We start from the raw sequence: 140,822 nt of genomic DNA on the forward strand, positions 1-140,822 counted from the left end.
ACTAAGGTATTTTGGATCTCAAGTTTGAACAGAAGTGAATTAATATTAGACAAGGGGAAAGTCTGGGGGTTCCGACATGGATGACATTAAATATTTATTTAGCAGCTCCCCACACTGTACAGTACGCTACTAGTGTAAATACAGTCAAACACAAGCCTGCCTGAAGAGTCCACGCTATCCTCAGAGCAGGGAATGAATGAGCTCAGTGTGTGTGTGCTGAGGTACAGTGTATTGGTGTAGTACATACTGTAGTAGAAACTTACAGACAGCATAAAGACTGCATTATTTGAATGTGTATAATGTTGTTTTCAGTTTATAACCATGCCACATGTGAAACTGAAAAAGGTCAGGAAACTGTTGAAAACCTACCCAGTATAATGGAAACATTTTCTCAATGTCGTTCACTCACTTAATATTCAGTTTACATGCCTTCACATAAAGGAACTGTTTTCAAAAGAATCCATCATTCCATCACAACTAAAGCCTGTGTTTACAATCACTGTTAACCTTTAACTCCCGTCCAAAACACATCCATGTCTTTCTTATTATGAGAGCAGACCAGACTGGATTACTTTTAGACTCTGGTTAACTCAAAGGCTCACATTGAGGCAGTTCTGTTTTTGTCTCTTCAAAATACAACACCACTATCACTCAGTTTTTATAGCATATACTGTAACATTCCAACTCTGAAAAACGGCTGCTTCTCTAGTTAGAGGTAGAAGAGCCGGTTCATGAAACTATCCCTTGATGTAGTCCTGCTGCACCATTCCTCTGTTGTGTAGAGGACACCTATTCTAGACAGGACCCTTCCTGGTGCACCCTTCTGGTGCACCAGCTCTTTGTGATGCACCAGACTTCAGTCTGGAGCTGGTGAGTGTCCCTGATAGATGTTCTGCCCTCCAGCAGTCCTTGACACTACCTGGTCCTCCTGACCAACTGGCTAAGCCTTCTTATACTGCCAGGGGAGCCTGCGTGTTCTGTCAGAGGAGATACCCTTCATCCTCCTGTCAGGGGTAATTACAGCTCTACTACCCCCCCACCCCTGCCTTGCCCTACCACACCCTCACAAACCTCAGGGTACTTACACCTTTAATATCCCACGCAACCCACCTTCTAACCATAGCTCTCAACAGCCCTCCTCCACCCTCCCTAATCTGCCTCCTGTATTTTACCTGTCTTACTTTCTGTCGTCCTTTTATGTGATTTCTCTGTTTCATCGTCATCACTTCAATGACCACAAAGGCGGGAAGCTGACCTTGCTGGGACTTTTGCAAGATAAACTCAAATCTACTATCTCTTATGATTTACATTTAGTCATTTAGCAGACACTCTTATCAAGAGCGACTTACAGTAAGTACAGGGACATTCCCCCGAGGCAAGTAGGGTGAAGTGCCTTGCGCAGGGACACAAGGTCATTTTGGCACGGCCGGGAATCGACCAGCGAACTTCTGATTACTAGCCCGATTCTCTAACCGCTCAGCCACCTGACTCCCTATGATGACTATAGTCATGAACTGTGGTCAAAGGTAGAAGGCAAATAAGGAGCATTTCCTAGCACAAGTGTTGATATTAATTAAATCTGTTTTGATGTGGGCTTAGCTGCACAAGGTTTGGTGCTCTGACTCTGTTGCTGTGTTTGAGGACTGTGGCTAATAGATTCATTAAAGCTGTTTGGAGGCTAAGCTAAATAGTGTGAGATCAATCAGAGACCACACTAAACCTCCCATTATTCTTATCAACAATAGGACACAGGAAATGGAGCTTGATCCTCATGACTGTGCTGAGTCTCCACAGAACATACAGAGGTTATTAAAGATCTTCTGATGTTGTCAAAATAGGAGACAGAAAAAGATTTTCCTTGGGACTGCATTAATGTGTTTCTCACATTGGAGGGGAATAACTGTTAAAGGACAGTATTTTTTATGTAGTGTAGTTGTGCACGTCGTGATGGGTATTTAATTTAATTTTAAACTATAAAATTGGGTATGGATAAAGGTTTGACCACAGATTGACAATTATTTGTGATAATTTTAATTATATTGTCCTTGGGATGAGAGGGACATATCATAGTCATTAATCACATGTGATTCACGACTTCCTCAGAAACACAATGTTAAGAGTATGTCCATATGTGAGTCATTCCCCTTGCATACTGATCAAGTATGAACATACACTTGGACATTGCTGTGTGTCAGGAGTCAGGTCACTTAGCTTAGAGAGATACTACCTTTATTATGCTCTAATTACATCATATAGGTTTTGCAATATTTTACAGTACAGCCCGCTAGTTCCACAGTGTGTTCTGGTAGGTTACATTGTCCTATCAAAATTCTGTCACATCCCAGGGTATAAACTTAAATTGTTGGCAGAGCTCAGTCTTGGAGGGAACGTGGATTTACCTACAGCTTAGATCTATCCAGTCATGTCATGTCAGATCACAGATTAAAGACACCATACAGGAAAGGATATATAGGCTAGGCTATAAATAGGCTATACAATGTATTGCTTTCATTTATCAGACTACATTTGCATTTATTCTTAACAGTCCAATGTTTTCCAGACCTAATCTATATGAGACTGAAAAATAATATTTACTTTGTTCTGGGCTAGCATTTAGTTAAACTGTAGTCACTTTGCCCCCTACCGTCGACACATTTAACAATAAAGTATTTTACTTTAATTGCAAAAATGTAGCACGAGCTCCAAATAACTACATCAACAATAAATCGCTTCAAAATCGCAACAATGTTTCTTCTGTCAGCGGTGGGCAGGAGCGGGAGTCCTCAGTCCCAACCCCCACCACACTACCCTCCTTCGTCGGTGCCTCTGCGGAGTGTGATTGGATTACAGACGGCTACCCTTTCCCCTCTAACCCGGTGATGTTGGCTGTTTCCTGCTCTTTCTGCCCGACTGCCGAAGCCTCTGTTTGCAGCTCGGCAAGACTCTCAACTTGGATCTAGTACGCTTTAATCAAAGCTATAGCAATCAGTTGATAAATCCACAACCAACAGACAGCAATGCGAAGGAAATCAAGGATATTACTGTGCTTTGCGGTCCTCTGGGTGCTTGGCATAGCGTATTATTTCTATTCGGGAACAACATTAAATCGAAAGGTAAGGCTCTCCTCGACTGTTTGCTGTAACAGAGAATTTATTGAGGCTGGTGAACGAGAATACTGTGGAATGTCCAAGACAAAGCGAGCCATTGGCGTAGAAATTCCCTTTCAACAAGGGAGCAGATGGAAAAATAATGATGGTTGCTTGACAACATTTTGATGTATAGCTAAATGATGATTTAGTAGAAATTTGATTTGAAATGCAACCAATCCATTCGGAGGGAAGCGCGACTGCCTGTGCTGAGCTGGTATAGCGGTACCCGGTTCGGTACAGTTCAACCTCATTGTAGTGCCAACATGAAGGCAAATCTCTTTTATCATGCGAAGCACACAAAGGTTTATTTTTTAATCACATCATGGGTATTGGTCTTGGCATATATCTTGACGTTAGTTCAACGTGTGTATGAAGACAGTGACTGCATGCTGTCTGCTCTCGACGTCTTCATTTTTACAAGCCGTTTAGAATAGGAAGGAAGTAGTCTGAACCCCATATACTGTGAGTGGCGTTTATATTCCCACCTCTGTGGCCAGATGTATCGTTTCTGATTTGACAATGGCCAATGCATCGTTCATTCAACTATATGGGCGCATATGACAGAGGAGGGCTTGAATTCATAACAGGACATTCATCTGTGCTCCTTAAAAAACGAGTATCAAGGTCAAATACACATGTTGTTGGAAACCTCCAAGCCTATAGTGTAGTTCTGTCCAGGTTTTTTGTCTGTCTTTGTTTGCGTTCCTCTTGACAGCATGTGGCCCTTGCCTGTCATTCGGCTGATAGGTGATGTTGGAGCAAAGAGATAAGGACCTGGGGAGACACCGATTTGATTAGGCTATAATCTGTATTAAAGACAGTTATCAAAGGCTGGTTGGTTATCCATTCTCCTGTTGTGGGCAGACCTGGAAGAGGCACAAGGCTAAATCTCTGCCTTCACACACCCCCTGTAGGTGTGTGTGTGTGTGTGTGTGTGTGTGTGTGGGTATCTGTCTCCCCTTCTCTCTCTGAGCCCACACAGCTGATACCGCTGCAGAGATTTCACACCAAGCTGACATGATAGTTTACCTCTGGAGGACTGAGAACTGTGCCGCTCATGTTCCCTCTGGGGGAAGACCAAGGTAATGCGAGGCAGGGACATGGGTTTAGCCACACAACACCGTGACAGGCAGGTTGTGATATCAACTTTATGACAAGGTTAGACATTTTATTACATGATGTAGAGGCAATATTCCTTAGTTATCGTCATTGGGCTGCAATATACAACTGACTTAAGATTTGGGTTGGATAGTCTGTCTGTTTTAGTCACCTTGGTGGTAACCTAAAAATGGGTAGCGACATGACAAAAGAGTGCCGTCCAGTTCCCTTTTGGTTTGTCTCTGTTTCTCTTGCTGCCTCCACAGTCACAACCATGACTTCCTGTAGTTGTGTTAACACCAGGGATTGACTACTGGTGACCCTCATCCAAGGGCCAGGCAGTAGCTTCGACCCCTGAGTCCTAGATAAACAATAGTAATCTATGGTTCCAGCCCACCCCCGATGTCACATCACCATCACATGTCCTGCTGAGTGAAACAGTCCAACGACATGCTGGGCTCTGTCTGCCAGATTCTTACATTTTGGCCGGCCTTGGTTGGCTGTTACGTAATGTGGACCAGGCAGATGTTATGGCTTCTGTCTCTGTGAGAACCAGAGAGAGGAGTGTGTGTGTGTGTGTGTATCAGAGAGAAGAGAAGAAGAAAGTGTGGGTCAGAGATATGCAAACTCGGGTGGTAAAACAGAAAAGTGGAAAGGCAGAGACTGTGACTGAGGGAAGAACAGGACAGACAGTACAGTACTGAGAGTAGTACCTCCACAGTAGCACCACTTTTCAATCTTATCACATCGATGTGCAATATTCACCTCATCCCTCATCCCTGTACTTTTCAGGTTGTGTCCACAGTATGTCAAATTACAGGAAGTGACTCTCTAAATCATCGGGTTGTACAGTTGTCCATTAGTTGGAGTGTAAATAAAAGGTTGTCTTTAAATTCTTTGGGATAAATCCAGATCCATAAAATAGTATGGGTTGTGCACTTTCATAAGTTTGTGGACAGTGGGAGTATGTCTCTGTGTTAATATTGCCACGAGTTTGCGAGAACTTGCACATTTGCCTTCACCTCTAGCCGTCTCTATGATGTGTGTACGTCTGTCTGTCTGTCTGTCTGTGTGATGTGTGTGTATAAGTGCTACTCTGAGAGAACTGACCAGGAAGGTGGCCAGAGTGTCAGCTTTTCTCTCTGGCCATAACAAGCCTGATGTGATCGCTCTGCAACACAATTATTGGCAGGCAGATTGCTGTGCTTGGGCGGGGTGGTCAGCTACGCTGTTGGCTGTAATGGGGTCCTGCTGCGCTCGCCTCCTTTTCTAAATCCAACCTCATTTGAGTCCAAACAAACTCATCCTTTTTCGAGTGCGAATTCGTTATTGAGGTAATAAAATGTTTTCAGGTGAGAGAGAGACGAGAGAGAGACGAGAGAGAGACGAGAGAGAGACGAGAGAGAGACGAGAGAGAGACGAGAGAGAGACGAGAGAGAGACGAGAGATCTACCTCTCGTAAGCAGAAGTCAGAGGAAAGCATACCGTCTTGTCTGAGCTCTTTAGTCTCCTGCCTGCACTTAGCTGTGGCTTCCATCAACAGAGAGCGAACACTACCAGGTGACACTCAGATGCTGCTCAGCAGGCCTGAACACAAATTCAGTCTTACCTCAGTAATGGCCGTTAAAGGCCAGAGGATGGATCTGTGTGGAATGTGCCTGGACATGTGGGGCACCGAGAGAGGGATTGAGCCCTCAGGACTGATTAACTCTAAAAGTAGCAGCCTTGTTCTGGTTTTTTGAGTGTCCCAGCAGTGTTGCATCCCTCAGGCTGGTGAGCATGTGGTTGGGATTCTAGAGCTGTTAGGTGACGTTACTATCTATCTGTTTCTTCCTTCTCTCACCGTCACTATCTTCGAACACCCTCTCCTCTCTTCTCATCTCTTCTCCCCTCTCCTCCTCTCCTCTGGCATATTCCTTTGATGTGGCACAATTCCATTCTTGCTTATTTGTTCATTTGAGCAGAACAAGAAACAGTGTTTTGGGATATGGGCCCCATGTGGAATTCCACAACCTAGATTATAACTTTCTTTGTTGTGTTTGTTGCTGTGAAAGCGTGAGTAGGTTAGATTGTTCGTACCTGAGTATAGAGTTTACAAGCGGAACATGGTAGTTGATGACAGTTGTGATGACACTATTGTCCACTGACCTTTGCATCCTATGAGATTTACATGGGTTTTTATTGAGTTCCCATAAACAAGCTCTAAACAGGCTGAGAGTCAAAGGAGATGGAAACGAGAGTTGCTTAGAATAGCTTCTCTCTCTGCTTCACTCTTTTCTTTATTCTTTGTTTCTCTCTCTCTCTCTCTCTCTCTCTCTCTCTCTCTCTCTCTCTCTCTCTCTCTCTCTCTCTCTCTCTCTCTCTCTCTCTCTCTCTCTCTCTCTCTCTCTCTCTCTCTCTCTCTCTCTCTCTCTCTCTCTCTCTCTCTCTCTCTCTCTCTCTCTCTCTCTCTCTCTCTCTCTCTCTCTCTCTCTCTCTCTCTCTCCCTCTCTCTAACACACACACACACACACACACAGTTTGGTAACTGACTGTAGGAAGTATGTGGCCAACTGTGATTGGTCCAACCTTGTAGTACTGCCATAAAGTAAACACCCTCCTCTCTTTAGGATGATGCTGGTTAAGCACATAGTACTACATATAAGAAGACAAATGTTCTCTCTCAGCAAATAGACTGTCAGTGACACCTGGTGTGTGCGGTGTGTTTGAAGTGTATCTGGAGACTGAAAGGGAGGCTGTTGGGCTGGGGTTTGGGGACTGAGGGCCTGAGACCGTGGCTTGGGCTGGAGCTTGGTGTGTATGGAGCTGTCTGGGGACAAAGAGGCTGGAAGGCAAGGATCAGCCGCTTCTTGTTTCATACATATGCATGACTAGCTCCCGGCTAGGGTAGAGGGAGAATTGGAGACAGCAGCTCTGTCGTTAGACACAAAGACACTCCATTGTGTAATATTCTATTGGAAATCAACACTATTACTCCTCGCCACACTAGCACAGGGACATTTTCACTGTCACAGGCCCTATGTTCCCTCTCAGCCAGGCACTTGGTTAGCCAAGCCACTGGTAGAATGGACTAGCATGCCACGTACAACACTTACCGTATCACTCCTACTATATCCAACTGTGGAATGTTGTTTATCCAACACACCTTAGATGGCGACTCCAACCAACCTGTTCCTCATTAAGACCAGGGGAAAGTGGAAAGATTGTTAAAAAACTGGCTATACTCACATGATATTAAACACCAGGCTCTGATGGATGCACCACTACAAGGGGGACAGGAAGACTCAGAAAGAGCAATAGTGTGTGTGTGTCTCAGAGTGGGTGGTGTCTGTCTCATTCCAGCCCCCCCCCCACCACCACCACCACCACACACACAGTCAAACAGGACAATAAACATGTTCCGTCAGAGGCCTGGAGGCTCATGCCTATTACATACATGTTTTCCTGGTGCCAAAGAATACAACGCTAGTCCGAAGCATAGAGAAGCCCTTTAAGGAGCTGTTACGAATCCTGTTGTCAGCATGAGTGACCAAGCCAGGGAGGGGAGAGGAGCAGGGCTGAATAAAAACAGATAAAGGTGGTGTACCACACCACACAATTTGCAAATGGCAGATAAGAACCACATAAAGGGCTGTTACTAAAACAAATATACCAGGGTACCACAGTTGCCTTTTGTGATTGCGAGTGTGCCTGTGTGAGAGAATGTGGACAGTGTCAATACGCATATCAGCCATGTCATGTCAATCTGCCTTTAGACAGGCTGACATGACAAGCCAGCAAGTGGCAAAGTTAGTTAGCTGATAACAGAGATCTGATGACACCACATTCAAACAGTCCAAAGACTGAGGATCTTAGGCAAACTTCTTTAAAACTCCTATGAAATTTTGCAATAACAAACCCTCTGTTCCGATCATATTGTTTTTCTAGGAAGTGAAGTAGCTGACAGTGCAGTTTTCTGTGACTCACTTGATTCTTTGATTGATGATGGAAAGGATCAAAACGAGGAATGAATTTACAACTGGCTGGTGGCTTTACAGCCCTTTCACTATCTGTGATGCTATAATCCCTTCTTCAGAGTACTGGAGGATCTCTGTGTGTGTGTGTGTGTGTGTGTGTTGTGGCCATCTTTATATCCAGTTCTAGGACACAGAGAGCAGCCCACCTGCAGCTTTAAATCGAATACATCAAAGCTGCCTGACAAGCACAACACAAGATTCAATATTTCATTATCAGACATTCTGACCCTCTTCTTGTTCCTCCTCCTGACGCCAATAGGTATCGGCCAGCCTAACTGTGACATTTAGAGTTCCATTGTACCAGTCCTCTTAGATCCATCACCTCAGGATAGATGCTTTAGACACACTCTTTCTCTCTATCGTCTCTTTCTCTCCCCTCTGTCTCTCTCTCACAGACACCCGCCATGACAGCCCTTTGAGGTGTGTTGTGGTTCCACATACTTGAGGTAAGAATGTTTCTTTCCCCCCAGGGATACTCTGTTAGGGACACGTCACCAAGTCTTGCAAGGGTTGACGTTGCTTTGGTGAGTGCGATTGTTTGTGTGAGATGACCGTAAACGGCTCTGAACCAGACAAGGAAGGCCTTTTTCCCCAGCAACATAGTTCCTCGTTCCCAGGATCTAGTGGGGAAACATGAGACAGGGGCTAGAAGTAGTTAAGCTTCTTTGTAAGATTATTGCATTGTGCAATAGTGTACCACAGGACAGTCAAAAGCTGATTGGAAGAGTTTTGATAGTGTTTTTTTTTTAAGTTGTTGGGTGGATCTTCTTTCTCTCTGAAATGAAACAGACAGGATTTGTTGGTCCCAATCTCAGCCTGGTCTCTCGTCGAGTTCCCTGAGGTCTCTTTCTCCCGACCCAAGTCTCTCTTTTTCTTTCCCTTTCTCTCACTCCCCTTTTCCGTGCTCATTCTCAGTCTGATTGAGACAAGGGAATCTCCGACACGACTCTGAGATGCAGCGTATATATCTGCTCCTGCTCTGCCTGGCTCTTTCAGAATAAGCATTAGCATAACGGCTCTGATCTGCATCTGATGTCATCGATCAGCTTCTGGATTACTGAGCACCAGCCACGTGGGGAACTTCTCTCTGGCCCTCCTGATGTGAAAGCCTGTGATTGGCTGGTATAGGCCCCCCTTCCGTTCCTCCTACCAACGGTTTCCAAGGGATAGGAGGGTAAAAACAGACTCGAGCATTTACCAATTTTTGTTAATGCTTGTTTTTTCTCTCATCGTCGCCTCCCATAATCAATCGTGGATTTGTGTGTTATGGATGAAAAGCTTTCTCCACTGGTAAAGTCTGTTCTCGTTTTGAGAAAACTTTTTGTAGATTGTGCTTGTCGTTCCACAACAACAGAACTTAATGACCGTTGCTTCTATTTTCTGCAGTGAGACAGCCATTATGGTGGAAAACAGTTTTAAATGCAAAGGTTGTCCAGCAGAGCAAGAGTATTACCGTGCTCCATAATGGATTGATAGGTGAGGCCAGACAACCGACCGTCAGTGATGGCCGCCATCAAAGGAAAAATTATTTGGTGTCACCTCTCCTCCCCCCCTCCCAAGTTCTGTTTCCCTCTATCCAAGATGGCTTCTTCCTCCGCTATGAATAGGGAGTGTGAGGATGCCAATGTAATCATGGCTGCTGCAGGCAGACAGAATGGTAAACTCATTACACTCAGCAGGGTCTGTTGACATGGAGGTCAAACCAACCTCAAACCTGTCCATTATAACACACACACACACACACACAGTCACCCACACTCACACATAAGCCCACGCACACGGCACACACACGCACATATTTACTTGTGAAACGTAATACTGACTTTGTCTCTTTTCCACTGTGTCAGCCGTATTTTGAGCTCCAAATGAGATGAGGGAAAATTTCATGACAATTCCTTCTTTTTTTCTGAGCTGTGGTAGAATATACCAGTAGAAAACACAGAACTTGTCATGTGACTTCAGAATTGCTTACTTACTAATAACTGACTAGCTTCTTTTGTTAACTTAGTTCTATACTGAGCTGTCAACCTTCACACCCCCACCTCAACAATGACCCCTGACCCCACCTCAACAATGACCCCTGACCCCTGGTCATGTGACTGTTTCCTCCTCCCCCTCTCTCCTTGACCTTAGCATATTTCCTGTGTGGATGTGGGGTCTGTGTGCTGCATGATCAGTCAGCTGTTGGTTCGTTCTGGTCTGGCCCAGGGACCTAGGATCTTGTACTGGGTAACCTGATCAGTTAAGAGAGAAGCTGGAGACTTGGATCCTGGAGACGCTCCCCCCCCCCCGTCCCCCAACCACCATGTGTCTTCATCACCTTTTTTGAAACCAGTTTTTCAACCTTAAGAAACTTTTTTTGAAACCCGTTTTTCAACCTTAAGAAACTTTTTTCCCCAAAACCTTTTTGCAAATGCAAAAACACAAGAATGTACATTTTGGGGACAGGACTAGTTCAGTTTGGGACGGTTAATTTTGCACTTTGGGACAGAGAGAAAAAAAGTTAGTTGCGAGCCTTACTCCCCCCCCCCCCCCCCCCATTGCGCTGCAGCCTTAACACTTTCTCAACCGCTCTCCGGACCCCCCTCTCCCTCCCCAAGGTGGCTGCAGTTACCTTTACACAACAACACAAGGCTTTCTTCTGTGTGACATTGATAATGATGCCTTAATTAGGATGTCAGCCTGATGATGCATGCTTATATTCCCAATGGTTTTCCACTTTACACACACACACACACACACACACACACACACACACACACACACACACACACACACACACACACACACACACACACACACACACACACACACACACAGTCATACTGAATTTATGACTCTTGCTAAAATGTCTGGCCCAATTTGATGTTAACTCGTGTGCTCTGGCTCCTGACTCATCGGGTGCTGGAGGCTGGGTGAACTGAGTGGCCGTCAGGGTTGGTGGAATTTCTGGTGGGCCTGGAAGAGTGCACTCCAGCCCTTGTTTAAATGAGCATGATATACGAGACCAGTGGCAAAGAGGCTGAGACGTTAATACTGTGTGTGTGTGTGTGTGTGAGAAAGAAAGAAGGAGAGAGATGCAGAATGCAAGCAAATGAAAGACTGTGAGTATTTGTGTATGTTTGGGAAGTGTGTGTATTAAGTTTGTGTGTGTGTGTGGCTTCCTTTGGCTCTGACTGTGCAGTTATCTGCAGCAGAATTAAAATGGCTTCATCAGCATTTAACCCTGCTCCTTTCTCTGCCAACCTTCACTGAAGACCCACTTTATAATGATATCTATCATTTTAATACCGCTGGGCAGAGCTCAACCACTGATGGATGCTACCTCAAATTACAACTGCTGTCATTGAAGCAGCGGGTTAAGTGTGTGTATGAAAGTGTTTGTGTGTTTGTTTCTGTGAGCTTGTGGTCCTAGTTTTGGAATTAAATCAAAGTGCCTGTTAGGTGTCAAGAAGCCCATTTGTTGAAATATGATGTGTAGTGCAGAGTGGTGCCTAGATGAGTATCTATTATGCACCTGGCCCCATTGAGATGGTCCTGTCTATCAGGCTAAATGTCGCTCGAGGATTTCCTCTTGGTCTAATGATTGGTGGTCATGCCTGGAGGAGTAGGAGACCTGGGCTTGTGCGTCTGAGTTCCATCAGCATGTAGACAGTCCCAGACTTGGGTTGTCCTGCATTGTGACGTGTGTGCTTGTGGGTTCAGCAGTCCTAACCCTAACCCTACTGCAGTGTAAGCACGCAATGCTCACAAGTGACCCAGGGTGGGATTCTTTGTGAACAGCTTTGGCTCCGAGATATAGATATCAGAGATATACTGAGCCTTAACTGCGAACCCTGCCGTGCCAAGCCTCCCTGTTCTGGCTTTTGACTAGAGCCAGGAGGGCCAGGAGAGGAGGAGGAGAGAGAGAAAGAGAGAGGAGGGATGGAGGAGGATGAATAAAGAGTTCAGTTCTCCTGCAAGGTCCTTTGGGCCTTCTACCTTTAAAATGTTTTTTTTTTTATATCATGCGTTGCTGAATAATTGGCACAGTTTCAAATGTATTTCTGAACACATCTGTGGGTGTTTTGTTGTTGCCACAATTTTGAGAGCCCACATTGTTGGCACAAGAGAAGTTTTGGCCTAAAACTCTGTATGAGATACCTATTGATAAATATAAAAATAATTTATCCAACAATTTGAACACATCTGTCATTCCAGACTGCCTATTTCAACTATGTGTGTATGTGTGTAAGTTAAAATAAATTCAAACAGTATGATTTATGGATTACATCAAAGTGCTGGTTGACTGTAATTTGTTATAACATTGTTTCTTGTAGTAGGTGGCATCGAGAGAGTCATCACAGTGTAAGCCTCCTAACTTAGCTCCATTATCTGATGGTTCCATGGACGAAATTGGTTCTGGTCTATGCTGTGTTCATGTTCTATGCTGGTTCTATGTTGTACGGTTTCATGGTCTATGTTGGTTCAATGGTCCATGTGGAGTCCTCAGCAGTTCCTGGTAATCAGTCAATCATGCCAAGCTGGACATCATGAAAGCCCCTACAAGGTCACCACGGCAACATGGAAAGCGGCCCCACAGGAAGTGCTCCTCAGCTGACGGAATGTTGGCTCATGCCAGCAAACCCCAGAAACTCACAGACTGTTACTGTACTGTACCCCTCCAATTCCTTGTATGGGAAAACAACATATTCTCAGTTCTCTAATCATTTCCATAGCGAGTGGTCAGAGTGGCTCTGCCTCTCTCCCAGGATGTGATCAACAGCTCTGAGCTTCCCAGACAGGCTGTGTTCCCTTGATGGGTGACCAGAGGCACTTGTGTTACCATAACAAGATCAAGAAAACACCCACCCCTAGAAAGACTTCCCTATGTGTTTCATTGTGTAATCATAACTTCACCTACAGTATAATGAAGTGTAACTAGAGAGCAGTTTGTGTGCAACTACAGCTATTGCTATAAGAACACATGGTATAAAAACTAACCTTGAGAGAGCCTTACCGAATGTGTCATTTGAACACCATCTTCCCTAAGCTAGTGAAAGGCAGACCTCTGCACCCACCTCCATGGTCATCCCCTTCTCTCCTCTCTACCTCTTCACCCCCTCTTCCCTCTCTACTCCTGTGACCTACTTTTCCTTGTGATGACATGTGAATGATTCAGCTTCTCTCTCATTTGCACTCTCCATCTCTCTCCCTGTCACAGGCAGCAGAGCGAGTGGACCCAAATGCAGAACGCAGGCATACAGGATCAAACTGAATCCAATTTATTATTTACTTCCTTAAAAAATACAAAAACTAAGGTGCCTGGTTACAAAAACCGGCACGAACAAGCAGGGAACACATCGGAGGATGAAACACGTGGGAACAGACGGTTCTCACACAGTCCACGACCAGAAAGACTTAACAATCAGACAAAGACTGACAAGGTGAACAAATATCCATACACAGGAAGGGTGAGGACCGTGGACTACAGCGTGGTGACTACTGACAAGAAACTGGTGTGTGAGGAGCTAGGAACCAGGGGGGAGAGGGACCAGACAAGCCCACACCACAGACCCACCCAGAGAATGACAAGGAAACACCAGGCAGGCTGGGAACACGACGGGGTAGCCTTTCTCACCCCTGGCCCTGAGGGACCCACTGCCCTGCATGTTGGAGATATTTCCCTCTGCCCACAGAGGGATTCAAATGAACGGGTCGTTATCTGGCCTCTGCACAGCTTGATGACAGCCCATCGTTGTCAAGCGCTGTGTGTACAGACTGTACCGGCATGCATGCATGCTCTTATATGTTAGATTGTGTGTGTCTGTCCCGTCTGTCTTGCGTTAGCGAGCGTCTAACTCCCTTCAGACCAACCGTCATTAGTGCTGCTAGGGTTTCCTCTGTGGAGCGGTAATTTTCAGATGGCCTGATTGTCTCAGAGAGATGGACATAAACGCAGAGAGAAAGAGGGTTGGGAGGGGGAGGGAGAGAACATCCTCACGATTCTCCTGTTTCTGTCCACATCCCACTGGTGGCTTGTTACCTCTTCTTCCACACCTCTACCTCTCCCTCTTTACCTCGTCCCCTCCACCCTAGCCACCCTTCTTCCCCTCAGACCGACAGAAAGACAGGCAGGTTGCCTGGTCACTGATCAGCCCTTTTAACTGGAGCTCTCACCTGTCTGGTGTTCAGAGCCCAGAAACCTGGAGAGATGCGACAATAGCGGTAACACAAGCCCCAAACTCCAGCTTCTTGTAAACAGCTATGCCTTTCTCCTCACTCTTTGTGTGGTGAAGGATTCATGAAAGATGGGTGGTAATTCAGGACGCTCGTGTTCTGAGTTGCCCTTTCTTCATATCGGTGGCCTGTCAGCCAGGACTCTCTTTATCTACTGTTCCTTCAAGTCTAACTGAGTGCAAGAGGCTTCGAAGGAAAAGGACTGTCTTTTTGGTGATGCCCAGCGGGTGAGATGCCCCCACTTCAAATCCCTATTATATTTCTACGACCACAAGTGTAAAAAGCGCGTGTGACCTTTTTTAGCCAGTGCTGAGGCTGTGGCTGCCGTATGTCCTGCCTCGTTAGCGCTGCTCCTCTCCTCTCTCCCCGGGCCGTACGCTCTGCCAGGCCGCAGATGGGGGTCCGGGCCAGGGGCCAGCGCTCACAATTGCTCCATTGAGCTTCCTCCTCCTCCGCCCTCCGCCCTCCTCTCCTCCCGCCTCGAGGCTCTCACTCCGTTGTGACTTCTGACACTTTTCTGTGCTGGGTCTTGAGTTTCAGCTGAGTGCTCCCCCCCCCCTCCCCCCCCCCTCCCCCCAGAGGGCTTCTTGTAATGTCTCCACGAGTCTCTGTTGGCGTCTACTGGTTTCTACTGTCCTAGGATGAAGTGTAGAAGCAAACAGGCATGACAAACTGATGGACACTGGTGAGCTGGAGATGGCCGGCTGGGTCTGGATATGGCCAATGTGTCTCCTGTGTGTGTGTTGGTGCAGATCTGTCAGTCCTTTCACCAGGGAGTGTGTGCCAGTGGACTTGAACAGCATGTTGTCGTGTGCTTTTATAGATGACAGTGAGAGCCAGATGCCTTGAAGGGAGCATTGTGACCATTGTTGGAGCTGCTCGTTCAGCTTCCAGTCCTGCTGGGACCAGTGCCCGCTGCTCGGCCCGCTGCCTGGCTGGCATCTCACTGAGTGACTTGTAGGTTTGTGTTTTCAGGTGCAGGTGTCTGAGTAACTGTCTCCTGTCTGTTACGGCGACATGCCTGACAATGTGATTAGTATCTGACTCTCTAGATACACATCCACACACGCACTGTAAAGCATCCTGCACAACCTACCCATCCCTTCCTCTGCTCTCTATGAAGCTGTCAAGTTTTCTGTCTTCGATTATAGTGGGAGTCAGGTGGCTGAGCGGTTAGGGAATCGGGCTCGAAATCAGAAGGTTGCTGGTTCGATTCCCCGGCAGTGCGAAATGATGTTGTGTCCTTGGGCAAGGCACTTCACCCTACTTGCCTCGGGGGAATGTCCCTGTACTTACTGTAAGTCGCTCTGGATAAGAGCATCTGCTAAATGACTAAATGTAAAAGTATAGTGTTTGTGTTCCCAGAAAGTGGTTGAGCCTGACTGAAAACATGGTTAACAGTGCCTGTAGGTAAACACAGCCCAGTCAGAGCTGGATAAATAGTCCAGAGACAAAAAACATTCTCTGACCTCCCGCTGTAAGTCGCTGTAAGTCCTGCTGTAAGTCCCATTTATTCTATGTTTTCCCTGCCTCTTCCCTTGTAAAGCAGAGAGAGATAATGCTGTAAGTTCCCTTCTCAGTTCCATAGAAGCCGACCCAGTTACAGGGCCCTATGGAGCTGTTAACAAGGGAAATGACCTTGTCCGGCCAGAGTCTGCCTCTGCGGAGAGTGGGTTTGGGTGTGGAGGAAAAGGAAATCATGTTGTTCCTTTTAAGCTGTTGTCATCAAACAGTAAACAAATCTCTGAGGGGTAGGGCACATGGACACACACAAACACTAACAGTTTCTCTGGTGTGAAGTGCGTGGTGTTTCCGCGTTGAGAATGCCAGGCTTTATCGAGTCTTTTTTCTCGCGAGGGAACCGCAGCCACCGTGTGGTACCGCAGGCACAGCGGGGGAACCTGGCGAAACCTCCACCGCTAGCCAGGGTCTCGCTCGTCGACGCTCCACGCATGTCTGAGCAGCCGCAGCCGGTTGCCATGGGGACGGGGCTGCTCAGCGGGTCTGTGTGAGTGCTCATGCATGGGTGCCTCATGGAGACCCGAGGTAGACTCTCACCACCGGCTGCTGTGTCGTTTCACTCGCTCGTTCGATCATTCACGCGCTCACTCAAGTCAGTTCAGCCAGATCACGATCAGTGAAGCACATGACAGCAGTGCTCATTCGACCTCAGTATCAACAGCGATAACCGGATTCTGCAGTGTTATCAAGCAGCTCAGTATGAATGTCCCTCCTGACACCATTTTGCCGGTGTTATTGGAGCCGGCTGACAGGTCATTTTGCGCTGCGGTTTCTGACAAGGCTTCACGCTCCATCGAACTCACTGACTGGCAAACCCCGACACTGGGAGGTGGAGCGCAAAATAGGAACTGATCGTCTCCATTACTGCTTTAATGAGTGTTTTGTTGTTAGATTGTACAGCGGGGTTATTCATGTTTTTCATGATGGAAGGCTTTGCTTTATAATTAGCGTGTTGTTATTATAACTCTCTTCTTGTGCTTGAAGGCAAGACACACACCCAACCTAATGAGCTCTGTGTCCCTCATACTGTTGTCTCTAGTGTGTGCTAATAAGTCACAATTGTAACTATGTTTAGACTTCATTTCTTGGATGTCTCTTTGAAGTGGATTCATCGCCTGGGGATCCTCTCTCTGAGGAAGACATGGGCTCAGAGAAGAAGGACCTGATTATCCCGGGGAAACGGAAACACATCACTGATGCTACATTCATAACAAACCCAACAAACACCCCTTTTAAAATGAATCTTTCATCTACTCTCTGCCCTGGGTGGGGCTTTAGGCTCAGAGAAAAGAATGATGACCATTCTGTGTGGCCCTGTGATTAAAAACAGGCTTACCCCTTGAACTCTCACTGTAGTCAGGATGCTTGACTGCTGTTCGGTGGGCAGCAGGTGATGTCATAAACAAGGTACCTGGTTGCACGTCCTTTATGACTAAATAGCAGTCTCCAGAGTGTCAGCTGTCATGCTGTGTTGACTGTACACTAATACTCTAATACTAATACTCTAATACTCCAACCTTTACCACTGTATCCCACTGATGTAATTTCACTTTTTCGATTCAATATTTTGGTCATAAAGTTCAATCAGTGTAATATACTTTCTTTCCTTGCGATATGGGGGGAGGCGGGGGGGGGGGGCGGGGTCGGGGTCATCACGTCAAGTCCTGGACTGTTAATGACGATGTCGCAGCAGAGTCTCAATGATTGGACCGAGCGGGGTGAAGCCACTTAGTAACAGGCGGTTAAGAGTGGGTGTCAGACACAAGTGTTGTGGACACTCCAAAAAATACTCGCCCAAAACGCACATTAAGCGCCACTTCACACAAGAATGTCATGATTAGTCATGACATCGTTCTGTATTTATGTCTGTCATGGCATGTCTGTTCCAGGCAGTGCATGCATTACCTTCTGGTTCTTAGCCTTTGGTAACCTCAGCTCTCGCGTGAAGTTTGCCCACAAGGGCAGAAGGCTGTCATCCTCACCAGATGTCTGTACAAGATTGTGTGTGAGACGTATGCTGTGTGTGTGTGTGTCTGTGTGAGGACTGTGCATGCCTGCTCATGCCTGCTCAGCTGTAAGCCGTAAGTAAATGCTCAACTGTAAGTAAGATGTAAATGTGTATGTGAAGGCGGACTGTAAGCCTGGTGTTAATCTCTAAGCAAGATTGACGCCAAGCAGATAACCCTGGCTTTTTCATTTAGCCTGGGTTTGGCCTGTGCCAGTACAACTTAATTGACAAAATTATCTTTAAGAATCCTCTCCACTCTGACTGACCCAGATGTTTGGATCTTTCCTGAGACGAAGGACATTGCGCACACACAGACACACACCGACTCGCCAAAAATCCAGAAAGTACTGTGTGTACGTGTTGCCACACATTTAAAAACACTTCTTACACCAACATGACAACAACCGATGATGAACTGCAGTATTTTCGTTTCATGACGTCTATTGGACGGTGTGTTTCTTTGGAGCTACAGGCATGGTACACATACAGAGTGTGGACCAGGTGTTGTTAATTAGAGTTTCTCTCCATCTCCAACTGCCTCACACAGAGGCAGCAGGCCTACAGGACCCCCCCTCCACCTCCCTTTCCCCTCTCTCCCTACTACCACAGGAACTTTCAACAACAGGATGAGTGCATTTGCAAGCAGGCAGTCTGTGTGTGTTGTAGCAAGAAACATTGGCCATGCTTGGCTGGATATGCCATGCCTACTAGTCAGATAACCTGATGAGGCCACAAGTCAGTGTTTCAGACGTTGTGTCTTCTAGAGTTAAATCAACTGTTAGCAGAGTTGCTGTCATTCACAGTCTAAGGACTGAGATGAAAACAGCACTCACATCCTCTGCTTATCTGGCAGTAGCCAGCCAATCAGCTGTCCCTCCGGACACCCCTGGCTGTAATTGGCTAAGAACTGAAGCAGTTGGGATGAATCCATCAATGGGGTAACCTATTGTGTTGCCTTAATAGTGTCAGACACTGACAGTTGAATGAATCACTGATTGTTTATAATGCTTAAGATAGGGAGTCATTTAGTTAATCACACAGAGAAGGCAGGGGCAGAGTGTTCTGCTGGCCAACAGTGCACGGAATGACCCTGTTTTACCCTAGGTGTCTGTGAGGGGTGAGTCAGGAGGGTTTGAATCATGCTCCTGAGGGAGAGGGAGTGAGACAGAGGTGTGTGTGTACTCAGCTATCTGTCATGCAGCTTGGCAGGCCCAGAAATGAGGGGCAACAAGACTGACACAGCAGAAATAGACAAGAGACAAGGGAAGTCAAATACAGGGAAGGCCTAACATTTGTTAAATCTTTCATGAACCTAACCACATTTTTAGTTTGCATCTTCTCTCCCATGTGTCTCTTATGTGTAAAACTGAAATATTTTGTGGTATTTGGTTTAATCTATGATCTGTTAATACCTGGTTTCATTTCAGCTTTTGGAGATAACCTTTATTATATCCTGTTGGCTAGGAGATTTAAGATTATTAAGTGAGAGGGATGCCTGTCTGGGATAAGTTGAGCAGAGGTAGTTTGGAACCAATTCTAAGATATTGTTCAGATGCTTGCCTCTCCATGTTGAACATTTTAGAGGAGTTTACCATTTACTTTATTTATATTCACCGTGTTGTATAGTCCATAATTATTAACAGGGTTTTCAACGCACCACTGTTTCAGTTTAAATAAACGTTTTGTCTGGGCTGAACGCGCCCCCCTGCTCTTCCCTGATTCTAGCCGCTGTATAATCACCGTGAGCTCCACACAGGATGTGACACGGAGGTGGGAGACCAAAGAGCTGGTCCTTTCTGAGGCTGTGAGGGCTGCTCCAGCTTGGCGGAGACAGATGCTGTGTGTGGAAGGTGGCTGGCAGAGGGTTAGTTAGAGTGGGCCTCTGTGGTTGCTGTGTCTCCAGTCTGTCTGTCTGTCTGTCTGTCTGTCTGTCTGTGTTTCCAGTCTGTCTGTCTGTCTGTCTGCATGCCATTTGTCTCTCTGCCTTTTAGTCCTTCTCAATTTATTAGCCCTTCTGTCTCTGCTGTCTGTCTGCCTGCCTGCTAGTCCATCTGTCTGTCCATCTGCAGTACCACCCAAGTGTGGTTTCTTCTTCTTCCATTTCCGGCTTACCTTGGCTGGAAGCCCCCACTGTGAGTTGCTACCATGCTGTATGGCGTTGCATGCTTCCAGCAGCATAGTTCCGTTTGGCTCCCCCCCCCCCATCACCTGCCTCTGTCACCACAGCAATTTCCCAGGATGCCAACTGATGGTAGGCAGGCCAGTGGAGAACACATTGGTGCGATGCCGACGCAGGGAAAGCCTGGTGCAGTGTGGCTAATTTGTGCTGGCTTATTTCTTGATGATGTTCTGCCCTAGAGTTAGCCTCTGTCCCTCTGGCAGGGAAGGCTCACGGACAGTTGAATCACTTTTTTCTGAATAGGGACTGATGGGGTACCACAGGATTATTCTCTCTAATCGGCGTCTGTGAACTTGTGATCCAGCTAGCACCAGGCTTTTCTGAAAACTCTGTCAGGAAAGCTGCCTTTTACCTTGTCAACTTGATCCGTATGTATTTTTTTGTGTTTTGCAAGATTTACAGAGCGTTACAACATAAAACACGCGTACACCCACACACTCGGTCACACATTCAAGCACTCACACACCAACACACACACACACACACATACTGAAGTTATTAGAGTGTGGCAGAGAGTGTGCAGTTGAATAAAACATGCTGGTCGCTCCATCCTTCAGATGTGGTTTTGATCAGGAACAGAGGGAGCAGAGGAAAGGAGGCTGGGAGGATTGGCATCGTCAAACATTCTACAATATCAGTGGAAGAGCTCTGTGCTGTCCTGGTGTCTTGGCCTTTGTTTCCTCTGGGGTTAACATTGGGAGTTCGGACATGCAGACATGTTTCCAAGCATTCACAATGGCGGGGTCAACCTTGACCAAACAAAGTGATAGCAGCAACCTAAGAAGAAAACTGACTGTGGAGTAAAAGACGACATCAATAAGAGCAGAGAGTTACATTGTGCGTGTGCATATTTTCGAAGGGCAGTGATTCGCAGGTGCGACATGTCACTCAACGTGTGTGTGTGTTTAGACGTGTGTCTAGACGTGTCTCTTTGTGTTTCAGGATGACTGGAGTGTGTGTTACAGTAGACGTGTCTCTTTGTGTTTCAGGATGACTGGAGTGTGTGTTACAGTAGACGTGTCTCTTTGTGTTTCAGGATGATTGGAGTGTGTGTTACAGTAGACGTGTCTCTTTGTGTTTCAGGATGACTGGAGTGCAGGTGACTCGTCGAGTAGACACCAAGCCCTCAGCAACGCAGACGACAAAACACACAGTCTGGAGACGCTGGCACCAGGTGAGTCTGCACTAGATCAACTCCCTCCGTACCATACATCCTATTGAAGAGAAGTTGTTGAATGGATACATTACATTACACTCTACTAACCTGGTTTCGGACGTGATTGATGGTAATTTGTACATGCAAATGTGTTGAAAATCTACATGAATCGATTCACCGTTTCACTAGATATGCATGAAATGAGCCCACAAGGGCAGATACAATAAAAAAAACAACATAGTTATAGAACGAGATTCTATGAGAAGCTGGAGAATGCATCAGGGTGTTGAGAGTGTTGGATTGTCGCTCTCGCGGGGATCAATCACTGGAACAAAACCCCTCTGATGCCTTCGAACCAATCAGAGAGCTCCTGGAATTAAGTAGAGTGCAAACTGAATTCTACGGCTGCTTCAAATATGCCTCAGATAGAAGAGTACGCCAGCTCCTCCAAAGTTCCTCTCCTGCATCTACAAGAGGTGGGGTGTGCGTATAAATCTGTGTGTGTGTGATTGTGTGTGTGTGTGTATTTGAGTCCACTTGTAAAAATGTATGCGTGCACATACGTTTGCACTTGTTCGGAGGGATGGAACTTGCCGTATTTTTATCGTCATTACCGTAAGTGTGACACATTCTCTCCTTGTTGAGGTGGTCCTGAGGGAGCTGTTCCAGTTAGGCGTAGATGGTAAACATGATGGAATTCTGTCAAGGTGCGACCGGGAAAAAGAACCCCGTCTGGCCTCTCTGTGTCCTAGCAAAAAGATTAACCGTAGGAAGTAGAATAGAGATAGATTAGAATGCCCCTGGAGAGCCTCAGTCTCAGGCAATTATCAACATTCAATTGTGTCCGTTTCTACAGCCCGTTTGATGTTTGCAGTATTTAGGTCGATCGGCGGAACCATCAAGTTTGAGCAAAACAAAGGAATTGATGCGGGGCCACCACTGTAATTAGCCCTTCCCCTCACAGACGGCTGCATGCACAGTGACTGGAGGAGAGGAGAGAGAGGGAGTGTGATTGGAGCATGATAGATGTGGTTTTTAAATGTGCTTTGTACTAACACATCTCACCATCACTAACTACACTCCCAAGTCACAGAGTTCAGAGTCAGTTAGTGCTGTAATAAGCAAACAATTAGCCCTTTTGTTAGGAGACAATAGCCTGGAACAGGTTCTCTCGAATTCAGCAGTTGCGTTTTTAAGTGGACTGGAGAGGAATTGCTGTTTCTGAGAGGAATTGTTGCAGTGCTGGTGAAGAATATAGCTGCACACAGCAGCCTGCTGAGAGACGTGCTGCTGCCTCTCCTTGCCTCCTCTGGGGGAGGGGGGGCGGGGGGGGCAGGGGGGGGGGCAAGGGCAGGGGGGGAAAGGGGCCCACCCACTTATGGTCATGCTGATAAGCTCACCTGGGGCCTTATTATGTCCATGTTCTCACCTGTCTCTGCCTGCAAGTACCGGAGCCTACATGTCATACACACACATGCAGTCACTCACATACGCATGCATACTCATACATCCACATAAACATTGTACACACACACATACACTCACACATGTGTAGAAGTGTGAGTGTGCTATTAGGATTCCAGAGACAGTGACACAGCTCCAGTAGATTAACAGCCTATAGCAGATCTCCCCCTGTGCCCTCTCCTTCACTGACAGATAATGCAATCGAACACTGCCATATGTTTAACAGAGCTCATTAGCATAGCAGCACATAATTAAGCCGGGACGTTATCTTTCTGTGTCTGTGTCTGTGTCTGTGTCTGTGTGTGCATGTGTCTAAACGAGAGACACAGTGAAGGCCACAGGCATGGTTTTATTGCCTGTTGCAATGTTGAAATTAGACATGACAGTGTTGTTGTGTTTAGTGCGCCTTAATCTAACTATACAGACGTGTGTAAATGTGTGTAATTGGCATAATGTAGCAGACTGGGGGCTTGCATTACAGTTTGCTCAAAGTCTCCATTCATCTCTGTGGAATTTGGAAATGAGACACTATGAGCATAAGAACACAACCAGCTGTTCTCAAGAGTGAATTAGAGGGAGTGAAGTGATAGGGACATGGAGAGATTTTTTTCTCTCTCTATTTCTTTCTTTTCCTGGTACATAAAGCTCTTTCTCATCTGCATGTGTGTTTGCACAGGAAAGGTGCGGTGGCAGGACTTTGACCAGGACCTGTACGTGGGGGCGACGGTGGTACGGCCAGGTCAGGACCCCTACGCCCGGAACAAGTTCAACCAGGTGGAGAGCGACAAGCTCCACATGGACCGCGGCGTGCCCGACACGCGACACGACCAGTACGTTGACCTCACGTCCTGTTCCGCCTCAGAGCTGTTACTTCACAAAGGGAAAGGAACTGAAACTGCAGTCCCTGGACATGTACTGTGCTCAAACTAATCACTTTGTTTTGTTTGTGATTGGCCCAGTCAGCATAACGCCATAAAGCCAGGGTACCCACTCTTGATTTAGTACTCTTATTCCTTTGTTCACTGCTGCCTCTTTTCTTCTCTCTGCTTTTGTCGTCGAGGAAAATCCTATTTTTCACTAGGTTGTGTGATTTGTACACACAACCTGAATACCGTATATGGGAAAAAAACATGGTGCTGATTGTAGAGTCCTCCTATAGATTGACATTGGTTATTTTTATGGCCTGTTGTAACTGAAGGCCCCCTGTGTAGGAGGTGTACTAGATCTTCTCTGTCACCTTAACATGTCTATCACTCTCCGGTTAGAGAACAGCTAAGTAGGAGATTTGCCAGGCTTCTCCCACCCAACTTTGTAATTTCCCTCAGGTGTAGATATCATCAAATGCACAAGCAGCCAGCCTGCCACAGTGCTTTAACTGGCTGGGTGTCAGTATCCCCCCTCTGTTTGTGCATACGTGAGCGGAGTGTTTCAGGTGTAGGGGACGTCAGGAGCTCTCCAGGCCCACTGGGGGGCTTCCTGTATCCTGTCATCTCACACCACAACAAGCCGGGACACGCCTTATCTCAGCAGCTTGTTCAGTCACCACAGCTGAGACTGTGGGCTCTCTGAGGTCATAGACCCGTCGGTGCTAGACTGCTGCTGCACTCAGATACACCGTCTGAGCAGGGGGCGGGGGGGGCATGGTGATGTATGAGAAGTACGCTATCGATAAGGAGGGCAGTGTGGGGGGAGGGGGGGGGGCACATGGGATTTACTGGAATAGTTAGTGGGAATGATAATGAGAGAAGGGGAGTGGGGGGGCTGGATCGACTTTTTCTTTTCCTCTTTCTTCCTCTCTTTCTGCCTCAGGGATGGATGATAATGAGGAGGGTGGAAGTAGGAGAACGGACTATCTGCTCTCTCGACATCCTGATCAATACTCGCTGTCCTCACCTCTTCTTTCCTCACCTCTCCTCTGTTGACTGAACGCTCTGCCTATATGCTCTCTTGGTCTTGGTCCTGGTCTAATGTGTGAACATACTGTGGTGTGGACCAGCAGACTTGACTGCAGTATAGAACTGTGTGACTAGTGTACTGTACCATGACTCATAGATCACAGCCGCCTGCTGTCAGAGTCTTCCTGAGCTGAGCACAGCTATTTTAGGGTCCTCTAGAACATGAAAGGTATTACATTAAGCTGTGTGGACTTTAATGGTACAGTTCAGATTTTTTGAAAAGATTGTGTTTTCAAAGGTGAACGGAAAAAGTGTGCTCTCTCGAGTGAGTAGAATGGAATGTTTTTTCATTGGGAGCAGAATGTTTGTTACAATAGAATGTTTTACTTTCTTCCTGGCTGTAGTTGGAAGAACAGTCTATATATGTGGGAGTCAGGTGGCTGAGCGGTGAGGGAATCGGGCTAGTAATCCGAAGGTTGCCAGTTCGATTACCGGTCATGCCAACTGACGTTGTGTCCTTGGGCAAGGCACTTCACCCTACTTGCCTCGGGGGAATGTCCCTGTACTTACTGTAAGTCGCTCTGGATAAGAGCGTCTGCTAAATGACTAAATGTAAATGTAAATGTAAATATGTCATTCCTGAGGTATCGTGGTGATGGAAAGCTGGAGGGGGTCTCAACAAACACAGCAGTTTCTCTCTCTTTCTCTTTCTCTCTCTCTGTCTGTCTCTCAGTATCCCACCCCTCTCTCGGTCTCCCCTCTCAAACTGTCAGAGTTCCCATGATTAGGAGTTCCAGTGGTGTGTGACCTCACTCCTTCTCCACAGAGAGCCTCTATGGAGCAGCCTTCTCTAAACACACTCTCTCTAAGATGATTATAGTTGGCTCTTCAACTGCGGGGTCTTGTTAACATGTGCTAGTACTTCACACTGTTAACAATGTGTCATGAAGTAGGTATGTTCACCCTGGCAAGAACACAGACCATGGGACCGAACAGGTCTCCACTGTCCCTCAAATGTACTATTGCACACACACACAGACACACACACACACACACAGACACACACACACACACACACAATCTCAGCAGGTTAAACTGGTCTCTCTCTGGAGACGAGAAGAACCCGCTCTGATAAATCGCCGCCTTGGTGACGTGATGATGAACATGTTCACAGTGAATGTTTGTTCCCGTGACACTGTGTGAGTACAGTGTATAATGGCACGCTCATACCCAAAACCCCTCCAAACTACCCCCACCTCCATCCCTGGGCATCCAGTCATGCTGGCTCTCTCTGTCTCAGCCTTACGGTGTTAGTGCCACATGAGAGAGAGGGGGGGGAGTGCACAGCCCAAATAATTTGCATGCATAACATGACTTTAGAATACATTTGCAGGTCTTTATTCCTAGGCCAGCGTGAGATGTCTGCAGAGAGACACAGGAGGTCATTGACATTCACAGATTTACTCTTTAACCATCAGTCACCCTGCAGCAGCCAGGCTGGATTAAAGCCCCGCTGACTGCTGTTCCTGACCCTGTCACGGCTACATGGGAAGCTGGGCGGCCATGACGGCTCTGCCAGGAAGTGTCTCTGTGTACTGGCTATGGGGTTGTTGACCCGGGAGGGCCTCAGTTGCTGCTGCTTTTCTGGAGCAACCTCAGACGCATATTTGATGAGGCGGGGTCGAGCAGGTCACATTTTCAAGCTCAGGACGTTAGACAGTTAGAGGCCAAAAAGTGGGCTATATCCAGCTCCTGTTCTCTAATGCTGCTATTATAGATACACCCTGTCTGTTCTGTGCGATCTCTACCTGTCCTGCAGACCTCCTTGTTCCAACACTTCCTCCTCCTCTCCTCTCCAGTGCTCTGGGACTGCTTGGTGTTCTATAGAGGATAAGGCCATATCTGTCTCACACACACACACACGCACAAGTCAATCTCTGTCATGTATTCAAACCTTAGGGAGGAATGTGGAGTCAGGGAATGGGGTCTGTCAATCTCAGCTGCTCTAGGGCGTTTCAAGGCTATATGGGAACGTGCTCGTGCACGTCCGCACTTTCTTTGTCATCCCTCTCGCGAGATCCCCACCTCAAGGAGCAAAGGACACTGAGCGTTCCCTACTCTGTCATCGACACTGTGTGTGTTCATGCGCCTTCGGACGTTCTCTTGGTATGTTGGCCGGGCTGCATGTTTCCGTGTATTGACGTGCCTGTGTCTGCCTGTGTCTGCCTGTGCAGCTGCAAACATAAACAGTGGAAGACGGAGCTGCCGTCGTCTAGTGTCGTCATAACCTTCCACAACGAGGCGCGCTCCGCCCTGCTGCGCACGGTGGTCAGGTGAGACCACGCCCCGCCCTCGCACCCTGCCACAGCACCACACACACAGCACGACACGCACACAGCACGACACACGCACACAGCACGACACACACACACACAGCATGATACACACACACAGCATGACGCACACACACACACAGCACGACACACACACACACACACATTCACAGGTGGTCTCACCCCACCCGTCTGCCTTTCTTTCCCTCCTCCCCCAGCGTCTTGAAGAAGAGCCCCGCCCACCTGGTGAAGGAGATCATCCTGGTGGACGACTATAGTGACAACGGTGAGTGGAGGGAGGGGGAGGGGGAAGGAGCTGGAAGGCTCACAGGTGGGGGGGGGATGATGGATAGGAGAGCGGTGGAGAGAGGAGGAGGACGGTTGGGATGACGATGCTGCTGCTTGGTTTTGTGTGGCAGCTGAGGACGGGGCCTTGCTGGGGAAGATCGAGAAGATCCGGGTCCTCCGCAACGACCGGCGGGAAGGTGAGTGGAGGAGGAGGCAGGCGGGATGACCCTGTCACAGGTCACGCCTAGCCCTCTGCACGGTCAGCAAGGCACTCGCATCTCTTCACTCTGACTGGCTAAACTAGAAAAGAGTTTGGAGCCGGTTCATAGTGAGTCACATACACACACACACAACTGGTTTTATAGAACAGGAGAAATGTAAATTGGAACCCAGGAAGGGAGTTTGTAAGCAGACAAATAACGAGCTGTGCTATTTCGGGAAGGTTGTCTGCACAACAGGGAGGTAGCTGGCTATAGGAGTGCGTTTCTTAGGTCCATATCTGTGGGTGCTGATGTCATTTACAGCTACCGACAAGCAATCCACTGCTCCTGTTAATCATCCTGGTGCTCATTAAACACTACAACACCAAAACCCACCTTGACGCAGTCAGCTGGCGTTCTCATTAAACTCTAACACAGCAGGACAGGTTCAAATAGACAAGCCAATTACTTTTATTTTAACCCTAAATGTCTAGAGTATACACTGTGTGTACATTAGAAATGGTGGCACAGGTATACGTCCTAAACGTGTGTGTTCATATGTGTAATTAGATGCTATCTGTTACTTCCGTTTAGAACTTGTACAGTAATGCCTGACAGTGGCTGCTTTTCCAGCCTGGTGTTCCTGGTACCTTACTGAGACACTACTGATGGGGACCAGACTAGTGTGGACCAGACTAGAACCACACTAGAACGTCTCTTACAGCTCCTGTTCTATTCCTGGTCTTCCTACAGTAGCTGTTGTGTTCCTCACAAGCTCCATGTGTGCTGTTCCCAGGTCTGATGAGGTCCAGGGTCCGAGGGGCCGATGCTGCTACTGCCTCTGTCCTCACCTTCCTGGACAGCCACTGCGAGTGTAACGAACACTGGCTGGAGCCCCTGCTGGAGAGGGTGGCTGAGGTACACACACATACACACACACACACACACACACACACACACACACAGAGGCAGGGAAAGATGATGTGGCATACAGAGGACTAGGCACAGGTTGGGCAGCGTGACACCAGGACACACATCCTGCTTGGCCCCTCGCCAACCCACCCACACACATACACACACACAACAATGTAACCTACTCGAACACTCCCACACTGACGAGCACAAACGCACACATCAGCGCACAAACACAGAGACACGCACACACACGCCCTTTGCAACAAACAAACCCTGTCCTTCTGAGCTTTCCTTTTTGTGTCCGGAGAGAGGCCTCCGTCCTCCTGTTTACTGCTGCCTTTCTGCACCGTGTTTAGGAAACACAAACACACATTAGTCGAAGTGCCTCTTCCAACCCCCCCACCACCCCCCACCCCCTCCCCTACTCTGGTACCCCTGACCCACCCAGCAACACCTCATCAGAACACCCAGTCTCTGTTCAGCACCACCAGTGGGCCAATCAGAACCCTGGGAAATAATCCCGACATGATGTCATCCGTCTGTTTCTGTCACTTCCTCTCCAGTTCGCCCACTTCCCTTTCCCTAAATTCTATTCCTGTCCTGTCCTGGCTGGCTGGCTAGCAGCGCTAGAGACATAAGCTTGTGTATTAAGGAGCATACTTGGACAAACTTTGTTTTTCTCCCCCTAATCTGTCTGAGGCTGCCTGTAACCCTCTGTAACCCTCTAACTGTCCCAAAGAAGCAGCTGCTCAACCGTGATGAGTTGGGCTAGAGGCTCGGGAACGTTTCACCAATACTGGGAAAGATTGAATAAAGTCTTTTGATAATCCTTATAAATCCCGGGCACACGCACAAGCGGAAATGCGCTCATACCTCTGATGCTCGCCCCTCATCCACCCCCCCACCCCCCCCAGGACAAGACGCGGGTGGTGTCCCCCATCATCGACGTCATCAACATGGACAACTTCCAGTACGTGGGCGCCTCTGCAGACCTCAAAGGAGGTAGGTCCTGCTTGTCCGCGCCAGCCTCTTTCCTCTCTACCCTCACCAGGTTGGGGGCACAGTCTGCCTGGCTCTGGAAAACCAGGCTACTGCATTTTTACACTCCTCATCCAGATTCATTCCACTCTTTAACTCAGCCAAGGACTGTGTGTGTTTACCTGTGTGTGTGTGTGTGTGTGTGTGTACTTCTGAATGTCTGACTGTGCTAAAGAGAGAAAAGGTCTAGTTGAGTTATGGACTGTCTGCTACTGTGGCGTACGTGGTTCAGTAGATTGAACCCTTACAGTTGTGATGCCAACAGTCAACCTTGTTTCCCCCCTCGTCCACATGCACTCTTTCCTCTTTTCTTCCTCCTCTTCTCCCTCTCTAGGGTTTGACTGGAACCTGGTATTCAAATGGGACTACATGACTCTGGAGCAGAGGAGAGCTCGCCAGGGGAACCCCATAGCTCCCATCAAGTAAGATTCCACACACGCGTGCAAACGCACACATGCACACACACCTGGCCTAGCAATGATGTAGCAGACATCTTGATATTGCGGCAGACAAGAATGACAAGTAGGAATTTCAGCAAAGATACTGACCTCGTTTGACAACAGAGGGCACTCATTATCTCTGGAATACGTTCTAATGTACTGCTTCACTAACCACACTTTAGGCACATTTTAGTAATTTAAATCAGCTCAGTTGATAATTAGCTTATTTGTATTCATTTACATGCAGCAAAGTAATTGCTATATGTAATTTAATGCTTGTTCTTGTGGTAAATTTATAATAGGAATAATACGTTGTGAAGTGATTACAAGCTGTATAAGACTATATATTTCCAAAGGTTATCTGCAAATGGAGGAGACATTAAGTATTCACAAGCAGAAACATTGTTCTCCCAGAGTTTATAAAAAGCAGGCAATTGTTTCTGTCTCATGCCTACACAGTTGTTGTTGATGTTCCAACTAAATACAAGATGGCAAGCAGGCCTGTCTTCTACTAGCTATATTTTATTTTTCTTATCTTATTTGTACTGCTCCAACCCCACCCTCCCTCCCCTCTCGCTCTCTCTCTCTCTCTCTCTCTCTCTCTCTCTCTCTCTCTCTCTCTCTCTCTCTCTCTCTCTCTCTCTCTCTGTCTCTCTCTCTCTCAGGACTCCTATGATAGCTGGGGGACTCTTTGTGATGGACAAGGACTACTTTGAGGAGCTGGGGAAGTACGACATGATGATGGACGTGTGGGGAGGAGAGAACCTCGGTGAGCGAGAACACTAGAAACAGACTAGAAGAACATAGTAGCTGTGTCTCATGTATGCATGTGTGATTTGTCTTGCTCATGGTGTATATGTTGTTATGGTGGTGGTGTGTGTGTGTGTGTGTGCAGAGATCTCGTTCCGTGTGTGGCAGTGTGCAGGCAGCCTGGAGATCATCCCTTGCAGCAGAGTGGGTCACGTCTTCAGGAAGCAGCATCCCTACACCTTCCCAGGAGGCAGCGGGACTGTGTTTGCCCGGTAACACACACTCGCTCTCTTGCTCTCTCGCTCTCTCTCTCCCGCTCTCTCTCCCGCTCTCTCTCCCGCTCTCTCTCTGACCCTCTCTCTCTGACCCTCTCTCTCTGACCCTCTCTCTGTCTCTCTGACCCTCTCTCTTCATCCTCAGGAACACGCGGAGAGCTGCGGAGGTGTGGATGGACGAGTTTAAGAACTTCTACTACGCTGCCGTGCCCTCGGCCAGAAACGTGCCCTACGGCAAGTAAGTACCTCAGCAGCAGCCCTGGACACTGCCTCCGCCTCAGACCAACACACAGCTCTGCTCTAATACAGAGGCAGGCCTCTGCATGCACATCTTCTTCTGTGATTGTGTCAGTGACCATGTCTGTGTTTGTGTTGTGTGTCAGCATCCAGAGCAGGCTGGAGATGAAGAAGAGACTGGGCTGTAAGCCGTTCAAGTGGTACCTGGAGAACGTCTACCCTGAGCTCAGGTATGAACACACACACACACACACTAGCTATGATCTAGAACGACCTGACCGTAACCTTATCTGAACTATCGAACCGTGGGTGCACCTGACGTCTGTGATTCTGCAGAGTTCCAGATCACCAGGACATAGCCTTTGGAGCACTGCAACAGGGGGGAAACTGCCTGGACACCCTGGGTCACTTTGCTGATGGCGTAGTGGGCATGTACGAGTGTCACAATGCCGGTGGCAATCAGGTACCGATCGGGGCTCAGGTACTGGTCAGATCCATGTTCCTCACTAGGGTGGCACTAGGGTGGTATGCCTAGGGAAGTGTGGGCACACACCTCTGGTCTGAGGTCACACACACACCTGCTTTGAGACTCCCAACTTTCAATGAAATGGAGTGGAAACTTGAGAGTATGTGTGAGAGTATGCAAGAGTGTGAGTGTGTGTGACAGTGTCTATGTGCTTGTCCTACTGTTTCTGTGTGTGTGTGTGTGTGTGTGTGGTGCAACTCTATATTGATTTGTTTACTAAGCATGTGTGTGTTATCCAACAGGAGTGGGCCCTGACTAAAGACAAGTCTGTGAAGCACATGGACCTGTGTTTGACAGTGGTGGAGCGCACGGCAGGGTCGCTAATCAAACTGCAGGGCTGCCGGGAGAACGACAGCAGACAGGTCAGACAAACGATCCCAGAGACACTCAGACCCACCGCCACACCCAACACCTGCTGTTCCACCACCCCCAACATGAACCATGACACCCAACTTTCACCATCACGTCCAACCGTTTCCTCACATCAACACAGGTTCCATTTGTGGGTTGTGAATCAATCGCACAGTAGTGGCTGTGAGTAATCTCTGGTGTACTTTTGTCCCCCCCCTCCTCCCTGTCAACCCTCCGTGGTTCTGTTGGAACCTTCTAGAAATGGGAGCAGATCGAGAGCAACTCCAAGCTGCGTCACGTGGGCAGCAACCTGTGTCTGGACAGCAGGAGCGCGCGGGTCGGAGGCCTCACCGTGGAGGTCTGCAGCTCCAACCTCAACCAGCAATGGAAGTTCACTCTCAATCTCCAGCCCTAGAGACTCCACACACACACACCGACAACATCCGCAACACACCTCCTCCTCCTGCAATTCCTCCGCCCTCGAACCTCTTCTCCATTCCAGCCGTTGGGGGGGAGGGAGGGGGATGCAGCCAACCAATTGCACCACCTGGTACCACCTCATACACGCCTTCTGGGGTGGGTCTTGTCCATTTATGGAGAGAGGTAGGATGGGAAGTAAACTAAGGTGGGGTGGTGGCAGTAGTGGTGTTGATAATGATGAAAGTGAAGATGATGTTTTCCATCCAACTACATACCTCAGTGTTTCATCTTTGGTCCTGCTCTTGGAGAGAGAAAATACCTTTTATTTCCTTCAATCCAGGTGAAATGGAATGACTCGGTGACTTAGTTTCTTTGAATTTGATGAACTTTTTTTTTAATTTTTTTTATTTTTTTTTTATTTCCACCGAATATCACAGATTATTTCCTGAAATGGAAGTGACTATTTCTTTGTTAGTTTTTCTCAAGTAATCTATTGTTGTGGAATGTAAAGACGTATTCTACAGAAGTTTCCTAGAGATGCAGACCTGAGCGCAGGTGGAAGGTTGGAGTTTGAGTTTGGGCTTGATCCTGCTCTCTGAAGGGAACGGAAAGCTATGCGCTGAGCACACCTATGTTCACTTACGCTGAGCCCTGATTGGCCACTTGGATGGCATGAACAAATAAATGAAAAAAATATATAATTTCTACGGAGTGTGATTGTACTCCTGTCCCATGTGATGTGAGACCGAGTCAGAATATTTTGGGGTCAAAGAGTTGACCAGAACATAGAAATTCAACCAGGACATGGACCCGAGTCTGCTGGAAGGTCCTTATGCAGTAGCACCGGTTGCTATGCTCTTCCACCCTCCATCACAACCTGTCAGAAAGTACATACAGTATATTTTCTTTCTTGTTTTTCTTTCTTTCTTTCTTTGGCAAAGCAGTACTCTGTCCAAATTGTTTTAATGTTTCAGTTGTTGTGCTCTCAAGCAAACAGTAAAACAATGTTTTGTGTATTGTAGAATAATCAAATGAGTAAGATGGTTATTGAATGGATATTTCTGTTTGTAATCTCTCTGGTTCCTCTAGGACTGTTCCCTTGTGAGAAACACTTGTCTACTTCCTTGGTCAAAGATTGTTTCCTTTTTTTCCTGTGTCAGTGTTGCCATGGTACTTCTATGTATTCTTGATTACCGTACATCAAATTATATTGCTTACAGAGTAAAGTGGGAACCATACTATCTGTGCTATAAGTGTTCTTGAGATGTTGTCTGACAGCATTCTCATAATGTACTTTGGGAGTCCTTAAGAGTCCTTATTATGGTCTGTGACGGATGATCTGCCATTTCTAGAAAAAATCAGTGTCCGTTTGAGGTTACTGACAAGAAAGAACAGCATGTGTTTCATCAATCTTGAATTTTCTGTAATTTCTGTCATTATTTCGTGTGCGCCTGTCAGTGTATTTTTACCTACTTTGTGACTGATGCCTTGCCTTTTCTAATATCTACCATACTGTAAGGAAGAGTGTCTTTGTGTTGTTGGGCCACACTGCCCCCTGCTGGACTCACAAGGGAGAAAAGCAATAAGATTACCTGTTTCCTGTAACATCAGTCATTGCTGTGAATTTGGCTTTCATTATCCTCCTCTTGTTCTGTAACAAGACATCTGTAGTACTGATGAGGCCCAGCAAACAGAGGCCACCTATACTGAGAAGGCTGATGTGACCAAATTGGATTGGCTCATTTTTGTTGTGTCCAGGATCAAGCCACCATGTTATAAAGATTAACCTACTCAGTAACCAACTACTCATTCAGTACTACTTGGCTAACAGTGTTTTCCTTTGCCGTTTTTGTGTAGAAACTCATCTCCAGTCAGCCCAGAGCCCAATATACAGGCATCTATACCTTCACACTCCTTGTGAGAGAACTGACTGATCCAACTTGACTGGACAGGTGAAATGTGGTGCACTACTCCACCTTTATTCTATAAGTCTGGTCAGGTCAGTGATTTATCCCAAGGGAGGATAAAGGTAAAGGAGAATAAGTATTTGTATAGGGCCCTAAAACTGCTTTAGCGGAAAGGATAAAGCCCTTTTACACAGGTAACTTTAACTGAACAGCCAAACTGACCTTGGGGCTGTAGTTTTGGGGCAGGAGATGGGGGGGGGCTGGTCCATAGCTGCCTGATCCAACTTCTCCAGTATGAAAGATAGTAGCTAATCGGTGAGGTGGCGTGATCCAATCAGAAAGTTGGAGGACAGCTGGGCTGAAAAGGCAGGGCTAATGGGGAAGTCTGATTTGATGACAAAAAGGTCACATGGTGGGAAGTCTGTCCAAATGTTCTGATTGAATGTTTGACATCTTATTGGACGTCCCAGTTTCCTGTCAGATCTCCTCCTTCTGTGCTTGTGAGGAGAGGAAGAACTGAGTAAAAGCTTAAGAGATTCATGCTTTGGGTTCTTTTCAACACCAACCAGTTTTAAACAAAGACAGGCAAATCAGTCAGCAAGCCTTTAGGTGAAAGTTTGCCATTTATTTTCCTTAATTCTGGTGATGCGGGAGAGGAGAAATCATCCTAGAAATACAGACACATTTTAATTGGATGAAATGTTTACATAGCACAATGTGCCAAGTTATTTACTATTTGATTTGCATTGTGAATATATTTGTACTCAAGATTGGGACTTGGAGAAGCATAATGCCCATTGACATAATTACAGATAATAAACCAAATTCAGAATCGTGAAAATAGTAATTTGAGATATTATCTAGTATGGTGTGGTCCTCTTTAAAAAATAACTATTGTTTGCTGTAGGACAATTGGATACATTGGAATTTAAAATCATGTGAAGTGGCCTGGAGTTAGCATTGGGTAACAATGTAAAAGTGTATATGTTTGTATATACAGTACGATTGTGTCTGTACAGTATGTACATATATACACACAAGCAACAGCGGTTACTAGTTAGTTGGTCTACTGTACAGCGCTTCTAATTGTTCATTGTTTTATAGATATGGCAGGAATTCAACTTTGAATGAGAAAAAATGATTAACTTAAATAAATGCATTTATATACAAACAAGTCCAAGAGTTTTATCTAGACCTTGTGTTGTCCAACGTTTTCATTTGTATTCCGCTTTACTGTGAACCCCAGATTTCCCACTCCTTTCAAGAAGTGTGACACACAGTACAAACAAAAGAACACTGTTGGTGCATATAAAATTATGAACATTTATTATGTGTGCAAAATGGTGTAAACTCTCTTAAGTGGTGGGGTTACACAGGATTTACAACCCCAGACCCAGGGGGGGAGGGGTTAACGTGGGAGGATACATACACATACAGCGGAGACAACGCGTAACAACACTCCTTCAGAGAGGACAAAACACACGATACAGCAATCACTGTCCTGAACCAGCCACAGACCAATAAACAGGAAGCATAGTCCATATTCCACAACACAACATACTCAGGGCATTCATAGAGTGGCATGGTGAGGCTGACCCCAGACACTGGTCAAAGCCTAGCCGGGGGAATCAACCTCTCCTTATCAACAGCATCAGTACACTGCAGTTAGTTTTCTGACTCTACATACAGTAACATCTGAACTGATCACTAGATTAGGTCGGTTAGGAATTTTGGTCCAACGTACATGAGATATTTTACACACAACACACAACAATTAAATACACCATCCTAGCAACCGCCCATTTCCATTCACAGAACCATTTCCACCCCTAAACGTATAACTGAGAAGTTATTGAGCTTGTAATGATGAAACACATTAAAATTCCAACTTTCTATTTTTCGTAACAGTGTTTTGAAAGCACCTTTTAAGGTTATCGTAGTTTATACATATTCTTAATAAACCTTAGAATGTCTAATTCTATGAAGCCCTGAGGTCACCTAAGGTCCTATATTCTCAATGACATCAGAAGCTATCCAGCTCCCATCCAGAATGAGTCAGTGTTTAGGCCCAAAGCACCCTCTGAAACAACGGACACCTCTGTTAAACAGGCAGCGGAACACAGTGGCACACAAGCAGGCATTTCCAACATCCTGTGACCTCCCATTGCATTTGAGTACGACAATCATCAATAGGTCCAGTGTTAATGTACTGAACAGCTGAGTTGAATCTGGAAGGCTGTAAGCTGCGTTACAACATGGTGTGACAGGCATTGTTTACTTGTACCATACGACCACCTGACCAAGTACTTAAAGGTGCTTCCCTTTCCTTGTCTCCCCTCACTGTCACTGATCTGGAAACCCCAGGTAGGTTAAGGCCGTAAGAAGGTTCCACCTGTCTAGTTAAACTGAAAGGAAAAATAGACAAGGAGAGAAAGTCGATTCAGTCTATTGAGACACACCCACAGGAAAGGAGCACTAATTGGCATGCAGGTCTAGATTCTCCAACAGGAGCGCTAATTGGGTAGTGGGGGCAGGAGCATTGGTGCGGTATGAGTGACGGACTGAATAGTGTTATTGATGGGTCTAAGCCCAGGAGTAAATCCAGTGGAGAGACAGAATGATGACGTATGCTAATAGATTGAAAGGCTAGCCATGAACATAACTCATTAATCTAACAATCTTTTTTTCACTGTCAGCCAATAAAACAGCAGTACAGAGGTACTAAGATAGATACAGAGAGGAGACCTCAGGCAAGAGAGAGTGCTGGGATTGCATATGGAAACAATATATCAATCATCTGATTGATAACATTGAATCTGACTGCAGAATAGTCATATGATCATTAACATTGCATGACGTTTTGACAGTAAGCTTCTGTCGTCTTGTCCATGATTAATAGTTTTTTCTCCTTTCTCTACTCTCTTCTCTCTCACACACATACTCCTTTTTGCTCGTCTTTTTTTTCCAATTTACTTATTGTCCTTCAACCCCCCCGCCACCATCCACCCACTGGATTTAAAAGCCATAGAGTGACATAAAATATCATAACCTTAAGAGCAGACTTCTTGAAAAGGCACTGAGAACATATTTGATATGGCTGATCTGTGAAATTATAAACTAAATCCTTGTCATTTCAGCCTCAAATGAAATTTGTATATTGAGCCATTGGATTTCAACCTGAGAATAAACCTTAAAATTTGATCAATTATAACTGATTAGGAGAGCAATAATTCCCTATGGAAATCAAAAGACATCAAATAATTTTAACTGTAACTGGTACATTAGGTCTGGGATGCCAAACTAGAAATTACACTTTTACATAAAGCTGAACCTACCAAACACAGCTGCTTTAAATACATGTGTGTGAGTGTGTGTGTTTGTGTGTGTGTGTGTGTGTGAGAGATACAGAAATAGAGGGAGTGAATGTGTGTGTGTCAGTGAGTGTCTGTGTGTGTTCCTGTGTGTGTATGAGTGTGTGTGTGGGATCAGAGAGAGCAGTAGTATATGTGTGATTGGGCAGACCTCCCCTGGTCTACTGCAGCTCCTTCCTGACGACCAGCGTGGCCTCCACACTTCCTTAAACACATTGCCTAGTAACAGCAGCTGTGCAGAAGCAATCCCAGACTTGAGATATACACAGTAACCGCAACATTAATTCATATGATATTCATACTCATTTAGGGTCCCTCTCAAAGTCATTATTATCTATAATCCATATGGAATCTGCTGTCTTTAATAATAGTTGGATGTATAAGTTGTGAGTGTGGTACGATGGTGAAGCTTTTAAACAGTGTTACTGAGAACAGAATAACAGTGCACAGACAGTGGGTCACAGAAACACACAGTAACACTACGACAACAACGACAATGGGGCATTAGAAAAAGAAGAGGTGAAAGATCACAATCTTGTCTTTTTCTAAGTGATATCGGATCGAATCATCGATATGAGCTCGATCCATCTATCTTTGAAATGTTTTAGCTATTATATTTCATAATATAAATATTTGTCATATTATTAATTCATTTGGTTTTCTACATTGGTTATTCTAAAGTGTATTCTACTTGTTCATCTCTGTTTGGTGCTGCTCAGAGTCAGAGGATGCATATTTATACTAATTATGTTTTCTGATTGATCTATCATATTTGATCATATTTAGGGGGGGGGGGGAGCGTAATGTTACCGTTAATAGGACTTCCCACCAAAGCTAAAGACGATATCTAGTAAACATGTCAAGGAACTATTGTTAAATCTCTTACGTGCAAGACCATGGAGATGGAAAGTGCATGAGAGCCTGATAGACTCTAGTCCATTCCAGTGTATGGACAGATTCTATCTTAGTTGCCCTATAGGACTTATCATATGTCTCACATGTCATATAGTATTGACTCTTTAGGACGCATAGCTGTGACACCAGATGTAGCTCCCTGGATGACTGGCTAATAGTCATGGATTATATACATCACCATCATCACTCCACCCAGCCATCTCACCATCTTAACAAGACGGACAAAAGATTATAAAATGCAATGTTTTTCCTCAGCACACTGAACGAGAGTACATTATTATGCTTGTAGTCATGCAGCCTGTCACACTAATGGTACTGAGGCATGTTATCTGTACAATGGCTCTGGTCTATGAAGAGAGACACGTGTCGGGTGGTATCTCCCTGGGAGCAGAGCAGATACAGGTCAGACGGGAGAGAGAGGGCCGGCTCTCCCAGTCTCTGTGGGGGGGGGGGCTGTGTCCGACTTGGCACAGCTTCAGAGAGAGGGGTTTTAGTTTCTACAGCACGAGAGGAGTGTGTGTGTGTGTGTTTGTGTGTGTGTGTGTGTGTGTGTGTGTATGAAAGTGCCTGCGTGTCAGTGTTTGTTGGCGTGTTTGCACGGGGCAACAGTGTGTGCCAACGTGTGTTAGTGTGAAACACCTAAGACTACGAGAGGGAAAACACTTCATATTTACAATGTATGTGTGTATCTGTGTATGTGTGTTTGCGTGATATAGAGAGAGAACGAAAGATAGTACAGTAGAGTGCGAATATGCTCTGTGCGTGTGAGTTTACACGTGTTATGTTTAGTATATACAGAACACTAAAAGTGTGTGTCTTTTACAGTGGGTCTTAGCCTGCTGCTTCACTGTGTGGGGGAACATTCGTCCAAGTCCAGTAGCTCCCTGACCAGTCTCTCTCCGAACTGGGCGCGGCTGTAACGCTTGACTTGGTAGGCATCGGACAGCTTGTACAGGATGTAGGCGTTGTTGATGGCGATGCTGATGGTCAGCCAGAACACCTGCTGCCACGTCTTGTTAGGCTTGTGGAAGATGAAGTACCTTGAGGGGAGTAACCAAACACACTGATTGGTTCGTCAGAAGTGAAGAGATCAGATTGTCTAGACAGAGTTGGAGTGGCACATCTAATTGGCTCCACTCAAGTGGGTGAGATGTTTTCCATTGGCTAAATAAGAGTTGGGGAGCAGCTTGTTCAGGAGCATTCCAGCAAGTTGAGATATAAAAGAGATCCTACGTGTTTTCTGACATGACCGCACTGTTACTAGGCAACAAGCATCTGAATCGACTGAAGGCTGTCGACCATAGAAGGAAACCGATAACACAAGATAAAAAAATAAAAAAAATGCATTTGCAGACAAGAATTCTGTTTGGACCATGTCGTGATCACGGGGCGGGGCTCTGGTACTCACTTGCTGTACTTGTCGTCGTACTTGCAGATGTAACTAAGGTGAGCAGCGAACGCCTCCACCGCCAGTGGACACTGGATCTCTCCGCTCTTCCTCTTGATGATCACCCCTGAAACACACACACACACACACACAGATACAGACACACACAGACACACACACAGACACACAGACACGGAGACACTCAGCAGAGCTCTGGGCAGCAGAGCACACTAAGGGTGGGTGTGTGCTGTACTGTTTCCCAGTCCCGCCCCCCAGACCTGGCTACCTTGCTTGGTGGGAGAGTAAGCGTTGGTGAGGAAGCGGAAGTGGCCCTTGTTGTACCAGCTGATCAGGGACATGTTGCCTCTCATCATGGTGCAGGATTGGCCACGCTGCTGGGGAGTGGAGGTGCCGACCAGCATGCACTGGGGCAGGCCCGTGCAGTCACTCTTCCTGGTGCTCAGCAGGCCGCAGCAGTAGATCTCTGGTGGACAGACAGACAGACGGAGAGACAGATGGAGAGACAGACAGACCAACAGTTAGACAGACAGATAGACGGAGAGACAGATGGAGAGACAGACAGACCAACAGTTAGACAGACAGATGGACAGACAGACAGGAAGATGGACAGACAGACAGGAAGAAAAGCTAAAGGTTAAGTGAATATGCCACACCTGTTTCACTTTAGAATGAAACTTTAGAATTTCATTCTGTGGTCTAATTATAATTTGATGATGTAAGGGGAAAGAGGAGGAGGGAGGGGAGGGGGAGACAAAGAGGACTCACAAAGGACAAATCTCTTTTCCTCCCTCTCTTGTCTTTATCTTCTGATTATCAGACTAAAGACAACCGTGGTGCTGATATTTGAGGGTGGAAAGTGATTCATATCTGTGCTGTGTGTGTTAGCATGTGCATGTGTCTGTGTGTTTGTGCGTCAGTTCCAAGGCTACAGGAAGCTTTATATTAGAACCTCTATGTTTGTCTCTCTGTCTCGGTGTGTATATGTGTGTTCTGTGTGTGTGTCTGTGTGTGTGGGTGTGTGTGTGTGTGTGTACTAAGAGGTACACTCTTGTGTACCTCTTAGTTTCCTTCACTCACCAAACTATAATCTGTTTATGACAACACTGGGATCAGAGAGAGAGGTCCACTCCTAAAGATCCTCAGAAAAGGACTAGTCCAGTCACTGGTTCTGGAATCAGTGTGTCGGCATGCAGTCAGGGTTGTCTCAAGGTCGAGGGCCTAGTGCCTGCTCTGTTCTCCCTCCTGTATGCTAGCCGGAGTTGTTTACACACGGTAATTAAAACTGCAGGGGTTTTAGGAGGCAGTGGAGATGAGGAATGAGATATCTTGCACAGAGATGAAAGGGGTGTGTGACAGGACAGAGAGGGAGGGAAGGAGGGATGGAGGGAGGCCGAGGGAGAAAAAAAAAGGAATTCTTGCTAAGAACCAAAGTGAGTGTGATTGAAGGGCCACAAAGACACCTAGGGACAGTCAGTCACCTTGAATGAAAAGTCACAGAGTGAGGGAGAGAATGAGAGAGAGGGAGGGGGGGGTGAATCGCGACCTTGTTTCTGGAACTCCTGGAAGAGGTTGAGGCTGGTGATGCTGGGCCCTGTGAACACGATAGCATTGCGCCCGGACAGGTTATGACACAGCTGCTTGGCCACCATGCTGTGGAGCTGTGGCTTGTTCTTCAGCGTGGCCAGACCGTCCACCCCCTGACCCTCCTTCAGGTGGACATAGATCTGGACCAGGAGGACAGAACAGGACACCACATAAAAGATAATTTCAAGTCAATTAATCTCTTATGAAAGACATGGTTTTGGCAAAATTATGTTTGTGGTTATTGATTGTTAGCGGGCATAATATCCAAAAGCTCTACATTATTCAATTGTTGAATGAAAAATGACACCTGACTGAATGCCTCTGAAGTGATAGACCAGCAGTCTTATTTGGCTGCACAAGACAGAGTGGAAGTGGGTCCTATGGAACCTGAGGCTGTGTTGCTACCAGTCTCGCTCCACTGAACCACAAAGGAGTGACAGGGTGAAAGAATTCCAGCCGTCCACTGGATGCCTGGCTATGCTCACCCCCCTCCCCCTCACGTCACTCTTGTCCTTCCCTATTTCAGTCCCCCAGTTTCAGCCTGGGCAACAAGCCTTCATCTCCCACCCTCAGCCTGGTCCCCCAGCCCCAATTACCCCAAACTCACGCCAAACCCGGCCCCACGCCAAGCTCCCAGTGCCTCATGCACAGCCCCCAGCCCTGTTCCCTGGCCTCCATTCCCCCAGCCCTGATCCCTGGCCTCCATTCACCCAGCCCTGTCCAGAATTTATCTGGCGTATTAAACCCCCACTCTGGCGGAGCAATCCTGTTAAGTGGTGTGTTTGCCCTTCTCTGTCTGCTTCAGCTCCTGACCCCTGCTCTACTAATGCCATCCCCATTACCCTCATTTTCCTTTATTTATTTCTTAATTTGTTCCCAGTGGAACATTTCACTAAGTGAAAGCAATGTAGCAGCAAAGGAAGACAGTTGAACTGACTGGAAACACCAGACAGTGTGTGTGTGGGTGTGTGTGTGAGTGGGTATGTGTGTGTGTGTGTGTGGGGGGGGGGGATGTAGGTGTGTGGCTGTGTGCACATATGTCAGTTAGATGTCTCGTTCCCTGCCATGGTGCAATGCCGTGCCCCAGATGAACAGCTGTCTTATGTAAGCCTGAGAGAAAACAGAGGGTACTTGAAGGTGGCTGCACTGTGTTGGCAAGGTACAGCAAGGGCACTGCATAAGAATCATCTTTTCACTCTTTCTCTCTCTCTCTTTCTCTCACACACACTCACATACACACACAGGAGATGCCTGCAGGGGACACGGGACCCCCCCCCCCCCACACACACACACACACACACCCCCACACACCCCCACACACCCCCCTACACGCACACACACAGCATGATGTACCTGGCAGATGAAGCCGGTGGAGGTGCACTGCCTGACCCAGAGACTGAACTTCCTCTTCTTCCTCTTCCTCAGTTCCCTCTCTGTACAGGTGGTGATGAAGACAGGGTCTTCATCGATCAGAGGCTCATGGAGAACCTGTAGGACCAATAGCACACACAGCACGGGGCTTACCTTAATGTGCGGATGTGTGTGTGTGTGTGTGCTCTCACCATTTAGTCCCCTCAGGTCTGTATCTGACACACCCTAAATCATATTATATTGAGTTCAGCTGTGTTACCTGTGGAACTACATTCACACTGGAAGATGGTGAGGTCGACAGGATATCTTTCTCTGGTCTTGAGAGGCCTTATACCGCATGCTACTGTATGTCTCCACAGAAACCTGTGAATGTGTGGTGTGTGGGTGTGTTTGTGTGGGTGTATGTGTGTGTGAAACAACATGTTTTGTCAACAAAAGTGGGTCAAAAACGTAAAGCTAAGCAGAATTGTTTCTGGCTGGCGTAAGGTTCAGCATTTTGATTCACTTTTTCAAATGCTTATATCATCAGTGTGGTTTGATTTCCACACCATCTCTCTCTCTCTCTCTCTTTCTCTCTCTCTCTCTCTCTCTCTCCCCCTCTCTCTCTCTCTCTCTCTCTCTCTCTCTCTCTCTCTCTCTCTCTCTCTCTCTGTCTTTCTTCCTCCCTCGCTGTCTTCATTCCTAAATAGTAAAAGTAGAAACTCCAGATAATGAGCTCTCTCAGTGAACTACCTTGTCTGAGGCCTTGATATTTGAGGTATTCATTGGACCACAGAACAGGACGTTGACAGTCTGTCAGAGAAAGCTGAACATTTACATTGGTGATGGGGGAGATTACAGAGACATACAGACAGAGAAGTGAGCGAGGACGTTCATTATCCCTTTCCCTCACCCCAAGCCCCCAGCTCCTCTCCACTCTCTGACAGACTCAGGTGTCTTGACAATTTGGATTATTTAAATAAAAGTTTGCATTTACAAATGCTACCAACCCAGCTGAGTGAGACAGGAGTGAGCTGGTTTAGGGGGTAAGGGAACTCTGAGGTGAGCCTCAAACCACAGCATGCGTTGCTAAAAGGAAGGAAGGGAAGAATGGTAGGATAGATACAGTCCAGTTTCAAAATGTAAAAACACTTGTATTGTCAACTTGAAATATGTAATGGCTGAATAATCTGAAGCGTAAATCCTGGTGAAGTCTCTGAATATTTATTTTAGTGTAGCCCATTTCCTTGCTGGAACAGAAATCGGACAAACAAGATGGTCTGTCCTACTTCCAAAGAAGAGAACCTTGCCAGGAGTCCGTCTGTGTGAGAATCCTCCTGGAACGCAAGGATCTGGCTCACGTCACTCAGCCAAAGCAGGTTTAGTGACGGCTTCACTCACTGTGCTTTGGCATCTTTCTGAACATAATCTGGGTCCCTGTGTTTAACAACCCAGTTACTAAACACATCTCACTGCTGCCTAATGGAAAACCAGTTCCATTAGGCAGCAGGACTCACATTGGATCATGTTCAGACAGATAATGATTTATGTGTGTGTGTGTATCCCACCTGTGTCTGTGAGGGTCTGAAGGAGCAGCTGAAGGACTGCTGCAGGGAGTCCAGGAAGGGCTGGATCTTGTACAGGCCCTGGCTGCCTTGGCCCTGGCTGGAGCGGAAGGCCACGATGTGGAAGTACTTGAGGATCTTCTCGAAGCGGGCCTGGCTCATCTTCAGAGCGATGCTGCGGTTGCTGAAGAAGCCACTGCTCCAGATGCTGAGCACCGACTCACAGCGCTGCACGCTGGTGGACGTCATGAACCCTGCGGGCCCAGTTAGGACCAGGTTTCGTTCATCACATTTATCATAGTAAATACGTCATATGTAGTGTGAAGTGGGTAAATGTCTGAATGAAGAAGAAAATGTGAGTCGAGTTTTTTTATTTTAGCTGTAGTTATGTAATAGTTTACTCTAGATTGTATGCAAGATGTTTGATGCAATATGACGATATGTTCTTACCAAGGAAGGACTTCATCTCTGCAACAGTGACAGAACGCCACCCCTCATCGATGCCAAAGCGTTCCTGGTACTTTTTGGCGTACATGTTGGTCTGAGTCACCATGTTCTGGATGGCATTGTCAGGAACAAAGAGCTGGAAAAAATCCAGTGCAGAGGAGGAGGCGGCCATTTTCTGGGCGGGGCCTGAAGAGCGATGAGAGAGTAGGGAGATTCAAACCTTATTGATTCAGTTAGCGTGAGTGGCTGTGGGCAGTAGAATAGAAATACTCAATTGAAATCCACTGCCAGTCGGCCAGAAATGTATCCGCATGCCATGCATTTTATTAAAGAGTGTGTTCCCCATTCTGTCTTGCATTTTGTATGTTGTATACCCAAGGACAAGAGAAAACATTCAAAGCATCATAAAGGAGAGTGAATTAGTCATTTCAATTCAGTCTTGACTACAATAAGACTACATCCCTAAGAAAATGCTTAGCCCAAGCAAACATACCATGTCCAACCTGCTACCTAACAGCTTCATTCACATCTTAACTCAGAGTTACTGTATACTAGCACAGCTGAGCTTAGGCTGCTTCTTAAAGAACAGTTCAGAAAATAACATCCTCATTTCTGTTTCTTGGATGGTTGTAGGTCATTGATGAGCCGTAGGCTGTGGTTCACATTGACTCAATGTGACAGCAACCATACTGCCTTCATCACTAGATCTGTCTAGCTGTCGGAGAAATTTAGAATGTAAGGTTATATTCTGAAAATACTGTTGCTAGCATTCCTTTGTCAGTAGAGACAAGTCTCCCCACATGACCTATAGATGACACTAGGCTTACGTAAACAAACTGACCTAGGTTGACCATTATCATACTAGAGGTGCAATAAACCTTATCTGTGTTGAGTGAATCATATGGTCAAGCCTAGGGTCGGAGAACTCTGTAAGTTTCCACGTGCACGCGCACTCTGTCTCTGGGATCGATCATATTGACAGCTGATATGCAGGGGAGGAGACTTCTCACCAATAAATGGTCTTACCTGAAGACTTGTGAACCAGACAAACTTTGTAGCACAATGGCGTGTGATGTTTTTGTCTCCTTGTGGGCCGGCCGCAAGCAATAAAGCTTTCTTAAACTTGTTCACCGACTGACTGTGCAATGCTTGATAGATTAATATTCCTGACACTGCCTGAAGCAAAACAGGGATGCTTGGGGATTCAACGGTTAGCCTGGTAACTCTCATTGGTCCAATCAAAGAAGCCTTCCTGCTTTCACTAGTGGTGTATTGTGTCTCATACAGTCTAAGCTCCTCAACCCAAGGCTGTGCTTATGAGTGTGAACATGATTCTCTTATTGACTGGTGTAAAGGGTACATGTTTGAACACACTTGAGGCAACAGAAAGGTCCTCTGGACGCAAACCTTTGTATTCCAAGTTTCTTCTTGTTGTCAGATACTGTTAGCAGAGAGAAAAGGGACTACAGATCAATTCCTGACTTAATGAGTTACTTCCAGTATTATTGTTTTCAAGAACTTGCGAAAATGTCCTTCTCAAGCTCAGTATGCCTGGAAGACTATCTTGGCTGCTTGACCAGACGGTGATAATAATTAGCGAGGCGGACTACTGCCAGGTCCTCTTCAACTTTGTGCCAACTAGATTAGGTACCCGGCGGAAAAAAGGATTTCACAACGGACCACAACTACAATAACTAGACAGTTCCAAAGAGGATTCTGCTTCCTCTACTAAGTACACATGATACATCCCAGGTTAAATGACAGCTCCAGCAGCAGTTAGACACAGTATCCCATAACCTTCCTAACCTCAGCTCTCCAACCCATTACAGGTTTACAACATGAAAGCAACAAATGAAACACAGTGTGACTGCAGTAAGTTTCAGTAAACATAATTGGGGATGTGACCTAAATATAACTGCAAAATGAGCAGCACTTCTGGTGAAATTAAGTTGTTTCATGCCCTTCGGAAAGGTTCCTCATAAAAAGGATTTCATTTTTCATGTTTTTTTCTCTCTATCCGTCCCCTGAGCTGCACTCATCCATATCTTCCCTCTCAGAGAATTAAGAATTTCATGAGATAATTCTTTTTAAGATATTGTGAGGAAAAAAAAGGATTCACGAAGCACTCACTGCAAGCACTGCAGATCCAGTAGACTTAAACCCACAGTAGTACTCATGTTCAGTATTTATACTGTGCGGTTTATATCCAGATGATAAATGTAGAATAGTGTTATTCCACAAATGTGGAATGACAATACTACTCTTATAAGAGGATATAAAAATACATTGGGTTACATAGACCTTTTCTAAAAGGCATCTAATATGAAATAGTCACATAAAAACATCTTTCAAACTGTGGAACCATCTAAAAAACAGAATGTGATGTGGTGAGTGTATGACTGGTGAATGTGTGACTGGTGAGTGGTGAGTGTGTGGATCATGGCTTGAGGAGATATGCAACGCCAGTCTCGGTGAAGAGATAGAGACTAATCTGAAAGCTTCATCACCATACAAATGTTACATAACCCACTAGGATGCATCTGTAATCCACATCATGGTCCTATTGCACTTTACTCTGCAGGGATTTCCGACAGATAATATCCATGATCGTGTCTGAAAAGAAGAGGGTGGCGCCCCTGGCTGACCCATCCTGCCTGAAGAACTCAGAAACACGGCAACTACCAAACAACACGTCCTTAGCTTCAATCCGCCTGCACTGTCCCACAGCACGACACTGTGGCCTCCTCTATAGGCCTTCTCCACAGGTTATGATTTATGTATGTCAGCACAGCAGCTGTCCCCAAGGAAACCTTCTGCCACACACTGTAGAGGCAGTCAGCAGTTCTGGATACACAACTCAAACCCAGATTTCAATCTGTCAAGCCGAACTCGCAACTCGGAGGTGTCCGTCCTGTTTTTTGTTCAACACCCTCCCTGCCCATCTCTCCATCTATTTACATCTCTCCATCTGTCCACTGCCCTGCTGTACGTGTGTTGTCCGATCTGGTGCATGATGGCTGGAACATGGAGCAGACACTGAAGCTCAACCTGAACAAGTCCTGTTCCAGACACTCATTCAGCCACACCACAAACTAACACACACCTGCTGACAGCACCCAGTGTGTCAACAGAGGCTTGCATTGCTGCTAGCATGGATGACTGACAGGATCTGGGAACATGATTTGAAGCAGGCACACACACACACACACCTGTACAGTACTGTACAAATGAAGCCACCCGAGAGTTATATTGACCATGTTTAGATTCAGTGTGCATGTGCTGTCAGCTAGAACACCACCTGTCACCTCCTGTGTTACTGCCTCATGGGTGAGCCAGGGCCTTGGTCCAGACACAACCCCCTAACACCCAGCAGGACTGAGGTATGAATGGTTAGGGTTCAACAAGATGGTTGCTAGATAACTTCACCTAAATGGTCATGAGGCCAGGCTTAGCTACTGTTATCTATTATCTTACACCTCACATCCTTTCGGGGCCCATTGGTCTTTAAAGAGCCCAGCCCCAGTCCTAAAACATATCCCTGATCCCTGAACATACCCGCACCAGGTGTACCTTGTCTCTTCTGTGGACAGAACAAAGTGCCCCCCTGTCTTTGGTTCCCATCTATACCAAACCCTCCCAAGGCTGCTCTACCCAGGCTAAAGCAGGCTACCAGATGGCCTGCCTGCCACGCAGTGCCATGGGGCACCAGATCTCATTATCACCAATCACGTCTGTTCCTCAATCCAATACCAACCCCTGTCAACCATTCACTGTAGCCTTTCAACACTTCCCCCAAACGTCTCATTTCCCCACACCTCGGTTCCCACAACTTACAATTTTGTATTTACATACTCTACATTTTTGAATCCTAATGAATCAAACGATTACAACTGCAATCCATTTCCAGATAGATGCTTGTTTTTAAGGCTACCATGTTGCAATTTACAGTCTGGTTAGTTTGGTGTGAGGAGAGATTGTCAGGGTTGTTTCATGGCAGCACTGCAGAAGCAAGGTGAGTTATTCCCTCAGTAAAGCTGCCCTGGGCATGTGAAGCAGGAGGCAGCGATGATGAGAAACACACTGACATTACATCTCCGGCCTGTACTCACTGATTGGACGCTACGCCCTAAATGTAGATGAATGAGGGGAGAAAGAAAGATAAAGAGAGGGGGAGAGTGAAACGTACATCTCTGGGTGAAAGAGTGAGTGTGTGGGCGTTATAGTTTGTCTGTCACAACTCTGTCTCACAGGAAGGAGCTCTGGCAAATATGCATGCATGCATGCATATTGACTGAACACATGAACACAAGTACATGCACATGCACATGAAATGTTACAGACATTGTGAAAACATTTCTAATAATAGCTATTACACTATTTTAGTGTAATAATAAAAGACTGTGAGGTAGATGTTGTATGTTTGCACTTATTCAAAACAGTATATTTTCTTTTCCCACCCCCTCACAAACACACACACATGCTCCAACTCAAATACCACAAAAAGATATTCCACAATACTTATCTGTTGCCTCAGAACAACAAATGTGCCCAAATTAAGCAGTTACAAGTGTAAGCCACAACAAAGACCTATGATACGAAGACTCTATCATATGAGTGTAACAGTGGAATAGAATAGACTAAACAACTGAATAAACAGCAGACCAAGGCTGTGTAGACTACTACATTAAAGGAAAGATGACCAACACAGAAAGGGTTTCCACACCTTGTGACCCATCGATTTCCATAACTTGTCCATATTGTAGTTTATTTTCTTAACCAAATATCAGTGTAAAAGACTTGCCTAATTTTCTATCTTGCTCTTTTTGAAAAACACAAACACACACCATTAGACAATGGTTCAGTGTGTGTGTGTGTGTGTGTGTGTGCGTGTGTATGTGTGTGTGTATCAGACCAATAGCCTATTGCACAGTGATTTGGCAAATAATTCATAAGTATGTTTCGGAATTCAAGGCATCCTAATGGGTGGGAGATATCAAAGTACGAAAATATCAAACTGCAAGTCGCGTTTTCATTCCTTTGTAATAAAACGTACCATATGTGTCTGTGTAGGGGGGCACCGTGATGTCCTGCAACGTGTCGCTCCATCCGTCCTCCTCTGCCTGGCTCTTTGACACTGAGCCGGGGGGACCTCCACCGCTCAGACTGCTCCCACTGTCACCTGCCCTCTGCTCATCGGCCTCCCCGGTGTAGTTATCGGAATTAGAGTCGCCTGAGGTGCTGTAGAAGGGGTTTTCGCTACTGTCATCTCCCGATTCCCCAAAAACGTCATCAGAGATCTGCAGACTCTCGTAGCGGCATCGGGCCGCCTCAAGCAGCGACAGCGCCTTCCTCCCACACTCCGCCATCGCTCGTTGATGCTCTCGGTGGTACAAGGCACGGTATTCTGCATGCAACTATTCACGACTGTGAAAGAACCCGTGCAACACACACCCTCCTTAGTCTGCCCCACTGTCTGTTATCAAAAATGATGCCGTTTCCTGCTGCAGGCGCTTTGATGTGACTTCAAATGATCCCCCTTCAAAGCGCGTGGACCCGAGGGGAGCTCTCCTCACCTTGGGTACTGGAATTGCAGCCTGCGAGCTTCACACTGAAGACGATTTTCAATATTTATTACCCCTCTGCGTATCCGGGTTGGGAGGGACCGACTTATTCTCAGGCCGTGTGAGGAGAAGATCTCATTGAACAGTGGTCTTCTCCATCACCTGACCCAGTCTCTCCCCTTCTCTAACCAATAGCGATGACTTCTCACAAAACGTCGAATTACACGGAATTATGACTCGGTTGATAAATTGCAAATAGATTAACGAATCTCTTGGAATTCCTGCGTATAGAAGACTGTAGGATATATTAGGCTACATTTAGATTATGTTGGCACATAGATAGGCATTTGATGCTAAAACATATTATTGTAAAATATCCACACAAAAACAACATATCTCAGTATCTAAGAAATCAGTGTGTCTGTTTCTAGCTCAAATCCTCAAACCCTGTTATCGTTTCAGCGCATTCCCCTTGGCGCCCTCTAGGTGGTGCTCTCTCTTCTCTCGACGTTTACGTCTTCTTTTTTGTTGTTGACGCTAGCCTGCCATGTTTGCGGAAGTATTTTATTCTTTCACAAAATCCAAAAACTCTGCATCAGCATCACTTGCTCTCTGGCATTCATGTTTATTGCTCCTCTGAAAACAATATGAATCTGCCAAAGGGGCCGGATTCTTTGTGTTTTGATAAGGACGTGTTTATGAAGGTAGGACGTTTTCTTATGTCATTGCCACTCATCGTTGTTGTAGTAGCTAGTAGTAGGAAGGAAAGTCACAAGATAGATTATCTGTAAGTAGATATATTTCCATTTCCATTAGAGACAGCTTTTATCACAGACTTAACGTTATAACTCTTCAATTAGTCAGTATTATATAGCAAACATTATTTTAGCTTGCTAGTCAACACGGTGTCATAGCACGTAGACATGTAGCTGGGCGACAGAATGACTCAGATCTTTCTGGGTCCCAGGATGACTTCGACGTGGACCAGTTCGTGGCTGACTGCAGGAAGCATGTCCAGCTTGAAGAGATGCGCGAGGACCTTGAGCTCTATTACAAACTGCTCAAAACGGCCATGGTTGAGCTAATCAATAAAGACTATGCAGACTTCGTCAACCTGTCCACCAACCTGGTGAGTTTATCCCTGGCATTGAGGCGGTTAATGACGGTGCAATAACGATGTATTTAATGATATTGATTGGAGTCAGTGCATTTCATCATCATATATTCCTTTTGTGAGTTACTATGTTTTTTCTGCAGGTTGGAATGGACAAAGCCCTGAACCAGCTGTCTGTACCCTTGGGACAGCTGAGAGAAGAAGTTCTGGTATGTGCTCACCTTTATTCTTTTCCCAACCTTCTCTGGATATCTGCTTTGTCTTTCCTAATACTGTCCATCTCCTTGTGCAGAGTTTAAGGTCGTCTGTCAATGAGGTGATCCAGGCCATAGACAACAAACTGTCTAAACAGAACGACCTGCAGAACAAGAAGGTTAGTGAGACTGCATGGTGATATAGTACAGGGATCTATAAAAACGAGGAAGAAACTGCCGCATGATACTGGATCACCACTCAGTTTTCTCCCTTAAAATCTGGATTGTATTTGAGGGACAAGATTGTCTACTTCATTGGTCCTCTCTTTTCTAACCCAGATATGTGTTCTGAGACTCATTCAAGTGGTTCGGTCCGTGGAGAAGATTGAGAAAATCCTTCACTCCCAGAACTCCAAAGACTCCACATCCTTGGAGATCAGCAGGTAACGGACTGCCTGTATGTGTCACTAAACACCAGGGGGTGCTAATGATCTCAGCTCGGATTGCCGCTATGTGGTCAATGGGTTTGTGTTTGTAGTCCTTTGTTGGCAGGTCAAATCTTGGAGAGGATCGCCACAGAGTTCAACCAGCTGCAGTTCCATGCAGTTCAGAGTAAGGGCATGCCTCTGCTGGACAAAGTCAGACCTGTAAGTCTACTGCCAGGCTGATGCACCGACACAAATCCATGTTTTACAATAGCTGTGTCTGTCAGAGTCAGCCCATTGACCCTCGTGTGTGTTTGTGTCGTCGCAGCGTATAGCAGGCATCACATCCATGCTGCAGCAGTCTCTGGAAGGACTGTTGATACAGGGCCTCCAGACAGCTAACATGGACATCGTCCGCCACTGTCTCAGGACGTACGCCACCATAGACAAGACCCGCGACGCAGAGGCCTTGGTGGGACAGGTCCTAGTCAAGCCCTACATGGACGAGGTAGTCAAGCCACCATCACATGCACACGACTTGCAATTTTATCATTCTAGTTTTGGTCATCCTTCTCAACTTGGTTCGAGACTCGAAAGTCTTTGCTTCGGTGTGGGCATCCTCGCACACCCTCTGTAAAACGCATTGAGTGTGTCCTGCTCGTTGGATATGTCAATCTCTTGTGTGGTTGTGTTTGCATTCTTAATTTGGTAACAGACAAAAAAAAAGCATTGAGGCAACTAAAAGTGGTCGCGTGAGGAGTTCAACCTGGGACTTTTCTATACATTTCAAAGAGTGTTCAACGTGCCTCCCCTCTCCTCTGATGTCCTCCAGGTGATTGTGGAGCAGCTAGTGAAGTCCGGCCCCAGCGGGCTGCAGCAGATGTTGTCCAAGCTGCTGGAGTTTGTCCCCCACCACTGCAGGCTGCTCCGGGAGGTGACGGGAGGAGCCATCTCCAGGTAGCCTTCCACACACGCCACCCCGCAGGATGCAGGAGTAAGGCCAGACATGGGCACTAACACAGGATGCTATGTGCATTAGTATGATAATGATGGTTGTGACGTTAGTGACATAGTAGGTGGTAGCAAGGGTTGTGCAGTCTTCGCTCTGTAGTCAGATATACATGTTTGAATATGTTTTAATTCAGGTAAGTCCTCCTGAGTTTTGCCTGTTGGTGAAATCTTGTTTTCTTCCTCCAGTGACAAAGCAGACATTGTGCCTGGCTATGACTTCCTGGTTAACTCTGTTTGGCCAGAGATCATCAGAGCAATAGAGGAGAGGATATCCTTCCTGTTCAATCCCGGAAACCCTGACACCTTCTACGAGGTACACAAAGTACTCTCACCAGTACATTTCTTCTGCCCCTATCATATCAAAGGATCTCTAAAACTGTTGTCTAACCTCTGGGCGTGTTTGTCCACAGCGGTACTCTGTCACTATGGAGTTTGTGCGGCGTTTTGAGCGTCAGTGCGGCTCCCAGGCCAGTGTGAGGAGACTGAGAGCCCACCCCTCCTACATTAGCTTCCACAACAAGTGGAACCTTCCGGTCTACTTTCAGCTGCGGTGAGGGCCACTGTTTCACCTTACTCTCCATGCCACACATCCCTACATCAGCCCCTGTTGAACCCCCTACTGCCTCCTAGCCCCTATTGAAGGCCTTAGGGGTGAGCATGTATGGATGTCACAAATAAATGCTGTCATATCCAAAAGGAACATAAATGGCTTGGATGTAACAGATTATATTATTTGTGTTCCTGCATGGAGTTTGGAGGTACTGGTAACTTAAAAATGTCTGCAAAAAGGTCTGCAGTTGGGGCTTTTTCAAAACAATCTTGGGGAGATCAACTCTTCACAGTGATGCAATGATGAGAGCAGGATGCGAGTCATAATGTGCCAGAGGTTGTTGATATAGGTTGATTTACGTACAGTCTAAATGAGTCAGTCTACATGAGTCAGGCTATGTTGTTCTGTGGTCAAGGACCCCGGGCCATTTCGTTACCCTTCCCATGCATCTCTCCTTCCTCCCTTTTGGAGGAATGACTGATGTCACATGACTGGGTTTATACCAGCGCTAAAGAGGAAGACCTGTTTGTGCCTTTGCACCCAATTAAAGATCTGAGAGGGATTCATCTATGGTAGTTATTCCAGCAGGTCTACAGAGTTTCCACTCCACAGAAACCATTCTGTCCTGATCAGGAATGATTGATCTCTGTGGAGTCAACATGAAGGCTGAACACGCTGTTCCCTGCTTTGTTTGTCAGCACCCACACACACACTCTCACAAACACGCACGCATACACACATGTGCATACCACACATTTTGCAATAAGTTTACATCAGATACAGGAAACCTTTTGTGTGCTGTTCTTTCCAGTATGGCTGAATGTTGAACAACTTGTTGTGCCCGTTGTTTTTGATAAAAAAATACACCTGTGTGTCTCAGGTACAAGGAGATAGCCGGGAGTCTGGAGAATGCTATATCCGATGGGCTAGAAGCAGCACCAGGTAGACCTTGGGATTTCTTTTCAGTGTGACTGATTATATAATATGTGTCACTGATTCTCTCTCTCTCTCTCTCTCTCTCTCTCTCTCTCTCTCTCTCTCTCTCTCTCTCTCTCTCTCTCTCTCTCTCTCTCTCTCTCTCTCTCTCTCTCTCTCTCTCTCTCTCTCTCTCTCTCTCTCTCTCTCTCTCTCTCTCTCTCTCTCTCTCTCTCTCTCTCTCTCTCTCTCTCTCTCTCTCTCTCTCTCTCTCTCTCTCTCTCACTAACTCTCACCTCACTCACTATGTCCTTCACTCACGGTGTTTCTCTCTCTCTCTCTCACACACACACACACAGTGGGTAGCTCCTATCACCTGCAGGTGTCCCAGGTGCTGTGGTCCAGCTTGGTCAGGTGCTGGGCTGACCGGGTCTACCTTTCCCCTCTGACACACCGCTTCTGGAAGCTCACCCTGCAGCTCTACTCACGCTATGCCAGGTTCCTCACAGAGGTAAACACCACCAACCTGGCAACTCACAATCCCACATGGCAACCAACCCTTTACTGTAGTATTGCTCAATAGGGCTTTTGTTCAAGCTGAAGTTGATGATGAACTGAATGATCCTGCTGAATCCTGATAGGTGCTGACTAAAACCACGCCCCCTGAAGTAAATAAAGACCCGGTGAGGCCCCTCCCTAGCTCCGCCTCCTCCACGTCCAGTCGCACATCTCAGGATGACGGAGGCAGCGAGAGTGGTAGCCCCGCCTCCCTCTCTACCAAACAGCTGGTCTACATTGCCTCTGATGTGGAGAAGCTACAGGAACAGGTAAGCTCAGAACTGCAATATGCATGGCCTACAACAGTCCACACACGACCAGTAATTACATATAATATATATATATATATATAAACTACCGTTCAAAAGTTTGGGGTCACTTAAAAATGTCGTTATTTTTCAAAGAAAAGCACTGTTTTTTTCAATGAAGATAACGTTAAATTAATCAGAAATACACTATACATTGTTAATGTGGTAAATGACTATTCTATTACTGTATGTGTTCGAATGGTACATTGTGTTTGCTAATTGCCTTAGAAGACTAATGGATGATTAGAAGGATTAGAATTAAAATGCCAAAGGTCTGCAATGTTGTAATTGCTGCAAATGGAGCATTATTTGACGAAAGCAAAGTTTGAAGAACAAAATTTATATTTCAAATAAAAATAATTATTTCTAATTATAATAATTAACCTTGTAAATGTCTTGACTATATTTTCTATTCATTTTGAAAGTTATTTGATAAATAAAAGTGTGAGTTTTCATGGAAAACACGAAATTGTCTGGGTGACCCCAAACCTTTGAATGGTAGTGTATATATACACAAACATATATAATGTTTTGCGTCTCAATGAATATGTTGTCTGTCTGTCAGATCCCAGTTGTTTCAGAGATGATCAGGCAGAGAATGGAAGCCATCGGCTTCAAGAACTTCATCATCATTGAAGGTACCGAGCCAAAACATCTGAACACGTGTGCACCTGTCTGCTCTCCACACTTCCACACCTGAGCAGCATGGTGACCAGTGTTCCTGCTTCCCGTTCCCCAGAGGCGCTGCGAGACTCCCAGGACAGCCTGTCGGGCTGCCTCCCCAGTCTGGACGCCAGGATGACCCAGCACCTGACCGACCGCAGCTGCCGCTTCCTCAAGAGCGCCTCCGAGGTGCCCCGCCTGTACCGCAGGACCAACAAGGTGAGCAGGTCACACAAACATGGGCAGTCACCGTCACGTGCATACAGGCACACCTACTCTGTGCTCACACTGGTCCTAACTTTGTCACCGAGTACACAGCGCTTGTGTCTCGTCTCAAACCTACACAAACAGCTCGCTGAGAACCACACACATCCCTGAGACACACACACACGTGCCAGAAACGGTGTCCTTCTTCCTCTCTGGACAGGAAGTGCCCAGCCGAGCATCAGCTTATATGGACAATGCACTACGTCCGCTGCACCAGCTGCTGTGTGATTCCAAAGACCTGGTCAAGCCCTCTGTGGCCCAGGGCTGGCTACGGGTCACCCTGTGTGACTGCACTCACAGGTAGGAGGATCACACACACATACACACACTTACACACACAAACACACACAACAGTGGACTCACGCATGTGCTTGTGTGTGTGTGTGCGGAGGTACTTTGAGACCATCTCGGACGTGCTGAGCTCTGTGAAAAAGATGGAGGAGAGTCTGAAGCGTCTGAAGCAGGCCAGGAAGATGGCCCCCAGCAGCACCATGCCTGCCAACGGGGGACCCACCGACGACAGCAAGATTCGCCTGCAGCTGGCGCTGGACGTGGAGTACTTGGGGGAGCAGGTACACACACACACACCCCCACACACACACACCCTCACACACACACCTCCACAAACACACCCCTCTGAGGTGAGGTGAGGCTAGGCAGCCTGTTATCTGATATTGTTGTCTCTGTGTCTCAGATCCATAAGATGGGTCTCCAGCCTGATGACATCACCATGTTCTCCACTCTGCTGGAGCTGGTCCAGGGCGCCCGGGAACTGGCCTCCACTGAGCCGCCTGGACCGTAACCATAGCGAGCGTGCTGCTGTGCATTTCAACAATATCAAAGTGCCTTCCTCTCCTCGTCTCCTGTAGAGTTCAGCTGTAGCGCTTCGAGACCTCAGCCCAGGAGATGATCACATCAGTGTTGGCAAAGGAAGCAAGAAGGACAATGGCACGAGAAGAAGAGATGCAGTGTTTTTGTCTTCTGTTTATGTTTAGAGATGGGCCAGTGTGTAGAAGGGGCACGGTAGAAATGGAAGCCCCTGGGAAGGAGGCGTCTTTCACAACATCAAGATGTCTCCCTCCTATCTGTTCCAAGCTATGGAATGTGGTTGTGGGATATCTGTATGTATGTATGTATGTTTGTCTGTCTGTAAAGGAGTTTACTGTATGGTCAGGGAAGCTAGTTATTTCATCGCACTAAACGGACTGTTCACAATGCACATCAAGACCCCGTTATTGCTCTGTACTTCTCAGATAAAGGGTGAAAGTATATGTGTATATATAGACATATGTAGAAATGAGGAAGGTATTGTACATTTTAATTGATTAAAGCGATCGTTTTAATAACCTTTGGTAGTAAAATCTTTGGATACGGGCTCAATAATGTGAGTCGATGTTGATGAAAGCAAATTAAATGTTCAGTTAGGAAACATTAGCATAGAGCTGGGGTTTTCCCCTAGAATTCATTGACCTCGCATAGACATGAAGGGACAGAAGTCCACCTTGTTTCTGTACATGTAGTGGAGGTGGTTTGGAGACTCGTCTGACCAGAGGAGCTGTGCTATTGATTTTGGTGTTGGGGTAATGTGAAGCAGAGTTTGAGTTATATCCGTGGTCAACAGAAACACCATTGCAAGAATCTTAAACTTCTTACTTTGGTGTTGGAAATCAAGAAATGAAAGTCTCACATTGTGGCTCTTACACTTCTTAAGTCAATAGGATGCAAAAATCATAATTTCGACACAAATGTACAAAACAAGTGCATGTACATTGAGTGTTGATTATTGAGGCTCCCTTTCAGACAGAGTGACATCATGGAGTTGTTTCGAGAGCTTCATTAGCATGGGAGAACACTTTCTACCATGTGACAAAATGTAATTTAATCCCTTTTTTTGTCAGTAAACATTCTCAAACTGGATTATACCTCTGGTCATTCGCATTAGACTTAAATGAATGTGCCTACAGCTCGTTTGTGTCTTGACATTCTGAATTGAGAAACAAGTTGGTTTATTTGAGTAATAACAAACCACAAGACAAAAATAAACTCTCAACATGATAGAAATCTACTCATTTAGACTATTAAGTAACACATCTCAAAGAACCACAACTTTCAGTACAGCATACAGTACACAATTGTATGACTACAAACCACAGAAACAAAATATGGCGTTTCGTGAGAATTTAAAGAAAACAAATCTATAATGATTTGGCAGCACATGACTTCCCACTGTGCTCAGGGAATATGTTTGGATGCATCATGTCTGTCTCTACACTCAAACCTGTTTTCTGGTCCTCCGTGTCTTTCAACATCTTGGTGATAATACTTCCCCCATCAATCTTCTAGTCTTGAATACTTACTAGATTTAACAACACCTAATCTGAACTCTGGATCATTCTACATGATCTTTAATGCTGCAGCAAACTATCATAACGTTTTATGTATAAACTATTATTATATCTCAGAGCAGTTGTTGAGAGTTAACACTGACAGTCTTTTAATAGTTTGGGCATTTTTAGATAATCTAGGAGTTTTTCCAGGCTGGTTGTCATGATGATGTTGCTAAGTTGTTCTAGAGTGTTGGGTTGGTGACCTTGCCAAGCATAAGTATGGCGTTGGAGTTGCCCTCAACAATGGAGAAGAAGAACGGCCTGTTGACGGTCAGGGGCTGGGGAACTCCTCCTTCCTGGTTCCTGTCCTGAGACTCTGCACCCTCCTCTGACATCTCAAACACTACCTTGTTGTACACCTGGAGATGGCAACAAGAACCGTTACTGTATGCTACACAGGGCATGTATTTCTCCCTAGAGTACAAATATGTATGATGCATTTATGTATGTAAAGTATATCTATCCTTGCCACTGTACTGTCAATGTGTAATTACAGTGTTTTTCAGTTTTTCCCCTGTAAGCTCTTGTTTTCACACAGCATATTGTGTGTGTGTGTAATATCCTAAATTCCAAATTTGACCACTGTAACATTATCTGACTTATGTTTTCTAGAAGGATCTCATCTCACCTTATCTATGCTGAAGGGCTTCTTATCGCTGAGTCGCTCGAACTCAGCCTCGGAGCCCAGCAGGCGTTTCTCAATCTCCACCGCCATATCAGTCAGCAGGACGCGCAGGTCAGTCAAGGCCGCCATGGAGAACTTGGGCAGAGACAGTTCCAGGAGTCTGGATGAGGGAACACACACACACAGTTGTCTGAGCTGTTAAACCTCCAATCTTACAGTACTACAGTCCTGGCTATCAGCTCCAGATAGCTCTGTTGACCCACTGTGTCTCAAATCTTAGTGGAGCAAAGTGTGATGTGGATGACAGTAGCTGTACTCACTCATATTGAGATGCTTATAATTGGGTCCAGTACAGTACTAATACAGTATATGTGTACTTAGTTGTTTGTTATACAGCCTGGTTTATATAGATGTGGACCATAAGGACTCACCCTTCTTTGAGATGCTGGTACCAGCCTGAGATGACATCTGAGCGTAGCTGGGCCTCGATGTCACTGAGGCTGGCCCCCTCGTGGGGCAGAACCAGCAGCATGTAGGCCCGCTTACTCAGCGCCAGCTTCACAACAGTACAGCGCCGCCCCTTGTCGTTCAGGTACCGGTAGTGGCCGGTGTGGGTCATCAGGGGCACTGAGACAGTTGTCTTCTCGTCCACCTTGAACTCCTGCATGGAGGTCTTTTCTGGCTGGAAGGCTGTCTTCCAGTTCCCTGATGTAACAAGAAAACAAGTTAAATTGATGTTGGTCCAGGTGGTCTGGTGAATCCCACGTGTGCCTACCATAAAAAAACGTTTCAATAGGTTAAAAAAATATTTATGGAAAAAAAAAGTTTTAACAAAATTGAAATTGTGTTGTGCTGTGTGTGACAAAAAGGTTTGAAAGGTTGAAAAAAAAAAAAAAGGTTTAAACAAAAACAAAATTAGACTACTATATTCTACTGTACTCTAGCCTAGAGCATGTACTCTGCTCTATGCTTCTCTGTTCTCCTCTCCCCTAGCTGCCTACCCAAATCAATAGGCTTATCTCAGTGGGCTAAACAGTAAGGCTTCAAACAAAAATTCTAACCAAAAAATATCCCTGTTTAAAAACGTATTTGTAAGGAAGCTTCTCACCTTTGAACTGTACAGAGCTGATGAACAGCAGGTTGGTATCTGGACTCAGGTCCTTGAACAGATCCTTCACTTTACCCCCTGATGTCTTCTCCACAAAGCTGTTCACCTGCACTTCTGCCTCTTGTGCGTTAGAGAAGTCCACTGCTCTGATAAATGACACGTCAGAGAAGTCCTGAGTGCCTCGAACAAAGTCCTCTGCCAAACGGACGTCTTGGCGGGCAAAGGACCAGACCCTGGTGTCGATCTCGTCCTTGGGCCCGTCCACCAGGGAGTTGATGCGCTGCAGTGTCTTCAGGACCTTGTGTCCATCCACCAGGGAGACGCAGTCCTCCTTGTCCGTGTCCTTGTTGAGCCCCAGCAGCTGCTGATAGGGGATGGCAGTCCTCTTCGAAGCTCCTAGGTAGAAAGTCACCAGGGAGCCAAAGGAATTGATGGGAGAGATGAGGGTGTTGGAGTCCTTCTGCTTGGAGCTCAAGGCCTGGTACATCCTCAGACCCAGCGAGTTGAGGAGCTCGGCCAGGACGGCGGTCCGCTGGGTGATGTTGTGCTCCTGGTTGTCAGAGCAGGAGCAGTTCCTGCTGTCCGGTTCCAGGTTGTCGATGTTTAGCGGAGCGACGCTGACCGTTTCCAAGGGCTTGGTCTCCTGAGTCTGGATGGTCTCACAGCTGACATTGTCCGAGGCGAACAGGTTAAAGGGATGGACGTACACGCGGTTGGCAAGGCTTAACCCGGAGCAGGACAGCATTAGGAGGAGGACAAGAGGGGAGAGGGTTCTATCCATTTTGACCTTCCTCAAGTCTGGAGTCAAAGAGTTTCTATAGAGAGAAGAAAGTGTTTGTAAAGTCAATGTCGGTTACTCTGTTCAGCTGACTTGTCTATGTTATGGAGGTTTTCTTCATAACAAAGACACTCACGATTGGCTGTGTGGAACTCTGAGCAGAGGCATGGCAAGCAGTAATTGATTCAGTGTGTGCCAGAGAGGAAACATCCACAGAAGGCAAACTGACTGCATGGCAACAGAACACCACGTTTGGCAACCCACTGAGCTAAGAACCAAACACCCACCATGAATATTTGTTACCAAAAGCAAAAAATTCACTAATCTTATACAAACATCTGCATACTTTGAGCTCCTCCATTTCTGAGAAGGTTTCCTGTCCAGTCTATTGGTGAACATCCAGCACAAAGAATAAAGTACAGGGTCACACTAATGCCCGCATGCAACCTTAGACCCACAGGTCAAGCTAACACATCTCAGCTCAAATCTATATTTTTCATTGATTTATTAATGATTATTTTGTATATATTTGTTTAATGGTACTTTATTACTGTGTCTGTCCACGCTGTTCCATTCTCTCAGTCTCACTCTAAATTATTTTTTTTAAATTGTGACTGAGTTCAGCCAGAGGAATGGTTAGTTCCAACTAAAATCAAAAATATTATTTGACGTGAGGTTTATGCATGTTTTAAAGACAACTCTCAGTTCTCTGGTCCAAAATGTAACCTATCATTAAATTCAGACATCTTTAGTTTTGTTTGTATTGTTGTCTAATGGAAAGTCAAAGTAAAACATTTAGTCTTACCGTTGTGTCTGCTGTGCTGTCCACTGATGCTGTGGGGTTTCTGAGGTCCACAATGGTTGGCTGTGCGCTTTAACAAAATCTTCCACTGGTGAGCAGCATTGCTTTGGTTAATCATTAACCAGAGCACTGAGTCAGGGGGTCCTCGTGGATGATTTGTTCTGCAAGGGCTTTCACTGTGTGTGTCTGTGTGAGTGAGTGTGTACATGTGCACTGATAGACAAATAAATAGTTCCGGAGAGAAGCCCACCCACCCTGTGTCCTTGTGTCCAGCATGTGTTTACTCAAACCATGATGCAAGCATACTGGGCCAGGGGTGAGAAGGGAGTTGTGGATGAATTTGGAAGTCAGGGTGGAGGAATAGGGATAAGGGATAAAGATAATTTCATGCTCTGTTTGCTGCCTTTTTTGTTCCCTTAAACTGACGATGTCAGAATCTTGATGTGCATTGGTTAAAACAATGCTGAATAAATAAAAAACAAACACGTCATAAATGAGGAATGTTTATTTACATTTACATTTTTTGGATCCTCTGAGTAAGCTACTGAAAAAAATAGTAGGCCTACTGTAAGTTATGTAGGCTTCATCAAACTTCTTTATCCTTGGAAGTTTCCGTTCTCTCAGAATATGAAGCTGAACTCCAGTTTTCTAAAATATCCGAGGCTGCCTAAGTTAATTTGTACTCGGTGTATGAATAGTATTTTTTCCCCGAAACCATAACTTAACTTCCTACAACAGAAGTAGCATTGCTTGATGGGAGGGGTTGAGAAAAAATTGTTCACCTTCGGATATAGAAGCCGGATAGAAGCAGAACACGAAGTTGAGTTGCCGCTTTTCCCTGTCACCCGTACTCATTTCAGCCTTTATAAAAATACGTTATAGATTTATCTACCTCTACAGATGTTTTTCGGATGAAATGGCTGATGAAGACAGTTACAACGAGTTGATCAGATTCTCTTCGATAAGCCCCCAGCCAAGAGTTCGTTCGCAGAGTGACGTCACTTCAGGTTTCAGGTCAAGACTATTGTACAGACTGCGAGGAGCATGTTCAGGTAAAATATTTCTAAGTAGTACTACGCCCCAATATATTGTCCGGCTAAGGGATCAAAGTGTTAGGATTGTCCTCAGTATTTATCATGGTGTTCTATAATATATTGAACTAAATGCTATGATGCTGCTGATCTGATTGATGCTGCTCACCTAAGATGCAACTTCAGCCAGGCCTGCGATATGGTCATAGGCACAAGTATTTGTCTCTATAATGGTAATGGTGGGGAGAGTTATGTATTTCTGGATTCCCTATTGTCTTGTCTACACAGTTGATGAGACAATTCACGTTTCACCTCACGTTTACCTCTGTCCTTCTGTCCTCTCACCTCAAGTATTTTCTATAGAGATCATAACATGAATCTAAAGAATAATGTTCTACCCCATATTATAATCGTGAACAGAATGGCATTTTTACATCAACACATCATCATGTCTTGTAATAACATAGAGTTTAGAAGGGTATCAGGCTGTGAGTAGCTATAGAAGCAGAGAACTACTATATCAGTACAAGCCAAGGAAACATTTACATACAAAACACACAATAGTTGAACCATAGTTGAACTAAATTGCTTTAGGACTATTTATTTGTACCACAATATCCACAAAACACACTGTTCACTCTTTTTGACCCAGTTCTTCATGCTACTTTAACACCCACTGCATCTTTTCTCACAGTTAAACCACTTCCTGGTGTAACCAGTCTCTATCCTCTGGCCAGGTGTTGGGTGGGTTAGCTATGTGACGTTCATTCCATCATCTTTCATTTTCTACTCAGGCTGTGGTGGTGAGCGAAAACCACAGATGCACACAACAGTGGTCAGAGCAGAAACGTCTAGATCTTACTCTGGATACATGTGCACAGCAGTAGTGAAATATTTAGAAATAGTCATTATATTACATTTTGTACATTCTTGTTTCTCTCTTTTCGTGGGAGTACACTCATTAATATATCTTCTTGTCCATCTCCTAGGTTTTGACCTCAGTGCAACAGGAAATGTTTTGCGATGTTGGGTTTTAATGACAGGAAATGAGGCCTGTAGACATACTGTAGAAATCTGCCGGAGAAATTGTCAGGGTGAGGTTGAACCTACTTTCAGATAGACAGAGGATCAGCTGCCATGGTCCAAACACTGGACAAAACTTCAGGGCTTCATCTTGCAAGAAACCAGTTGTGAGGCCAGTTGTCACTTGAACTCTGCTGTTTCTAAAACCGCCACTAGAGGGAGATAAAGCTCCTTTTGTTGTAACTTTCTTGACCCTATTCTGGTGTTTCTCAAATACAATGAATAACAGAACATATTTAACCTAGACTTTGTATGAATTTATTTGACATTTTAATTCTCATGTATTATTGTATCTCTGATCTGTCCAATTACTGTTCTGGTCTCCTAATTTATAAGAGTGAATTTCCATTTTTTCTTAAAGGTTTGCAGTGAAGTCCCAGGGTCTCCAGGCAGAAAGAGAGGGAGCAAGATTTGTTATGGATAATATGCAGGTTGGAGGGTCCTCAGTGTCATCACAGAGGCCCTCCTCTCCCCCTACAGCCTGAGTCATGTAATTACACAGCGCAGATAGGCAGCCCCAGTTTTCTCTCTTCTTCTGGAAATAGCTTGACATTGATTCCTTAACTACTTATTACATCTTTTGGTGCTCTCATCTCTTGTACAAGGGCAACACATTTACAGCAGGTTCAGGCCTGGCCTGGTAATCTGGCATACCGGGCGGGTCGACGCACTTGGGGCCCATATGATAATTTTTATATATATATATATTTAATTTTATAGTTTATTTTATAATAAACTTAAAATTGGCCAACGACCGGGCCATAAAGCAGGGACAGCGGCCTATTAGTTCATTTTCCATACTGACACTGGGCTGGCCCTATCACATCTCTTAGGCTCCACCCCTCCCCCTCTGTTTCTTGAGTCAGACGCAGTGGCTCAGAGTCCGACCGATTGTGGTGGGCCGGTCTGAGCCTTTTTTTTTGTCCCATTCCAGCCCTGGCAGGGTAACAACTTCTCTGCTTCAAATCCACTTACTTCCACAAAGTCCTCACATAGGAATAACATCAGAACTCAGTTTTAAGACTATCATTTTTCTAAGTAGAACAGTAAGGAAGAAAGGTGGTGGTGGCCTCGCTCCAGGACGAGTGTTTGGACTTGAATCATCTCCTGTTGACAGTCGGATTATGTCCGTCATGACATAACAGTGCTACCAGCCTGAGTGCCCTGCTATGCATCAGACTGTGTTTATGTGTGTATCGTTCCTAAAGACCCAGAAGTTTCCCATAAGATTTCAAACGACGTCTTCTGCTGCATCTTCCTCCTGGATGAATTTACAGTCTCAAGTACAGAACAAAGTGGTGTAAAAATAGCTTTGTTCCAGCAGCCATAACTCAGATGAACAAGTCAAAACAACTTTGCACAGATGTTATAGTTTTTTCTTTAACTTTTAGTGGTTTTAGTAATGATTGGAACCTTGACTATGTTTATCGATGGTCTGGGTTGTTTCTAAAATGTGTGTCAAGATGGATGACTACTACTGCAAACAAATTCTTACACTAGTACAAATGAACTAACCTAAACCTTAACCTGAAGCAGAGCTGATATTCTGCTTGCTCAGTCTAAACCATGTCCAAATTGCACCTTGCTGCATAGTCCTGTCCTATACAGACCCGGACCAGATATTAAACAGTAACCCCGACTGGTTAACCTGTCACATGTGACAGGGACATTAATACTCTCTGCCACGGCAACAGGATGTGGATGCTGGTTGTCACCTTGTTTTAATGGCGAAAGACTGCTCATACTGCTGTTCAAACAGGAAGGATTACACAAGAGTGATTATGTTAGGCTAACCTGAGTTTTCCACCTCCGGATATTTCACCTGGACTCTGATCCACAGGGAGAGAGGGTGAGAGTGAATCTGTTCAGACGCTCCTGTTGAGATTTTACTCTATAATAAGTTAACCAGAGTACAGGTGCAGGACACAGAATATGAGGTGCACACATTTACACAGTCATTTAGCAGACACTCTTATCCAGAGCGACTTACAGTAAGTACAGGGACATTCTCCCCGAGGCAAGTAGGGTGAAGTGCCTTGCCCAAGCACACAACGTCATTTGACACGCCCGGGAATCGAACCAACAACCTTCTGATTAATAGCCAGACTCTCTCACCGCTCAGCCATCTGACCACCCACACATACCTTCTAGTCTACACCTACCACTAGGAATTCCTCTTAACACAGAATCTGAATGTTTTCATGGGCTTTAAACCTAGTGTATGATGTGACTATGTTATTTGTCTGTGTCAGGATTTCTGGCACCACAAGAGACAAGGGAGGTTTGAGGGGGGGTTAGGACTGCAGACATACTGACTGTCGCTCTAGACCAAAGCATTTCCTAGTCAATAGCATAATGATCTTTTGGACCCTTCTCTTTTGTCTATAGTGCAGAGCAATTACCTTCCGTCTAATTGACGAGGCTGTCTCAATCGAAATTCTTTGAGCATCTTGCTTGTGCTCCTTGGTTCCTGGGCTAAGATAGAACAGTGATTGACATGTAGACATGTAATTTTAACTACGTCAATTTTCAGGTGGGGCATATATGAATGACATTTATCCAGAAATGTTCGATAGCCTCTTGTCGATGCTTTAAGCCCACTTTGAGGGATGTGTGTGCTGGAAGGTTACAGGGCTTTCTGTCTACAGACAGTAGCACAGACTGTCTCTGTTTTGCTTCACCTTTGCTTAAAACCCTGATCCATCTCCTTTACTTTCTCTCCCTCCCTCTCTCCCTCCCTCTTCTCCTCTCTCTCTCTCTCTCTCTCTCTCTCTCTCTCTCTCTCTCTCTCTATCCTCAGGCGGTTGTCTGTAGAGAGTTAAAAGCCCCAATGGACAAGGAGTTTCCAGCTAATGCTCTGGCTCAATCAGACCTGCTAATGTGGATAATGGTTGTTTGTCATCCATCCTTTTTTCTCTTTTCTCTCTCCCCTGCTTCCTGCACCATGTCTGCTGTCGTCTCAAACTGACTTCACATCCCTTCCTACCCAGACTCCTCTGCTCCTCTCAACTCACCCTTGTGTCCTCTTCGGTCACATTCTCTACTCACTTCCCATACCCCCTTTCCTCTACCACCCCCCCCCCCCCTCACCTCTTTTCCCCTACTACCAGCCTGACCTACTGGGAAGGAGGCACAGGCAGTCAGGCAGCCAGGAGGGACCGCTGATGATCGTCAGACTGAGCCTCTCTGCACATGAGGAGGTCGAGGAATGGATGGAAGGAGGAGGAAGGGAGAGGGAGGAGGTGCCAGGGAGTAGTGAAGGGTTAGAGAAATACAGTAGAGAGGTAATGAGTAAAAAAAGAGGGAGGTTGGGAGGGAGGGAGTCAGTGAGTGAGTGAGTGAGAGAGAGAGAGAGAGAGAGAGAGAGAGAGAGAGAGAGAGAGAGAGAGAGAGAGAGAGAGTAAAGGACGGAGGAAGGGAGAGCAAGAGGGAGAGAGAGAGAGAGAGACAGAGAGAGTGAGTGTAAAGCAGAAAGATAGAGTGCAAGGGAAAGGGAAGGATCAGCTCACAAGGGTGATCCATATCTCCTGGGCCAGTCATGGAACATGCTCGTGAGTGCCATTTACTATCTCTGTCGTTTGTGTGTATGTTTCTGTGTGTGTGTCCTTGTGTGCCAGAGGGAGATGCTCTTTGAGCTGGTTGTCCAAGTTCCAGCAGCCTACTTGTTGAGTTGTGCGAAGTATTTAGTAGAGTATAACCCTGTGTTGCCTGGAGCAGACTGGGTGTATGGAGCCTTGGAACTTACTAAGAATTCTAAAACTAAGAATTTATAAGGCTTTTTTGTTTTTGTGTTGACAGAACAAGGAACCTCAGGCAGTATATCAATGTATTTAAACTGTGATCTTGCTGGATAAGTAGTTCTTTCAGTTACTTAAAAGGCTGTGTTGTTTAGGTTGTGAGATTATTTTATGCTTATTTGATTATGTTTACAATACACAAGTAGCGTCATGTGAATACAACCCACATGTATGACAAAAACAGCGAAGCCTGTAATACATGTTCTATGCATACCTGTGATGCCCATAGCGTTGCAGACGGAGAGCATGACTAAGCCACTAGAGCTAAAGAAGCAGGCTATATTTGGTCCATGCATGTCATCTGATCAGGTTAATTTACCACTGCCAAGATGTCCCAACATTTCACTGTGTAACAACTCCTATTCTAATCTAGTAATGGACACAAGGCTGGCAGGGAGAAGCAAGGACCTGGTTAGAACACACAAAGACAGACCCCAAGGAGACTTCATGAGCCATGTTATACATCACATCCTGAAAGGCTGCCAGCCAGAGGTGGTGATGTCATATTGAAAACAGGATTGTCTTTTTTCACAGCCCTGAATAAGGTATAGCCAGGGTTCATATATATTTCAAGACGGCTGTTGAAAGATGAATGTTTTGCCTTTCCCAGGACCTGTGTTTGTGTGTGCGTCTTATGGTAGTTATGTTTTACAAGGCAAAGCAGTGTGTGCGTGTGTGTGTGTGTGTGTGTGTGTGTGTGTGTGTGTAAATGTGTGTGTATGTGTTTGTTTGTGCACCATCCACTAAGGACAGGATCTCTACATTTGCATGGTCATTCCATGAGTCAGCTTTCAGGCAGACCCACAGAGTCTACCCCCAAACATTGCTAACCTTAAGTCACTATAAATATCATTTTTTCAGAATTGCTTTGACTGGGGCTGTTCAATGTTTGTTGTTTTTGCGATTGAATTCTCAAGAAGCCTAGAACCAGAGAACTACAGGAGCATTTTCTACATTTGGCCGATACGAGAAATAATCAGACTTATCAGGTTACAAAAAGCAGTGCCATTGTGTCCATCAGAATGCTGCATAGGGCCTGGAGCCACTCATAAAGGAACTGTGATAATAAAAACCATGGTTCGTGTAGTCCCTCCATTTATAACCAGGACAGTGACCTCAACCTTTCGTATAATCCAGACACATGGCAGTTCTGAACAAGCAATTGGATTTCAATTTAGGGGGGGGATCAGATAATGCATGGTCACAAAGAGAGGCACTGGTTATTTGGCTTCCCAGTATTTGTGTGTCATTGTCAAGTGGATAGTGCTCAAGTTACAGTAGTTTTTCAGAGAAAGAAGTGAAAACTTATTTCTACCATGACTGCTGCTACCATGACAAGCAATTGGTTTCATGATGACTCTGTGCTAAAATGCACAGATAAAATACAGTCTTCATCATACAGCTCCTTGCTACTGTAGTCTTGCAGTTAGGTATTCAGAGAAAGAAGTAAAAACTTATTTCTAGTTTGTCTCACCAGTTTGTTTCATCCCCTGTTAGCTGCTAGTCTCTCCTATTTTCTCTCGCCCAGATAGTCTCTCCAGCTCTTCTCTTTAGTTTTCTCTGCTGTATAGTAATCAACATCTACATGGCCATTAGCTTGTATCTGTGTGCTGGGTGAAACATAATGCTCTGTGTTTTCCCTGCTGCAGCATGCTGCTATAATTAACCGTCCTACATTACAGAGAGCCCAGCTAGCTCTCTGCTCCCAGCCTCGCTAGATTCAACCTCTTACTGATAGGATGCCACATATTGATTTCACTACCTACAACACTTTAGTGGAGCGCAGGAAGGATGCTGCCGTAATGGCCGTAGGATACAAACAAAACAAACATGCTATCGGGTTTCACTTGGAGGACTGCTTTTAAATGCAAAGGGTGAATTCACTTCAAATGAATGTACAGTATATGGCTATTGAACTGTGTGAGTAGACAGTCCAGTATGCATGCAACTGCTGCCTGACCTTTTATTTCATAGTGAACTGAAGGTCAACAATACCGTTGTACTGCAGCACACTTCACTGAGTTCTAACATTGTGTGAAGCATGGAAAAACGTTCATATACATTATGCTATTGGTTAGGATTGTGTCTTAGTCATGTTTCTAAACAAATGTCCTCAACCTCCCACAATATTCATAATAAAGTTGCTCCATGACTGGTTTCATGATGACTCTGTGCTAAAATGCACAGATAAAATACAGTCAACTTCATCATACAGCTCCTTGCTACTGTAGTCTTGCAGTTAGGTATTCAGACACATAACTCCAGTATTCTGACTCAGACCTTCATAATTAAACAAGGACCTGTAGTGGTAGAACCTCTCACATGGCAGCTCTGTGGTCACTGTGCAGTGCTTGTTGAGGCCTCTCTGCCCAAGCTCTCCAGTCTCCACGGCTCTCTGTCTGAGTGGAGAGGTAGTCCAGTCGCACCCACACAGTCTAAATACAAACCAGAGTCAGTTATTATTGTCTCTCTTAAGGGAGTTGAATGAGTCAGAATACTTTCACATTGTTATAACACAGCTGAAGATGTTCTCGGCATGGTTAGACAGCAGAGTAAACACATAAGCCTAGACTGAGTCTAGACTAAACCACATGGTTTGAGGGCATGACTTTTTTTAATGTAAATTAATCTTTTGTGTTGTTAAGGTTTTAAACAAGTATGAGCAGCACTAAGTATTGTAACTGCGGTTATATTTACATGATGTGTGGTAAAAGAAAAAACTAATTCCCTTTACTAGGCATTGGAACTTACCCAGATATTTAAAGTTAATAAATAAATCATCTGAGGAGAGCAAGAGCTAGAAAGAAGCACTTAAACAATAACTACTTGCTTGTTCTGCTGAGCAGTAAGGTAAATAATTCACGATTCTTTCCTTTCCTGTATTCCTTCGCTAGCTGATGAGCTGGCTGTATTCCCTTCTTTCTATATCATCCTTTCATCTCTTTCATCTCTCTTTAACTCATCTCTCCATCATTCAGACTCTCTCATCCTTGACTGCGTCAGAATGACAAATACAGCGATGAAAAGGCACATTTTCATGCATAGCATTATATTTCAAAATCTACATTTATTTATCCATTGCATGAATCCACTGTATATGCTTCCAGTGGGACCTGAATGTCTTTTAATGTCATAATATATAATGGCAAATGATGTCTTTCTTAAATCACTTATGTTGCTGTATAGTACTAATAGTTACTTATGATTTGCTTAACACATGTGTTTGCACAAATTTATGTTGTGGAGGTAACAATTTGTAGAGGACTCCCTAATATTTCTGTAGTGGTTGGAGAACAAGGACTGCTTAGAATCAAGTGAACTGAGCCAAAAGACATGTCATGAACTGACACTTGAAATTCCCTGCAACCAGAAGCACTTGACAGACAGGAGATTGGCAGAATAAGAGGGAAACAATGTTATTGTGCAATGATAGTGTCTGTCTGACTGGTTTTGCATAATTTATTAGTATTGATTATGTCTTTTTATTGAGTGAGAGGTTGACAACTGGTTGGGGATGTTTTTAACAGGTAGATATTTTATTCAACAGCAGAGGGCAGTCTTGCTCTGAATCTAAACACAAGAGGTTCTTGTAAATCCAGAAGATACATAGGCCCACCCCTTCCTCTTCCTCCTCCTGCTCAGAACCAATCTGTGACTTTCAGGGTTCATCACTTACATTTACATTTACATTTATTCATTTAGCAGACGCTTTTATCCAAAGCGACTTCCAAGAGAGAGCTTTACAAAGTGCATAGGTCACTGATCATAACAACAAGATAGCCACAAAAACATTGCGAGTAGCCAAAACATGAAGCACACATTGTGAACAACCAAAGTAAGTGCCAAAGGGAAGAACCATAAGAGCATGTAGTTAAACAAGTTACAATTAAACAACATGAACCGCTATAAGTGCAAGTGTACCTGTGGAAAAAGCAAGCAACAATAATAAAAAACAATATATCACAGCGAGTACAACAATTTTAATCAGTTATTAGTTAAAATAAATAGTTATCAGTAGTCACTTATTCAACAAATGGCTGAGCTGTGACATGAAATGGCCTTATCATCGTATACTACTGTCATCTGTGCATAATCAGAGGCCGCTGACTATGAGTCATCTGTATTGAGCATTATGTCCACTGTCATGCTACTACTGTACTGTGTGTGCTTGTTTGTTTGCGGGAGTGCGTCAAGGTTGGGGTTTTGTATGTACTGTATGTAGGTATAGTTATTTAGAGTTCTTTTATCTCATACAGACTCACAGCAGACAGGGTGTGAGATGAGATCCTGCAGAACTGACAAACACACACACACACACAGACACACGGAGAGGCTAACACTGTCGAAACCCTGGAGCAGGCGTATGGACAGATACGTCATAGTGACCGAGCCCTTTACCCCAGCCTGCCATCTCTGGTTGGTATGGTTACGTGGTGTGATCTGAAGGTGGATCTCAGTCTTGTATGAGCATTAAGTCCCAGTAACAGCAGGTTCTAATTGCTAACCGCCCGCTTATCCAAATCAGTTCACATAACACTGTAATCACAAAGTCAGTGGGAGGGGAATTAGATGAGAGCAGAAAGTGGTAAGATGTTCTAAACACACAACTTTAGTATTTTACCAAATAGTGTATAAGTGCCTTTATCAGGTTGACAGTCAGGATGAAGATGATCTTTTCTTATGAGGATATTGTGGTTATGGCTGTGAGGCAATAAGGGGCATGTTGAGAATGAAACAAAGTATCTACACAATGCAATTCTTTGTTCAGAGTCTCAGGAGCCAAGCTGAGTCCCAGTAAATCAGACCAGGGGAGAAACAGCTCGGAAGGTTTTTCTGACTGGACCCCACCCTCTGGCCTTCCAACGGCCAACCCGCTCAAGAAACAGTTACTGCCCTCTGAAATTTGGAGAGGTACACTTAGACTGGGTTCACATCATAGGCAATATTGAGTTCACAATTGCATCTGACCAGATGTGTTGCCTTCTCTCAAAATATGATCTGCATTTAGCGTTAATGTGTGGATGGCGGTATATTATTTGTTATTGTATAGACGTAACCGCTATGTCGTAGCCTACTGTAGAATGATTATCCCGTGACGGGTCCTTACACAGTCTAATCTGAATAAAGAATGACAAGCATTCTTGCGTTGAGGCAAGGGGAGGTTACGAACTGCCCTGGAGACTCAACGAAGTTTTGAACTACTGTTCAACAACGGAACACGGCCTCAAGTAGGCTACCAGTAGATGAAATGAACGTTAAACGAAACGAAGCGCGAGGATTTCGCCAAGAAAGTACGTCGGAGAAGGCGTGATTATCGTTGGGCACCGGAGACAGTAGCGACACAATGGGACAGGCGGCTGTCTCCACCTTGTCTCACAACACGAGCGGTGAGTGTGCTGCTCACTCGTCGCAACACATTCCGCTATTTCATTGTTCAGGAAGTCGGTATGTTATTTAATTCGTCTCAACGACTATTTGGCTAACTTTAGCCCATCATACTACGCGTAATTTTTTATTAAGTATGCACAAAGTAGACGATTTTAATATGCGTCTGCCCTAAAGTTAAATTAATGTCACTTTGTTGTTGTGATGTTTCCGTAAGTGTGAAGTTTCTGTGGTCATGATTCTGTATTGATCACTCACACGCAGTAGACCTACACTGCTTTAAATCATGAATTCACCAAGTAAGCCTAAATAAACTGCTAAATAAAAGACAAGAAAGGAAGAAAGAAAATGAAAAGAATGGGATCAAGGTGTTTCCCCACATTGTTAATTTCTGAACAAACTGCTTAAGGCAGTGCAATTTTTTTCAGATTGAAGTTTCCGTTAAGGAAAGAGCCTATAGGCCTTGGTATTTCTACGGTTCCTAGTAGAGAGGTATGAGTAGGCCTACTGAAGTTTTATTGAACTCCTCAAGTCTCCTCAAGGTGCTCTCATCGATGGGACTGTAACGGCTTGGTTGTAATGGGTCATAATGGTTAAGTTGTGTCTTTTAAGTTGTAAATAGGATGATTCATTCTAGATGCTTTAATTTAGACGATATTTATACATCTGATCAATTTTTAAAGATTTTTTTAGGCATTTCTACCTTTAATGTTTTTAGAGTGAGTAGTGGAGAGAGAGGATGACATTCTGAAAGGACCCAGGCTGGATTTGAACCCCAGCCCACATCCGATGCATTTAATCAATTAATAAGATGTTATCACAAGAGTTAAACACATTTTGATTAATTGGGCTTCCATTAGATTTATGAGATGGCTTCAATGAATCACAACAGCAATCAGTTTATCAATTAACTCGACTATAAGCCCATTCTAAAGGGTCATTGGATTTCCAGTAGTCTTTTTCCAATAGAAGCCTAAGTTTAGCACCTGTAAGAGCAGCATGGGTGGATGGACCGAGTGGGGGTGTGACTGGTAGGACTTCAAGCTGTCATTGCTATCCGGAGGTTATCTAGACAAACAGACAGAGAGCCAGACACTATCATTGTTCTGTAACATGGTTTTCCGTTTACTGTGTCCAGAGTGTTTCTGCAGGCAGATAATTTGCGGCGTCAAATTTGGCAAACATTGGCAAATGTTTGGAAACTTTTAAGACTTGAAAATACCCCAAAAATAACCTTAAAGTTCCCTTGTAAAAGTTAAGCAGCCTTCCCCAGTGAGTGAGGAAGCCTCTCCCTTTCTCTCTCTCTCTCTCTCTCTCTCTCTCTCTCTCTCTCTTCTCTCTCTCTCTCTCTCTCTCTCTCTCTCTCTCTCTCTCTCTCTCTCTCTCTCTCTCTCTCTCTCTCTCTCTCTCTCTCTCTCTCTCTCTCTCCAAGTGTTGCTGTTATAGCCTCTGGCATGTGCAGGAAGACAATGGAGAAAACATGTGGTGAAACGTGTAGAGAGGAAAACGGTACCAACACAAGCAGGGATGGGGACGTCCTGTCATGGACGGTTGTCTAGTGTAATAGGATGTTCTTTTGGCTTTGTCAGGGCACAGGACCCATGAGTGGCATTGGATGTCTTTTTAAAAGACACTTCGTTTCACTGACGTCATCTTCTGCACGAGTCATCGTTTTATAAATAAAGTGTGTTGCATTTTGTTGAAAATAAGTACATTTCGTTCTTATTTCATATTCACAACATCGCTATGGGTTTCAGTTTCAGTTAGCTCCAGCTTACGTATGCCTATGATTTACTATGCATATTCACCTCGTAATTTTCTTTATCTTGCTCATTGTCTGTGTCTATTTGTTTTTCTCTCTTTCTTTCTCCTTTCCATTTCTCTTCCTGTTCTGCTGAGACATCCATGTTTGTGTTGGTCAACCTGAGGTGATCTGTGATGTGGTGTGTTCTCAGGACCTGCGTCAGAATTCCAACCAAACTCCTACCTCTCTCGCCTCCAAGTAGCTCCGATTAAGTCCTGATCTGTCTCGTTTCCACTCTTCTGAGAGACTGTGGGTGATGATTGTGAACATGAGTGTTTTTCCTGTCATTAGCCACACAAAGAAGGTGCTGAAGCAAAACCATTGTTCTGCTCTGATATCAATCTGGAGCCAAGACCCTGGGAGAGAAGGCCAGAGGCTGAGGGGCTAGAGGCTGGGGCAGAGCTAGAAGCTAGAGGCTGGGGCCTGGAAACTGGGGCAAAATTGGGGTTTGGAGCTGAGGCACTATCTTAGCATCACTTAGCTTCACTTCCAGGATATAGCTTGTAGTCTTGTGTGTGTTTCTCAGCATCAATACTACCCAGCTGTGCCTTCATATTGCCAGCTTGTTAACTGGTTAATGCAATGTTTATGGTAGGTGGTCACGTGTAGGTGAGTCAGCGTAATTGAAACTGGGAAAGGACAAGATGAGGATAGAAGCAATACTGACGAGTCTAGTATTGAAGCAGCACCCATGATGTGTACGTGTACTGTATATGTGTGTCCCTCTCAGTCTAGTGTTGATTGGTTGGGGCTGCCCAGACAGAGCAGCCCCTAGCTCCGACACACTATCACACACAGCCACTAATGAAATCCATCATATGACCGTGAGCCCGGGGTGACAGTCATACTCCTGACTCAACGTCAACAGCAAACACTGAGTAAAACACTGAGCCAGTCATGGTGGAAGCCTTCCCCTGTAAGAACGTCCATGTGTATGTTTCTGAAGGACTTTCCCCAGTTTAACTGTCTGAGTGATGTTGGTGTTTGTCAGAGGGAAAGTCCTGTGTTGGTCTGGGGAGATGTCACTTCCCCACATTGCTGTGTTTGGACAGACCTCTCTTCACTTCCCCTTCCCATGACCCTCCACACACATACACTACTGATGTGCAACGGGCCTAATGGAAACTGACATAAACACGCCCACACATTCACACTGACATATTCACACACACATACAGTATACTCACAGCAAATGAAAGGACAGAGGACAGGTCTTTTGTGTACAGTAGAGTACAGTGGCTTATTGATAGGTTATTGTTGCGCTGAGCCACAGGCCGCCCCGGTCCCCCCTCCTTCTCCTGAGCCCTGAGGAAACGCCACACCTCCCTTCTTCCTCCACACAAGCTGTGTGTGTGTGTGTATTATATGTGTGCGTATGTGTGTTCACTTACCATGTAGCTACTCTCAGGAGTGTTCCAGAGGCTTCCGTTCCCTCTGCTCCTGCTTGTCAAACAGGAAGGGGAGTGCCTTGGGAGGGACGGGCATCTGGTCCTTTTGGCCAAGAAAAGGAACTCGCAAATCTCTGAACATTCACATGGAGATATTAAACTGACAAATGACAGGGCTGTACCATGCCCTAGGCTAGCGCAGTGTGTAGGGAACTGATTTTTCTCTCTGGCGGTACCCAGGGGAAAGGAGAGAAGTGTTTAGCTGCATACTGAATGACCAAATGCACTGGAGGGCATAAAGACATGTTATGATATATGAGCCTCAATAAAGGTGAAGCTGATTTCATTGTGTATATGTATGTATGTATGTATGTATGTATGTATGTATGTATGTATGTATGGATGGATGTGTATGGATGTGTGTGTGTGTGTATGTATGTATGTAACTGGGGTCTGACCAGTGTGTGTGTGACCTTTCCCACAGTTGACGGACTGGAGAAAGCGTCCTTGGCCAACTGTGATGTGGTGGTGGGCGGCCCTGCTACCCAGAATGCTCCTCTGAAGCAGCGGGGGAAGCTGTCCACGTTGGGGAAGCTGTTCAGACCCTGGAAATGGAGGAAGAAGAAGACCAGCGACAAGTTCCAGGACCTGTCCAAAGGTGTGTATCTGTGTGCATGTCTGTTGGGTGCTTGTTTGAAAGATCAGTGTGCACATTGGTTCAGTTGGAATATCAGTTCAGGCCATAAATCAAAGTATAAATCAAACATCTACATTCTGTAATCTCATTCTAACACCACAGTAAGTAAATGCCATGTGTGCGATGCATCTGAGTAGGATGCTGGTACAATTGACATAATGATGTCTAATCAATTCGCCACTCTGTGTAGAGTAGGTCTCGTCACCCCAGCTTGATTTACCCAGCTCATCTGGGGGGGCCGTGCTCTTCCTGAACACATCCCCAAACACAGCGTGACAGTGGAACATGAGAATATGGCCGGGGGAGGGGGGAGGGGGGAGGGGGGGGGCTGCTCTGTGTAGCTGTGAATTCAAGCCGTGTTCCGCTTCAGAAAAGATGGTTGTCAGGCAGGGTCTCTCTGGAATAGCATTGGGCCACTATATCACAGCTGTTTAATGACTCTGCCTGACAACTGTTGGTGTGTTTGGCTGTGTGTGTGTGTGTGTGTGTGTGAGAGAGAGAGAGAGAGAGAGAGAGAGAGAGACTGCTATATTGTGACAAAGGCCAGGGCTTTAATGACTGTAATATCTTGACATCGATTAAACGCTGCTGAGCTCCACTACCTTCCCCATCACATTTGCAGCCTGATGCAATTCTGCTTCCTCATCCCTAAATTCTAGAATGCATTCAACTGTGTATTTAATTACTTGCTTTAATATCTGGAAAGTGGGGTTTGACAGACACTGATAAGTGTAATGAGTGTGACTCTCTCTTGTCTGCTGCCCCTGACAGTGCTGGAGAGGAAGATCTCCACACGGCAGAGCAGAGAGGAGCTGATCCGGCGAGGAGTCCTCATCCCTGACCAAGGTCTGGCTCATCCCTGACCAAGGTCTGGCTCATCCCTGAGCAAGGACCAGCAGGAGAGCATCAGAGGGCTATAGTAGGGTCCTACTGGGGTCATGCTAGGCGTCTGCGCTTCTGCATCACCACATACAAAATCAGATCAGTCAGGCAGGAGTTGTTTCTAGACATGGTGTTTTCTAGATCGCTGGGGGATCTCTGTTTTAGTCCGTGTGTGGATTTAGTCAGAGTGCAGTTTTAGTCACAAGTGTGGTTCAGTCAGTTAAGTGACCCATGCTAATCCCATAACTCCTGCTAACTGCTGACCTGCTTCCCTCCTCCCAGACGAACCAATCAACACAGAGACGCTGAACGGCCATGCAACACCCAGTGGGACCTCAGAGGAAGTTAAAGTCAACATTGAGTCATCGGAAACAACATCCTCCGACGAGCAGGCTGTGCCGTCAGAGGAGATGGAGGATGGGATGGCAACAGGTAAATAAGCTGCTGGATGTTCTGGTTGAAGAATACCCAGGTCCTGGAGAGTCTAGGGCTGATTCTGGTACCGTTACTCTGGATCCTAGTTCTGGAATTCTCGTATGCTCACAAGTCAGAGGCTAATGAATCGACCTGAAGCCATTTAGAGAGCTGAGAGTGTACCTAATTTTGCAGCGACTATCCACCAGTGAAGTAAACCCTTTCCTAATGTCAGCCATTATCTAGCAGGACCTGCCACAGGATGGCCAGTGGATGCTTTTTAAAGTGTTGTGGGGGCTTTTCTCAATTCAATTTCTATCGACTTTCCCATTTCGTACCCATTAAGAAGTCTCCATTTTCAGTTTTCCAGTTCATTAGGATCATTATCCATGGTACACTGCCACGGTGCATAGTGCTTGCATGTACACACACACACACACACACACTCCTAACACACCCCTGTTTTTAAGCCCTCCTGCAAGGCTACAAATCCCTTCATGTTAATCTCCAGAGATCAAAGTCTCCTGTCAGTCTAGATCAAAAGGTAGATCAGAGGGGGCTGAGCGTGTACTTGTTCCTCTTGGGCCTCCTAAACCACCCTGAACTGCTCTGCTCTCCAGCCTGGTAATCCTCTCCACTGCTGCCACCCTAAAGCCTCAAGACCAATGCTGGTCTCTCCCAGGGCTCCCTTAAGTCTGAAGACTGAGACCTAAGATCACTGAATGTCTCATGTTCTCCTGACACTAAAATGCAGACTCTTTCTCAGGTCTACCAACGCTCCACAACCACACATACACTGCCTGATCTCTCTCATGTTCTCTTAATGACCAGCCCTTGTCTGTTTGGGGCTATCCACTAAGGTTACTCAGAACCAAGAGGATGGAAGGTTTATCGTAGGTTTCGGAAAGCCGTGATATGAAACCTGACTATGGTAGATTCACTTAGAGAGAAAAACTCTCGCCGTGGTATTCTATTGTGCTGTCTGGCTTTCTTTTGAACCCTCCTCTCGCCTGTCTGTTTTGTTACTATCAGAGGAGTATATCTTCCCCCTCCTCTACCCCCCTCAGAGAGGCGTAACACCAAACCCCCTCCCCAGGGAAAGCAGCCCAGAACACGGGAGGTCCCTACTAAAAAACAGCCTGTAGGCAAAGCTTCTGCTCCTGCCAGACCTGCAGGGGGTGCTACAGGCTCAGCAGGGCACAAGGAGGCCTCAACAGGGACCAAAAAGCCTCCCAAAAGCACAGGCAGCAAGGCTGGCCCTGCGTCTGGCCCTACATCCACCCCTGCATCTGCCCCATCAGCCAAAGCTAACCCCAGGAGCACTAATCGTGGGGCTGGTGAGTATTAGTGAGGTAGGCAGGCAGAGCAGCCTGGCCTGTCTGCATGGAGATTACCCAGTGACTGTGTTGGCATGAGGAAGACCCCAGACACCTTGCCATCCCTCTGATTGCCCCCTCCTTGCCCTCCGACCCCTCGCCCAGCCACTCCTGTGATGTGGCAGTTTCCTTGTGACCCCTGCAACATGGTGCTGGTCCTGCCCATACCAGGATGAGATTCTGAGATCCTGTAAATATGTCTCTCTCTTTCTCCTTGTCCAGAATCAGGGAAGTGAAATGACTTATGATCAGTGGACTTCTCTATTTTAAGATGCCCACTACAATGTTCCCGTTTTGGATTACTGCATGGATGTGATTTTGTCTGTGTATGTGTGTTCCTGTTTGGCCCTGAGATACCAATGCATGTGATGAGCATGTAGGTCACAGTGTTGAATTTACCGGAGAATAAATCAGATTTGTGTACCCCTATATTTGTCTATTTCCATCTTATCCTCCTCCTGTCATCGCTCTCTTCTCTCCTCTGGCTGTCAATGTGAATGTCCTCTGTGTTCCCGCTCTGAATCTCCTATTGATCTGCTGTTGCCTGGTCCTCTTTGAGCAAGAGTGCTGCCCAGAATGGAGCTGTTAAATTTAGTCCAGAAGGGTTTGACAAATGTGTTTTGTATTGCTTTAAGTGAATGACTACTGCAAAACATAAGCCATAAGTAAATCTAGTATTTTAAAGCAGCATTGGAACCTGTTAGCGGCTGTAATTCTGTTAGCTGCTGTAATTCCACCAGCATCAGTATGACCTACCTTCCTCTCCTCACAGTCAAATCCTCCCATCCTAAGAAGACAGGAGCCCCATCAAAGCCTGCAGCACAGACCTCCAAGACCACAGGCCAATCATCAAAGACTGTTTCCCATCCCTCCAAGACCTCAACCCTGCCCCACTCCTCCGCACCACGATCCAAGACCTTGGATGTCACAGGGACAGACAGGAAGACCAACAGGAGGCCTGAACCCTCCAAATCATCCTCCGGCCCCCCCAAGGCCTCCCCTGAGACTGACAGTCTACCTGGGGAGTCTCACAAACTCCTGAACCACCAGACCACCCATCCTCCAGAGACAGATAATCAGGATCCCCTCTTCAGCCCAGAGACTAAGCTCACTCCTGATGGCCGTAAGACAGGGGTGGAGGTTGAGGTGGGGGTTGGGTCTGACCCGGAGTCTGGAGCCAAAGCCCCTCATATTAACGTTGCTACTGAGGAGACCTCCTTTACAGAGGGGGAGAGCCACAGCTCCTCACAGGGAAGTCAAGAGGCTGGGAGAGAGGGAGAGGGAGGAGCAGAAGGCCCCCAATCAGGTGATGGGGAGGGGTGCACCGAAAATCACCAGAGGTGAGTACTAGCACTCTGGCATACCACTTCATTATAAGGGATTGAGTGTCTGTCAGGATTGAGGTGTGTGTGTGTGTATAGTTGACTGTTGTTCTCCGTCATGCTACCAGACCAGCAGGCGGTGATGGTGAGCGACAGGGCCTGAGTGTGAACGTGCAGGAGCCTGAGGTGACTGTAATCCCTGACCGGCCCAGAGACAGCCAGGCCAGCGACTCCGACTCAGACGGACCAATCTTGTACCGCGATGAAGAGGAGGAGGAAGAGGACGATGAATACACAACCAGTATGGGATAGATTTTCAGATGTTCATAGCCAGTATATATTACATTTTTACCCTCTACTTCTGCATAAAATATTCAGTTGCCATGTCTAAGCCAGACATGCCTTGCATGTAGTTCAACCTGTACATTTCCAAGGATGTATGTACATACATCCGAGCATATTTTAGTGCGTTTTAACATCTAATTTACCCATAATCACAGCCTTCCCTTGTTGTACCAACCTTCCTTCACAATTGTTCTTCACTTCTCTCTACATGGCATTTTATAGCGTGATTTTCTCTAAAGCACGTTTTGCATAGAATCTCAATTTGACTAACTGTGACTCAGTGAGAGTCTTCAGTCCCAGGGCCTACACTTCCTAGGGCTTAATTTCTGTGTGTCTGTTTTCCAGGCTCCCTGGCCAGTAAGATCCGCCGCCGGGACACGCTGGCCATCAAACTGGGCAACCGGCCAAGCAAGAGAGAGCTGGAGGAGAAAAACATCCTGCCTCGCGCCTCCGAGACAGAACGACATGAGATACGACAGCAGATTGGCTCCAAGCTTGTCAGGTACACACACACAAAACACACACAAACACCTCTTGCCCCAAGTGTGTGTTGACACCGCAGGCTTCATCTAAGATTGAGCTCATCAGTGGGGGGGTGAATCACAGAAATATCCTGACCTTTACAAAGGGGCTGATGAGGTAATTGACTGATACTTTATTATCAGGATTAGTCATAACAATTGGATGTTACACAGTTCTATATTAGTTTATGGTTAATGTTTTAAACATAGGGTTTCATTAAGTTACAATTGTATGTATTGTATGTTTATGTTGCATATATTTATGGCTTTAATACTTATGTTTATGTAGACATTTGATTTTGTTATGGTATTTGTATTTCTTTGGGTAGTTTAGTTGAATCCTCCATGTTTTGCCTCTCTCAGGAGACTGAGTCAGAGACCCAGCACAGAAGAACTGGAGCAGAGGAACATCCTGAAACGTAAGAGGATGTCACAGAACAGAATCAAATAGCTCAAACTACAGCATTATAGCCTAGGTTAAAAAGGAGTTGAATTTGTTCTGGCCTTATACAGCAGCATGATCTCATGTCTATGAGGCAGAAGGCCAATGTTCGACCCATAGTCAGACTGTCTGGGACGTTTAGTGGCCAGTCAATCAATGTGGGGAAACATTTAGCTCGGACTGAGCCCCAAGAAAAGTCCAAATATTAACCAGAGAGTTCTGCTGCCAGAAAGAGGTCTGTCTGGTAAAGCCAAATACTTTGTGGACTAATAAGTGCTAGCCTTTTCTTTTTGGAGCATACTGTATATGTTTAATTTGGCCTCTTGTTGCTCTGGAATCTGGAAGAAATTGTTGTTTGTCTCCACTAGAACAGTGTGACTGTTAGTTTAGGTTCTGGGTTTGAAAGTATTAAGACAGCAATACCCATAAGGCAATACCTGATCGACTGATTGGGATCCATAATGATAATAATAATAATGTGATAATTAAATACAGAGAAAAATCTTCGATTTCTCCCACAAACCCAGAAGTAACTTGCAAAGAAGAGGTTGCTAAGTAGATGATCATGTTGTTTTGTTTTGCTTAGTAGGTTGAGATCTATTTATACTGTGTGTGTGTGTGTATGTGCACTATTAAAACCAGATGGGTAGCCCTCTGAAGGGACTACAAGGGTCAAAGTTCACCTAGTCTCCCAGCCACATTTGTCCTGTAACACACACACACATTCTTACCCACACATTCACATGCACCCACCATGTGTAGAAGACATTTTTAGCACCATTTTAGTCTGGAAGATGGTGGAAGGAAGGAATAATTCTGTGTCCTCCATCTTTTTACCATTCTCTTCCTGTCTGTCTTTCCATCTGCAGAGAAGAACAAGGTTGAGGAACATGAGGCCATTCAGGAGATTAAAAGGAGGCTCTCTAGAAAGGTACAGTATCCTGCTTTGCTATATTTAGATACCATGTAGCTTGCCAAAAGTCTGTCAATCCATCTCATCACAGCTAGAAAAACTGACTGACGACTCACTATGGGGAGATGAATGATTGGGAAACAACTCCATCTGGAGGGCATGTCTGGAAATGATGTACCATACAATACTTACACCATTAGTTATGTTGATGATCTCTTTGTTCAAGAGTCCACCACTACCCTGGATGAGCTGTCTGATAGGTCTACTATGAAATCCAACACTCATTTATGATTCACATATATATTGTGTGTGTGTGTGTGTGCATTTGTATGCATGCCTGTATGCGTGTGTAGTTAAGTGTGAGGCCCACAGTAGCAGAACTGGTGGCTCGTAGGATTCTGTGCTTTAACGAGTATGTGGAGGTGACGGATGCTAAGGACTACGACAGGAGGGCAGACAAGCCCTGGACCAGGCTCACCCCTGCAGATAAAGTAAGACCAGGGGTTCTTCTGGACTTGAAGCATCTAATTTGGACTGGGTTTCTATATCACTCAGCTCCCTCTACACTGAATTGCAAACATACCACAAAGAGTAATTTACTTAATAATTGATCGTCATCTACTATTCATGGTCCCTCAGTGCACATTAATGAGAGGTTAGTGTGATTTTGACCTTGAGTTAACCATGTTTTTCTTCTTCTCCAGGCTGCTATCCGTAAAGAATTGAATGAGTTTAAAAGCAAAGAGATGGAAGTCCATGTGGAGAGCAAGCAGTTCACCAGGTTAGGAAGCCCAAGTGACTAGATTTTAATACTATGAGACAGGTTGTGAGTTCTCTTCTACACTCAAATTGCTTCAGATAGAAAAGACTGTCTCAGAGACTTGGTTCAATCTTCAGATTGTGTGATGTTAGATTCGAGCAACTGTTATGGCATGTTGGTATGTGCGGTGTGGTTGACCTGTTAACACACCTGTTACCACACCCCATGACCAGACCACTGCATAGGTCTAACCCATGTGTGTGCTGTTTGTATGTGCAGGTTCCATCGACCCTGAGGCTGAGACGTTGGTCCTTTTTCTCCTGAGGAGAAGGTCTGGTCCACTGTGTCCCACTCTCACCTCTGACCCCATACCACGCAACCCACCAAACTCTGTTCCTCTTGCCCCCTGGCCTTCCACCCTCCAGGCATCCTCTGAGCAGGCTTGAGTCTGCATCCTGAAACGCTGTCTGTTTCCCCTGACTGCAACATGGCATTGCCGTCTTGGAGACTGGGACCGCAGACAGACAAAGAGAGAGACAGGCAGATGGACAGCTACCCATCTAGAAAATGTGAACACATAGTATAGTGTTTTTACTTAGTCGCTTTGACAAAAGTCAGACCTTCTGCACTTTTGTATCAAGAGGTTAATTGAATTGCCCACCTATGCCCCTGCCTGCACAACGGCATATTTGAGGTGGTCTTCACCCAGCCCTGTGAGGGAAACACTGGGAATTGGACCTTGGATTTTGTTTCAAACTGATTGTAGAGCCCCTAACCAACTTGACCAAATTATGTTTTACCCATTTATCTCTATGGATGTGCCTGTACCTTGTTATTTCCAACTGTGGATGAATGTATTGGATTTCACTTAAGTTGTTATTACAGATCATATCCTCAAGAGTTGGCAGTGCGAGATAGAACCAACACTAGCACCTTGTAATTGCTTCATCCAAATGATTGAACTAGATGAATTAGATGCTAAATTATTTTATCATGGAACACTGATAGCAGTGTGCGGGCTGGCCAGACTAAATGTCATTTCTGTCTGTGTAGTTTCAAACAGCAGTGCACAATACAAATGAACCCATTACACCCTTGTCTTACAGTCTCTGTGTGTGTGTTTCCACACCACCAGACAATGCAGCTCAGTCATGTCTGTCGTTAAAGGGTTGTAGGTAATAGATAGTGTCTAGTTTAACAGGATTTGGTGCCTAGTGCCCCCAGGCTGAGGCTCATGTCAAATACAAACAGATTGTATTGTTCTTAAATGTCTGAACTGTCCAACAGACGTATTGCTGTAGGCGTCTCCCTCACATTTCTGCAGTGAAGATGGTGGGATCTGATCTGACCTGTCAGATCCATGCTGGAATGATAGACCATTTATGGTCCAGGGGTTCTGTTATGCTGGGCAAAATTGGAAAAAGAATGACAGTATTAATAGCGATGTATTTTATGTTCTATAGTTATCTTTGTACAGAATGAATATCAGATGCATGTGCATTAACAACCAAATCCACTTTATGGCCAATTCCCCCTTCTTTTTTTTCTTTTTTTTTTACACGGTTGTAAATGTTTTGTGATTTATTGTTTTTAATTAAGGATTTAAAAAATCCACTCTTCTCAATCTTACTGGTGCAGTGCTGTAATGTTCAGTAGTGCTGTATCCTGGTATTGTACTGTATTTCTGGAAGAAGTTATCAACAAATTATACATTTATTAGCAGTTACTACTCCGTCATGTAAAAAAGAGGTTTATATCATGTATGTTATAATATACTGCCAATACACACCGATGTCCTTTGGTGAACTACTCCACAGAGGTTAGACAATATAGATTATAACGGAGTACTGCAAATGCAGTGGATCAGAAAAGCTGTTTAAACCCACTACTGGGCAAGAAAGCACATTCAGTGAAGTTTCAACCTTCTCCACTATCTTTGGGCCAGGGTGAGCCATCATCTGCCTAGGAGAAGAGCTCGTCATATAATGTGAGGAGGAAGGAGTCATACCCCATCAGTATTAACTAACTCCCTCGAATGAACGCAGCTGTGCTCCACCCTGTATAATGATGAAAATACAGCTTCTGTATGTTGTATGAATGTTGTTTTGTATATAAAGAAGAGACCAAGCCACGAAGATGTAGAATGTCTTTTTGTGATTGATGTCATTTGTAAAAAGTGGGGCTGGAAAATTAATCTGTGCTCAGAAGCAGAGTTTCAAAATAAGTGTTTTTGTTTTTTGTGTTTTTCTGTAATTAATTATTACTTTGTTGCCCCATCAGTTCTAGCAGGAACAGTGGAATTAAGTATGTTTTGTGCTCTCAAACACACTTATCATGTACTATTTCTGCCAGGCTTTCTGTGAAACCTTGTTTTGATCAAATCAGCCTAATAGTCTGCTATAGTCACTGGTGCCAGACTCCGATCACAGCATTTTATGGATACTTTGGAGAGAAAGCTCTCCTCTCTGTGGCTATGCTAAAAACAGTCAACTCTTCCGTAACCACCATGCTCTACCTGATGGGCTCGATGGGCAGAACTGTCACACCCTTCGTGTGATCAGTGCTAGGAGGTGGAAGCCAACAGTGGCATAGTCGTTTGCATGCACCTCACGTAGTGTTCCACTGCAGTCTCAGTCTGCTGCTTAGGCAGCATTACAGCAGTCCATCACCAAATGTCCTGCCAGTCTACAGTGCCAGACTGCCACCTAATAGAGGGAGTGTGGGTGCAGAGTGGTTCTGACAGAGAGATGATAGCGTCGGCTTGTGTGTGTGTGTGAGAATAAGCAAGTCAAATGATGCTGCAGTCCTTCTATCGGCTCTCTATAGAGCCATGGTCATAAACCGCCCATCTGTTTTGTAGGTAATCACACAAATACACACACCTGGTACAGAGCTTTTATTGGCAGAGCAGTGGGGCTGTTTTCCCCTGGCTCTCTGCCCAGAGAGCTGAAACAGATTGAAGTCCTTAATCAGACCAGGTGGATAATGAATCACATCTGGTTTGCCGCCAGATTGATGGACAAAGATATAAACAAGGGACTGACATGTTTAAAGCTGATTTTTGCCTAATCCTATATAATCTAACGGCCCAGAAGGAAAGCGAGAAATTAAAAAAAATACTGTTCTTGTTTTACTGCAGGAAAACGTGTCATTATTCTATGGTAAATCAGACAGCTTTTGCATTTGACTTGCTGCATCAGGCTTACAGTTTATTACATAAGAATAGCTGTTGATAATCACAAATAAGATAATGGATAATATTTAATTTTTCCACCAAAGACACCAGATTAATTTGGGCGTGGGCAGCCCAATCACCCATACTGTAGATGGGTTATATGGGATGACTGATATAGTATCCCTTCCACTCTGCCTGAACAAGGAGACAGGAGGGTAGATAAAAGGATCAAATGAAGGTCATAGACTAATTGGATTGTGAATGTGTAAATGTTAGCTGAAGCGTGTCTTCAGGACCTTTCAACATTTGGATGAGCTCCTGTATGTATCAGTGAATTGCTTGAGATATGGCGAGATCCCAAACACTTAAAATCGGGAGGGAAATGCCAAGTGAGTGTCACTCTCTGGCAGAGCCTCTACATGGTTGAGTCCTGCACAGACGTCTATAAATACATCTTTGTGATTGGATATCCTTGTGATATTGGTAACCTGGTGCGTTTCAATCATATTTATGTCAGTGTATGGAACTATGATCTCACTCCTATGATCCAATCTTGTCCTGTGCTTCTCCAGGCTTAAGCAAAATTAAACACAAAATCTGGCATCCGTGCAGGGGCAGACCCTCCTGTGGGAGGTAGGAATACCGCATATCGTGTGAGGATCGGCCTCACACAGTCCTTCCCCGTCTGACTCAGCAGAAAGTAAGCAACGAGAAGGCAGGAGCCATCCATGGTGCCCGCTGTGAGGACAGATGGAGAGGACTTACCGAGGCGAGACACATGGGCCACAGGCTGCATGGATTACTTCTCTACACTCTGAGGGGCACCAAGACTAGGCATGTTATGACCATCAACACTGTTTCAACACAATACTTCACAAATAATTATATTAAGCCAGCATGACCATTTCATTTTGTAAATCATTTGTATGAACATGAACCATGGGGCAGTCTTTGGACAAAAACTCAGGCGTCCCAGCACTGAACAATTTCCGCTTTGATATTTTGCTCTTAAAATTTTATATTTGAAACTTTTCTTTACCCTTTTGTCTAGGTGTTGCTCATTCACGATTATACATTACATAACCTAATTTGTTGTTTTTATACCTTTCATTGGTACAGGCTAGGTGGTTTGAACAACATGGTCTACTATTGCTTTTGTAACATGCTGTTTAGTACCTCCCTTAAGCTGCACAATAAAATTATAAAGGCCAGCTAGTCTTTTTGTTTAATGAGTGATTTCAACAAATCAGTCCTTGGGTGCAGGATGTGAAGGTACAGATTGCATGTGGGTGTATGAATGGCCAGGTAGGCAAGTCTAGGAAATGTGTGTGGGTGGACAGTTTAATGAGAGGCTCTGCAGCAGCACCATATTCAAGGGATAAGTGCTTTTTCATGTACGATGGCTATGTACAGCTAGAGAAATAATAACATCCTTCGAGACACAAAACATTTATTGATAATACCTCATTCAAAAATAATGACTGAATGTAACTTTAATATAAAAAGCATATCTTGAATATTTATTTTAATTTCTTTATGGTAGTTACCAGCCCCAATTTTAAATGTCAATGGTAATACAAATCAATCAATATGAAACAATAGATACAAAACTGAATACAGACTCCATCATAAAATCTCCTCGCAAGCAGTTCCGACCTCAAAAGTCCTGTAAGCCACCATGTTAGGTATGGTGTCTAGGATAAGGGTCAACCGCAGACGCCTCCATCCAGTCTCTGTGGCCCTTTGCTGCTGTAGAATCTAAGCATCATCAGGCTTGTCTGCAGGGGGGCCACAGGGCTGCAGCATCTTCTCCATTAAATTGAAACGCACGCGAGCCTTGCTCTCGTTTTCAGCGACGGAGAAGTAGTTTAGCAGATCAAAGTGGCCCATGTATGAACAGTAGGAGTCACGGTGCTGGTTTACCAGCCATTCCCATCTGCTGGTGTCAGCGTGACCGGTCCCAATGTACTTGGACTGGAGGTGTTCAAGTTGGCTGTGGATGTTGTAACGGTCCGTCATGATCCGGTAGTTGGGTCTACAAATAAAATAAACATCTGAACATTCTACTTAAGTTGAAATGCAGAATGGACACGGGATTGTAGAACACATTGTTTGCTTAACTCCAGCGTAGCCAACTGTAAGACTTTGCTACAAAGGAAGTAGTATAATGAATGTAGCTAACGTAGTAGAACTAGATTAGCCATCTTATTATGCTAGCTTGCTCGAGAACACATGGGTTGAGACAAGCTAATAACGTTAGCTACATAAAAACATTCTCTTTCGACCCTTCCATGGATCAATGTTTGGTATGCTACTGTACACGAACTAGTCTGAGTGATACGCAGTGATAGTATGACCCTGTTGAGACAATTTATATGCTTTAGCTAGCTCTAGCTAGAAATCTAGCTTCATAAACAGCTAGCCTAACAATTTAGCTTGGGCTAGGCTAGCTAAAAACTAACGCGTTTGCTGTTTATTTACTTAGGCTAACTATGTTAGCAGGCGATAGTTTATAATATTGCTTCTCTCTTTTCTTAAGCGAACGGTGGTTCCTCATCACAAGCCATTAAAATGTTTTAAAATACTTACTAGACTGTAAAAGCAGACACCGGTGTAGTTACAAATCAGTCGATAGAAAACGTACTGCTATCCCTTCCGGTGGAAGTAGCCTACAAATGGGTGGAGCTTTCAGGCCACTGGTGTAGTTCTCCACGTTGATTACACATCCAATGCGACTTTGATGAAACAACAGAAATCTGAGTGTACTAAACTGCCTGTATTACTGTCTGTGTGTGTGTGTGTGGGGGGGGGGGGGGGGGGCGCCTGATGTGCTTTAATAAGATATGGAGGCTTATGGGGTTGTTGAGACTGTTGAGAGGAACAGGTTTAATAATTCCAATGTAGCCTACCTGTAATTATTAACTGCAAATGATGAATACAACGTTTAACTAGTTCTCTCCCCACATTAATTAACATTGATTAATTTAGCCTGTAAGGTAAACACTTCCCTGACCCCCTGAATCCCATAGTATGAGATAGGGCTGAGAGAGTCCTAGCTTCTCCCTCCCCCTCTCCCCCTCCCCCTCTCCCTCCCCCTCTCCCTCTCCCTCTCCCTCTCCCTCTCCCTCTCCCTCTCCCTCCCCTCTCCCCCTCTCCCTCCGCCTCTCCCTCCCCCTCTCCCTCTCTCCCTCTGCCTCTCCCTCCCCCTCCGGCTCCCCCTCTCTCTCTCTCCCTCCCCCTCTCTCTCTCTCCCTCCGCCTCTCCCTCCCCCTCTCCCTCTCTCTCTCCGCCTCTCCCTCTCCCTCCGCCTCTCCCTCCCCCTCTCCCTCCCCCTCCCTCTCTCCCTCCGCCTCTCCCTCCCCCTCTCCCTCCGCCTCCCCCTCCCTCTCTCCCTCCCCCTCCCCCTCTCCCTCTGCCTCTCCCTCCGCCTCCCAGTTGAATAAATGTGCACTTAAAAGCTTTCCTTGTAATAGCATGAAGGTTTATAATGAACCATCACCTTAGTAATTATCGCTTGCCCAGCATTCCATGCCATCATGTTAAAGGGGCAGACATACAACAGCCCTTATTATAAGTCCATCTGACAAGCTTAATTACCCTGGCAACCCCACTTCAGCATAACCACCCTAGAAGGACCCTTCCCTTTTATCCACTCACTGCAGTTTGATGCAGTTTGATGACCATAAACTTCTTATAGATCAAACGGAACATATTGTACTTTGGATAAAAATGACCCATTCTTGTTGTAAACAAATGACAAAATAATGATGTAATGAGACAATTGTTTTACAGATTGGATTCATGGTTTGATTTATATCAAACACATAGTAGTTCATTACATACACATTACAAACTTCATTGTAGGTTCATTGCTATCTTGTAAAGGGATCTTCATACTCCCTTGGTTCAAAGTAATGTGTGAAACGATATTATGTGGATCATGATGTCTTCGTGTACGGTAAGTTTTATCCAAACATACCAACTCAATACATGTTTTATTTCCCTAAGGGAATAGGGGAGAGAGAAAGAGGCTGAACTATCATAAACAAGGGTTGTGCTTATTTGATTTGAAGTATTACCGAATTACATTACAACCCTTCTTCTGGTGGCAGGGGTATCTTCGCAGGTCATAATGAGCCTGGCAATAACAAGACAGCTGCTGCTGTAGAGACTCAGGACTGGAGCGGGGTTGATGGAGGACTGAGAGGCTAAAAATGATATGGAGTTAGGGTTCGTGCTGTATGGGCTGAAGGGTTGAGTGCACGGAAGGTTAGAAGATTAAAGTGTTGCAGTGCTGGGAACTGAGAGTTAAACCCCAGGTTGGATGGAGGTCTTGGGCTGTTATGAGGGCAGGACAAGCTGTGGCTGAGCTAGGGGCTGGAAGGTGGAGGCTGTTTTGTATTGCAATCTGTATTGCAATCTGTAGTGTTCTTATCTGCAGAAGCTCAATATAAACCACCAAATCATTTCCACATCACTAGATTAAGTGATATTACTAATGCTACTGAAATTGATATTACTTAAAATGGGCTCTGTCATCTCAGAGTGACAGGGAGAAAATATTTTCATACCTATTATGATGGAATATTCGAAATGTGAAATGAGAATTGTATACATTTTTTTGGGGGTGAAATACAAACAATGTACAGTATTTTCAAGATAGGCCTACATGTTAAAATGAAGGAAAACAATTTGATTAATAAGTTATTTATTTATTTGGGTATTAAAAATCACATTTACAAGTCAAAACTCTGATTTTTTGTACAGTACATAAATGTGAAGACTACCACGCATATTGTTATATCAGAATATGTAAATGTCAGTCAAAACATCAAGAGTTTATGGTTGATAATGACAATCATCGTTTTATTTTTACCTAGCAATAAATGTGAAAGTTCACTCACCACACAACTGTGATTACCATGTATCATATGTACAATGGAAACATTAAGAACCTACCATTTTACACATCTTTTTTATATCAGATTGACAATGAATACAAGTAAATAACCTTTCTTCAACACCTGAAGTCAACAGCACAAATTTACTTTTCTATACAGTGGCACATTTTCACTTCTTTACAATGGAAAAGAGAATGACCCACGGATGATAGAAGTGTAATCTATGACAAACAAAGCCAGATGGCTGCCGCCACTGATGTCCTTTCAAAGAACCGGTAAAAGGATTGACATAGAAAAGGATTAACCTGTGTATTGGGCATATCAGTGTAGTGCCACATGGACAGTTAAATGCCTTTGTTAGTGAGGACCGACTCCATGCATTTGGCTCTTAGCTTGCATGCATTTAGCTTGTAATAGTTTGCTTTGTAATATTTAAAGAAGATCAGCCATTTGAAATTGATTAAGCAGCATTATCATTTTATACCACAGCACATTTTTGGCACATGTTACTTTGACTGGCCAGCTGGCACAGTATTTGTAGCATGGTATATGACTCATTAGCTTGCCTTATTTTTATACAACAATATAAGGACACTGAATAAGGTACAATATATATATATATATATTATATATAAACAGTACATACCATTTTGAACAATATTTAAGGCTAATATATAAGGCTTGGCAACTCACATATACTGCACACATACAAGACAGTAAAATATGAAACACCATACAGCATAGTAATTAGCCAATTACAAAATCATTTTAGGAATGAATTCAAGTCACATCCGATAGAGACCAGAGCCAGGGTGTGAGTGACTGTGTCACCAGGCAGAGTGAACACAGAAGAGACAATCGACCTGCCATGCTCTGTTCTGCCAGTCTGCTGTGGAACGATCACAATCCAGATCTAACTTCTGCGTCAGCTCTGTGTTTAGTCCCATAGTTCAGCAATGGGGTGTCCAATAGAAATCCATTTGCAGAATCAAGGACAACATTTCTTTCTTTAAGGCAGTCGACTTAAACCTCTAGTGAGGCCAGGTCACAATCTAACAGTGGATGAGGCGCGCTAGAGTCATGTTCTAGTCATAGTGGTGAGTGTGTGGTGAGTGTGTGGTGTGTGTGGTGTGTGGTGAGTGTGTGGTGTGTGTGGTGAGTGTTACCGTGTTTGTGGCGTAGTAGCAGTGTGTGTGTGTGTGTGTACATGTTTGTGTGTGCTAATGCTCGGATGCGTCAGGGAACCAGAGCCCTCCAGACCCCTCTCTCCCTCTGTGTGTTTCTGTCAGAGGGTTGTCGTTACCTGTGTGACCTCAGAGTTCAATTCGTCGTTGGGCTGGCTGTGGCGTGAGTCCAGCGAGGACACGTCCATGGCTAGTCATACCTGCTGATTAGTCTGATCCACCGTGTGCCCGCTGGACAGTGGGCCCTCACGCTGGGGGTGGCGAGCACGCGAGGAGTTCTGCAGCTCCAGAACAGACGGGGTTGGAATGCAGAACTCCCTGAAGCACCTCTTGAAGTTCTCGTCCAGGAAGGCGTAGAGCACAGGATTGAGGCTGCTGTTGGTGTAGCCCAGAGCAATGCAGAAGTGCCAGGTGACTGACTGTAGAAGGGAGTTGGGGATGTTGACCAGGGCTTTGATGATGACAAAGATGTGGATGGGCGTCCAGCAGATGATGAAGACGGCCACCACCACCAAGACCATGCGGGTGATCCTCCGCAGGTTCCTGTCCTTCTCTTTGGAGCCTGACAGCATACGCACGCTCTTCAGGCGCAGGATCATGAGGCCGTAGCACACAGTGATGATGAGGACAGGCATGATGAAAGCAAAGATGAAGACGCAGATCTTTAGCAGCGTCTCCCAATACCAGGAGGGATGGGGAAAGAGCAAGGTGCAGTCAGTGACTCCTGTTGGTGTGAGGGAAATGATGACAACACACAGACACACACACACACACAGACACACACACACACAGGCCCAGCCACAAATGAACACAAACACAGGGACACAGTTGACTGCCACTCAAAAAAATCTATGGCTTTCTTACATTTACAGGTTCTGACATACTGGAGAGATTAATTACAACTTACAACTGTTAACAGTTCTTCAAAAAAATCGAAGAACTTGACCTACTTGCAATCAATGAGGACTCAAAGAAAATGACTGGTGTGTGTATGTGCAATGAAACACTCATCCGTGAATAGGGTTTCAATAGAATACTGTCTCAAATGAAAAGTACATTCAGCCCTTCTGAACAAAAACATCAGAACATTGGCTTTAAAATTATTTTTACAACTTCCTCTTATGAATTTGCTCACTCATCAGGAACTTTCCCCATCAATTGTACACACTGTTTCCTCCACTCGTACTGCAATTATGCCTAAAACTCTGGAAGAGAAATACACGTGGTCTCATCTGGCAGACTGCACTTTACACTGAATTGACCTATACCACATGAACCTGATTTGTAAAAGCTGTAGTTATGGGCTATTGTGGAGAGACACTCATGCACCATCAGCAGTTGCCTAGCACACAACTGTGTCTACTGTACACAAACTGCTACTATGGATGCAGTTAGAAAGTCAAAATAGTCAAGCCTGCTGGAATAGTTCGATGCCTTCATCGCCCTCATGAGGGACCATAGCTAAGACCCTTACTCGCAAGCCCTCAGATTAGTGTGGTGTTGAGAAGCTGGACAATTGGTCTTGGTCAAAGCCATGGAAAGACTATGCAGTAGTTCTGTATGTGCTGTTTGCCACTAGGCCTCTGAGAAGAGTGTGAATGTACAGCTGTACTTGCCATGGTTGGTAACAGTAGAGGCCATGAACATGACAGGCAGGCCGATGGCGGAGGACAAGATCCAGTTACACACGTTGACAATCTTAGCATTGCGTGGCGTGCGGAAGTCCAGCGCCTTCACAGGATGGCAGACGGCAATGTAGCGATCGATGCTCATAGTGGTCAGGGTGAAGATGCTCGTGAACATGTTGTAGTAGTCGATGGAGACGACCATCTTACACAGCACATCTTCAAATGGCCAGCTGCCCATGAGAAAGTTGACACTCTGGAAGGGCAGCGTGCTGGTGACTAAGGCGTCCGCCAGCGCCAGGTTAAAGATGTAGATGTTAGTGGCTGTCTTCATCTTGGTGTACCTGGGCAGAAAAGAAACATAATAGTAGAATGTGCAGGGCTGACGGCTCAGGTTTGAAGGCCGCCCACTCACTGATACATAAACATGTAATGAAGGAGAACGTTTCAGTAGGTGGACAAAGAAAGAGAGAGAGAGAGACAGAGAAAGTGAGAGAGAGATAGAGAGATAGAGAGAGAGGGGGAGAGATAATACCTAAACCAGTCTTTTCTCCACTGTTGTATGCTTTGAACTGGGAAACTGTGTAGACAATAAAACAATGCATGGTCTTGTGTGTTATCATACACAAGCTGCCATTTTGGCTTTTTTTGTTCCTGTCCAATGTACCTAAGCTTGTTTACTTGCAACCTAAATCCTCTTACAACAAGTGTGGGCCGACAGCCTGTAATTAAAATGTATTGGCTTCAACATACCTGGAGATCAAGTAATTCCTTCCGCACACTGTTACATCTTACTGTCCTGTTTCTCTTATATATCAGTGTGTGAGAGTAGGCTGTGTCCTGGAGGAGTTGGGATTCTTGACTGATGGGATTCTTAACTGGTCTCAGCTTCATTATAGTATCTGTTCCCCAAGTTCTTAGGAGCCCCATCATTAAAATGTTATTGTCAATTTTCTTTCTTACTATTTTCATTTTTTTTGTCAAGCACATACCAGCCAGGAAACCATGATGTAGGAACACATTTTAGTAAATACTAAAACTAAAGAAATACTTAAAGATATAATAAAGAAGCTGGATTTTGAAACATTTATTGAAAATAAGGTTGTTTGACTTGCGCACTGAACCAGTATAGTCTGCTGGGCCCAAATAGTGATTACAAAGAACTAAATGGCTTTAAACGTTTATTTCCATGCTAATAGATGAAAAAAAGTTGAATATTACTTTTAAGTACCAAGAACTTTTAACAACCCTTATTAGAAACAATAATCCAAGCACACTAAACACTGGCCAATGGAAAATAGGTCATCATTATACTAATTCTAAACTGTCTTCATTTGGTGTTCCATAAACCCCGTACATATCAACACCTGCATCCATAATGTTTCCCAAATTGCCTTTATAATAAGACTATGTTTAATTCATGCCTGCCCCTCTTCATTCATTCGGAGTGAGTGTTGGTCTTTACCTGGAGATTTGAAAAACGGTCTAGGTTTATTGAATTTTCTAATGTCTTTATTCCCCACTAATGAGGAACTCAGAGGAGATAAGGTTGAATTACGGCTCCGTCAGCGACCACAGGAAAGAGACCGGGCTATTTTGCCATCTCTCTCATCAGACATGATGAAGGGATGGTTATGGATGTATTGGGACAGCCATTATTCATGCATCCACATAATTTCACATACATGTCAATTCACCCAAATAGTTAGCATAAATAGAGCACAATAAAAACTTGTCATGGAAGAGTTAAGAAAATAATGAGGAGTGGACCCTTCTCACCCGGCAGGGGGTCCACCGTTGATATGGTTAGTAAGTTACAGTACAAAGCTAGTAATAACAGCTGAGTATTCCTGTCACTAACCAGCCGTGTGCAATCCAATTCCATCCAATAATGGATAAGTTTGAATGCACCAAGGCCACGTCTCACCATGGCAACACAGTGCACCATAGGGCTCGAGCTAACTGGAGTTCCAAGCCACAGAGGAGGCTCAGAGTATCAGGGAAGTAGATATTGTATCCACCTGAACACACAAGGACACTTCACAAGAACCAGCCTTTTAATTAAGCCTGAGTGGACCATGGGTTTTGAACCACCAAACTTTCACAAACTGGATTTACACAAAAACAAATACCATCAAATTGAATGTATTTCACTACAAAAGTGGCAAAGTGGGATAGATGCATGCCCATGTTTTTGTGATTATGTCTTGTTATTTACCCTCAGAATAGAGCCATACTCAATCTGTGAGGCGTGTAGATAGGTCAGGTGGATTAAAAACATAAGATGCAAATGTATAGTACACAGACACTGCCTGCCTTATGATTTATATATATATATATGATATATATCTGATGAAGAAAGCGGGTGTGCATTGAGTGTTTGTGCATGAGCATGTTTGTGTGTGTGCTTGTGTGAAGAACACTGTTTAATATTTCAAAGAACGTCAAGATGATGGAGAGAGGCTGAAGCTGGTGGTGGACCCTTTGAGAGTGGCTTGTGTTGGAGCTGGGTAATGGGTCTGGGGAGAAGGGCTGCGGCTGTAGAAAGGGCTGGAGTGAATTGAAATGAGCAGCCATAACTAAGGCAGAGGAATCGTATAAAGGTATCAAAAGGACTTTGTTTCAAAATGGAAGACTTCATAGAGCATTTATTTAGTTCCTAATTAGCAATATTTTCATAATGTAAGAGAAATTAAGCATAATTATACATCTATTGTTATCTTAAATTTGAAAGATTCAGATCTTTGCTACTGATTAAAGCCAAGAGACAGTCGCAGAGAGACCAATAGATAGAGAGAGAGAGAGAGGCAGAGGGAGAGCAAAAAATAAATAGATAGATAAATTGTGTGAGACAGTGGGGAAGAAAAAGAGTGATGGTGAAGGAGGGGAAATTATGGGGATGATTCTGCCACTCCTACACCACGTATCTAGTGATTGGTCCACAGACTAGCAAGGTTGTGAGTGAGTCAGACCTTTAGACCTCCATCTCGCTCCCACCTCTCAGCCTCATCTCAGGATATTCTCTGTCCCACCTGGGTCCTGCATGGCCCTGGCCCTGGCCCCTATTCCCTGGCTAGCAGGGTGCTTGGGAGCCTGCAGGGGTCTGGTTATCATCAATATTAGCTTTCCTTCCAACTAGTTCATTAAACCCGTAGGGGAATGGCATTTGGAAGATAAGGCATTGAACAGCCTGAGGGACTTGTATATAGGAAGTACGGGAAGCAGTACATAGTAGATGTGGGGGTGGGGTGGTCGAGCTGTGTTCAACCTAAAGAGGAGCAGGTTGCCTTGAGAGACAACCCACCTTATCAGGGCCCCTAGATTAATCCTGGTGTCACAATGACAGGACAGTTCCTCAGCTGCTGCAGGTCCAACTGGGACTGATGGGGCCTATAGCTACACTTTTCTGGCAGGCAGATAGACAGATACTGTAGTGATAAGACAGGCAGACTGATTAAAAACCAGGCAGGCAGACAAGCAAGAAAATAAATGACTGAATATTAAGTGAAAAATACGATCTGCCAGATTTCAGTGCTCATCAGGAACCAGATAACATCTGGTGGAGTAGAGCCAAACTCTCTGAAGGAGGGATCCCTGGAAGGTCAGGGCACCATGTGAACATGAAAATTATCATACTGCTCCGGGAGGTGACTTATGACAGAGGTTCCCATAGCATCGACCAGACCACCCACAGTCAGTCCAATCGACTACTTCTAGTTCTATACCGACTAGATTTCATGAAACTGTAGAGCAAATACTATTCACCAACACTCTAAGTTGTTCCTTCTGACAAGGATTCCTAGAAACCACCATCACAATACGGCTTGAAAAACAATACAAGGTTTGTTGGTGCCTCATAATGGAGCAGCATACGGGTAAATTACTGTATGCTCTTTTGCTCGACACACACAATGAATCTGGTAAGACTCTGGCGTGCCTGCAGACCATCCTAGCTTCTGTTTATGGCTATGGAGCCCTGTTGCTTAGGAACACCGGCATTTTGCACGACTCATGCTTTTTGTCTGCTCAAAATGAACCCTTAGGCCTGTTCCATACATGGTTTTACATGTTATACAGGATTATTTGTTATGTGTGGTAGAGAGGCCATGGTCGTCATGTGGTATTGTATCAGCAGATGACTTGGTGAATGTGAATCATAACATATGGAAGCGATGACGGCCATCCCTTTATTCCTCCTATTTTGTAACAGTCCAAGGAACTGTTTTCTAACTGCCTTGTGGAGAACGAAGGTTGTTCCTTGTAAATGTCATTCTGTCAAATATGTGCATCCTTGAGAGGGAATATAACAAAACATTTTAATGCAGGCATTGTGTTGTAGGGGGCATAGAAATGAGAGTGAGTCAGAATGAATATCTCTCCACAACATATTTTTACGGAGTGAAGGTTCTAATACATTGTCTTCTCTGAACCGTAGGCCTCTGACAAAATCAACACAGAATGACTAATACATTAATTGAAGGATAGACAAAGCCCTACTCATCTGAGTGTTGAAGACAAGTTCACTAAAGATTTGTCAGACAGAACACAAGTAAACTGCTCTTCTCTCCATTATCTAAATATTTTCAGTACAACCCAAAAGCAACAAAAGATGACAGTACTCAATTATATTTTTTCCGCTAAGAAAGATTATCCTTCATCAGCAGCAGAAGTCGCCTGCTCCTTCCTTAAAACTGGAAGGGTCAAGGAAAAGCAAATGAAATGGACAGCATGCTGACTGATAGACAGTCCTACCTACAGAAGCTATATTCACATTCCCACTGTCACTTTTCCATCATACTAAATAGGAGAGTTCCTTCTAGGTTCTATTTTGATCCAGCCTGGGGATGTAGGCCCTGGTATGAAATAGGTACATAGATTAAGGCACTCCAGTTTCTTTAGCCTTGCGGGAGCTAATAGAGAATCTGGGAACTAGTAATCAATACAACAGAGGGTATTTTTCTACTTACTGGTACAAGATCTGTTGGCATCTGCATAGAAGTCTCTTTACCAGTCAGGGTCAAAGCCTTATTTGCTGTGTGACAAGCGTTAAGCTCAGGCAAGGCACACACACTGATCTAAAGCAGTAAATTGTCATTTATTGTGGATAAATATCCTGCTATTGATTGGTAAAGTCAACATAAAAGGCATTCAGTATCAGATAATACATTATGAGGGTAATTAAGACCCTCAGTCAACATAATGATGTTTGTGAATAGAGAAACAGCTTTGCAGAATTTCAGCAAGAGCGTATTTCTTTTTGTCTCATGTTCAAAGTCTGAGGTGAAGCCTTCCTGTGGATTGTGCTGTAAGAGGCATGTTGAGCCCTAGGTAAGCTTGCTGGAGGGCCAAAAAGAGGGTGGTGGTGTGTGTGTGGGGCGGAGTTGCACAGAGAACGCTATCTCCATGACAACAAAAAGCACAGGGCATTATTTGAATTCCCTCTGGTGCCTGAATCCCCAAACTAGAATTGATTTTTGAATGACGGCAAGACTGTTTGCCATTGGCAGCAAGCACTGATTTGGACATTAGTGTTGGGGTGACAAATGCTAGAGACTCAGCTGAGATTTATGGTTGGAACAGTCTCATTAAGCATGATTGGAGATAACAGGGATTTCTATAGCGATAAGTCTATGAAAAACCCTGGATTAATTAATTTATAGGTAGAGGGAGCTGGGCAGATAGAACAGAATGTTGGTGAAATAGTGAGGCACAAGGCAGAAACATAATATATAGTATTTACCCCAGCCATGGTAATTTGCCATGAGGGTGGTGGTCAGTGTGGAGCAGAAGATCTGGACATGAAGTCTACAGTACATGAGGTTAATAAACTCGAATCCAAGAATCAAAATCCAAGATTATTTAATTTGTCCCAAGGTAAATTTGTCTTGCTCTTTTCAACTTGATTGATTCGTTTATTTCATTATGGTCCTTTACAAAAAAACAAACGTGTTATCAGGGAAAGGATAATGGGTTACGAAGTGCCACAAATGAGACACTAAAATGATTAGACACTAGATGTATAGTCTTTTTTAGTTTAGTTTACACCAGTCTTTCTTTTAGTCATTATTCTTTATACTTCTCAGATTGGTCTGGTTCTGGACCAATTACAGTTATCCTATCACCCAGAACTCTTTAACTGGCTCTTATGAATATTGAACGAAGTACACTGTGAAGAAAAAGGCAACATATCAGTTAGTCACCCTTGAAATCTTCACACTTTTATGTAGCTGCACATTGCAGCTAAATAAAGAATCGATGTCACTAATCCCCCAAACTCGTATGTTCAGACATGCTAGAGATGGATGTAATGTAAATGTAATCACACAAGCAATCCTCCGTGGACTGGTCAGCACGGCTTTCTTGATGACTCCTGCTGACATAAGCATCCCTGATGTTTTATTCTCTCCTAATAGGCTCAAGACAGACTCAGGACCTCATGGACTAGACCCCCAAACCTCAACCCTTCCCCGTTCAGTGGGAAAGTCGGTATTGACTGCAGATGATAACAGCTCTGTATTGGGAGCTCAATAATAACAAGTGCACAATCTACAATATCTCAGTTGAGACTGGATCGAAATCTGTCTAACCTCTATTCCAATCCCCCTATCCCCTGAGGATTTTTGTCCCATTCCTATAGTTATTAATCTTTGTCACTATTTCTAAATCAGTCCATGTTCACTTTCTCTTACCCCGTCTCTCTCAGTCTCTCTCTTTCTCTGTCAGATATAACCAACAACTATTCCATATTGAGGTTATACACAATAACAATTGGAAATGTTGTGAAGAAAATGCCCTTCTTGATTGTGTAGCTACATTGATTTGAAAGGCGTTGGAGACAGTGCTAGCTGTTAAATGGCCTTTGAAGTGAAGCAAATATGCATGGCCAGTAGTATAGCTTGTAATTTAACATGATATCACTCTCTGTGAAATGACTTTGTTAAGACATAATGACTTAGTTTGTGATCAAAGCTACTTACCTGTGTATGTGTGTGCGCGCGTGAAAGCGTGTGCGTGAGAGAGCGTGCGTGTGATTCCAATAATGTGGTCTGTTTACTGCTCCAGCTGTTTAGCACCAACCAATAATCAATGTTTTGGTATGAACACCCTTTACAGAGTGTACACATGTAATCCATTTAGATATTGTCATCGTTAGTATAAAACAAATAATATTCAATGTTTTAGAAGAGGAGATTTGATTGCACCGGCCCGTATGCAATTAATATAGTTGATGCTGGATGAAAAATCCATAAACAAGCCAATTCAATGATTATTGTACGGTGCTTGCGCCTCACACCGGCCAGCCTGGTGCCATTCCTTCGCATTCTTACACTCCGTTTGCCCCACTGCAAGTCGCGAAACCGACGGGCCAGGAGAAAATAGGTTGTGATTTACGTACGATGCCATGGTTTGGAGTAATATCAGTAAGGGACAGTATTGTCTCTACTGGCCTCTGAAGAAATATTCATGACATATTTGGGGCATGTAATATGAATCAATTTGCAACAGGTTACTCACGGCACGACTCCTTTTATCAAATTACCACAAACCCATATCCTACACGCAGTGGATGTGATAACAAATAGTAAAAGTAACAGGACAACGTGTTAGGACATGTATTTTTGTTTTCTGCAATCTTACCTGATAATGACATACATGACGAGCACGTTGCCAACCAGACCCACCACACATACGATAGAGTAGAGAGCGGTGATAACAATTGCGATTATCACGGGTGTTGTGTCCTGGCTCAAGTTGTCACATTTTGCATCCATGAGGCTGTTATTGTCAGCCAAGTTCCGACAGCTCACATTGTTGTTCAACATGGCCACGTTGGAGTACAGGTCTCGGTACAGAGTATTTGACGTGTTTTCCATAGTGATGTATGCGTCGGGCGTCGATGTGTTGTCTTCTACCGCTGATCACTTTTCGTATGGTTCCAACGTCGCTGTCCGGTGCTGATGCACTCCACAGCACAATTTAGCTTTTCTCCTTGAACGATACTTTCACCGACCGGACTATAAGAGCTTAAAAGCTCCTCGCCGACCCTAACGCGCGAGCCATGGGACAAAGAAGAGACACGAAAGTAAATTAGTTTCTCGTGGAGCGCTTTCTCATTTATCGAGCAGCGTGACGTCACTTACCGTGCTATTACCCGCAGAACGGGCGTTTGAGAAAGGAACTGGGTGGAGGGTGTTTACACCCCACTTTTCAATACATATAAAAATGGTTTGAATCAACAAGTAGACCATAGAAAATATACGTTATTGTAACTTAATCTCAAGTCTAACCTATAAGTAGCCGATTTTACAATTAAAACTTGAGAATATGGCTATTGTCTATGCTTTTAGGCGTGGATAGTATACGTAACGTAACATAAACCGCAAAAACAGCATCTAAAACAAACAGGTGGGGTCCTGATTTAACTTCCTTCTCCCGGCCAGGCCAGCCAACTATCCACAGCGGGATTGAAACACCAATGTCCCGTTATTATAATGCTAAAACGAATTCAGCAACAGTAACCTCATGTTCTCACGTCTGGTTGCCGTTCTAGATGTTGAACCGTACGTTGCTGATGTTTTTGCACGCCTTAGAAAGTTTTAATGATATGTCTCTATTCCAAGGATAGGCTACCAGGGCTCGGAAATGGGAAAGTCATAATGATATTATAATTGGGTGAGGTCAGGTAAGGTTCACCTGTTCTGTGTAATCCAATTGTGATTTTAATCAGGGTAATGCAAACTCTGATTCATTAAAGCATCAGCAAGGTGTTAAGTGGGATTCATTGAATCAACCGTATACTGGTTGATTCAATGAATCAACCAGTATACGGCTGTGACACGTTAAGATAGGCACACAGAATTATGGATCCGCAAAGCCAATTTATTCACATGCTCCCACAATAGAAAGAATCAACAGCCCCCATGCTTAATTAATTACAATGGTCAGGAAAACAGCCACTTGACCAGGTGATACCAGGTAGGAGTTTAAGGAACAGTAATTTAAATGGCTATCTATAACAACAACCACTGTCTGCAGAGAGGCATCTTCACTATAGAGAGGCACAGGCTTCACACTGTTGCCATGGCAACGGACATTTTCTCTATATCCTGTCTTCACCAGAAAACCTTGTTTGTTTTACTCCTGTCAGTCAAATCCGGCCTGATGGTTAGATGATGGTCATGAAGTTAACATGCAGATAGGTACCTTCTGATTACTGACATCTGGCATCATAGAAAATTTAACATGAGCGGGAGATTTTGGTTTTAGCTCAACTACTGTAGATTGAATACATTTGTTAAGGGAGACACAGTTCCAAAACCCACCTCAATCTGGTTGTTTAGATCTGTATATGAGTATGTAAAAGATGGGTTTACTAGGTCTGCACAGAACTGTAGGCAATGACCATATAGATCCCCCTGCAGGCCTTTACCTAAGGAGAGACACTGAGCAGCAACAGAAGACTCAGGCTTTAACTCATGTCCACGAGACAACCAATTATTAAATCGTTTTTGTAGCATGTAAGCTTCAGAAGACACTGGTGTCTTCACCAAATCTAAATATTTATTCCAGTTGACTATTGAATGTGTTTGCTCACGATTAAAGATGTTCTCACGAGCTCAAGTTTACATAAGTGACAGACTTAGTATTTCAAGGCAAGTTGGTGTTGCCATTGTTGTAATGTAATTCACAATTCACAAATTACAATTCAAATTACAATTCACAATTCATAACAGTGCACTGGGATAGAGTTACAGATGAAAGCCTATTCAAGTCTCAGCATTGGTATCCTAAGTTTTAAATAGAATGGGAAACTATATAATGTCCATAAAGACCTTTGTCAAAACAAGATATGTTGGAGTCAGCATTTCCTTTATATGTTTACAGAGACTAACTAATTAACAAAACAAACTGTATTGGCATGGGGTATCTACTCTCTTTAGGCTGTGAGTGTGTAACTTCTAAGGACATCTCTTTAAATGGGATTTGTTTTTCTACACTATTTAACTGAAAGCTTGAGGGCATGCTAAAGTAGGTGTAAACTTGTCTTATTCAAGGATACATTTCCAGTAATGAGCAGTTAAGTTGATGAGTTTTTTAGCTTACTCTGCTGGCTCTGTTCACCTCACACCAACTCATTCCTTTTGGTCACCATCTTGAGCTGAAGCCTCATTGGAAGTGATATTGAGTGTGGCTTCACCCAGGAAGATTTGATGGAGCAGTGTGTTTATACGGGTTTAGTTTCCATAAAGGGCTTTCAAACTAGATGTTTGTGTCTCCATTTTAACTCTTTTTTGAGAAGAGGGACTGAACATTGATTCAACATAGTCTATGAGTGAGGCAAATGAAAAGACAGCTGACAGCATATAGAACGAGATAAGATAGTACAATAGGAAAACAATGCAAAAAAATGAAGCCAGGAGGAAGTTTTAGCTCAGTGTTACAGCAGCTGCTTTAGATAAAAGCTTCTGCTAAAAGAAAACATTATCAATGAAAGACAACAATATAATTAAAGAAATGTGACCATAAAGAAAGAGATGCAGAAAGTGAAATGCAGAGAGATGATTTGCATTAATGTGTTAATGCAAGTAAAAACTAAACTGAACTAACTGTGTTCAAGTAAACTAAACAGAAAAACCATTAGATTAAATATACAGAAGTTTCAGATGGTTGGCTCTAATATCATACAGAGTGGAGTCAGGGTCCAATCTACTCACAGTAGAAACTTTTTTGTGCTCCACCACTTGTAGCTCAGTTATACAAAGGAAATGCCGTTTGTATGTATATGTATTTTATCTTGTTCGTTGTTTAAATAGTGTCAAACTGTATTTACAAACCCAAGTCTGGGTCAAATCTCCTGTTCCCTTTGTTATTTCCAGTTCCCCCCACCCCCGACACTCTATACACACACACACAAACACACACGCACACACTCCAGTAAAGAGATTACATCTACGTCTGTATTAGTATTCATAGGATAGGAACGAGGAGAGGGTGACTTGGCAAGCCATTGAAAACACCTGAACATTGAGTACAAAGTATTCTCACTATGCAACATGACTGTAGTAATTTTCCAAATTATTATTAGTAATATAATTATGTCAGCCCTTAAAGCATTATACCCAGTCAGAACAGTCACGGATTTGTGTGAACAGTCCTTTAATGGCTGTTGTGCTTGTACGTAAGCTTGCTTTGTTGCAGAGACTAAAAACCAAATTGTTTCTTTTTTAAGTAAACTATTTCCTCTGCAGCGTATGAACCCAGATAGCCTGGTAAGTAATTTGGCAGGATGTAAGAGTGGAGTCAAGCCAATGGCAAGTTCATGGTTAAACTGTGGTGACATTATGCTGCCACTGCCACAAATTAAAGAGCAGGAGCTGGGTAATCTGTTATACTACACACTTGCACACTTGCACACACGCACACACACACACACACACACACACACACACACACATACACTTTTATATTCTCCACAATGTTTCCCACACCTTTGAGCTTTACAATACAATTCCTGATAAGAGTAAACCGTGATAGACCTTCATAAGATTGAAACAGCTTGAAAAAGACTTCATGAGAAGGACAACAGAGAAACAGTATGCTTTGTCTTCTACCAAGGACACCGAGATAAGGTGATTGGTGGTGATTGTCAGGCTGCGTCTAAACGACTATAGTTTAAATGCATACATAAATAATTCAGTTCTACTTCAATGTTGATTTAGGTATTAGTCTTGCACATTGATGTATGCTACAGTACTTTCATTATGAGTTAATGCACCCAAGTACGCTTAATTGAATTTAGAGCTGTGTCAAAGGATTATAGATATCGCCCACTGTCCCTGAAACTAGGAAATTAATTAAAATCAAAGTCATGTGATAATTTTTTTCGGTCCATTATTAAATATTACATAATAAGGTATTACCAGGATAGGTCACCATTTCAGTGTTTAGTGTTGTTGTAAAGTACACACACACACGCACACACACACACACACACACACACACACACACACACACACACACACACACACCACACATTACTAACTGATGATCAATACTGGCCATCTGAACTAATAAGATATCATGGTTTGATTAAACCTTACCAGCTACCCACTTTACTATCCCATTTAGACACCAAGGTGTGCAGGAATCAAGGCGGATGTTGTGTTATTTTCTTTGTATGATGAAATAAAACACTCTCAAATTGTGCTGGTCAATGCATGCCCACATTTTATCTAAAAAGTGTTGCAAAACTATTGAGAAAATCTTCAATTCCTCTTATCTCTTTCGTGTTGTGGGAGAATGTTTCAGCTTTATATAAACACACTCAACCTTTTGTTGTCCTTATCCTTCTATCTTTTTAACCTTTATGTTGACGTTTTAAAAACTCTTTACGTAAATGCTCTGCACATGCAGACAGGGATAGATTACACTCCTTGAAGAGGTGATTTGAAACCACACTAGTCTCAGCCAGCTAATACATCCACATATTGAACTCCCTGTTCGCCAAAGGGATGGCTAAACATTGCCACTCATTATTTACAATGCGAGAGAGGCTCCACTAGAACATTCCAATTAAAAAATGTTACCACACTGTTCCGCCTGTTCTTATTGAATAATTCAACGATTAGCAGTGAAGAACTGCCAGGTGCAGGGCTTCGAACATCAGTGTGTGCCCTAGGCCTTCTGGGGCCTGGCCTGGGGATAGGGTATAAAGAGAGAGAGAGATAGGAAGAAAAAGTGAGAGACTTGAACACATGCTACATCCCAGAACATCAGGAACGCTGTGGCTCAGCCAAATAAAATTACATCCTCAGAAACTAAAACTACGCTCGGCAACCCACCCTTGTGTATATCTTGTTTAGTATCCATGGAAACGAGGATGTCTGCTCAGTGGACTCTGGCACATGCATTTAGCTGGTTCACCTCTTCAAAGAGCTGGTTCACCTCTTCAAAGAGGAGGGTGGTGACATGACTACAACTTCTGCAGACTACCGAGTGTTCCCTATGAAGATTTCATATTCAGCTGGATATTTTAACTATCTTCCTTGTACAGTTTGATGGATGAAGTCCTCTAAACTCGTACATAACATCTGTCAGTCTGTCTTCATGGATTGAAAGAGACAAACTGGAACCGTTGGAGAAAAATGGCTTGTCATAATCTCACCAGCAGAGGGCGCCATTACAGCCAGATCCCTTGAACTGCAAAGACTGCATGCATTACAATGTGTATAACTGTTGCAGGTTCTAGTCATATATGTCTACATCCTGTACCCATTTTCTCTTGGAAATATCACACCATAAGTTACACTCACAGATTTTACTAGGGTCTGGAGCTCAGATAAATTCTTCCTTGCATCCTTTCTGGAACCTGCTTTGACTGAATATTATTTTCTAGATGAGAGAGCATGGTTCTCCAAACATCTGTTAAATAAGCAAGCCATTTCAAACCAACCATCCAAGGTTGCTTGAGAAAGGGAAAAGAGCAGCTGTGTATCGCATTCAGTGTCTTAGACTGGTGCCTTCAGCCTGCTTTAGAGCTGTCAGGTGTGTGATTGGCCACTGATGAACAGCCATTACCTCCCTATCCCAGGATAGAAACCATCAAACCACATTTAATAGACTTGACTGGCAATGAGTTGAATCACGTGGACGAAGGCCAGCCTCGACTCTTTTGTTTGGCTTCTGGGAACCCTCACAGATAACTCCATTAATGCTAATATCCCATTACTGTCCAAGCGTTGCTTGTGTGTGTTGTGTGTGTGGTTGGGGTGGGGGGGGTCATTATTGGTTGGGGCTGAGTCATTTTCATCACCACTGTTATTCTCATGTTGGAATGTAATTAGTGTGGTGTGTGTGTGTTTGGGAAACTGAAAATGTAACATCTGTTTCCATACTAGTGTGAGTAACCTCATGTTTTTTTTATTACAATTGGCCTTTGGGATTGTTGGAGACAGAGTGTCTCTATGTTTTTTGGGTTCAGTTACATTTTTAAGACCGTTCTGAATGAGGCTTTTTGTAGCTCTGGGGATCCAGGTTGATTGCATGGGTGCTTGAGTGAGCTGGCTGGGTAAGGTCGCTGTAGTAGAAAAATGCACAGATGGAAAAGATTTTTAAAAATAATTTCATAATTTTGTATCTCTTTTCAGTCCATTTTAACATTTGCATACATTTTCTGGAAACTTGAATCTTAGTGTAACAGGTATCATTGAGTCACGGTATTGGTTCCTTTTTTACGATAACAAGTCTTAGTCAGATTGTGAAAATAACACTCTCCCTAAGACTGAGCTGTTACATTGTCCAGAGCCATGTCCACAGTGACAATCCTTTACATCCCTGTTGGCCAATAAATCATTGCTCTGGTTATGGACAATCCAGGACATATAGATTCACTTCAGTTTTTGTGTTAAACTATGGTCGGATGAGGGTCAAAGTTTTACTATATTTTCTTTTTTTCAATTTTGTCTTAAAAATAAATAAATATAATAAATAAATATTTTACATTTTTTTATATAATTTAACTGATTAACTGGACCTTGCAAAATGTATTAAATGCATTTGTAACAAGCGTGTACATACGTGTACACTGTCCCACATGTAAAGAGTAGTAAAGATAAAGGCAACCTCCTACCATTGCAATGACATATCTCATCTGGATGTCTGGTGTCATGACACTATGATGGGGTTAATGTAGAGAGTCATTCTGGATCTACAGTAGGGTTCAGAGGCTACTGACTGCTGTGTCTAGCCTCAAACCCAAGCTGTGGTCTGATACCCAGAGAGGAATATAACTCCGTTCTAGGTGTTAGATATAGCTGTGGGTTTGTATGTTTCATGTGAGACAGGTGTTGTTACATAAACTAAATTCTCATGAGTTACATAATTACCCTTATAACCACAATCAGCTTTTTTGTTCTGTAGTATAATGGATTAATCCTTTATGAGAAACAGTGCAATTACTTTAATGTCGCATTGGGGAAATGTTTATTTGAAGCCTTCAATCAACTAGTTAAATGTTTCAAGAGTTGAATAATTATTGTACTCATCAGGAAAATGTGCTTCTTATTTTGCTAATTATCTTTCCAGCCATTTGAAATATACAACACTTAGGGAAAAATCTCACCAAGGGATTTCTTCAACTAAATGTGATTGGTTGACTATCAAACCTTTTCCTATTTGCTTTTATCACATAGATACAAAAGCTCTGTCTTGGTTCCAATCTGCTTTACTTTGTGTTTGTGTACAGCATACTGGAGTCAGCTTGAACTGATAGGTTCAGGTGTATGAGTGACCTACAGCATGTTGAATTAGACATTACACAACAAATTTGATTAGCTCACACACTTTCACAACCAAACAGCTGAAACTGTTATTTTGACTCAGTAAAAACTTACCAGAGGCAGCAAACACAACAACATGTTGAGGTCCCCTACTATAGCCTCACCAGTTTGACAGTCCACTGTTAGCTAGCTTTTGTAAGCTTCTCCTGGCTGCACCCTGTCCTAGTGTCTGTGGCTCTGTGGGGGCAGCAAGTCTTGGAGGAATATCTCCCTCTACTTAATTAGGCTTTTTAATTAACAAGTCGTCTTTCATGGGAAGTTGCACACAGAGGTAACACTTGAATGCATGCGGAATGGGTGGGTGTGGGTGGTGGAGGGGGTGTGGATGCAGCTTGTCAGTGTTGCTCATTCTATCAGCCAAATGGGATTTAAACCACGCATGGTTTTAGATTCTGAGGAAAACTGAGGGACGCTGTGATGCGAGAAGTGATGCTTTTTCAATTTGAGGCTCTTATCCTTTGAATTGTCCCTGGTGACCGAAACATTCACACAACAAAGGCTCTCAGATGCAAGTCTGGCTTCATTTTGTTCCGCCTGAAATAAAAGCACATTAAAGGACTATCCACATTAAATACATCAAAGAAGAAGTTCGTTTCAACCCAAAGTGTTCTAATAATTTAAATCATATGTTTCAAGTGGGAAGAAAGGAACTGACTTTCCTATTATGAAGTCTGGCTCTACAACAGGTACATCCATCTTTCTACCTCTGAAGGGTCACGTCAGACATTATATTTCTCATAGTGCGTGATTAGATGCCCAAACACTCAATCTCCTTCAGCATTCACAATTTGACATGTGTGAACCAGAAATAGGCAAGAATGATTGTGCTTTATATAACGTTATATTTGCCTGTTGACACATTGGTAGGTATTCTTTTATGATCATTTGTAACAATCTTTCATTTCAAACTTTTTTTTGCACATGCAAATGGTTTGGGTTTCATTCTAGGAACTTTGTATAATCTTTATTAGCTCAGAATTCCAGCTTAACAAGTGGAAATATGGGGAGTGCAACCCTTCCAACTCAGATTCTCATAGATTCTTGAATGTGCCCAGAGCAGACCCAGTAAAATATTGGCATGCTTCTGATACTGTGCATTCCAATCAAGTGCAAAACCAGCGAGAAATTTGCAATAGGTTTGAATGATTTAAATGCAATACATTGAATGGTTTTAAACTGACTAGACTGAAACTCATGCTATCTCTGAGTCATGAACCATGAACCAAAGATCATATCTAAATCTCTACACTTGTTCAGTCTATTATATAAAGTTTCTGATCGGCCATCCAATGTAAATTTTCAAATTTCCTTTGGTTAATTGCACTGACTAACTGAAATGTGAAGTGGATAAGAAATAATGAGCAGGAGAGACAGAGAGAGACAGAGAGAGAGAGAGAGATAAAGACAGACAGAGAGATAAGGATAAGGAACTCTGAGCTAGAAGGTGTCCAGGATCCTGACAGCACACACTATCCTGTCCTTAGATGATGTACATCACTGTAGCAAATATTCATCTGCTCCTCTTGCCTCTTTGTCCCTGCCTAGGCTGATTTGAGCATGTACTTAAACAAGCTGGGGGGAAGGTTCTGGGGGATAGCAGATGTGATAATTAGCTGCTGATTGTAATTGTAATTGAGGAGAGGGGATGATTGATTTAAGTTTGTCTGGGAGGGGGGAGGGGGGGCAGAGAGAGGCAGAGAGAGAAATAGGGAGGTGTGGGTGAATGTAGAGGAGGAGGTAGAGGGAAGTTGGAGGTGGGTTGGAAGTGGTAATGGATAGTGGTAAGGTAATTAAACGTTCCTTATTGTGCTCGCATGTCGGGTAGATCTGTATCCATGGAAACCGCCGGTCAGATGACTCAATTCTGATTGCTGCTGTGGCAGTTGGAAACACTACAGATTTGGAACAGACCTTCTGGACCTGGGGTATAGACCTTCCAGAATAGGTCATCACAACTGGATAATATAGATATTGGACAATGTGGTAAGTAACAGTATGAATAGTATCATATACAGAATATACTGTATACTCTTAAAAAAACTATAAATAAAACAAAGCACAAGATCCATGCTCAAAAACACAACAAAGTGCAGAATCATTGGGCTTTGTAATCAAAAGATATTGAAAAGCTTGGAGGCACAAAACGTTGCACTGCTATTACAATCTGTTCAAATGATTATCCTCTCAAAACACATTCACTTACAGTAATGATAGACTGATGTTGCCACCTGGGTCAGTAAACAGCTGTGGGGAACAATCTTCCCATTACAGTATAAGAGCCTCCATTCTTACAAACAGGACTCGTCATGACAACAAAAGGGGTAATCCTAAATGATAGCATGTTTATTCACAGGCAAAAACCTTTTACTTTACTATTTTTATACAACTGGTAATCGAAAGTACCTGAAAAATGTGTAGAATATTCACAGCATGTGTGTGTTGTGTGTGTGCATGTATGTACAGGAGTGAGAGAAAGAGATAAAGGGAGAAAAAGAGAGAAAGAGAAAGAGAGAAAGAGAGAGACCTGAAAGGCCACACCAAAGAGATGTATCTTCTTTTCAGTTAAATTTTCATCAATCAAGGCTATAATAACAAAACTGTGTGAAATGTATTTATTTGAGACTGAAAGACGGTTCAGTTGGTTCAATTGATCAAAGAAACAAGGAAATGACATTTAAAATAAAGATTGTATTCATCTTATCTGTTTTAAGAGGATATCTTATACTTCTGGTGATAACTCATCCTGCTGGGCCATAAAATCAGTGTCCTCCATAGTTGGGGCTGTGTTTCTCTGGTAAACAGGGCACCAAGGCTAAGTGACCTTCAAACGAAGCCACATACACTGTTGTTGGGTAAACATCATTATAAATGTTTATATGGGCAAGGAAAAGTCAGGATAAAACGAACATGAATGGATCCATGGTATCTTGCAAACAAACTCATCTGTTCATCATTCTAAAATAAGAATTCTTCCAGATGCAGAGACATCGAAAGTGTCTTATAGAATGGGAGTGTCATAGTGCATCAGGCATGAACCTAATATTATGAACTGCTTAAATGGATTGTGATAACCCAAAGTAATAGGTTTTCTTGAACCAACACCAGAGACTTCTCTGTCTCAAAAGTGTTTCCCCAGAAAAGAATGGAGGGCAGCAGGGTTTTGGGGCCCTCTAGTGGAAAAATAGGTCTTGAACATTGACTGAACATGACCAGCACCCACCCTCACTCCGTTGAAAGTGGAATGCTCAAACAAAACAAAAAACAAATGAAGATATAAAATTCAGCTTGACAGACCTGGCCTATGTTGTAATCCACAATGCAGGTGCTCCTCATTTTAATAAATTTAAAGAATCAATTTATTTAAATAAACCTTCCCCCAATACATTGTTTGTGGACTTGGAGAGAGTGAACATGTCAGTGCAGAGAAGTATTCATGTAACCTGAGTCTCGCACTGATATCAGGAAAAATGCCTTCTTTTTTTTTTTTTTGCCAAGTTTGGAACATACCATTGACGAAACCGTTTTTAACACATTTTGGCACCATCAAGAAAGACTCCTAATGATTATGCCATGAAACTGGAGGTTTAGTATGCCTACCTTGAAATAGGGAACCTCTGCTAGGTACAGTTTCCAGTAGGAAACTACTGGAACTCGTACTTCTACACGCATTAGGTCTATAGGTTTGCTATAGGTAAGCTCGTCAATGGGAAATATATTGAAATAGCAGCATTGTTTACTAAATAGTTAACACCGCATGGTTCTCACTTTAAAAATGTCTTGATTTAAAAGCTTTGTTTGTCAAAAGTTTTAACTAGCTTGTAATTAACCCATGATAGTGACACCGAAGCGTGATGAATTTTCCTTATTATTTCTGTGGATATCAATAAAGCAACTGGCTCCCACTGCAGCCTCTGGCCAGTGCGAGGCGAGCTGACAGTGACAGCACGCCTGCGCAGTGTATCCACGGGCTCGCCGTCGGTGGGTGCTGAAGTTGGGCGGATGGAAGAAAAGCAGCGCCGATGGAGATTAAACATCGGGATGCAGATTTATGATGCGATTAGACAAGCATCAACATTAAAACACATTTAAAGTTAACACTATTGGGAACTGACAGTCAGAAATAAAAGGGTAAGATGCAGAATATTCTTTATTCGTGCCATTACAAATGCCCCACTAGCTATCTTGTTAGCACTAGCATGCTAGCTTCAGCTGCCGCCTCCTCTTCGTAGCGAGATAACGGTCTTGGTCGGTCAACAATTTAAAAGTGGGTGTTATTTGTTTTTTGCACATTGTTGATGCGACAGCAGGGCTCTCATTGCTTCCTTGATGTTTAGTATCACAACTGGGTGTTCTATAAATCGGAATAGGCTTTTCTTTGCAAGCTACCTGCAATTACTTGGTTCATCAGATGCTTAGAAGGCGAAGCCCAGCTGCAAGAGACCATGCAAAACACGCCAGGCAACAGCAGCAGCAGGAAAGGGCAGCTAGCTGAATGAGAACAAGACTGTAGTGTAGCTAGTTAATTACATACGGTTTGCACAGGCCTCTAACATGGCAATGAGCTGCAGTAGCTACATGTCACAACGTAATGGTATTGCTTTATGCATTTTGCCATTAATATCAGCTAAGTTTGACTAATTAATTAATTTAGCAGCTGACATGATCATCCACTAGCTAGCGGAGCTTGTTTGGAGCCCAACGCCTGACTTCAATGAGATAAAACCCAATATCCCGGGAAATTCGTCTTGGATCCAGTAGCAAATTTTTGGGTTCCGGTGTAAATGATCTAGGATCCAATACTACCCAACACCAGCCTATCACTATTTTATGGATATTAATCTAGAGCTAGCTCACTTGCTTCTGTTTAATGCTTCACGGATATAAAAACGGCCACTTAAGTGAAGTGACATTGCCCTGATATCAGTTGACTGATTTTTTTAGATGGTCAAGGTAGCATCATGTGTTTTTTTTAGGCACGTTGTTTTTGCCTTCTATCTTACTTATACTGTATCGTAGGCCAGTTATACAGCAATAATATGATATTACTTATATAATTTATGTTGATGTATGATAATTATTGTCACATATGGCACTATTATGTGATGGATTATGGCAATTTCCCAGCATTGAATTCCTGACTGAATTGGTTTCCATCATTAGTTGTGTAGGTCTGCTAATCAAAACAATTGATAAGTCATTTTCAATGTATGTTATATGTTATAATTTAACCTATACCTTCAGCATTAAGCTATTTAACAATAAATATGTTTGCCAGTGTTTTCAATGTTTACTGAAGTAATTACATAATTAATAGATATGCATTGGTCAGCATCATGTAACTTTGCCACTCTTACCGTGAAATTCGTTTTCTGATCTAAGTTTCCATCTAGGATAGTGTGTTGGCTGTGTGCTGTAGGCCCATTTCTGTAAAAAGCGGTGAGGGAAGCGGGCTAGTAATCTGAAGGTTGCCAGTTCGATTCCCGGCCGTGCCAAAAATGACGTTGTGTCCTTGGGCATGGCACTTCACCCTACTTGCCTCGGGGAGAATGTCCCTGTACTTACTGTAAGTCGTTCTGGATAAGAGCGTCTGATAAATGACTAAATGACTAAATGTAAAAAGTCTTCTTGTTTCTGTTTCAGATGTTGTTTTTCTGCTCCCCATTTGCTCAACTCAAACACAAATGGTCCTCTCACTAAGTCCCTCCTGAGCTCCACTGCAGCCCCAGCGGAGAGAGAGAGATAAGGACAAGGGAGAGAGAGAGAAAAGAGAGAAGGAGAGAGTAGGAGAACGAGAGACCTATCCTTCTCAGACTGCGTCTCAGGGATGGTGAGAACACTGTCCTGTAGTGGCCAGTCTGCTTACCTCTCCTGCACCAACCAACCAGCCAGCCTCTGTAGTCAACCTCTCACAACAAAACCATGACTTCTCTGTTCAATCAGATAGTGGAGACTCTCTAATTCACATGGTATGTCCACAGTCCTCTATCGTGTGTATATTTCCAGTCAATACCAACACAAATTTGTGGTAGATTACCTTAGGCCGGTGGCCCTGGTTCATCGGCCATTCAGGTCTTTCACCTTGAGGAAACGTAGTCAAATAGTTGACTGACTGACTGAAACAAAAATGTATGGCGACATTACAGAGTTGATATGCTAATTTGAATCACATCTCATAAGATGGAGATCATGTTAGATAAGAGTATTGTGGAGAGTAGACCTTCCCTTCAAGTGCTCCACTGGTCCACGTTAGACATTCTCTTAAAGAGGTAGCAACACATGGGACTTCCAAGCACTAATGTTTCCAACCCGATGAGGATGTTCTCTTGGTCTAATGGTAAATAAATGTGTAGTATTAGGTTCAGTAACCGATTAGGCCAAATCAAAAGTAGTGTTGTTCTTCATTCACTTACTCTGTCTATTATGGTACAGTGTATCTAACAAAAGATATTCTGAGATTCAATGTATTCTTATGGCCCAGTTGGAGAAAACAAAATTATCTATTGTTGGAGTTGTTACTCTAATAAAAGAGGTTCTATAAGCGGGTTTGGTTGTCCTTGGGTAGGAACCCTTTGTCACGGTTATTTTTTAAACCCAACCGGTTATTGCACTGTGTTCCAATGGGGTTTTGTACACTGACGTCAGAGGAACGCTCTGTAGTTCTAGGTTCTGATAAGACTACAGGGATGGCCCGGTATGGCCATCCATGACTGGACTATGGAGAAAGGTCTGAAGTGTGTTTGTGTTTCCACACAGAGCCCTCACGTATTTGCATGTCTTTTCAGCCCGCAGCCTCCTCCCTCAGCCAGAACAAAGGTGTCCCTTACTGGGTTTTGCATCCATGTGCATGTTTTCCACTGTTCTCCTGCCTCTGGATACTCTGGTACTGAATAACTGATACTCAAGTACTCTGCTCTGGTTTTGCATATGTGTCTGATGCCAGTGGCCTGTGTGGACAGTGACACAGAGCCAGACTTACTCAGATGGGGAACTGCAGTGCCACTGAACGCATTCTTAGGACTAGCCTACAGTACATGCAGGAGGAACCCAGGTTGAAAAATGACTGTGGAGGTAAGATTGTTAGGCTCTCTGTTTGAAGACAGATAGTAGAGAAGGTGTATTGAACGTAATAGATCTGCTTCAAAGATTAGCCGACCAGTATTTAGGGACTTTGTAAGGGTGATATGATGCTGATTAACCCTATTTCAAGAATAACGGGACCTCGATTTTCTGATCGTACGGTCGAGGAGATGGTACAGTGCAATCAGACTGGATTGTCTGTCTTAGAAATGTAGATGGCCATTTTGAAGGGTGAACCAGGCCTTTATTTTTGTTATTGGATGTTGATGGTAAAGCTGATTTTTGTTTGCTCAGCAGCTGTTACCCTCAGTGTGGCTCTACACTCTTATCTAAGCAGTCTAAGAGGGTCAGTGAGTGTCATCTTCTCTGAGCATTGCGGTATTCCTTTCATATAGAGCCTATTTAAGATAGACTTTCACTAAAAACAGATCGACACTGTTAAGCTGATGTGTGTGTGTGTGTGTGTGTCTTGCTCATTCACTGCTGAGATTTGGCTTTGGACCAGAAAAGGCCATCACCAGGAAGGGAATCCTCTATCTCTTTCTTTCTCTTTTTCCTCTTTCTGTCTGTTTGTCTTAGTTTTCTTGTTTTTCATGGCAAAGTTGTAGTGATTTTCAAACCCATACAACAGGCTTAATACCAATACGTGACATACGAAATGCTGTACAATACCACTACAGTGTTAATAAATTAGAGAATAAAGAGATTTGTAGAGATAGAGATTAAAAAAAAAGATAAAAAAAAGGGAGGGTGAGATTGCATAAAATGTGATTTTTTTCCATTGATGGCAGGGTTGTATGTTATGGCTGACATGCCTGACCTACACATGAGTGAATACAGTTAAGGTCAACTGTGGGCAGCAGGGCCAGACTGACCCTCAATCCTAGATCTGGCCTGTGACTCTTCTATTTATTTATGCATTACTGTAATATGTCCCTTTAACTTTGGAGTTGAAATGTTCATAGCACTCACACACACACTCTACTCAGTTGTAAATGTGTATTTTTCTCAAAGTAAATAATACCGTGATTGCATTGAAGGTATTTGTGTTTGGTGTGTTCTCATCCAGCGATAGCTCACAAAGGCGTCTGCAATAGCTGCAATTGTTGATAGTTGATAACTAGTTATAACCTGTGTGTGTATGTGTGTGTGTGTGTGCCTTCTAGCTCCGCAGTGTAAGTGGAGTTGAGATGAGGAAACGGCAGCAGGCCCACATCGAAGGCCCCCCCCAGGCGTCCGGACAGCCCAGGCCCAATACCTGCTGCCTCTGCTGGTGTGGCTGCTGCAAATGTCTCTGGTAGGTCACAGCTCGTTGTTCTGGTTCTGGAAGGCTACGTAGGTCCTGTGTTCTCTCCTGAATGCGGGAGAACACCTAGAGCCAACAGTGGTGAACAGGTGAAGGTGAAAGTTCATCTCATTGTATAATAAAATGCTGATATATATCATTTTGGCATAACAATGAAAGAATCCTCTCAAAAAGTGTTCAAAAGGGTTCCTTTTGAACGCTGGTTCAACCAAGAAATGGTTCTTTCTAACTAGATAAATAAGGTTCTTCTGTTGTTGCTTGTTTCTAAGTCAAAGCCTTTTTGGGTCTGCTTACTTGGAGGTACCTAAATTACAATTCTTACTTATTTCTGGTCACTTGTCATTTCTCTGTTTCCATTGCATCCCTTACTGGCAATGTGCAACTTTTATCAACTCAAGAAATCCTGATCAGCCGCTGACGTGTGACGTTAAAATGTTTTGTTGGGCTTTTTCAATGTGATTATGTTTGAATGCAAAACTCGACAATATAACGGCTTCCAATTTGCATATGATGCAGAGATTACATTGATAAGACTTCCTGTTGAATTGCGTCAGAGTTGGTGAGTCATTGTCTACACAAGACGGCAGACTTGGTTGTATCCGGTTGGAGTTGCTACTATTGTCTAAACTCCTAAGTGTGATGCTTTGTGTGTCACTAACTCAGACTCAAAGGCACTCGTCCAACTTAGATTATCTGGTGCTTCAGCACTAATAGTTCTGGAGATAACGACAATATTGAAAGGGCCACAGCCAAGCAGGACAAGCCTTGTGCTTGTGCTTCTCCAGCCTCCCTTGCCCCCCCTAGGCGCTCCAGCCCTCCCCCTGCCCCCCTACACGTCCACCTCCCTTTTCCCCTGCACGTTTTTTTGGCTTCCACTGCCTCCCTCCCGCTCCCTTTCAGCCCCCTCGCCTCCTCGTCCTCCCTCAGCTTCCACCCTACTCTTTCACAGCATCCCCCTCTGCCCCCCCCCCCCCCTGCTTGGGGGTGGCCTTATCTAGTCAAGGAGCAGCTATTTCCATCATCACATCACATGCAAAACAGCTGTGAAGAACATGCTGTATATTTAGAGCGTTGGGTGCATGCAGGGAGCCCGTGGCTGACTAGCCCATTACTCTGACACAATGGACACTTTGATGGAGATGCAAGGAGGAAGTGAATATTCGCCACTGTGGCGTCCAAAATAGACTCCTCAATAAGACTGGTCATGTGTGGTCACAGATAAACATACTGTGGATTTACTACAGTTGATGCTACTTGGGGTGACCGACGGCTTGCATGGCTCAGTCAAGGCTCATTTGTGATCCGCAAGCATGAACTGTGTGGTTCTGCTTAACCAAGTAGTCTTTTTTGTCCGATAACAACGAGGCCCGATCACATAGCTTTCCTCTGGTGGCCTCTCTTCTCCAGCAGCTTGGTCAACATGGTCCAGACACGTGGATCCTCTGCAAGGAGTTTAATCATTAGACTAAAGAGCAGATCTGGCTCTATCAGGCCCAACAGACCCGGGCCTCAGTACAAGTTAGATCAGGAGTCAGTTCTTCTCACTGGGCCTCTTAAGCTCTCTGGTGGTGTGAAGGACAAAGGCAGTGTCAGATCAGTGTGAGATTCCAAGAGAACTATGTGTGTGTGTGTGTGTGTCTGTGGGTATGTGTGTGTGTGTTTGTGTAGCAAGAGAATGGTAGTAGAGATCATTGTGGTCTGCCAGGATCAGGTCACTGCTGAAGAAGGAAGAGAGAGATGGGAAAAGGAGGTCAGTTAGCTAGTCAGGCCCAAGGCTGGGAGCACATGAGTGCTGGAGCAGAGGCGTCACACACAACACAGCATAACATGGCTAGAAGTAGCATGGCATAGCATAGCATAGCATAGCATAGCATAGCATAGCATAGCATAGTGGACCTCAATAGACATGAGTCTGTCAGGTGTTTTCAAAGCTCGGTGGCAGAGTGAACGTCCAGGGCAAGTTGAGCACTGACTAACTCAACTTGTTTTTTGTTGTTAAAGAAGTATTTTGGGGCATTATTTACGCTGGACAGTTTGTAGGTGAAGTGTCGCATGGAAGGCAGGGAGCGAGAGAGGGGCAGACACACGGCAAAGGGGCCATGTCTGGGTTTGAACCCAGGCCGCTACCAGGGGCGCCTTGTGGTTCTTTAAAGAAGGTGGCCTGTGCTGTCATGTTCCAGCCGTAATGATTCCTGTGTGTCCTGTTGCAGGACTGAGGACCGGAGGATGGACAGTATCGAAGCCACAGAGGAGCAGTAAGTCCCAGCTCCTCTCCCTGTGTTCGTGTGAGAGCACAAAGCTTCTTTTGATTGGCCGACCATGCTGTCACTCACTGGTTCAGTACAGTGGGCTGTCTGAGTTATGGCTTGGTTGAGTCTCACCATGTGCTTGTTGTCACGGAAACATAATGGAAGTGTATGCATTACAATGCAACTCAAAGCAGATTACCCAAATACGAACAGAAGTTAATTTAGTTCATGTTTTTTTTGTTTGTGTGTGTGTTTCTATGCGCCCAGGCACCCTAGTCTAGAAGAGCTGGTGTCCTGGGCGCGGAGCTTTGAGATGATGATGCGTTCGTCCGAGGGGCGGGAGCTGTTCAGTGAGTTCCTGCGTTCCGAGTACAGCGAGGAGAACCTGCTGTTCTGGCTGGCCTGCGAGGATCTGAAGAAGGAGACCAACCCCACAGCTGTGGAAGAAAAGGCCAGGATCATTTATGAGGACTACGTCTCCATTCTGTCCCCTAAAGAGGTACAGGATGTGGATTAGGGACAAGGGAACGGATGGATGGTTAGATGGATGGATGGATGAATACATAGAGAGATGGATAGATGGATGCATGGATAAAGACAAGGACCATGGTAAAAGTGAATGAGGGCGTAAGGGAGTGAATGGATCAATGTACCCGGAGTGAACATTTCAGCACTTTGCGGTTTCTTAATGTGAGAGCCTGCCGTTCGTCCCCCCAGGTCAGCCTGGACTCTCGGGTCCGAGAAGGCATCAACCAGACCCTGGCCGAGCCCAGCAACCTCATGTACGAGGAGGCTCAGCTTCAGATCTACACCCTGATGCACCGCGACTCCTTCCCCCGCTTCCTCAACTCCTCCGTCTACAGAGACCTGCTGGACGGCCGGAGACGCTCCTGCCTGGACACTTAAAGGCACGCCACAGCGACCCTGCCCCCCCCACCCCCCAACCACCCTCCGAGACGACTACTTCTGCTACCGCCCCCCCCCCCCCCCACCCCCCGAGGGAGCCGCCGGAGCCGGGTTTGCTCTCTCCTTTTATTGAAAAGACATGGAGAGAGAAAAACGAGAGAGAAAGAGTGGATGGTGGAAGCAGTGGTCCAGTGTGTGCTGGCCTGTCTGTCTGTCTGGTGGGCTCTGCTGGCCTTCCTCTGTCTGTCTGTATGACTGTGTGGACCGGGACCAGAACGCCATCCCCCTCAGGCTACTGGGACAAAGAGATGGACAAACCCACTACTTCTGTACTGTATACAGCTCTCCTCCTCTCTCTCTTTCTCTCTTTCTCTATATATCTCTCTGTCTCTCTGCCATTCTTTCTCAGATATCTACACCATGCCTCAGGCTGAAGTTGTTAGTTTTTTTTTCCAGTAGAGGGTGTGGCTCCTGAGTGACTGAGGCAGTAGGGCTTGACCGTGGGTCAACCATTTCTAGAACCCCCTGACTGTGCATGAAACAAGGTTCTAAATATTATCTCTATCAAGGTTCTCTATCCCTCTCTCTCTCCCTAATCTCTCCGTCTCTGATCTCTTAGCTTGGCGTTTTTTCAACCGCAGACTGAAAAAGGTTCTAGAACATTGAGATGTGTCTGACGATCTTAACGTCTGACCTGGGAGCCTCGTCTCCCTCTAGCGCTGTCCCTCCCAATGCAGAGTCACACAGAGTGCACTCCACCCTTTTAGCTTGTCCTTGTTTTATTGAGAAAGTCAAAGGCCATACAGCAGCGTTGTCCGTCGGTCCGTCCATCTGTCCGTCCATCGCAGCACTTTCCTTCTTTACAATTCTATGTGTGGGAGAAGTAAGGGCTAGAATTGTGGTTGGGCAGCTACATGTTTTATGAACTTTACTTTCCACGGAGAAAAATCACAATGCCTTTTACAGTATGTACATGCGAGCATGGGCAGCATGGAAGCTGCCAGTGTCTGGAAACGACTTCGCTTTAACCGTGTCCTCCCTCCCTCCCTCCTCCCCCCCGCCTCACCCCACCCTCTCCTTTTTAGACCCTCCCCCTCTGACTCAAGCACAGGTAGGGAGCCACTGCTGGAGAAAAAAACAAATCTTAACACCAAGACAATAAATCATTATTAACTCCTTCAATTTCTAGATGAAGAGAGTTTCAACAGTTTACTTTGTAGTTTTATATTGTATATATATTATAATATAGAGATGGTAATCACAATGCCTTGTTTTTTAAGGTCATATATGAGATGAAAGTGTTTATAATTAGGAGCGAGTGGTCAGTTACTAGACAGTAGGAGGTTTGACTGTGGTAGCAAGGTTGGAGTGACCCTAGCTGTGGACTGACTACTGGGTCAGTATCCTGATGGACCAGCCCAGAGAACCAGCACCTAGGTACAAGCCCAGTACCAGCCCACTGTAGTGAAGGACAAGGAGGTCTGAGACTCCTCTGGTTTACCAGCTGTGGATGTGTGTGAAAGTGCGTGTACATATTTATGTATATGAGTCTGTACGAGTGTGTGTATGAGTGTGTGTGCATGCCAGGCAGGTGTTTGGTAGTTCAGTGTCTGTTCTCCAGGACAAGTGAAGGGACTTGCCACTCACGCTTGCCCTGCCCTCCTCTCCTCTCCCACAACTGGCCAAAATACACTTAAGACTTGACGGGGGGCAGTGTTGTATTCCTAATGTTGCCAACATGCAGGACATTTATTATTATTACGTGTGTAAACATACTGAACATTTTCCTACATTTTGAAGAGGGTCTTGACATTGTTCCAACATAGAAGTTTGAAGCAGGACATGTTTAGGACAATGACCTGACATTGAAGCAAGATGAACTACATTTCTGATAAAACATGAAGAACTCAGCAGTGAGTCCATGTCCATCTCTAGAGAGTGAGACTTGTTGTGTTGTAGCTTGCTAGCTAACCTAGCGTGAAAGGTTCTGAAGAGTTCTTGGAACAGTGCCACGTTGGTGTGAGTATTACCTTGATACTGCCACCCTGTTGATCTACCTGAAGTTCGTGTTGCCAAGGCCAGCCCATAGTTCATCCAACACTCTCACAGACTCACTACTAAAGTGCAATTTGATCAAATTATAGTCTGAAGTCTTTTACTTTTGTGCTCCTCCACGTTGGTGAAAGTATTGTGTACCCTAATGGTGACAGCCATTTCGAACATCCTACAATTACTGTAAAACCCCCGATATCTTTCCTCACATTTAGCCACTTATGTAGGCCTACTTTTAGATTTGTGGAGGCCCATGTTCGCTGGCAATAGAGTGCTTATGTATGCAGTACATATAGTCCACAGGTCATGAATGGAGACAACGAAGCGCTGTGCATGCACCACAGTAGTTGGAAGTGATGTAGCTCTACTTAGGTAACTGGCGGTGTGTTCGTCCAGACCGGGCAGCCTGTGGACTCGAGGCCCGTCGTGTTCCCCCGTAGCCCCTGTCTCCCCAGAATGTTACACCAAGCAGACCAGGAAATCAAGGTGCAATCGAAGCCAAGTTTACATTTACATGGTGGTGAGCAGTGGTCCTGGAACAGTGTGAGGAACCCAGAGATTAGGGTGGAGGTTGCTTTTGTCTTTGCCTGACAAACCCTTTCGGATTAAGAGTGTTTAAGCAGACAGGTGGAGAGTGAAGGGGCTGAGGTCAGCTGGTTATCTCCCCCTCCACCTTGAACGACATTGTGATTTTTACTCGGTGCCAGAAAGAAACAGTTAGAGTTAGTTTTATCGGCATTTCAACATTGATTTTACAAGCAATGACGTGAAGTGTACTACGCAGTGTCACCGGTCTTGAATTGGTTGACTTTTTGGGAATTCAGAATAAGTGGCTGTGGGCTTTTATTGACGAAGAGGTATAGAAGAGGAGTGAGACGACAGCCAGAATCTCAGCTGTCGTCCACGTGCTGGTTTTCCTCCTGTACAGAGTCTGTCTGTGGGATGTTTCACTACCTCTCATGTTGGTTATTTATTTCACTTCATAGTCGTCAAATGTACTCGTTGTTTTTAGATCTACTTGAAGCCTAACACTGTAAACAAAAATGTGCACAGAAATATATATGTACCGAGAGGGTGGAGCGAGATTAGCCAATTTGTTTTCTTTGTTTTTTTTAGTTTGTTTGTTTAATTGTATTCAGCTGAACTAGATTTTTAGATCTATATAAATAATTCAGGAAATACACTGTCTAAGGGCTAATCCATTTTGCCTATGCAAATCTGTTACTGTGGAGATGAGGGGAAGGGCCAAGCTGAGGTACCTTTCAGATGGAGTAGATGGAACAAGGTTTACATTGCCCTCTGCTGATAGTCTTCAATCTTATTCAGCAAAAATGTACGCTTATATATTTGTTTCTATATAAATATTATAACTAGTAATATACAGAGAAAATAGTATATATATATATATATATATATGCCTTGGTTATGAAAAAAGACACCTTCATGAAAAACAAATAAATTTGTTGTTGTTTCTGACCTGTGTTCTGAGATCTGGGCTGAACGACTCATGACTGGAAGATGTACCTGAATATACCTAAAGACCACAACCCATCCTTCACACGCCTGCCCATGCACAAACACATGACTACCCAATGACTGGAATACACACCTGCTTACGACCCAGACACATCTAACTACATTCAAGACATGCTTGGATATCCACTGACTGGAGGATGAGCCTCATGACTGCTATAGCATCCAACCTATCAGCTCCATTTCCTGACATACTTCAAAACCCACTGTTTCCCCTCAGTCCCAGGAGCTTGTGCGTGTGATAAAAGCCACCTGATGTTATCATTGATATTCGTATTCTGCAATGCTATTGTCCATTTCAGGTTCAAAACCATAATGATAATCAGTGGTGCTTACAGTGGCGTTTGTTCTGGAGTGTTGAAGGGCTATTTCAGACGTGAAAGCCTAGCGGAGATGTTGAAAACACCAGTCGCAAGCAGAGATATCTACCTCTTGGTTGCCAGATCCTGTGAAAGCCCTCTATCTGGCATATTATAATGTGTTTTAAACACGTTCATAAAACACCACAGAGACAACTGTTGATAGAGTCAGGGTGACAGGAGACAGGTGATCATGGTAATGGAGCAGGTTTGTCCTCCACAACGCTGATGACATGCAGTAGATTTTGATGGAAGTGATTGGATGGATCTCCATACAGACTATATATGTACAATAATTATAGAGGGAAATTGGAATGTCAGAGTTCCCCTCGATTTTTCATCATACCATTTTTTCCTCATGGCCATAATATGGTGTACTATAAATGTAAAATACATCACTGTTTAAAAACATGCCAATGTAGCTACATTCAATCAGACTGACCTTGCCGTAATTTCCGTGTGAACTTTTCTCTTGTCATCACATGAGGTTGATGAATCATTGTTATATGAAATTGCATGGTAATGTCAGGGAGACAGCTCTTCTGTGTCTCTTAGCTAACCCTCAAGTGCTGGAGCAGGCCAGGACCAACCCTAACCCTAACCCAGAGGCTATAGACACCAAAGCCTGAATCTTAACGGGTCCATTTGAAACGTATGGCACGACTACAAGGACCCTTATTTCGTCGTGTTACTTCTGTGAGAGGGCACCATTACAGCTGTGTCTTGTTCTAAGATAGCGTTCATTTTGTACAGGTATTTGGTTGAAGAGTTTTCTTCAATGCACACAACTGACAAGGCAATCACACTCTGTTTATTGATTTCGATGCCTGGACCTCCTATCTCCCCCTGTCTCCATGGAGATTATTTACGGCCTATCCCAAGACAAAACAACTCTTTTAAAGTCACTTGAGTGATTGAAAGTGATATTTTTTATTCAGCATGCTTTTGCTAAATGAAATAATAATTCAGTTATTTACCATAAACAATACTGTATAAGTATATATTAAAGTACTGCAGTATGCAGACAATTAGTAATGTTGGAACCCTTTTGAGAGGTTTATATTTTACTTCTAGTATGTTTCACTAATATATACAATATGAATATTGAATTCTTTTTGAGTGTGTTCTTATAGATTGCCTGAATGACTGAAACCCTCTTTATATTAATGAGAATAGGTCATAGTTGATCACTTCAGACAGAATGACAGAATTTAGTTGCATGATTTTACTGAGTAACCTTTAACAACCTAAAGGCCATTTTAAGTGTTTGAAATCTATGACTTCAACTGTCTAGACGGCATCCAGAAAGGTTGTTGCACAACAACTTCTGGTGACTATGAACATTTATTTCTGTTTATCAAGACAAGGGTCTAGAATGAGTCTATTAAAGTCCATGTAACTGATCTAGCTGTATGATATGATGTAACTTTTTATGAGCTGCTAAATGATCTTGCCATGGAATAGTAATCAAGGTAAACATGAGATTATGTAAATATCACTTAGGGCTTTACATATTCATGATTGAGTATGTTCATTGACCAGATACATTTTCAAGCTCCAAACTGACCTATAAATGAGTGACTGACAGTTTGTTCACCATCTTTAGAGACTCGACTTTACTCCAGAATGGTTGTGTTGCCTCCTGAGAACATTAATCTTCAGCAGAACAGATCGATCCTCTCCAGCGAACCTTCTGTTTTCATAGAATGGCCCTAGGCTCTTTAGAGAATGTTCTATTCAATAGAACAGATATATCATCTCTTGAGAATGTTCTCTTCAATTGAGCGCTTCTGTCCTTTTCTACGAGGTGGGACATGTCCCAGTAGACATGTTGAGAGAGACCCCTGGTCGTTGTCGCTTTTACAGAAGTGAAACCACTAAAACTCCTGCAATAGGGTGCAGAGTTGCCAAACGTTCTCCTGTTGCCTGAAGTCTTTCTTTGCTAGAATGTGCCAAAACACTGACTGTAAGGTGAACCGGCCTTCTCTGATCTCAACACAGGGGAAGAGAGGAACTCTCTTGTTAAACAGTGTGGTTTCTTTTCTTGCATTTAAGATTTTTGCTACAAACAAACACAACCCAGATTAAATCAACATCCCTCAACTCTTTTTGGTTGGCTTGTGTTGCCCTCTTTAGATGAAAGCTGAAGATGAAACGTGGGCCTGTTACTTGACTTTTCCTCTAAGAGCAAACATGGCAACCCTTTCACACTAGTGAACACATTTGTCACTGAGGTTTTCACAGGGATGATACACCCATGTACAGAAGGAGATATGTTCTGAGAAAATTAGTAATATTTTTGACAAGCACTGAACACTGGTGGTGTGTTTACCTGATGGGTCAACATGGGAGACATTTTATGGCTCAGCACTGAACACCTGTGCTCCCCACCTAAGACCCGAATGATAAACAATATATAAAAGATTTTGAGGAATACCTATCAGGTAATAATGAAATTGTAACGTTTGTGTCAAAAGATATGCTATTCACTATTGCTGTTTAATTGTTTTGTATTGTTTTTATTTATTTTAACTGGTCTATATTTCATTAGTTCTTTTATAACTCAAAAATACAGTGTTCATTAATGTTTAACTTATATTTCCTAACATATGGATCACCTTTCTGTTCGCGCTTGTTGAACCGTGATACATATGGATGTAGTTCAGTCTCTCTATTTGTTTACACAATGACATCTTGCATAAAAGAATATTCCAATCTATTGTAAACTGCCCTTGAATATCTATGTGTAATTTAAATAGTGCTGCTAGAGAAATAAATCAATTCTAAATGTAACATCTTACAATAAACACTTTTTAGACTTTTACCGCAGTGTGATTGTGAGTTATTTTGAAAAGTTGTGTGATCTAAACACCTGTTCTACAGTACAGTATGTCATTACAGCTTCAGCAAAAATAATTTTTCTGAACACCATGGTGCAGTGAGTTATCAGTCTGAATCCTGCATTTTGTCCTGGCCTCCGGCTACACATTTCCAATAAGAGATAAAATGCCTCGGAATTAGAGACATAATATTGCTGGAAACAACTCACACAACCCATGGTGCATCTAATCAATTTAAGCAGTTAGCCTGTGAACCTCACTAAACCAACCATCTTTATGCACGTTAGTCAGGAAGTAGAGGAAAAGGTGACGCTGTCTGTTGCTGGACTAGAACCCCTTTGACTGCTAGACAAAATATGTTCTCTAATCTTTGACCGAATATAAAGTGAACATAAATATGGGTTTATGAGGGATAAAAGAAGGTTCCATGTTTAAAGAATCAAAGAAGAGCCTACCTCTCAATTCAATTTTATTCTTACTGTTCATTTTTTCCCCTCAAAACTGTATTAACACACACACACACCACAATCATGTGTGTCTCCCCTTCCCAAATCAGTGGATTTGCGTAACTTTATTAACACACAGGAGTTCTCTGGTTGAAAAAGTCTGTGTTTATTCCAGTCTCTGGACCGACATGTTAGTTCATTTACATTCAAACAACAGGTGTCACCATGCTGTGGAACAGAGGAGAGGAAAAGAGGAGCAGATGTGGGTTTTATCCGCATTCCATCTTCTTCCATTTAGTGTGTGTTGGTGTGTTCTCAAACTGTTTTTGATCAACGCATGTGTGTGTATTTGTGTGTGTCCTCTCATTCGGTTTTTTGATCAGTCAGTGGCTCCTGGGATGCAGAGACAGAGGCAGAAGCAGATTCTTCCTGGGTCCTGTCCAATCCCTGGCTGAGGCCTCGGTCACCTGACTGCGTAGTGTCTCTAGGACCAATGGCTGTGTTGGAGTTTGAGGTGTCTATACTCTCATAGGCCTCCGAGGTCCACTGTGAGGGGAGTGGAGGGAAAGACCAGAGAAAGTCCTGGATTGATCAGAGGCTCTTAAATGTACAGTCAACTACTTGAAGGGCAACCAACACATAGCATATATAATCATTAATTATGAAATAATGATTTGATGAACTAGTAGAAGGTGGAGTTGAAAGCAAGGCGTAGAGGTCAGTGGGTCAGCGGTGAGGTACCTGTGTTGCCCGGCTGCTGGAGCGATGTGAGGGTCCGACGGCGATGTTTACACTGCTGGAGGACTGCGTGTCGGTGGTGTTGCCCCCCTCGGCCGCCGACAGGCCCGAGATCACCAGGCCGCTGGAGAAGCTGCGCTTACCGAACAGCAGGCTGAGGGTGGAGGAGGAGGAGGACACCTGGCTGGAGCGCTGCTGGGCTGCCGCAGCCAGCTGGGAGCTCAGGCCTCCCGCCGTAGACAACCGCGGGACCTGAGGGAGAGTATGTTAGTATGTATCTATGTGTGTGTATGATTGTTTATCTGTATTTATATATATGCAATCACTTTCCACTGCACTTTTTTAGGATAGCTTCTGTCCATACTTTATTGCACTACACTGTATATCCTGCACTTACTGCTATTGCACTTCTGGTTAGACCTAAACTACATTTCGTTGCCTTGTGTAATGACAATAAAGTTGAATCTAATCTAATTTATTGTATTTATTTATGATGAGTAGTTTAGTTATTTATTCGTGAGTGGTTTTAACCGGACCTCAGTATCTAATTTTGTTCTAGCTCATGTACCATGTTTTGGAATGACAATACAAAATCCTTAACCTTATCGTTACAGAGGAGAGGTGTGATGAGAGGCAAGGTGTGTGTGGAGGGGGCATATGTGTGTGTGTGTGTGTGTACCTGGGAGAAGATGGAGGCGATGGAGGTGTTGAAAGACAGCTGGCTGTTGGAAAGACGCTGCACAAGACCGTGGGCGGAGCCTGAGACCTGCTGGCTGTCTAGGATTGGCCCTGATTGGCTGGTGACAGGTGGGCGTTGGCTTTGGGGTTGGACCGACCGACTCCTGTACTCTCTCCTGCCTAGAACAACACACACGCACAAATGTTACACTAAAGCTTAAACGGTGTCCTGCAAACCAGTAACTCTTTAGTTTTCTTCTCGTCTGCTTTGGCAGGTATCTACTCTCCAGTCCACAGATTCATAAAGTACCCTAGCATCCTGTAAGATGGGGCGTCAGGTGGCTGAGCGGTAAGGGAAGCGGGCTAGTAATCTGAAGGTTGCCAGTCCGATTCCCGGCCGTGTCAAATGACGTTGTGTCCTTGGGCAAGGCACTTCACCCTACTTGCCTCGGGGGAATGTCCCTGTACTTACTGTAAGTCGCTCTGGATAAGAGCGTCTGCTAAATGACTAAATGTAAATGTAAGATGGTGCTGGTGTGTGTTTCCCTGGTCGTGCCGAGGTACCTGTGGTATGGTGCCGGCTGGCCTGGGAGGTCCTGGGCCGGGCCTGGTACAGACTCAGGCTTTGGGAGGTGATGGATGGATGGTTCTGACTGAGGGTTGATGAGCCACCTGCACAATCCACATCCTCCATGTTCACCCCACTGTTACAGCTGGTCAGGTTGTCCTTGCGCACCCTGGAACACAAACACACACATGAACACACATGGACACACACACACATCCTCCTGCACACACTAACTACTGTAAAACAGGCATCAGAGATAATGTATTCTTGCTGACATAGCAGGCTTCCAATCTGTGCTCTTACGCTAGTGCTGAAATTGAGGAAACACATTTAACTCAAGGGTAATGAATTAGACTTATAAATCTAATCTAATCTGAGATGAAAGCCTCGCATAAGAGGCTTAAAGAGTGCTTCTCGGGTTCACATACACACACGCACACACTTATACATAATAGTGCCATTAGCAGAACAGTGGAAGCTAATGAAGAATTATTCAGATGAGGCAGGCTGCTAGCTAGCATGTTCCCAGGCCTCAGGCTAGTATAAAGGGGAGAAGAAAAAAGAGAGAGGTAGGAAGATGAAGAGGGTGCTGTCGCAGCACAAAGACTCTGGCAGCTGTCCCAATCTCTCCCCTTCTCCCTTAAATGCACCCCTTTACACACACACACACACACACCCCACACACACACACACACACCACACACACCCTCCCCAGCACTCACCGTAGCCATTTGGAGCAGAGCCAGCTGCGAATGGCGTCCAGGCTGAAAGGCCCGCCCCAGATGCTCCTCAGCTGGCCATGTGTGCCCATGTAGGACGTCGTCAGGGGCGACACATACATGGGGTATCCCAGCGGCTGGTCACATGACGAGTTAATCATGTTCCGCAGAGCCTGCTTAGAGTTCTGGATGCTGCCACGTTCCGGGTTCCTGTTCCGTAGGAACACTAGTTCCTGTTGTTGCCCCGCCCACAGGCCTCGCACGCACTCCTTATTGATCTGGGGGGATAGGGGGGTTAGAGACAGGAGTATGTTGTGGAAAATCATAACAAATGGACAACCTTAATCTTAACTCTGGAGTCAGGTGGCTGAGCGGTTAGGGAATCGGGCTAGTAATCAGAAGGTTGCCAGTTCGATTCCCGTCCAAGCAAATGACTTTGTCTCCTTGGACAAGGCACTTCATCCTACTTGCCCTGTGTGTCCCCGTACTTACTGTAAGTTGCTCTGGATAAGAGTGTCTGCTAAATGACTAAATGTAAACCCTGACCTGTCTTTGACATCAACACATCTCACACCACTGCCTCACCTTGATGACCTTGAAGCTGAGGTGGCGTTTGTACAGCATGATGATCTTGTACTCGTCCGTGCCGTCGTCCACCATGTGGCGAAGCGTGAGCAGCGTGTCGCGGCTGGACAACACCGCCTTGCGCCAGGCGGGGTCGCTCTCGTGGCAGATCACCAGGCTGCCGCGGTAGTTACTGATGGCCTCGTACAAGATGGACGCCTCCTCCGTCTCCTCCAGACACGTGAAGTGGTCCTGAGTGGCCGATGAAGGATGGTCAGCATTGAGAGTCAGGCACTCCGTATCTGACTCACAACGTACACATCGCTCTCCTCGTCGTTCATCTCCTCGTCGTGAGGAGGTGAACAGGTCGACTGGAGTGCGGGTGTAGTTGTGATGGTGACAGGACAGCGTGGCTGTTTCACTGCTAGTTTACCTGATGGAGTTTGAGGCTCATCCTAACCCCAGGAGCCACTACCTTCTGCAGTAGGTCCATGTCCGCAAACACCCACTCATCCTTGGTGGCGATACGGAAGTCCCCCTTAAACAGGGTGTTAAACCCATACAGGAAGGACTCCAGACTGAGAGGAAAGGGGCAGGGAGACAAGGACAAAGGGAGGGAGGGGAGGAAGGAAGGAAGGGAGGGGGCAGGAAGTGAGGGAGAGAATTATAAATGGCAGACTAAGTGGTGTAATGTAACTGCCCCCTTTTGGAACATCTATGCAACTGCAGACCTATCCATCTGCAATTCCAGATGTTTTGATGATATATACACATTTCCTTGTTTACTTGTTGTTTTTGTTTACCTGTTGGACATGTTGTGTGAGGCTGTTCCCAGTGACCTCCTCCCCAGGACAGAGAGAGCGTAGCACAGAGTAACCAGAGGGGAGTCCTCGTCACACTCCACAGGCTGCAAACACACACACACACACATACACACACACACAATATCCATATACTGTATTAATTCAGTGAAGGTACTGTCAAACTTTTTATGAAGAAAATTATATTTAATGGCCCCCATTGTCAGTTGTAACAAAAGCTGTCCCACCCACATTTTAAAACAAACCTACACCCCTGGTGAAACTATGATGAACAAATGGCACTGTTCCCACTTGAGCTCTCTAACCAGAGGACTGACTAGTCCTCTTGTCTGTCCCTCTAACTGTCTGTCTGTCCTCCTGACTGACCTGCTCCATCTTGTTAGCGCAGTACTGGATCCACTCCAGGTAGACGTTGCAGAAGCTGGCGCGTGTGACACCCTGCAGACAGTGGACATAGTCCTCGTCGATCTTCACGCTGAACACACCAGGGTCTCTCTCAATGTGGTGCCACTTGGTGTAGGAGGTGAGGGCCTCCTGGAGGGCCAGGTCCTTCAGCCATGTCTGCAGCTTGGAGCACTGCACCAGGTAGTAGATGATACTCTGGACGGGGAAAAACCGGAGAGGGGTCATAACACTAGTTCAGAAATAACCATAATGTGAGATTCAGTTTGTTTAGGTTAGGAAGGAATTCAGTTTGACTAGGTTAGGTTAGTAAGGCCTGGGACCTTACCTTCAGATAGTAGGTGACCAGCAGTTTGCGGAGGTCGTACACCTGCAGCATGGTGGCAGCGCTGTTCTCGCTGATGCTGTAACCCTCCAGCAGGTACTTGGTGGTGGTCACCTCCCAGGCCAGCCAGCGCAGGTTGAAAGCCGCGTTGCAGGACAGCACGTGGGGCAAGTGGCCCGGCTCACAGCAGCAGCAGCCCTCGTCCTCCTCCACCCCCTCCGTGATGGCCTCCACCTCCCTCTGCTGGCAGTAGGTACCTAGGCAGGAATGGGGGGGGGGGGGGGGGGTGTCACTGATAAGGTGTCTGCAGGCCTCTGCTGAGCATTCACCCTGTAAAAGCTGCCAAAGGGTCAAAAAAGGTGCCTGACCTCTGAACTCTAGGCCCCGGAGCTGGAAGGTGACGAGGCCGTTGCCGACCTCCACGATGTGGACGAAGGCGTTGAGGTAGTCTGAGGCCAGGATGAAGCAGTCTCCAGAGCTGTAGTTCCCCCAGCGGCCCAGCAGGAGGTCCCCACACAGGCTGTGCTGCAGCGAGCGTGTCAGGTACTCATAGAAGATGGAGTTTAGGTTGTTGTCATCGCATCCTGGGGACAGAGGAAGGGCTGGTGATGAAGGATCGTTCTTTGTTTGTTTTTTTGGTGCTCTAAATTAAAGTGTGGTATGTATACAAATAGAGGTTACCAGTCTCTTTATCCACCTGAGACACCAGTCTGCTGTTGGAGTTGTCTATACGTTTGGTGCTGCAGAGATAGAGAAGAGCAGAGGAGAAGAGACCCGAGAAGTGGAGGGAGAGAGAGAGAGAGAGAGAGAGAGAGAGAGAGAGAGAGAGAGAGAGAAAGAGAGTGAGAGAGAGAGAGAGAGACAGAAAGAGAGAGAGAGAGAGAGAGAGAGAGAGAGAGAGAGAGAGAGAGAGAGAGAGAGAGAGAGAGAGAGAGAGAGAGAGAGAGAGAGAGAGAGAGAGAGAGAGAGAGAGAGAGAGAGAGAGAGAGAGAGAGAGAGAGAGAGAGAGAGGAGATTGGGCACAGGTCAGAGCAAACAGACATGCATGACATTATGGATGTTATGCAAGTACAAGGTCTGATAAACAACACTACAAGCCCGAGCTGGATTCCAGGACATTCTGAGTGTTCTTTTTCAGACCTCTCAAGTCGCTGTTGTGTAAGAATAGGAAAAGATGTCTTCATCAATAAGTTAGAGAGTGGAGTAGCTTGTCTCGTTTCCTTGAACCTAGTCAGGGCTACAACACTTGGCAAAGGTGTTTGTGTGTGTGTGTGTATGTATGTGCGCGCAAATGACATCATCTGTCAGACAGACTTGCTCATACAGGGAGGTCTGTGGCGCTTGCTGGGGGCACATGGAGCATACATATTTCAAAGACTTTCTTTCTCTCCTGCTATCCTGCTCTATCTGAAGCTGCTTTCTCCTGTCCAATAATTTCATTCAGCGTCTACTCTCTACTCCCCTATTTCTAGTTCTACTTGTCTTCCTCCCCAGGGCTTACAGTCAACATCCCTCTACCTCTTTCCTGACTATACATACGTCCACAGGAGGGTGGGGTTCTTACTTGTAGTTCCTCTCCCAGAACTTGACGGGTCGTGGGTAGGAGGTTATAAAGATGGCGCTGCCCAAGAAGGGGCTGAGGGGGGTGTAGAACAGGGTGGTCAGCAGGGTCTGCAGCAGCAACATGGCCGAATCTGAACTAGGAATCAAGGTCTCGCCTGGCAGCCAGAATACACACACCACAAGACATACACAAACATGCAGATAGACATGGTACTCACACATACAACCTGTACCCAGGTTAAGAAACCGCCATGCATAGCCACACACACACAAACACCACAAAACACGGGGTAAATGACGGCCTGTTCCTGGGTTTAAGGATACGAGGCACTGCGAAGGGCTGGGCGAAGGCGTGGAAGGCGGAGCCCCAGGCGATCTGCCAGGGAGCGATGTAGACCATGATGAAGTGCAGCTTCAGGAGCAGTTCCTTCAGCTGCAGGGGAGAACGACACAGCCAATAAGCACCTGGAGGTCAGAGCGTGCGGCCCTAATCACCTGGGAGGGTGTCTGGGAGGACACGGTGGTCCGAAACCAAGTTTCTGTCAAGAACCTCTCAGATCTCCAGGAGAGGAACACAGACTGCTGTACGTGTGAGTCACAGAGACACACACACCCACATTCAAACCTACACAACTCCACACACACAGACCCAACACAAAGAAAGAACAGGCTGTCCTTTGTACCCCCTCCTAAAATAGCTAGTAGATAAGATAGTCAGGAAGAAGAGCTACACACAAGGGAGGTGTGGGCGATGTCTTACTGCCTCAACACTGCTACTACACATCTGTAATCCCTAGAGAAACTTGGGAGGCTGATGTCAGTTCTCTCCGCCCACTGGGTAGGGAGGGTGTGGGAGAGCGTGTAGGGGGGAGTCAGAAGTGAAGAGGCTGGGTCGCCCTGCTAGTTCACTGGATTTGTGCACATGTAGGCAGAGGCCTTATCACTGTGGCCTGGATTCGAATCCGGCCTTGGCCTTTAGTGGCATGACTGCCCCTCCCTCTTACTTCCCTGCCTTCCCTGTCAAACCTTACTTAAAACCGGCTAAAAAAAAGCATGGAAAAAAACTAAACACATTTTTGGAGAAAAAAGCAAGAATTGAAAAGGCCTACTTCGAGTCTGTGATATTCCCTCGGCTTCCAGCATTTGTATCATTTATTTCTGTGTGTGTGTACGTGTGGGCACGCACGTCCCGGCCCGGCCCCCGACTGACCTTGTGGAAGACTATGGACATGATAAAGAAGTCGAGCAGGAAGCTCTCGGACTTCTCGCAGTCGAAGGTGAAGAAGAGGATGGTGAAGAGGAGGGTGACGAACTGGAAGCTGGGATTGCAGAAGGAGGAGCGCAGGAGCTTCATCCCAGCAACTGTCATCAACAAGACATCACAGCTGGAGCGAGACACAGACACCTGAGCCACTCAGGTCCAACACAGGCCCAGCAAAGCAGCAGCAGCAGCAGCAGCACACTAACATCCTGCTCACAACATGACATCATCGCATGCTCAGCACAGTGTGTGCTCAGAGGCAGCCTATGTTCGTTAGAGTCTCTTCACTGACAAACAGTTTAATTGTTAGCTTGATAGACTGCTGCCTTAGGATAATACAGATGTTTAACGGTAGTGTCGGAACGGCTTAACTTGGTGAGCGACAGGGCGGGATGAAGGGGGAGATGGAGGGCGTATGGGGGGAGAAGGGTTTCTAGAATCATCTAGAGGAGATGACAGAAGAGGGGTTGGAGAGGAGTATGATTGTTAAGTTGAGAATAAGGGCGAGGAAATCTGTTTTTATTGTTAGGGGGGTGTGATGGGAAGGAGAGGAGAAGGGAGGAGAGGAGAGGGGAGAGGAGGAGATGGGGGAATGCAATAGAAGTACGGTTTGCCAGTCAGGAGAAGATAGAGAGGATACTCACTGGATGCCCAGTTTCTTCCGATGGCTGAGAGAGAAGCCTTCGTTCGTGAGTGCGCTCAGCACGATGGCAGGGTAGATGACGTACTTCTCGAAACAGAGCAGCCCCACGTAGAGACGCTCAAACCACATCAGCTGGGCGTCCTCTGAAACATGAAGCCCACGCTACAATCAACCAATCAAATCAAACCAAAAATCATTCACAAGAGAAAAGCTAACAAAACTGTCCTCCCTGTCAGAGTGAACCAGTAACAGCAGTAAAAGGTCAGGTGTCCCGCCTGGTCCTGACCTCGCGGTTCGAACTGCCCGTACTCCTTGCTCTTGAGGACAGGGTGAGAGATCCAGAGCCAGGGGTGCTGCTTCCTCATCTGGGGGATCAGGTAGTGGGTGACCATGCCCACTGTCCCCGCCAGCGCATACAGCACAATGGTGACAAACGGCTGGATGGGGGAGAAAGGGTGAGTAAGGGGGTAGAGTGAGATGGGGAGGAACAGTGAGAGAGGGGGAGTAGGGTAGTAGTGGTAAAATGATCATATTATTTTTTTTATACAGAATTGGAAGTGTACTTCAAATGTACAGATTTCTGTTTTTTATGTTTGTACTTATACTTTGTGAGTAACTTATGTTTTTCCACTTGGGGGGTTAAAGGATTCATCAGGGTCTGACAAACTGACCTTAAGGGACAGGAAGACAGTGCTTGCTGTGATGGCGAAGGTTAGGATGTAGGCGATGGAACACACCACTAGATCTGAATACAGAATCTCCTTCTGCAAACAAAGAAGAACAATATACAGAATGTTACTGTGTTACACCATCCTCACCTTAACTTTATTTTTTTTCCTGTGAGAGGAGAAAAGGTAGTTATTCTCACCACAGAGTTCCTGAGCTTTTCCGGTAGGGGGTCCTTGATGCCCGACGCATCTTCATCCTCCTCTTCGCTGTCCACCAGGGCTGGCATCAGTTTAGACTTGATAAGAGACCTGGTAGGGGGGTGTTAGTTGAAGGATTAGGGATTACAGGGGTAATTATTATTCGGGGTACAGTGTTATGGTTGACTGTTTACAACTGTGTAGACAAGTTGATATCCAATAGAGGCAGAGGGGCAGAAGGATAGACACACAAGACATAGACAGGGACAGAAACTGAGAAGGCCAGCCAGCCAGCCAAAACACCAGTACGTACAGGAGGACCGAGGGGTCGCTGCTCTGGCGGCTCAGGTGGTAGGACAGGACCACCAGCAGCCCACAGAACCCTGAGAACAGAGCTGGTGTGTGCTGCTCATCCCACGGCTCCTGGACAACCACACACGAGACAGGAGGTTACAGGCGACAAACAACATGAACCAGTAAGTGCCAAATATTCATATTCTGTAAAGGAGAGGAGAAGACAGGACAAGGCATCCTCGTGTTTTCTTTTTCTTTTCAGTCAAGTCTCTCTATCGGGGAACGTGAGCGTTCACTTCAGTTTAACAATCGTGTGCACTGCAGTTAGTGTTGGCACGACATTCTCACTATTACTATGATATTTTGCTTTTCTGCCGTACCAACATCAGGGAGCTTTCCTGGAGCACTTTTTACTCTTGGACACATTAATACCATCAGTTAGAATACTAAATCAGAAGCTGGCCAGCAAGCAAGTCTGAGAGAAACTCACTCAGACAACCAGGACCCAGCACCTCTGCAGCCCTCACTAGCCTGCCAAAGTACTCTCTACCAAGCTAGTCAAAAGCTTTACATATACCTCTCCTACACACTGCTTTACTCGGCTTCACCGCACTCTCTCACACAGCACATTCCCAGAACTATGGCAACTGAAATAGAAACACTTTCGCATTTGATACAGGCATACCCATTCTAACCCTAGCCCAAGCCCACCAGTGAGTTCAGGAATACCTTGAGAGCCCCGAAACAGAAGCCGTAGAGCAGAGAGAAGGCTGTCAGGCTGCGGAGGAGGCTGTACACGGCAGAGTGGAGCCCGGTGGCAGCTAGCAAACACGGTTGGATTCAGGGGTTTACATAACAACGTTAGATATTTCGACCTGGTTCATGCTAGTAAGAATGTTTCCATAAAAGAGAGCACCACAGACCTGTGCCACCGAAGAAGTGCATGTCGATCTGCTCCAGCAGGTAGATGACAAAGGTGTTAATTTGGGGAAACAGTCCAACGAGGAACGTGATGGGGAAGCAATAGGTAAAACCTGAAACAAAGAAAGCAATTACAGACTGTGGACTGGCATAATTATAGAATCCAAATCAAACCAATGTTTAATTTCAACAAAGCTATGGCGGCAAGTCTTTTCCACTCCATACCTGGTAGATGTCAGTAGGATATAAGTGTCAGTGCCATACCTACTAAGATGTCTCGCAGGAAGCGGAGGGTGTCCGAGATAGCGATGGTGATGCCGTAGATGCTGGAGACAGGAAGGTCTTTCATCCTGAGGCTCTGCTCAAGCAGCCAGATCAGACTGCAGAATATACAGAAGTAAGCTGCGCGACTGTAGGCTACCAGCTGGTTATGGCCCTGGAAAGGGAAAGGGTGATCGATTTTAAGAGAGGGAGAGATAGAGAGAGTCAATATATCTAGTCTGGAGCAGTAGTGCTTTTTGTGCAATCTTTGACTTTAATGACTTGTTATGACTTATGATTTAAGACTTACATGGGTAGGTGAGGCAGCATCAGGTTGAACACTCTGCAACACAAAAGGCACGACATAGAGTTCACAGTCTGTGTACAGTAAGCTATCAGCTAAAGATAGACTTCACTGTGTGATAGGCAGTGTGAAGGGTCATCTGCGCTACCTTGAGCAGAGAGTACTGGCAGCTGGCAATGACGAGGCAGAACTGGAAGACCCAGAAGTCTTTGAAGCAGCCATGGTTGAGCAGAACAAATCCAAGGAACGACACAAGGAAGGCCAGAAATACCGCCACCAGATTCTCCACAACATCCTGGTTCCTATAGGGCCACATAGCCTACCTATTAAACACTCAAACTGCTTCACACTGACCTGACCAGTGACCTACTACAGTACACCTGGTTGTGGGAATAGTGCAAACTTTTATCAGTGTTTCTATTGCTTACCAACAGTTATAGGTGAAGTGGCTA

The 140,822-nt window shown here is 44.8% G+C and overlaps 9 protein-coding genes and 2 long non-coding RNA genes across 15 annotated transcripts in view; 6 read left to right on the plus strand and 5 right to left on the minus strand.

Moving 5' to 3' along the window:
- The first annotated feature begins 2,900 nt into the window (after positions 1 to 2,900).
- galnt2 (UDP-N-acetyl-alpha-D-galactosamine:polypeptide N-acetylgalactosaminyltransferase 2) lies at positions 2,901 to 35,560 on the plus strand. Of its 2 annotated transcripts, none has more exons than XM_062464062.1 (16): positions 2,901 to 3,113; positions 21,274 to 21,364; positions 23,487 to 23,640; positions 26,940 to 27,038; positions 27,257 to 27,324; positions 27,458 to 27,523; positions 28,323 to 28,444; positions 29,356 to 29,443; positions 29,814 to 29,901; positions 30,585 to 30,688; positions 30,815 to 30,941; positions 31,090 to 31,182; positions 31,328 to 31,411; positions 31,518 to 31,662; positions 31,950 to 32,069; positions 32,318 to 35,560. In XM_062464062.1, exons 1-16 carry the CDS (start codon positions 3,018 to 3,020, stop codon positions 32,471 to 32,473), a joined length of 1,701 nt encoding a protein of 566 aa, XP_062320046.1. In that variant the 5' UTR covers positions 2,901 to 3,017; the 3' UTR covers positions 32,474 to 35,560. The 2 variants fall into 2 exon arrangements, with proteins under 2 accessions (XP_062320046.1, XP_062320047.1); XM_062464063.1 differs by having other exon boundaries at positions 31,518 to 31,644.
- A 134-nt stretch (positions 35,561 to 35,694) lies between these two features.
- pgbd5 (piggyBac transposable element derived 5) lies at positions 35,695 to 50,899 on the minus strand. Its single transcript, XM_062464064.1, has 8 exons — positions 50,079 to 50,899; positions 45,029 to 45,211; positions 44,582 to 44,832; positions 43,017 to 43,151; positions 41,623 to 41,803; positions 40,345 to 40,542; positions 40,080 to 40,185; positions 35,695 to 39,711 (listed from the first exon to the last, which is right to left on the minus strand). Exons 1-8 carry the CDS (start codon positions 50,389 to 50,391, stop codon positions 39,516 to 39,518), a joined length of 1,563 nt encoding a protein of 520 aa, XP_062320048.1. The 5' UTR covers positions 50,392 to 50,899; the 3' UTR covers positions 35,695 to 39,515.
- Positions 50,900 to 51,108: 209 nt separating this feature from the next.
- Positions 51,109 to 57,937, plus strand: cog2 (component of oligomeric golgi complex 2). Its single transcript, XM_062464061.1, has 18 exons — positions 51,109 to 51,290; positions 51,554 to 51,715; positions 51,844 to 51,909; positions 51,993 to 52,073; positions 52,234 to 52,337; positions 52,433 to 52,541; positions 52,648 to 52,827; positions 53,152 to 53,276; positions 53,517 to 53,643; positions 53,741 to 53,880; positions 54,761 to 54,822; positions 55,155 to 55,306; positions 55,437 to 55,622; positions 56,227 to 56,299; positions 56,401 to 56,543; positions 56,752 to 56,891; positions 56,983 to 57,163; positions 57,286 to 57,937. The coding sequence occupies exons 1-18, from the start codon at positions 51,234 to 51,236 to the stop codon at positions 57,391 to 57,393; spliced, it is 2,196 nt and encodes a 731-aa protein (XP_062320045.1). The 5' UTR covers positions 51,109 to 51,233; the 3' UTR covers positions 57,394 to 57,937.
- LOC134022498 (uncharacterized) lies at positions 53,893 to 54,605 on the plus strand. The gene is made up of 2 exons (XR_009930649.1): positions 53,893 to 54,126; positions 54,173 to 54,605. It is a non-coding gene; the product is annotated as an uncharacterized LOC134022498 (long non-coding RNA).
- Positions 57,938 to 58,580: 643 nt separating the features above from the next.
- Positions 58,581 to 62,513, minus strand: agt (angiotensinogen). The gene is made up of 5 exons (XM_062464065.1): positions 62,295 to 62,513; positions 60,712 to 61,526; positions 60,035 to 60,308; positions 59,607 to 59,763; positions 58,581 to 59,337 (listed from the first exon to the last, which is right to left on the minus strand). Exons 2-5 carry the CDS (start codon positions 61,490 to 61,492, stop codon positions 59,161 to 59,163), a joined length of 1,389 nt encoding a protein of 462 aa, XP_062320049.1. The 5' UTR covers positions 61,493 to 61,526; positions 62,295 to 62,513; the 3' UTR covers positions 58,581 to 59,160.
- Positions 62,514 to 63,100: 587 nt separating this feature from the next.
- On the plus strand, positions 63,101 to 86,586 carry phactr2 (phosphatase and actin regulator 2). Of its 3 annotated transcripts, none has more exons than XM_062464076.1 (12): positions 63,101 to 63,343; positions 77,264 to 77,437; positions 78,248 to 78,322; positions 78,641 to 78,790; positions 80,921 to 81,488; positions 81,599 to 81,771; positions 82,161 to 82,317; positions 82,700 to 82,755; positions 83,648 to 83,709; positions 84,045 to 84,182; positions 84,396 to 84,472; positions 84,731 to 86,586. In XM_062464076.1, the coding sequence occupies exons 1-12, from the start codon at positions 63,208 to 63,210 to the stop codon at positions 84,744 to 84,746; spliced, it is 1,782 nt and encodes a 593-aa protein (XP_062320060.1). In that variant the 5' UTR covers positions 63,101 to 63,207; the 3' UTR covers positions 84,747 to 86,586. The 3 variants fall into 3 exon arrangements, with proteins under 3 accessions (XP_062320060.1, XP_062320062.1, XP_062320061.1); XM_062464078.1 differs by lacking the exon at positions 63,101 to 63,343 and adding an exon at positions 67,798 to 67,956; XM_062464077.1 differs by lacking the exon at positions 63,101 to 63,343 and adding an exon at positions 73,214 to 73,589.
- A 2,473-nt stretch (positions 86,587 to 89,059) lies between these two features.
- sf3b5 (splicing factor 3b, subunit 5) lies at positions 89,060 to 90,338 on the minus strand. The gene is made up of 2 exons (XM_062464085.1): positions 90,216 to 90,338; positions 89,060 to 89,661 (listed from the first exon to the last, which is right to left on the minus strand). Exon 2 carries the CDS (start codon positions 89,643 to 89,645, stop codon positions 89,385 to 89,387), a length of 261 nt encoding a protein of 86 aa, XP_062320069.1. The 5' UTR covers positions 89,646 to 89,661; positions 90,216 to 90,338; the 3' UTR covers positions 89,060 to 89,384.
- A 3,353-nt stretch (positions 90,339 to 93,691) lies between these two features.
- oprm1 (opioid receptor, mu 1) lies at positions 93,692 to 103,420 on the minus strand. The gene is made up of 3 exons (XM_062464083.1): positions 102,975 to 103,420; positions 95,328 to 95,680; positions 93,692 to 94,435 (listed from the first exon to the last, which is right to left on the minus strand). Exons 1-3 carry the CDS (start codon positions 103,208 to 103,210, stop codon positions 93,906 to 93,908), a joined length of 1,119 nt encoding a protein of 372 aa, XP_062320067.1. The 5' UTR covers positions 103,211 to 103,420; the 3' UTR covers positions 93,692 to 93,905.
- An 11,228-nt stretch (positions 103,421 to 114,648) lies between these two features.
- LOC134022512 (uncharacterized) lies at positions 114,649 to 119,049 on the plus strand. Its single transcript, XR_009930650.1, has 3 exons — positions 114,649 to 114,802; positions 116,315 to 116,640; positions 118,918 to 119,049. It is a non-coding gene; the product is annotated as an uncharacterized LOC134022512 (long non-coding RNA).
- A 2,210-nt stretch (positions 119,050 to 121,259) lies between these two features.
- On the plus strand, positions 121,260 to 128,068 carry rgs17 (regulator of G protein signaling 17). Its single transcript, XM_062464084.1, has 3 exons — positions 121,260 to 121,312; positions 121,574 to 121,805; positions 122,024 to 128,068. The coding sequence occupies exons 1-3, from the start codon at positions 121,284 to 121,286 to the stop codon at positions 122,210 to 122,212; spliced, it is 450 nt and encodes a 149-aa protein (XP_062320068.1). The 5' UTR covers positions 121,260 to 121,283; the 3' UTR covers positions 122,213 to 128,068.
- A 1,442-nt stretch (positions 128,069 to 129,510) lies between these two features.
- pcnx2 (pecanex 2) overlaps positions 129,511 to 140,822 on the minus strand; it is a 17,034-nt gene continuing 5,722 nt past the window's right edge. For both annotated transcript variants that reach the window (XM_062464074.1, XM_062464073.1), the window contains exons 11-35: positions 140,519 to 140,672; positions 140,377 to 140,409; positions 140,070 to 140,241; positions 139,808 to 139,918; positions 139,614 to 139,705; positions 138,904 to 139,013; positions 138,593 to 138,701; positions 138,396 to 138,488; positions 138,011 to 138,161; positions 137,726 to 137,867; positions 137,031 to 137,205; positions 136,145 to 136,253; positions 135,822 to 135,951; positions 134,939 to 134,997; positions 134,626 to 134,841; positions 134,261 to 134,514; positions 133,897 to 134,130; positions 133,513 to 133,616; positions 133,143 to 133,287; positions 132,731 to 132,961; positions 132,149 to 132,423; positions 131,423 to 131,595; positions 130,860 to 131,038; positions 130,184 to 130,432; positions 129,511 to 129,988 (exon numbers count right to left, since the gene is read on the minus strand). In XM_062464074.1, the coding sequence (XP_062320058.1) occupies positions 129,806 to 129,988; positions 130,184 to 130,432; positions 130,860 to 131,038; positions 131,423 to 131,595; positions 132,149 to 132,423; positions 132,731 to 132,961; positions 133,143 to 133,287; positions 133,513 to 133,616; positions 133,897 to 134,130; positions 134,261 to 134,514; positions 134,626 to 134,841; positions 134,939 to 134,997; positions 135,822 to 135,951; positions 136,145 to 136,253; positions 137,031 to 137,205; positions 137,726 to 137,867; positions 138,011 to 138,161; positions 138,396 to 138,488; positions 138,593 to 138,701; positions 138,904 to 139,013; positions 139,614 to 139,705; positions 139,808 to 139,918; positions 140,070 to 140,241; positions 140,377 to 140,409; positions 140,519 to 140,672 (3,883 nt within the window). In that variant the 3' untranslated portion in view covers positions 129,511 to 129,805. The remainder of the gene's footprint in view (positions 129,989 to 130,183; positions 130,433 to 130,859; positions 131,039 to 131,422; positions 131,596 to 132,148; positions 132,424 to 132,730; positions 132,962 to 133,142; positions 133,288 to 133,512; positions 133,617 to 133,896; positions 134,131 to 134,260; positions 134,515 to 134,625; positions 134,842 to 134,938; positions 134,998 to 135,821; positions 135,952 to 136,144; positions 136,254 to 137,030; positions 137,206 to 137,725; positions 137,868 to 138,010; positions 138,162 to 138,395; positions 138,489 to 138,592; positions 138,702 to 138,903; positions 139,014 to 139,613; positions 139,706 to 139,807; positions 139,919 to 140,069; positions 140,242 to 140,376; positions 140,410 to 140,518; positions 140,673 to 140,822) is intronic.

Source organism: Osmerus eperlanus, chromosome 6, assembly GCF_963692335.1.
Source record: "Osmerus eperlanus chromosome 6, fOsmEpe2.1, whole genome shotgun sequence".
Taxonomy (NCBI): Eukaryota; Metazoa; Chordata; class Actinopteri; order Osmeriformes; family Osmeridae; genus Osmerus; species Osmerus eperlanus.

Bases quoted from the DNA above. Each gene is read 5' to 3' on its own strand.
- galnt2 (XM_062464062.1), top strand. From the start codon at position 3,018: ATGCGAAGGAAATCAAGGATATTACTGTGCTTTGCGGTCCTCTGGGTG. The intron at 27,325-27,457 runs GTGAGTGGAGGG...TTTGTGTGGCAG, and splicing joins GGACGACTATAGTGACAACG to CTGAGGACGGGGCCTTGCTG. The intron at 31,183-31,327 runs GTAAGTACCTCA...GTTGTGTGTCAG, and splicing joins AGAAACGTGCCCTACGGCAA to CATCCAGAGCAGGCTGGAGA.
- pgbd5 (XM_062464064.1), bottom strand. From the start codon at position 50,391: ATGGCGGAGTGTGGGAGGAAGGCGCTGTCGCTGCTTGAGGCGGCCCGA. The intron at 43,152-44,581 runs GTGGGATACACA...TTGGTCCTACAG, and splicing joins TCAGACCCTCACAGACACAG to GTTCTCCATGAGCCTCTGAT. The intron at 40,543-41,622 runs GTCGCGATTCAC...TCTGTCCACCAG, and splicing joins CCAGGAGTTCCAGAAACAAG to AGATCTACTGCTGCGGCCTG.
- cog2 (XM_062464061.1), top strand. From the start codon at position 51,234: ATGAATCTGCCAAAGGGGCCGGATTCTTTGTGTTTTGATAAGGACGTG. The intron at 51,910-51,992 runs GTATGTGCTCAC...CTCCTTGTGCAG, and splicing joins AGCTGAGAGAAGAAGTTCTG to AGTTTAAGGTCGTCTGTCAA. The intron at 56,544-56,751 runs GTGAGCAGGTCA...CTCTCTGGACAG, and splicing joins TGTACCGCAGGACCAACAAG to GAAGTGCCCAGCCGAGCATC.
- agt (XM_062464065.1), bottom strand. From the start codon at position 61,492: ATGGATAGAACCCTCTCCCCTCTTGTCCTCCTCCTAATGCTGTCCTGC. The intron at 60,309-60,711 runs GTGAGAAGCTTC...TTGTTACATCAG, and splicing joins CAGCTCTGTACAGTTCAAAG to GGAACTGGAAGACAGCCTTC. The intron at 59,338-59,606 runs GTGAGATGAGAT...TGCCATCTCCAG, and splicing joins AGCCCTTCAGCATAGATAAG to GTGTACAACAAGGTAGTGTT.
- phactr2 (XM_062464076.1), top strand. From the start codon at position 63,208: ATGGCTGATGAAGACAGTTACAACGAGTTGATCAGATTCTCTTCGATA. The intron at 81,489-81,598 runs GTGAGTACTAGC...TCATGCTACCAG, and splicing joins TGCACCGAAAATCACCAGAG to ACCAGCAGGCGGTGATGGTG. The intron at 84,183-84,395 runs GTAAGACCAGGG...CTTCTTCTCCAG, and splicing joins GGCTCACCCCTGCAGATAAA to GCTGCTATCCGTAAAGAATT.
- sf3b5 (XM_062464085.1), bottom strand. From the start codon at position 89,645: ATGACGGACCGTTACAACATCCACAGCCAACTTGAACACCTCCAGTCC.
- oprm1 (XM_062464083.1), bottom strand. From the start codon at position 103,210: ATGGAAAACACGTCAAATACTCTGTACCGAGACCTGTACTCCAACGTG. The intron at 95,681-102,974 runs GTAAGATTGCAG...TTTTCTGCCCAG, and splicing joins GTCATGTATGTCATTATCAG to GTACACCAAGATGAAGACAG. The intron at 94,436-95,327 runs GCAAGTACAGCT...TCACACCAACAG, and splicing joins CTCTACTGTTACCAACCATG to GAGTCACTGACTGCACCTTG.
- rgs17 (XM_062464084.1), top strand. From the start codon at position 121,284: ATGGACAGTATCGAAGCCACAGAGGAGCA. The intron at 121,313-121,573 runs GTAAGTCCCAGC...CTATGCGCCCAG, and splicing joins ATCGAAGCCACAGAGGAGCA to GCACCCTAGTCTAGAAGAGC. The intron at 121,806-122,023 runs GTACAGGATGTG...TCGTCCCCCCAG, and splicing joins CCATTCTGTCCCCTAAAGAG to GTCAGCCTGGACTCTCGGGT.